A 120,482-nucleotide genomic window follows, 5' to 3' on the forward strand; every position below is an offset into this window, starting at 1 on the left:
GCAAGAAGGTTTCCATCGGCCGATTGGGGCCTTTCTTTGTGGAGTTTGCAATTTCTCCCTGTGTCTGCATGGGTTTACTCCCACTGTCCAAAGACATGTTCGTTAGGTTAACTGGCGATTCTAAACTGGCCGTAGGTGTGAGCGTGATTGTCTGTCTCGACCTGTCCAGGGTGTACCCCGCCTCTCGCCCAATGACAGCTGGGATAGGCTCCAGCCTCTCCACGACCCTCCAGAGGACAAGCAGTTACAGGAAATGAATAAATGAATTAACAGAAACATGTTCTCCCGTGTACTCTGACTTCCTCCCACAGTCCAGAGACATTCTTGTTAGGTTAACTGGTGATTCTAAATTGGATATAGGTGTGCATGTGAGCGCGAATTGTTGTCCATCCCTCTGCGTTAGCTCTGTGATAGACTGGCGACCTGTCCGGGGTCCAGCCCCCCGGCGACCCTCCAGAGGACAAGCGGTTGCAGAAAATAATTGAATGAATGAGTAGAAACATCGGGTGTGAATAAATTAATATCCCATCTTTATGAGAAGACATATAAATTGTGAATTTAACAGCGTAAGACAAGTTCATAAAGTGCTTCTCAGCAGCATTGCGTCATTAATTATTTAAGCGATAATTTGTAGTTATTATTAAGTATTCATAATGATTTACTGTTGCATGACTGTAAAGTTGTGGGACTTCAAGAAAGAGATCAAACTGAGGCCTAGATATCTTTGCTTGTAGTTCCATATGTGGTCAAGCTCCATAAATAATGCAGCTAATGTACTGCTGCATGTACAGCCTCCAACAGCGTGTAGAATTGCGTAACTTCTGTCTGTTTTATTCACAGATCATTAGATATGTTTGTGTTGCAGTCTTGTAACACTGGACATGGTCAAACCTGCTGTTTTGGTTCACTGTTTTTTATACTCTGTGTTAAATCTGATGGATCCCCGTCTTACAGCAATTTGAATCTCTGCATTTCTAGCTGTCAGGAGGAAGACGGGGGTGTATGCCAACACAAATCGCTGCAGAACCAAACAGTAGGCTACAGCTCTGAATGACAATGTTGGTATTGAGCACGACGTGAATTTATTGCAGAGCTTGTCATCGTCAAGGTTTATTCTTACCAGTCGCAGGCACTGCGAACATTTAGAGCAGAGCGTTTTTATTTTTTTTCATGATGATTAATTTGATGGGGTGAAAAAGAGTGACAACTTTGTCTCACGTCCGTGCGAGAGGGGTTGCCGTGGCAACCGATGCTTATCCTGTCTGAGGCAAAAAAATTAGTAGGAGTAAGAGTGAATGGGTGCCGGATAGCGCTCACTTGCAAAGACGAGAGGCTGAGATATGTGCACCAGAGCTCCAGCAGAAAGAGGTTTAGGGGAACACGCTGAGGAGAACTTTCTCATTTCATAAGCAAACATAACACAGATTACCCTGCTGCCTTCACTGATTGTTCTTCCTTGTAATTATAGCGCAAGGTAAAGGGTCGTTGAATTTCATCGCTAGCCAAAGCCCCCTTCGGTGTTGATTTTCTTGAAGACTGAAATCGCAGCTGTTTCCCCTCCGACTGCAGGCATGTTTGAAATATTGGTCATAACCCCTTTGAGTCCTCTCCACCAGACCCACCCCCCCACACACAGATATCCACATCTGGGAGGCAGCATTTTTTTCATCTTAATCGCTCTGAGCTCAAGTTAAATAATATGGAGGAATTTGGCAGCACAATAATCCGGGGAGATGCATTTTTTATTTCTGGATATATTATTAAATATCTATAAATCACAAATCACAAAGAGTTTTAGATCACAGTTTAACCTAATGTGCATTTGAACAACTTAAATGACAGAGGAAGTACATTATGTGAACGCCCGTACTGTCAAACTCTTGTGAGACGTCTATTCCTAAAATAAAATCCAGACACAGAGTTGTCAAACTGCATTTCCCAAACGAGACAAAAGAGCTTTACTGCTATCGTTTTCAAGTCCAGGTATACAGTACATTAAAATACACACTAGCTTTCAGCCAAATGTGCACACAATGGTTTCTTGCTGCAAACAATGCCATTGTTTTGATTATTTCACAAAGAATACATCACCACTTTCTAAAAATGGTCGGGCTACACCCTCCTCTGCAGGGTGGGTGGCAACAACTTTGAACCTGAAACAATTTACATTGTTACAGTTGGATCGGTGCCTTCACAGCAGTCGGGCGTAGAACCGCGTCAGCCCACACATGCGCATAATCACACACACATTGCAAGTGTGTGGAAAGAGACAGACTTTGTTTAAGTGCAGTCTCTTCCGTGGTTGTCTTTGGACGGCCTCCACGTCGGCGATCCAGCGGTTTGCGTGCGGTTCGCTTTAATTGAGGCTAAGGACGGCGGTCTGGCTAACGGATCCCTTGCATGTTGTCACACTCAAATCAAAACTGTGAGAAAGAAATTTAAGTGGTGGCTTTCAGTTTTGTAATAAAAATTTCCGTAAACCTCTGACATTTATTCCCAAACCTGACGTTTGCTACAAAAACATCCAAATGTAGTGCAGCAAAAGAGTGCCATTTATTACGGAACTAATTTAACGAGGAGCTGATGACAACATAAAACTTAATCTGACGTCAAAGTCGTGAAAGGAAAACTGTGTAAACTCTTAATAGGAACAATCGATTGCATGGGTGAAAGGGTTTGGGTCACGACCTGCCTTTCTGGTTTCATGGCTGTCTATAACTCATATCACCAGCCACACATATTATGAAATCCCGTGCTGCCCGGGCCCCACATCTAAAGTCAACAAATGCTTGTTCAGACTAATGTTTCTAGAGGGCGACATTAATTGAAAGCAGCTGTTTGCAGACTGCAGCTGGAGTTGGCAGAGCAGCTGCAGGCAGGCCGGTTAGGCAATAAAGAACCACTACAATCTAGACATGCAGTTAAAACAGACGCAACCAAGTTTTACGGCAAAAACAGCAGAATGGACATCCAGTCCTGATATTTTACATGCTGTATATGAGAAAAGAAAAAAACGTGCTTCACGATTTACTGCTGAGCATAAAGTGTCCTTTATCCGTTATCAGTGGATTGAAAATAGCCTCTTACTCTCCTAAAAGCTTCAAAGCACACATATCACAAAAATTTCCCAATGCCATAAAACTTATTTGCTTTGATCCCACCTCTAGCAAATTCCTGCTTCCATGGATAAAAATTTAAAAAAAAAAGGTGAAATAAAATGAAACTTACAGCGCTGGCAGATTTTACACTTATCCTGAAGATTTCTTCACGTTTTATTTCAAACTCCCACGGTTCCAGCCGTTGCTGGGTAGATGTTTACATTATCACTTTGAAGAGGGTCATCTGGTTTCCCAGAAGAGAGGCAACTGCTGCTTTTCCTCTGATCTCCTGAACTCCCTCGGCTCCTCTGTGACAGCGGCTGCCTATTCTCATAGGAAAGGAAAGCAGGAAAACTTGACAGAAGAGATTCTGTAGACCGGACTGGATTGAGAAAAATGGGAGGGACAATCCTCCACCCCCGGCATACGTATATATAAATATATATATATATATATATATATATACTGTGTAATGCTATTCCCTCAATCACTGATTTACTTGAACTCTTTTCAAATGTTAACACTAAGGCTGGAGTTTCTTGCTACGTTTGTATCTAACCATAAATGGAGGAAAACTGCAGCAATCTCCTGCCAGGCATATTTTTCTTCTGCATACTGAGTGTGCCTCATGTTCTAAATTTTGCTTTCGAGGAGGGCATTGCACACAGTGAATGCTCGCCTGGTTTCACCTCCTCCCACATACTCTCTCACAGTGAATGAGTAGGATGTGCTGCTCTTGCTCTTTGCTGCACCGCCTGAATACATCAGGCATCCGAAGAAGAGTCGTTTGCTGCGGCGAAGGTAGAAATACAAGACGATTGCACGGCGCGGACCGCGAGTTAGCATTTTGACTGATTGTAGGTGCAAATGCGCCGTGATGACAAATGGTCAGGCGGTGTGTGTGTGTGTGTGTGTGTGTGTGTGTGTGGGAGATAGCAAACCATGCATTCCTGTGATTGGAGGGTCTGGCTGCGGTTTGTCTTATCGAAACGATAAGAACGTTGGAAACCAATTGAGAAGCACCAACTGTGTGAAATATGTTCATGTGCACATTCTAGCTCATGCAACGTCACCAAAGCTTTGCTGCGACAGATATAATCTGCCGTAATATAATATTTACATTATCTGTAAACATAGGTACAATCAGTCTAATGAAATTCCAGATGTTCTGGAAGTGAACGCAACAGGAAGCTGTCCGCTGACGCTTTTATTTGACTTGGCAACAGCTGATGGGTTAAATTTAGACGCTTCGCTTTTCCCACCCACTACGCTGCTGTTGTTGTTGTCATTGCGCAGACTGATAAAACATTCATTTCCTGAGCTTTCTACAATCGCCGAACCACACCCAGAAAGGAGCGCGCCCACGGGGGTCAAAGGTCACAGTCTGATGAGGTTATTAAAATAAACATTTTTGTGAGGCTGAGAAACTTCCTGTACGAAGGCCATAACTCTGAGCAGAAATCTTCTGCTGTACCTGAACACGCATGCACGCAGAAAGTCAGACGAGGAAGCCTGAGAAAGTTTCTAAAATGATGCCATGTGTGGCAAAAGTTGTCAAGCAATATTCCTACACTACACTGCCATCTAGTGAGGGCTCCGAAAACATGATGACAGCAAAGACATGTCACCTCGCCTCCAGTGTCTTCTTCCTGTCACAAACACGGTGTCTCGCTCTCTTGTTTTTGTTTCTGCACAGGCTGAACCACCTATCTGGAAAATCAAGAAAATAAGACGCTCGGAGATGTGGAGGCAGAGAACGTCACTCTGTGTTTGATGGCTCCAGGCTGCGAGGTTTGTGGCTCAGATTCGGGCAAAGCATCCCTCGGTTTGTTTCTGTGAGGAACGTCAGGGAGATTGTTGGTGCTGTAGACAAGCAACTGCGAAGCCTGTTATAGGTTTCAAATTTTAAATGATTTAAGATAATAGATTAAAGGTTAATGAAAAGGTGACACAACAATGGCACGTCAACAATACGTATGATCAAATGCAGCATTAATCTGTTGAATGATATGAAATAAATCCACAAATTTAACATTCAGGGTAAAAGATCTAATTCCATCAATGATATTTTCCAAAAAATCAGAAATATCTTTTATTTTATTGCAGTTTGTCCCTAACAACTAGCCTTTTTCCCTTTAGAAAACTTTTCCTGAGTATCAGATTCATGTGTATTTCAGCATAAACTTTCATATAAGAAGGATACCTTCAGGTCACGAAGGAAAATGGTGACAAGATCACAAAAATCGGCTGCAAGGAGACATCGTGCAGCATGCGAAGGGACACGTCAGGTACGTTGACAGACATGACAAAAAACTGAAATAACTAGACCTCATCTGGCATGGACCCTTATAGAAAATCCATAAATAAACCTTGAAAGGCTCGGCTGAAATCAGTGAGCAGGTAAAGGAGTTCAAGGAGTTATTAGGATAGGAATTGCATGATTTTCCAGTCAGTCCAGTGACGTATCATTACTGACAAAATGCAATGTACTGTAACTGCCTCTGAAACTTTAGAGGAGATTTTTTTCAGAAGAAATCCTACAGAGGGAAGAATTCACACAAGCGACGGCTGTGACTTGTCAAAAAACGCCGGCGTCAAACCTGAGCATCTCCTCCAAACATGCAACCAATCACACACTCGTTTGAAACGCCGACGTGTGCGGCGCATCACCTTAATCTAGCGGTGGCAGGATGATCATCTGATGGCGGTGTCAGAGATAGTCTGGGACAAATGAGCTGCTTCGCGTCAGGGAAGAAGAAGAAAAACCACTCCGGTTCTTTGTCGAGCCGCTTTCATTTTGGCAACAACGCGAGCACGCAACACCGGAGTTTGACTCTTGCTGCTGTTACTTATCACAGAGCCAAACAGTTTGTAAATAAATCAAAGCGGCGTCTCTCTTGGGGCCCCGGGCTCTGTGTTCAGGAGTCTTTGCAGCATGCCATTCTTGTGCGCCGCTCATGTCATTCAGGCGCTCGCCGGGGATGTTTGTTTTGGTCATTTACATCACCAGCTCCTTCAGTGGAAACACATCTAGCATGGAAATGTTAAGCAGACCTATCCCCTCGCTGCCTGGCTGGGCGGCTCTTAGCTCCCTGCACCTTCTAACCAGATCCCTGCTCAACACAGAGGCAAAGAACAATAACTCTGAGCTAAAAGGCAAAACCCCAACTGGGGTTTCACTTTACATTGGAAGAAGGACAGGGTGCTGTCAGACCAAATTCCCTAGTACTCAAAGAAGCTGTCTCAGGCACAAAGCAATTAACTGTGATTGCCGTTGTGATTCAGCCAACGGGGGGGGGTGTATTGCTTCCTTAAATATAGATAGATTTTATTCTTTATTGGTTTATCATAAATGATGGCACAATACCCCACCTTTATTTACTCTTATTGAGATTAGCCTCACATTATTTTGATTTTTTTATTCTCTTCTATCGTGGGATTCATTACTTTGCACGGGAGATTTGCTTGAAAACACACAGACCTAGAACATTAATATTTGAATGGTGGAAGACGCACTCTTAAAATGACCCAAAGCAGCCTCATGCCTGTTGAGTATAGTGTAATTTCCTTCTGCAGCACCCAAATAAAGATAAAAATAACTCCTTTCTTTAAGCAGTTACGTCTCAGTCATCCCAAACCATACCAGCGAACTCAGACAGGTTCACTCAGGAGGACACGAGGCTCTTTTACTAATTCTAGCTCTCTGCTTTAGCCTGTCAGTGAACTCTGCAAACTTCACATCAGGTGCTGGTGACCTTAAACTCCCCTCCTTTAACAGGAGGCCATACCTTCACAATGTGTACACACGCAGAGTCCCACAAACACAGTCTAATGCATTTATTACCCCCCTACACTGCAATACAGCTTTCCAAAGGCAGCTAGTTTGAGGTGCACAGCATCTCCTGAGGTGTCTCCAAACTTTAATTACCCCGGAAACAGAGGCAAAGATGGATATCTAAGACAGCGTCTCACTGAGAACTGCACTACCTCAGAATCCCTGTAAGGCAATTACTACTCCTGCAAAGAACCGGCAGGCAGTGGTAAAGAAAGGAAAGCAAACTTCATTAAAATAAAAAGTATTAAAGGCATACCTCACCTCCGTAATGATTGTTTCCCAAACCTGGCCGAAACCCAGACTCGGAGAAGCATCAGACTTTTGCGAAGTCAAAATGGAAACTGCACAGCTGTGCCAAAACCTCATTCATATCATTTAAGAGCTAAATGGATTCCTTGACCCTACAAACATGCACAGATTTGGAATCTCCCTCAAATTCATAGCTATGGATTAAAAACAATAACTGTCTTATGGTAGAAATCCCAGATCTGGACCGCTACCAAAATGTAATCAATTGTTCTTTGGCTCAAGGCCAGTCTGTCCAGCGAATACTATGTAAATGCATTTGAACGTTTTGAAAAATCTGGTAGAACTCAATGATAATAATAATGATAATGCGGAAAGACATAACCTTGTTATTGAAGGTAGTAAGAGAGATGATTTGAGATAAATATTTAACACACGCTGAGAAACTTTCTATATTTTCTAGGTCAGTGAATAGTTTCTAACATTGGCTCTTAAAGCGTAATTATATTCTAGTAGGATAACAAGGGAACATGTCATTAAAAGTTACTTTCACTGACTTTTAATGACTGAGTTGATGTGGATGATGACTCCTCTGAGAGCTGTAATACTTTGATATGCCGTAGAAGTTGGATGAGAGTGATGGGAGAACTTTCTAATGTTAAACAATGTCAAGAAGGAATCTAACGGTGGGATGTTTAAAGCATGTTTTCTCACAAAAAAACGCGTAATTTGTCACCTTTCTATTGTCCCCAGAGTGCTCCATTATTTGCTACATCTTCTTGGGCTTCTTCAAGGGAGCAAAAGTTCTCGTGATCTTAAATTCCCTAACCCGCCGTTTAGAGTCAGAGTCGAGAGATCAAAATCTGTTTTCGATGAGCGCTCATCTGATAGAAAAGGAATATTTTAGGCAAGTCTGTGACACAGCATCCTCTCACCTGCCAAGATTTGAATAAACACATCTATTTTTCTTAGATTATGGTGTTCTTGCAGAAATAACAACTAGAAGGAAGCATAAATGTATCTGTCTTGTGGTTCTCAAAAAATCCTTGTGCAGGGGATTCATGTCCAGCTCTACCTGAACTTGATCCTTGGGTGGGCCTTGACGTGATTAGCATCCAAATAATCCTCATCAGGCGTGTAATTATTCAAGACCCTTCGTTATGGCAACATTTCAGATTAAGTATCAAGCAAAGACACCAGCTGTCAATATTCCTTCGTATCTTCGTAAAAATGAAGCATTTACATTTTTACTAACAGCTGTGACATGCATTGGTGATCCCAGGTTCTGGACCCTAACCCTAATCCCAGCCCAGTTTTGTTCATGTGGCCTCAAACTATCTCTTGATTTACCTGTGCGGACGGTGCGCCCCTGGTGGCAGCAGTATTTTGAGGTAAATACTAATACCAGCATGGTAACAGGTTCACAGTGGCCTGCACCAAACAAAATTACAGAAGAAACAAAGTATACACTGATCAGCCACAACATTAAAACCACTGACAGGAGAAGTACAGTAAATAACATTGACCATCTTGTGACAATACATTGTTCTGCTGGGAAACCTTTGGACCTGGCATTCATGTGGATGTTACTTAGACATATACCACCCAGCTAGACCAGACCAGGCACCCCCACCCCATAGCAATGACACTCATTGATGGCAGCAGCCATCCCCAGCAGGATGCAGCCTGACACAGGCACACACACAAAAACAGTTTAGGAACAACCTAAAAAAAAAACATGAATAACAGCAAAGGTGTTGACCTGGCCTACAAATTCACTAGATCCCAAACTGATCAAGTATCTGTGGGATGCACTGGCACAAGCCTGATCCACATAGGCCCCTCCTGTCAACCCATAGGACCCATAGGCCCCAATAACAACATTCTGTTGCCAGACACCACAGGACACCCTCAGAAGGCCCATATCCATTCTCTGAGGAGTCACGACTGTCTTGGAGGCAAAAAGGAGACCTACATAATATTAGGTCATAATGTTATGCCTGATCAGTAAACCTTTTAATGTGACACAATCAAACTTTTCTCTGCTGAGTGCAATCCATTCAACCGTTCATCAAATCTGAAATTCTCAGGATGAATTATCTGGGGGACAACCTGGTGCCTCTTGTAGATATGTTGAGATCATTTGCTGGAAAAGTGAAGATGAAACCACAGTATATGAAAAGTAACAGGACCAACACAGTCATAAAATACACGAGTTCATATAACATCAATTTTTTTTTACTTTTAAACTTTTTTTGCTGTTTATACACCAGTAAAATCTGGCGGAGAAGAGGCGCTAACAATGCTCCGTAATTGAATTAGACAGACTGGCTTGTGCGCTGCTGTTTCTTATGCAACTTTAACGATGAAAGCAGGGAGGGAGTCACATACTTTTTGGGCTAGAGGATAAGGCCATCAATGCAGAATGCAGCAAACACCGGTCTCCCGAGTTCAAACTTCACTTAACATTGGCCACAGCCGACAGTTTAGATTCCCAGATACGATTCATCTCTGGCAACACAGTGTTCACACTCAAGCGTAGAAGAGAGAATAGGCTTAATGATTTTTGTTTTCTTACGCTGAAAGGATTGTTAAACCGAGTGTGAAACAATTCAATATCAATATTCTGGCGACTGTCATTATTCACAAAGCTGCTGTTGATGTAAAAGATGACGGTTTTCATAGAGACCTGGACATGAAGTAATTTTATTGTGGTATAAAATATATTGTGAGGTCTTTTTCACCAAACACAAAGAGTCCATTAGAGCGCACTGAATAGATTTGCCAGATGCATTGTCAAACACGGATCAGTCATTTTCCAGGTACGTCTGTCAGCCCTTTGAAACGTTACCAGAATATTTTTGTTTCAGAGATTGTATTTCAACAGGAAAATATGCTTTTTTTCTCTTTAGTAATTTCTCCAACATCCTGTCACGGCTGCCCAGCGAGGCAGGGCGTGCATGCCTGTCGTGACTATTTGTCATTTATAGATTGAGGGATGTGCAGTATTCACACATTTAATAAAAACTACAACCTATGCAGTTTTTAAAATGCAAAAGCACACACGAGTGCCACAGGTCTCTCAATAAGTCGATCACATACAGCTGCAGCTTATTCAAAAAGTCTCACAAGGCAGAACAACACACGACTCCACTTCTTTAGATCTATGTGCTGACTTCCTGTGCATCAAAAGAATTGATTTTAAAACCCCACTGCTGCTTTTGTAAAGCACTGAATGGTTTAGGGCCAGAATAGATTTTTGATTTATGCACCGTCCAGACCTCCCAGTCTGCTTACTGTCCCCAGAGTCAAAACAAAAGAAGGAGTAGGAGCGTTTAGTTTCTGTGAACCTCTGGAATAAACTTCCAGAAAACTTGAGCTCCTCTCAGTTATTTTAAATCAAGAAAATATTGCCTTTGGCTTATTTCTTTCTATATTCAACTCTTTGTTGTCATAACCCCTTTTCCGTGTCTTATTAAACCATTTTGCTAAAAATGAACTTGGCTTACATTCAACAACGAAAATACATTAATCAGTCTATTAAAAGTTGACAGAGCAGGGAATCAGATTTAGGCTGTAATCCAATTAACACTTACATGTGTTCTTTTACAAGTTTGTGGTGATCTAAAATATATTACAGTCTAAAAGTTCGAGACCTGGGGAAAGCTTTCCGATTGACATTGAGTTGGGCAGCAGGGTAAATGGTTTTTAATTGACATTTGAAAGCCTGCTTTTAAAGACTGGGCTTTTATTGGCATTGTGTGAGTAGCGCGCCTGCCTTTCTTCTCATTGACTAACCCTAGAATGGAGTAGAAGAAATGAATTAATCCTTATATTTAGCTCACCTTTCTCTCTGTCTCCCACTGCACCATCCTTTGTTTTGTACTCGCCAGGAAAGGGAAAGGTGTAAAGGAAAGATCCTACAGGAAGCCTGAGGATATCATTGTCTATAATTCACAATAATTAATTAACAGATGTAAGTGAAAGGCCTTTTGGTTCGTGAAATATAGCCCTGGGTTGCGTGCTCTTGCTTGTCATTGTCGTTATCAAAGAAGAACACGGTTAAATGAAAGAAGTAAGGTCACGACTCCGGTGTCTTGGCTCTGATTCATGTTAGCCCGCTGTCCTGGGATTTGAACTGTGGCTCTTTGAAGATCAACTTCAATCATTTTAATGAGTTCATCATATCGTTGCTGACTGAGATGTCCCTGATGTCACTGCAGGGTCCACGCTGAATGTATTCCATTGTTGTAACCATTGATTTTTTCCTCCTCTGATGCATTCATTTTTAACGAGGCGGGTCTCCTCCTTGCTGCACAGAGGCAATCAAACAATGACACATACAGTAGGGATAGCCAGTGGTGCTGAAACACTGTACAGCTCCATAGGTTAACGGTAGAGAGAAAAAAGGCAAATAGGAATAACAATGCCCTGTTTCTCATAGGTTACATAAACTCAGCACTGTCTAAAAACCTGTAAAATCACAGCCGATTCAAGGAGAAAAAGTTTTGTATGAATGCAAGAAGGTTTACAGGTAACAGATCTTCCAGCAAAGGTAAACCTACCTCATAGCAGTCAGGATGAGTGGCATGTATCCGAGTCATAACCATAACAAGACTAAGGGCTGGTCATAAGGGGTCTCTAAGAGATGATGTGCAACCTGTGCTGGAACTCACAGATGAAAGTTGGAGTGAGAGGAGAGGAGCGGTAGATGTGATATCGGTTTAAAGGACACCCTCAGACACTTTCTCCTGGAAGGCACTGATAGTGACAGGCCCAGTAGTTCACATAAAAAGAGACAGAAATAATTGTGTCAAGGAGGAAAAAAGGGAACTACAGATCAAACCGTGGCTCCTTTTCCACCTCTGCATGGTTGACCAATCACAACTGAAGTGTTGGAGTGTCTATTTCAGAAAGTTGCAGAAAGGAGAGAAAGGGCAGGAGCACTGGAAATATACGACCACCTTTTGAAAGTAAACGGGCCTTTAAACAGTCTACACTTAGTGCTTTGAGCTAAATGCCAAATGCTAACGTGCCGAGGTTAAGCATTATTTAGCATGTCAGCAAGATAGTACAAACTCAAATTTGATGTCACAAATTACAGTATTTGGTCTTAAACTGACAATGAGATCTCATTATTGAAAGGTATCGCTCATGTGATGTGCTACAAAAAAATTTCTAAGGTATTACATGTAACATTAAAGACAAAGATGACAGTCATTGCCAAACTGATAAAATATAGCACATTACACCGACATTGTCAAGAACTGGGTCAGGGAGGCTGTCAAGAGGCCAACAACAGCATTAAAGAAGCTGCAGCCCTTTCTGGCAAGTACCGGTGGCTTCCCACATGTGACGACTACCTCTCCCCTCTTCATCTGTCTGGGTTAAGGGACAGGGTGACAAGACGCAATCTTTTTCTGATGAAAAACACATCGAACCTCGGCTAAAACTTTGCAAAAACACGTATCCAGTCTCCCAGAACTATGTGGAAAAAAAATATGGTGTGGTGCCATGAGCCCATTCTCTGAAAATCAAAAAGAGATGAATCCTATCTGAGTTTTTGTACCTTTTGTTTTAAAACTTAGAACCCAGTGACACTGAAAACCAATGCCACTGGGTTGTAAGTTTTAAAATAAAGGTACAGAAACTCAGATAGGATTCATCTCTTTGATTTTTTTATGATTCATCTCTATTTGATTTTTACATCACAGTCATCTGCTGATGTAACAGGGATGTTTTTACCCACTGTATTACCCTATTTTTTATAATTCAATCAAACAGACTAACTACTAGTGCTTATGGATGTAAACTGATGCAGGCGTATTGATATTCCCTTTAAATAATACACAAATGGAAACTCACCTTGACTTGAATTTGGCCTTTAAACTGCACTAAATCAGCATCATGTTAGTCTTGTTATAGTCCATTATTGCTCACAGTGTGTATCGGCTGCTGCGGCTACCCATCTTCAAATGATTTCACCAAAACCTCCACGGACCTCGAACCCACCATACAAATGAATCAAGTTTGTCTGCACCGCAATGCAATTAAACCACAGTTAGGGCTCTTATTTACAAAAAAATAAGGGCTCTTATTTACAAAAAAATACTGCAACCAGAACCATCGCCACTTTTGATTTCTTTCTTTTACATCATAACTATATTCTTAAAGATGCTTTGATCATGAAAAGAGCAACATACTTTGAAAGTGACAATGACTTTGTTTCTGTCTTCTCCTTTTTTTCCCCTTCTTCACAAAAGATCCGTTTGAAATCATTGTAGAACAACCCAGACAGCGTTTCTTTTTTGTTGCTTAAGCACACCCATGTGAACGTCATATTTTATTTATAACGTCTGAAAAGTGTGCCACAGAGAAGGCTCGGCTTCCACATCAGGCTTCAAAAAACTGGATGGCGCTCATAAAAGTTTCAGCTCCTTTCAGAATGGAGGGTTCAGACATGTTGTCTTTAATTATTTCATTTCGCATGGAAAGTTTGAAAACATTCACTGAATATACAAAAATGGGAATATTTCTTGGTGCATTCTGAGGGCATCCCCTGCCGGACCTTCTTTCTCCACTCATAAAACAGGGAGGTTCGTCAAGTCCTCAGTCCATATCTGACTGGCTTTTCTTTGAGATTCAATTCTTGCTTATATCGGATGCAAATTTTCAAACCTCCCTCACAGAGTATAATTCCTGCAAACCAAAAAAAAATACTACTGTTTTCACTGTACGGGCAAACGACTGCTTCAAAATCACACTCCTTTGTTAGTGCAACCTTCTTTTACGAAAAACTTGCTGCTAACAGGTCTCTGGAGATTTCTGGCTGGATTTCAGATAAGGTGACAATTCTGTGAGTTAAAACCAAAATGTATACAGCCTTCTTCTATCTGTATGTATATAGCGATACATCCAAAGGGTTCCATACAATTTTGCTGTCCACAAATACATAGATCATTTTGGGACACGTAATAACAGTGAAATTCGTCATTAGTAAGAGTTTGCCCCAAAATTTGTTGCTTTGATGCTTGCAGTATTTCCAATGCTGTCACATCAAAAATGTTCTGAGCAGCCACTGAACTCTGATCGTCTCCCATGTGAGATGCTTGTACCTCATTTGCGACATGTTTCTTATTTCAGTCTTTCACAACAAAGTGTAGGGAGCGGATCTGGATAATGATGAAGTCATACAGCTAAATAAAGCCCCAGCGCCATCTCCTTAACACCGAATACTAATGCTTCGATAAATAGACTCGATTGACGTCACAGTAGGCTGCGACTCCTCACACACATGTGATGTGAACCTACACAAGGTTTGTGAATACATTTCTGATGGCCTTGACAACTCTCTCTTCTCTCACACCTCCGATAAAACTCGACTGAGGAGTCTGCAAGCCTTTGTGTGTGCTTTTTCACAGAGGCAAATCTCAGAGGAGCAGCGGCACGTTGTGCTGTGACAGTCGAGACCGGGACGTTGAAGTCTCGCACTTTTCTTCATCTTTCTTTTTCTCTTCTTCCTCGCCTACTGAGAATAGGCTGAGTCTTCCCAATTAGCAGTTTTCTGAAGAGGTGTGGTGACAGCCAGGGAATACAATTTACAGTTGTTAAAGCTTATCTGAAGACACTGTCACCGTCTAACGCTGATAATATTAAGCTTGATAATAATCCAGAAAGCTATATGACGTTAAGTATTGTGATGATTGATTGGTCATGCTTGGATCAAAGGTGGTCTAATCCTCGTGGCGCATCTGTCCAAGCCGCTTAAACACCCCTCCTGAAATTGCTGTCTGCTGGCAGATAATGTAGACACACCTGCAATCTGTAAGGTGGTGGGAGACCTGCACAGCTTAGCCCAAGGCAGGAAGGAAGTTTACAATAGTGGGGACTGAATGGAAAATTGGTGGTGATATTTTCCTAGAAACGCTGTGGCTCCAGTTATTATTATCTGACAGGAAATAAGCAATGCGTGGCTGAAAAACAGAATAAAGTCTTTTCACGGAGCTCACAAAATCATCTTAAGGAGTTTTCAGCTTCAAAACATGTTCCTCGTCTTGCTAACATCTGAGTCTTATCCCCACAAGTTTTTCATTTCACTGAGCGATCATCTGTGAGAGTAAGCGGTATGCATTCCCTATTCACAGTGATTTTTTTTTTGGAAATATACCGTGTGGATACACCTTAAAATCCATGCAGTCAGTTTGTTATGGTTGCTCTGAGAGTGAAAATGTGTTTTTCAGTGAGCCATCTCAAATCTCAAGCTGTTTCTACGTAGAAAGTTAGTTATTTGCATGAGACTGCCTCAAACCCATGTACGCAGCCTCCCTGCACGGCATCAGACAGCCCCCTCCTTCACATGTACACAGCTAGCAATGCCATGTTTTTTTTTTAGCAAGCATCGAATACACATCGCCACTGAAGCGGTGCCCAGACTGTTTTACGAACTGTGGCCTATACAAACATAGACTCGCATCCAAGTTATGCTACAAGAATGGAGCTGAGCCATCAGTCCCTCACACAGATGTATTATTTAAAATAATTTTATGTTACATATGGTTAACTCTAGTTAACACCAACATTTGAGGTGATAGCTTATAACCGGAGTGGTTAACGCTAATGTTCATATATGAAGTTAATAGTTTAAAATGAGTGTGTGAATTATCATTAAGATATTGTGAGTGAAACAGTCCACAGGATGTTTTCCTAACATTATTATGTATGAATTTGCTTTTATCGACAGTTTAAACCGAATAAAACAAGACTAGCGGGGCTAACCTTGTGGTTAATATAGCCTACAGTCAGTGGAGACGTGAGCTAATCACAAGTTAGCATGCTAAGGCTGTGTTAAACATGCTTGATATCAGTCTGTTATTTGGCTAACAGACATTTTCAGTGCACCTGTATGTTAGTATGTATGTTAACTTGATGGTGTTAAGCTGTAGTGGTGTTCTCATTTGTTTTCATTGTGTTTTGTGTCTTGTGCGCTACCGTGGAACAGTTGGCTAACCAATTTAGGCCACTGTCTGCTAACTAAAAGTCTCTGTGTATAATGTGTAAGAATATCTGTTAACATATTTTAGTATATAGCGCTACCATGCTTGTGGCTTGGCATTCAATTTAAAAGCTTCACTGACAATAGTTTAAGTCAGACAGTCACTTGTTAGCTTGAGATTAAGAGCTTTTATGGGTCAAAAGTATCTAAAACAAACTGTAGTTAGTGATTATTAGTATTACTAGTAGTTGCATGTTTAGTTTAGTTTAGTTTAGTTTAGTTTAGTTTATTTGGATCAAGTTACAGCATGTAACTTGATCCAATGTGTAATTATCTTTTGTACCCTTAATATATTTACTCGTATATCATTTTCTTCTCTTACCTTATCCTATTTTGTATTTAACTTGTATTTTTGCACTGTCTTGCCCTGCCGCTGTAAAACTTAAACTTCCCCACAGGGATCAACAAAGTCTCATCTTATCTAAAGACAACACCATTGCAGCTATTATTATTATTATTGCTGCTGCTGTTATTATCACTGCTCTTGTTTTTTTAGGGAAGCACATCTGAAGAATTTGGTCATCCCTCACATGGCAGAAGTGGTTTTGCAAAACCACACATTTACTGGACAGTGGTTTCTCCTTCCTCCTCAGAATCAGAGAGAGTGGCACAATAGACTTAAATAGACTTCTTGATCATGTCGAAGATCCTGTTTTTTCCCCCCAGTTTGAATCCACTACAGACTTTAAGAGACAAGAACAGGTGGTTAAGAGCTGGCGTGTTAACCCTATTCACACTGTCATAGCAAACCTAGCATACACATGACACACAGTTTTTCATTTTGTTTATGCTTGTTGAATTTATTTTTCCTCCTAAGACTCTACCTGGCACAGTTTGATGAAAACCCTGGATATCCAGTGGACTTCAAGTACAAGGAGGGAGAATGTGCAGCAAAGCCAGTGAAAGCAGATTCAACCTTCTGTGAGTCTGACAAACTTTTATTTAAAATTCAAAATAAACCATGGCAGACACTGCACCCGCAAGCAGAACATAAATAAGTGTGGAGAAACCAGACAGAAGACTGAAAGTAATGGCCAGCTCTGTGTCATGGTTCAGTCAACGGTAGGTCTGGACCCTATGTAGCATGGTCTTTGTTGCCACACCGGTGTGTACCACCCTGATTTTACGCCCAGAAAGCACCAAGACCACCGTACAAAACATTTGTAATGGCTGAGACAAATATATTTTTTAACAGAATGTTAATTATTACAATTTTTTTGCTATTTCTACATAGAGAATCAGTTGTGCTGTGCATGGTGTTGTATAGAATAACTGTTCAAAGAGCTCTGTGCTATACAACAATCTCTCAGATAATAAAGGTTTGTACAGTTTGGTGTGCTTTCAGTGCCTGTCATGTTACATTAAATTCAATGTATATGAATTAAATGGGAGAGTTCTATAAAATTAACAATGCTGTAAAGTAGCGCCTTTTAACATGATGGTCTGTAGGTACTGACTCTCCTTTGGAGCAAGCCCCAAGTGGTCATTTGCGGAACAGCAGCCACATTGGCTTCCTTTTTCAACCCCACAGATGCCACTGACAGTAAATATGAAGCCAGCCATGTGTTTAACCATGACACAATCAACTCAGTGGCAAAACTGAAAAGCAAAAACACTGCTGTTATTTACTATTTTAGAGGCAAGTAGATGGATTTTGTTTCTAGCTGTTTCCTGTCTTTTTGCTTAATTGCAAAATTATTGCTTGTAGGTCATATCCTGGTATCATGCAGACATGAAAGTGCAATTTGTCTTCTCATCTGGAGTGAACAATTCCCTTAAATGTCAGACAATGCGTTTTTAAACAGGGTAGTATCATCATAGTATGGTTGCCCTACTGAGAAATATAAGGATACATGACCTCCAATAGTAAGCTGAGCTTAGTGCTAGTGCAGCAAAGTGGTAATATGGGACCTTAACGCCTGGCTCCATGTCTGCTTTGAGACAGACGAAATTCAGGTCTGCCTCCTTTAATAAAATGTCCCTGACTTTGTTTCAGCGGAAGTACTTTTAAGCCTCTGAGCTTTTCTGATAGTTTATTGTTTCACTGTTGATATAGCAACAGAATCAATAAAGCAGAGCCGGCTATATAAGCTACTGTACGTTATCTGAGGACACCCACCATAGATTGTCCTCCAAAATCTTAGTCGTAGAAGGCAGAGGTATGATTGCATCATCCTGTTAAAGGAATTGCAGGCTGTGTATCATTTATTCACCATTTGATCTATAATATAGGAAGGAAAAATGAAATAGAAATAACTAGAACGTGCACCCATATCTTTTTAAGCTTAGGTATCATGAGGTTTAGGTGGATTTTAGGATTTTCTCACATTACATCTGAATCTAGAGGGTGATCTCATTCTCATGCCTCGTGGGTCACACTGTGAGGCAGCCACTGTCTCGTCTTGCCAGTGGCATCGGAAACAAGAAGACTCAAAAGTATTGATTTCTAATGGTGGCTTTAATCTTAAATGACAGCTCTCCACGACTGCCATTATCTGAAAGCCGCTCCAATGAACTCCATTGATTAATTTTGTCTTTTGAAATGGCAGCCGTGGGTCCAGTAAGTATATTTCTTTTATAATGATTCAGAGAGTCAATATGTGGCCTTCTGCACTATTGTTCTATTTCTTCAGTCAACCCCTTCCTTCAGTCAGAGCTCAGCGTGACTGGAAATGACGTAGTCACATAAGACAAGTCTGTCAACAGAATGCACACTGACATGTTCTCAATAGAGACATGCCCGCTCCTTTGAATAGATTTATTCCATTTTATCTTTCTCCATATGTCATTCAGCTAAGTCACCCGCATACTGATACAGATTCTTGAGGCTAAAGGATTTTAGAGACAAGCGCTCACAGTTGCTTGGGAAACCGTGCTGCAGTGCAGGCCAGCTCATTGTATCATCGAGAACTGGGAATAAGAGTGAAGGGACTAACATAGATGAAAGAAGTTGTGCATTTTAGAACTTCATGCTGAAAATTAAAACCTTCATAAGTTAAGATTGACAGCACAGTTGCCTTCTGTGCTCGGGGAATTCTGGGGACATTCTCCAAAATGCTGTACCTGCGTCCCTGAGCTGCAGTGCATGGTCAGCGCTGGAGGTGGCCACCTCAGCTAGGTGTAAAATGGGCAGTAAATCACAAGCAATACAGGACAGTTCTTGTGTTTGTGTGTTCGTCTGTGTGTATGTGACAGAAAGTGTACAGTCTTTTACATTTCAATGCTGTTCTGCCTCTGAGTCTACACAATGCATGCATGAATGGTCAGGAGATTATGTGCGTACGTGTATGAGGGTACGCTTTGTGCAACTGTTTATGTTTGCTTCCATGCCAACATTTGCATGTGCACGTGAGTGCATGCAGGTCACCCTGACGCTGCCAGACCAGATGTGCAGGAGTCTGGATTGTGCGGAGTGATGAGTGGCTCCCTAGCTGACTCTGCAGACTTGGAACAATGCGCACAGGTCTCTCCAACTAATGAGCTCTCCATATAGAGAGCACACGGAGAGAGCCTCCGCTCTGCCTACAGTTTCAATCACGGCCTCTGTATCTGGCGAGCAGAGCTTTTTATGCTTGTGCTGGCGCCGGACCAAGAAACTTGATACAAAATGCAAATCAGCATCCAGTACCTGAGGTGGTTCTAGTTTGTTTGTGTCACAAGGTGGAGTGTGACAGGTTCTTTGGATAGGAATGGAGTAGGCAGTAGGCAGCAAAGCTATTTTTGTGTTCGACTTTATAACAAATGCGAATTCAGGATCGGCTTCTCCCAGCTTCTGTTACAAAACGCTTTGTGTATCTGTGACTGCAACCAAAAATATATAAAAACAAATGCTATAAAACTTCAGAGGTACATAGGATAAAAAGTGCTGTATCACATTTACGCAACACGGCACAAGGACAGAGAAGGATAATCTGTTTAAACATTGCAAGCCCGCTGTATAGAAAAGTTGTGCTCCCCGATGGGCTGTTAAAACCAACTCAAACTAATATAGGTTACAGGGGCTTAGAGAATGACGCAGCCCCCCTTGGGGCAAGTGTCCAGACTTCTTACTGAGAAATGACTCTACATTATTCATTTCACCTCTAATGTCTTTGTTTTGTAACAGTGCTTAAAGGAGAACAGGGCTGCTGCTTTGACTCTGAGATACCCAGCTATCAGTGAGAAGTTGCCTAAAACATCAGATATTTTTCCACTCTCTGATAAAAGCTAAAAATAGTTTTCTTTTGTCAGCTGAAAATATACAATAAAGTTGTGTCTCATCTTTGTTAGAAGCACCCACCAGCAGTTGAAAAGTCTTTCTATCATCGTTAATAGCACCAGAATGAAAAAGGGCATAAGCTAAAACCTGTGCTAAATATGTCTCTAATGAGTCAGGGAATTGTGGTATTTAACCTAGGGTAAATATTTTTACCCGCCTTGTGGTTTTTAACCCCAGAGGAGACATCAGAAACAACATACCACATGTTTTTGGACTACTGGGTACACTGAGACATATCTGCGATTGGTAATGATGAATTTTTTGCACAACAGGCACTTTAGAATGCAAATCTACCCTCATGCTACAAATCATAGCCTGATAGCAATGTCATAAAATATTCATTTTAACAGGAACCCTATTCTGTGGTGGTGCAAAATCCTCTGCCTCTGATGGAGAAGTACAAAGACAGATCCACATACCCTACAGTGTTCCTCTGCCATATCGTGTACCTGTCAGGGAAATTACAAAGACTCGTGAGCTCACGTCAGATTTCAAACGCCTAACCTTTCTGTTTTAGGTTTGTGTTTCTCTGGCAGCACTAAATATATGAGATGCCCTCTAGTATCTTACAAGCTTGCTGTTTTGATCTACGAGGTTGTGATATAAGCTTTGGTTAATAATTGATGTGTGTTAGGATGTCTCTCTCCGGCTCCTTCATATGACTCAAAAATGACATTCCTGAAAATAAGAGGGGTCCTCTGCACGATGAAATATTTCACTTTGTGAATTGCTGATGTACTGTGTGGGAGTTCCCTTACCCTCCTGGCTGCCTTATTATTGTGCAAAGTTCAGTGTTTTTAAGTTTTCCCTGGACTATAGACGAGTAAGAAAAGGCTGAGATGACCTCATTAGCGGTTGCTGGCTAGCATATAAGGCTAGTGATGTGTGTCCTGAAGTTTCCTGTCTGTGTGCTAAACAACAGAAATGACCTCATTTCTCACCTGCCTTTCCACGTCTCATTAAATCAGACAAAGAGGGACCAGAAGACACCTGCTTTGCAAGGTGAAACACGTGAACAGCATGTTGCTGTCTGCCACCGAACAATGTGTCGGCCCAGTTCAGGAGAACAGCATTATGGGGGAGAGAGAGAATGGACTTCTTTCTAGTTTCAGACCGGTAAACATGAAGCTACAGCCAGCAGTCTGATGTCTATTCATCTAAGTGTCGGTAGACAGCATTTCTACTGGCAGGGATGCGCTGCATGTATTAAGTTTTCGTGTATGGTACAAAACCGAAATGAAACTGAATGGATGGATGGATCGAAAAATAGAAAATTAATTTTTTTTTATTTCCTTCTGGTGAATATGTCAGACATTTATTTTTTTTCACCGTACTGTCTGCACTTATTATTATGACATTCATGACTCATGCCCTTTGCAAATTGAGGAAACAGTTTGAATGGGTACATCTATAATTGATAATTACAAGGTTGCGAGTCGTGGTTCTGGTCCTGCAGCTTGGGGCAAATGTAGAGCTGATTTAAACCGTGACTCCCACTGTGTGGAAAATGTTTTGATTTATCCAGCTCAAGAATGAGGATCAGGTTTATCCTACACATCTTATACCAAAGCCCCTCGAGCGCTTTCCAAGTGTTTATCAAGTTCATTTACGCTATTTATAAGTGGGGCTATTACTTAAGGAGGAGATGTTTCCAGACTCCTGCCACTACTTCACAGTGGATGCAAAAGGGCTTCTAAAAGTTTTAATTACAAGCTACTTCAAGAGAACTCCTTCTCACTGTGCCAGCTCTTGAATATTTCTCTCAGATATTAACGTTTACAGCCAGGGTGTCCTCAGCGACAGGTTCAGGATTATTCTGCTTTTAGCTGCTTCCTCTGGCCACCTGAAATTACTCCTCAAGAATCAAATTAGTTAATCGAAACGTAGGATGAATCATCTAGCTATGACGTCCGTTTTTATATAGAACAATAAAACGTGGGGCCATTTTCTGCAGACGTGAGAATTTTAAATCCTAAAATGAACTTCACTTCAAGTCTAGAAGCATCTTCTCACAAATTACATCTTCCTAGCTTTTATCCAGGGCACTACATAAAATTACATTTCTTACATGATTTAGACTCACGCAGAGAAAGCTATCAGCACTAATATTTTCCTCTAACATACAGGTCCTCGAAAAACAATCCTATTTCTGAAAATTGATGTGTGTCCTATTGAAACAGGATATTAGGCTTGGACTTAATGCTGTGTTTGGTTAGATTTAGCCAGAAAGATCGGGGTTTGAGTTAAAAATAGAGGATCTTTGTCGTCATGGCTGCAGTAATACATGTGAAGGGTTCACGAGACACTGTTGGAAGACACTTCACATGGCAGTCACATTTCAGATATGGTGAGACAGCGATGATTTGAAAAAACTGTGCTGGTAGTGTGGATCAAAATTTAGATCAGCGTGAATTCAGATAAATCTTCTGCCTTAACGAAGATATGACCTGTTGTTACCCCTTTTTATTGTCATTCTACACTTGTGGTCTCATTCCCAAGAATAACACCTGTTACGTGAAATGGTATGAGAATATATGAGACATACTGGTAATTGGCTTCATGTCCAGTCAAACCCTAGATCACCGGTGCACATGTAACCAGTATAGTGGGTGACTCATGCATGCCTCGTTATACTGAACAAGTCCAACCTGGATATGTGGTTTGTTTCTTCTGAGTGTTTCTGGACATTATTTTACTGTCCATCGATCTATGTAATGTGTAGAAATATCTAAAATTCAGACTCTAGGCCAAACTTCTTTTGCCTTCTGCACTGCAATGACAAACATGCAGGCAAGTCGCCAAAAAACAGCTAGCATAGTGCTTTTTAATTCTCTATATTTATGTGCCTGGTCTGCTCTGATTGGTTGAATGTTTGAGCTCAGAAGGAGAGACGAAAGCGGAGGGAGATACATGAAAATACAAGATTTCCTTTCATTGGATGCAAAATTTGCGTATGCCCAAAAGTGCAGGATGAGTCATCAACATTTTTAAACATTTTTTTTCCAGGAGACTCTAAAATACTATTATGTATACCTTAAGAAACAACGTAGAGCCAGATATGGGTGTATAGGTGACAAATAGAGCAAGATATATCCTGTAAAAACACTTAAACGTTGGATTTGATTTCATGGGAACTTTAAGTTTATGGATGGTTAATCCAGGCCAGGCCGTAGTTTAGCTAAGGTCATGCAACCTCATTTATGTTAACACACATTTCTGAACACTCCCTTCGTTTTTATGAAGAATGAACCATTTCAAATGCAGATTAATTGAGCGCTTTGTGAAAACATTAGGCTGCTGCTGTTGTTGCTGCACGCACTGAGGCAAATTCTGTTCACTGAAGGCTGAGCAAAATATTAAGAAGAATGAAGATTAACGCAGTGGTAATGGGGAAATGCATCTCACTGATTACTAAATATGTGCTGAATAAATAATCTAGTCTCAAAATCAGAACTCACGTGCAAGAACCGAAGGTCAGTTAATTAAAAGTGCATCTATTGCGTACAAAAATAAGCAGAAAATGAACAGAGGCAGCGCCAGACACTGTATGTGTGGTGTGTTTATCACATATCAACATGTACAGATCTGTTAGCAACATGTCTCACCTTTCTGAGTGAGTGAGTGAGTGGTGCATCTCACCTCCTAACTTCAGCAACAGCATAGCAGACACAGAGCACATACTGGAGAGAGGAACTGAAGGGTCTGTTGTATCAAATGGACACAGCCTGAAGTATATCGGTGGGGTCAGAGCACTTAACCTGCTTTCTGTATTGCATTTCACCGTATGTCTCAATAATCTAATTGAAATCATTATTTGAAAAGGCGATTTTCTCCCCTGGCGGCCCAGAGGTGTGTTCAGCATTAATTGAAGTGGATGTCTCAGGTGTCCATCATTAAATTGAGCTACGCTACTGCTGCCTCGACACCTTCCAAGTTAGCAGGGAGAAGTCGCAGTCTGAGAGATCTGCACCGAAGTCATCCCGTATTTCAGGAGGGAGATTAGCCGCATTAGCATAAATACTGAATACTGAAAAGAGAAATCACTTTTCTATGGCGACTGTGTGTGGCTTTTGTCATGTGCACATATTGCTGCTAATATTCAATGCTAAGCAGCACCGAAGGCAGATGTTAGCTTTTAGCTGGAGCAGAAGGGTGAGACAATACACCGTGCATGACTAATGTTCTGACTGCCGTCGCCCCTTTTTTTCATGAGGACCAAAGTAATCAGGGACAGATGTGAAAGTGAACCAGACATCATAGTGGAAAAGACTCATTTCAGCAATGGCCTACACAGTGCTTCTTTCTTCTTCCAGTGAATTGTATTTAATTAAAACCGCGGAATAATCCGACAACATAGATTGCTGTCCTCTCACTCCTTTGTGTGCTTTTCACACTGCCTGCTCACAAGTTCTCATCATAGAAGTAGGAGCTCAGGGAGCATAACGCGTTTTTTATTCAGTCAGTGTGACAGGCGGCAAAGCAGCAATCTTGTCTGTCGAAAGACAATGATTCCACTCAGCTGCCATGTTGTGCACACAAATGCGATATACGGCATCACTCCTGAAACCTGTCACCTTGCAAAGGGAAATTTAAAGTCTGTGAACAAGTCAAAAAAGATCCGCCATGGATATTTGATTTTTAATGCACATCCTGCCACATTTTGAACCCTGACACACCGAACCTGCTGCTTTTTCCCTAAACGGGTTTTACTTTTAAAATGTGATTTCTAAAGCCCCAGTTTAGTTTCTTTCCAAAGCAATTACTGATTTTCACAAAGATCTACAAAACGTAATCCCTCCACTCTCACTGGGAGGAGCAATTTACGCTATCAATAAGAGCAGAATTAGCAACTTCACCTCGAGTTTAAATGATTAGTTGAGTACAAGTAAATCAAGAGAATATTATGATATCTTTTAATAGTCGATTTGTTGTTTGACTCATTTTTCAAGACAGACATTCTCAGGTTCTTGCTTTTCAAAGGGGAATTTTTTTTCTGCTTGTTTTTGATTTATACCACCGTAAAATGATTATCTCTGGGACTGTTTTGCATATAAAGCGAGTCATTTTAAAATTACTGTCACCGCACCTATTCAATATTCCCTCATTTAAATTATTGATTGATTATAATAATGGCAGCAATTATTAGCTGTATCCATCTTTTATCCAAGCACGATTTGCACAGCCGTCCATATCCAAAGTGAGCTGACAAGTGAGGCATTATGATCACTCCACTGTCACGCCAGACAAAGCTGCAGCAGGTGAAAAACACATGTAAAAAGTTGTCTCCCTCTCTGTCTCCCTCACACACACACACACACACACACATATACACACAGACGCACACGAAGTCATTAGGCTCTTTAAGAGGTGTCCTGCATTGTAATAGTTGGATTGTGCTTTAGGTTTGCATTACAGTCAAGACTTGAGCTTTTTAGCCAGTGTTCTCCATGATTGAAATTCTCAGTCAGCCATCAATCTGCATTATAGACTGGTTTCCCCTTGTCTGGTGGGGGCTAACTGAAACAGATTGAGACAGCTCTTGCTCACTGCATCACTAATGGCTGGCAATGAAAGACGTCTCTGTGCAGTTGACCCGTATGTGGAACAGGATCACGTCGCAGCTCAGAGCGATGGGGAGAACGCAGCTCAATATAAGGAGTCTCTTCAGCATCAGTCACCAGTCAACAGCATCCTCATCCTATTGACTAAATGTTGCCCAGAAATAGAATCTAATCACAGAGTTTGGACAGGCTCTAGTTCTCCTAATGGTTTACCATTAGCTGACTGGAACAAAGCCCAAAGTATAGAGGAATATAACAATATATTCTAGGGGGTCTGCATTGCGTGGTTATAATGGGTTCTCGATTATTGCCATGGCACCTGCATACTCCTCTGTACTCACGCACAACAGCAGAGATCAGACTGGGTTTGTGGCGAGAATGATTACTTGCTCACCTCTGCTTTGAATCCTTCTCATTATTTTCCACCACACAAGCCTCCATTAACCCGAGAAAAGGCCACAGAAAACAAAAGCTAAAATTTCGGGGATATGCATTTTCTCCATTCAGCTGTGCTGAATGGACGACACCGGAGTGCAGCCTAAGTGAAGCAATTTCCAACCCTTTTTGCAGGCAGGCCACGACAGAGTCATCACCTGCATGGCATAATTGACAGTGAACACAGGCAATCCTGTTAATTGATTACCCAGACCTGTGCTAATGGAAAATGCAAAGCCTCATTGTGCCTTCCATAAAGCCCCTGTCAGTAACATTAGACTACCAGAGGCGACCCACTAATGTTTCTAGACTTGTCCCCAGGGACCATAACATCTGAAGACCTTTCAGGCTGTCTTAATTCTCTGCATAATTACCTATGACATTATTATCCGGTCAAATATTTCATAGTATCTGCCAAAGTGCTGATCAAAAACAGAAAAAGACCCCTAGGAGACAAGATTCCTGTAACTTAATTAAGAGTGCGCCCTTTACGCCCCCATCCAGGTTGAGATGAGGATGCAGGGGTATGGGCCCCTCTCCCCTCTCGCGCAGGATTCAGCCTCCAGCTCCTCCTCTGATGCATCGTTTGCATCAGTACTTGGGCGCACTTGTACGCGCTGCTGCTGCTGCTGCTGCTGCTGCCGCACCTCCCCACAGTGCATTCACTGACTTTACCAGGTGATGACAGACAAGCGCTCAACTCCAAAAATGAAATGTTTTTAACGCGCCCGAAGTCGGAATCAACGTAGAATGGAGACGCGCCTCGGTCACTGCCTTTTTATCATTTTCTCTGAGTGGATTTGGCTCTTCACCACAACTTCCATCCTGAGCGGAACAAAAGCGGAGGTGAGGTGCATTCCCTCCTGCCAGCTGCCGCTCCTCGAAGCCTTTCCCCGGGAACTCTCGGCGCTGGATTTGACCAATTTTGGAGAGGCGACAGCTGAAGATTTTGTTGGATTTACTGAGGGAACACCCATCGCCGACGGGGACGAAGGGCACAACGTTGCGGAATTAACCGCGAGCGAAGAAAGTTCGTCTGAAGTACAAGAACGTTCAGGGGGAAATAACATTAGTTATCTGCAGAAGGACTTCTCAGACGGCCACCAGAAACTTTCCCACCCTAAAGTGTTTCGTCCAAGTGATTCACGCGCCTCTGCCCCATCTCCAAGTAATATAACTCATAATAGCACCGGAAATGGAAAAAACAACCGCTTTTACGATAAAAACGGCAATGTGACGGTAAACGAGGGCATGGATGTGGCCAGGCGAAGGCGAAGTGCGAGGAGCGCAGAGACTTGGTCCGGTTTCAGACCCGAGGGCGTGGAGGATGCTTCGCCCTCCGACCAGGAGGAGTTTGAGCTCACAAGTTCGACATTTGCTCTCACCGGGGACACAGCTCACAACCAGGCGATGGTGCACTGGTCCGGACAGAACAGTAGCGTGAGTAGTTTGTGTGCTCCAGATTTACGCACGGACCTCTTTTGACGCAGTGTGGTCAGCGCTCACTCAGATCGCGTATGGTCGTTTGAGACGTTTAAAGCTTTAGTTTTGACCCCGAGTGAGGTGTCAGAGATGACGGGGTCTGTGAAAGTGTGACTGTCGAGAGCTCGAGCAGAGTTTGAGGGAATTAATCCCGGGTGTCTGTCTTGCCATGCTGCAACCTCTCTCCTCTCTTTCTGTCTCTCTGTCTCTTCTCTCTCTTTCATATTCTGATGTGTCTCTCACATAAACCCCATCGATGCCATTGTTTAGTGATACATCTGGCAGGTATCGCAGAAATTTGAAGAAGAATAACCCAGATATTCCAAGTTTAATGTTCTACATACATGTTTTAAAGGGAGTTCTTGCACTTTTCCCATTGTCTTTCCCTCTTATTCACTCACACACTCGCACATTTATCCCTTTTTTGGTCAATCACTGATTTTTGCAGTTGGTTATAGACATATATTCCCTGCGTAAATGTGATCAATAAGCCTATGAGGCATGCCTGTCTACTGCACCGAGCCTTATATCCACCTTGCTCAGAACAGAAAGACGGGTGCAGCTCAAAGATTAAATTGGTAGGTTGATAATAATAGTTGTAACATCAACCAGAGCAACTGTAATAATAATTACAACAATAATAATGATGATGATAGAGTATGCAGTGCTCTTTACTCATGAATGATTCAATAACATGTTATTGAATTACTGTACAATAATACAGAAATAAGGTAGAAAATGAAGCACAAAGCAACATTATAAAACAATAAAATGATGAGCCCTTCCTTTAACAGACAAGTCTGACAGAAAAAGACGTGTCTATCTTAGTGCCTCCCTTGTATCCAGGGCACAGGCATGTTACAGTTTGAGAAGATCCGATTTTCTTAGGTCTTACATGCTTCTGAACTTCAAACAACCCACAGTGCAGGATGTGAGTGGACACGAAGGCTCTTAAAACAACAGGGGGTCTTCCATGTAAGCCAGTCAAAGCCCATTTAGAGGTTCATATACAAGCATATGGACTTCAAAAATCAATTCCACAAGATGTGTGCGGACGTGTCAAGTTCGGCTAAAACCATAATCACTCAGTTTGCTCTTTTTTCTGTGGTTACTGGTCAAGAGTCTACAGCAGAGTTTATAGTCCCTGGATAGAAGACCAGTTAAATGGGTGGTCTAGTCTGCTTGAGATGCGAGCATGAATATGGCTTTTGACATTTATGAGATGAAAGGTTTGCTGATTTGGAGGTGTAATTTATATGATCAAAGTCCAGCGCACTAGCATGTAAAGCCAAGGCCTGATCTGAGGAAGCAGAGAGCCAAGACGTCTGGATAGTTCCTCTCTTTTTTTTGCCCTTGGGGCTAAAATAAAATCCTGTTTGTCTGGCTGAGTTTTAGAAAACGGTCACTTTTCTATTTATTAGGGGATCTACAGTATGTGAGCGAGTCTGTATTATTTAACTTCTCAGATATGTATAATTCTGTGTCATCTGCATAGCTGTGGAAAGTCACATTTTGAATACATTATCTAAGAGCTGCACGCAGAATGGCAGGGAATGGCACCAAGACAGGTTCTTTATGCTTCATCAAATGAAAATTTATATTCCTCAGACACATCAGGAAAAAGAAGAAATGCACCAAACCTGCCCCAGCCAAGGGCTTTTGTTGAAGGACAAGTTTGACTTAAGGGGAATTACGCCTCCTCACTTCACACTTTTACTTAACACACTTCTGGCTGGTGCCTCTATATACATGCCTATATAGTAAAGCCAGCAGTTTAGAGTAACATTAAGACTAAATGCAATGGGAAATAGTTTTTTTTTTTTTTTACTAATCCATTTTTTCCGGTTCATTTATTGTATTTCATTGATCAAGTAGAAATGGTTATGGTTTTATTCTGGTTTTATCCAAGTTAATCACCTGCCTTCTGTTTCTTTCACATTTAGCATGCATACATTTACTTCCTGACATTAAGTCAAATTATCTTGGTGCACCATGGATCAGTAAATCATAAGTAAGTCTGAGGTGTTATTGCATATCTTTGTCTTTACTTCGTAACACACAGCCTACATGAGTTGGACATACTCTCTGAAAGTGATGTTGAAATATTTCTCTCTGATTCAAGTCATTATCACCAAGGTTTCATCATTTTCACACTTGCACGAAACATTTTCCGCTTTAAGAAATTTTCACCCCGATGCACAGTCTCACCCCTTCTGCTCACAACGCAATGCATGTGTGTGCGTTCCCACCTCTACTCGCCACACCCTCTTCCTCTCCTCCTCCATGTCTCTCTGAATAACAACAGGCCGGGTGGTCGCCAAGAAATCTGGCAGGTTTTCCAGCTGGTTTACTTGTAGCACCTATTCCGTAATTAGCCAAGTTCCCCTTTCCTAATTAAACACTGTTGTTTAACTTGCTAACAGTTACAGTCAGGACCTCAATCAGATCTCCTGGGTATCAGAAGGCATTTAGCGGCCAGTTGCACATCAGTAAGCAACCTTATGCACAGGCTGAATGATATGCGAGAGGCAATTTGTAGAATGTTTTAGCAGATCCCTCTGCCTACCAGCACAAAGAGAGAAGAGGAGCTTATGGGCTGAATGTACTCCACATGTAACGTCTGCTGTGGTTTGTTAGTGTGAATCAGTTTAGGTGGGAAATTCTTCCGACACTCCAGGCGGCTGTCACGTGTCGAGTTCGTCTGACGTGAAATCAAATAGTTTGTTTGCAAATTCTGATAACCGGTGCAGGATATCAGCCAATTTGTACAGTCTGTGAGTCACATTGTCTGGACTTGTTATTGAACTGTCTTGTCCAATTCCAATTTGTGTTTTGCCAGTCATTTGCTGCTCGAGCCTGCTTTGTGGATGTCCCCGTTCTTTTATCGTTTGTCCAATTATTACGGTTTGAAAGCTTCAGTCTACATGAAGACCAGGCAAAATGCAAACAAGTGCTCAGTCCATGTGCTGTCGCCACACTGATTCATGTCACATGTAAGATTTCAATACCGCATGACCCTCTTGAGCAATTTAACGGCAGCAATTAATTAGTGAGCTTCAAGGACTTGATTATAATAAAAAGAGAGCATAATAAACTGAGATGATATGTTTGAGTGTTTGCTTTATTCCTAATTCTATGACAGCATTCACGCTACCATAGCCTTGAATGGTTTGCCCACAGGCACAAGTATAGTGGCTAGATCATTTCAATTAATGCATGTCTGTCAAAGATCCACTGGGCATTTACGAGCAGGCAAGGGCGTTCACAACATGTTTTAAAGAACCAACTGTGAGGGTGTAAATATCCAAAGGTCATTAGTGTGCAGTAAGACTTACTGGATTTTGTCAAGTTTTCATGAGGTTTGTCACTTTTCATTTGAGGCCTGAGCTACATTTTAAACAGTGTACGAGAAGCGTCAACTAGTTGATCTCTTAAATTTGTTGAAATGTGGCAGAAATTTGTCAGGGAACCCATTTCGGGTGGGATTTGTGAAAAGGGAGACAGAGACAGCACCTCAGATGAACATAACTGTTACTTCTACAGCATATTTTAGCATTGGGCTACGTGGGCTGAATTTCATTTTATTTGAATGGCATGAATGCGATAGTTTCAGTTTGTGTGAACTCTGTCTTTTGAGAGAGTGATGAGCCCGGGTTGCATGTCGTCCTTGAGTTTGAATGGGTTTTATTCAGGCGCTCTAGTTTCCTCTCGCAGCCCAAAGACTAGCAAGGTGAATCAGAAAGTTTCATTTGCCTGTAGGTGTGAATGTGTTCGTCATTCTGTTTGCCCCGTGAACCTATCAAACTGTCCTGAGTCTCGCTCGGTGCATGCTGGGATAGGTTTCCACTGTGACCTTGACCACATCTGTCCTATTTTCTTTTCAGTCTATCCAGCTGTTTTAAACGCTGATGTCTGATGTTAATTTCTTACCATTGTAGAAATAAAGAAAGTTTACAGCTGTAACACTTTATTTTATGAAGGAAAAGGTACAACACCTTCCTCTCCTTCGTCAGGGTCAAGTCAATGACTACAGCATCCAGGACAACTTTTTGAGTTTTTGTACAAAACAAATCTGATTCTGCCTGTCTGCATCTCCTTGGCCTTGAGCTTCAGCTTCCTTTAAAGGCAGCTATTTAGTCTGAATGCCGTTTTCTTTCTGGTTCCCCTTTTGTTGGTAAAAGGGAACTCATAATGTTCCTCTGCCTTAAGCTGAATGGCCTGCTCATGGCTTCACCAACCTTTCTATGTCTGGACTATTTGGTGAGTTTCTCCATTGGCATTTTCCCTTTTCTCCGCCTTGAGCAACCTTGGTGAAGTGTCTCTCATTTCTTGACATCCACCTTGCAGCCACTGAATGTTTGAACCCTACATTGGTAATACAGTCCATGTCTTGTAGTATTTTCATCTTCTTCATTTCCGTAGAGGGCGTCTCACTCCTCTTCATGGAAATTGTTCAAAATAGCTTGGTGCATAGCTTCTCCTCGTTGGCTTCGGTTCACTTTTAGTTACTTGTCTCTCCTGTCTCTGCAGACTGGAGGCGAGCCAGGTATTCAGTCAGGCTTTGCATCTGATTTCTCAGTCGCTCAGCTTCTATGACTGGAGTGTCGATTTTATTCTGTGACATCCTCCAACTTCGACTTTTTTTTTTATTTTAATATCCCTGAGAAGTCAACGTATGCGAGCGTTGTTTGGCGAGTGTTTCCTGTCCGTTCAGTGCAAGCAGCTGTCCAATATTCTACTGAAACAATTCAGCTCTATTCAGCTTTATTATTATTAATCTCCACTGTCTCATTGGAAATAAGGAGCTACCTTCTTATAAGATTATACTTAGTGCCACTAAGACAAATGCCACGTTGTTATTGCTGTAATTATCCGGAGACATTTAAATCTATCAGCACCAGTGTCAACACACAAATGATCAGTTAAATATCAGGCACAGTTATTCCAGCTCGTGATGAGATTTTAGTCATATACCTTGACTCCTGTCAGTGTTAGCACAAAACCAAGAGAACGTAGCTGAAATGACTCTATCTATAGTACATTGCGCAGTTGGCTTAGAAACTCTGCAGTCACTCAGTTGATAGGCATGGCTTCTTTTGTAAAGATCATCGTTTCTTGCTGTCGCCGTCTTTTATGGCATCTCATCTCCTTTTTGTAAATGTTTATCACTTTGATGGCTCTGAAAACATCTTGCCAAATGAATGCTGTCGCAAATTAGCCAGCTGGATAATACTGGCACGTTTACAGGATGGTTGATTAATGCGTGTTGTCCTTGTAAAATAAAAATAAGGAGGGAAACCTCAGTGGAATTAACCTTTAAAATGAACTTGGAATAAGGTAATCACTGCTGAGGATATCAAGATATGAATGTGACAATACTGCCTATGTGAATTAAACATGGAAACAAGGCAAAATGTAAAGCATAAATGAGACATGTCAATGGGCACAGTAGAAATACACTGAAAAAAATTGATGTGCAGGATTTTATGAAAAACTTGAAAGTCATGTCTTCTCCCTCTGTGGCATTTGTGAATATTTCTTTTGTTTTCAGATAGACTTTGAGTCCTGGAGTCATAGCGTTTGCCCGGAGTCCTATATTTTGAGTACAAAGCCAGCCTTAAACGATAAGATATGCTGGAAGAACAAGTTGACATAGAAATCTAGTGTAGTTTTGCAGAAACTGTGGGAAACTGTTGTGAAAAGTGGGAAATAGAAATAAGCCCAACATGAAATAGACGGGAGTGGTATTGATCTTCTGTGCAAGAAAGTGAATAATCACATTTCCCAAAATGCCAAATTATCATTTTAAAAAAAAGACCCTATTTAACAAAAGAGCATTTTATTATTTCATCAAGAATCATTAAAAAAATATAACAAATCCCAAATAACTTGTTGCCTTGTTGCACCCAGATACACTTAAACCAGTTATGAAACTATAAACGTACATTTATGTTTGTCATCAAGCCATACAGCATAATCCTATAATAGAAATTAGCTGGTTGAATAGACAGTGCTTTGTCTTTTATATCAGTGTAAAAAAGGGATTTATTGCTTTAATCGTTTGGCACAATTAAAACCGAACTCGCACTTCTCTAGGGGAGGAGGAGCAGGCTTAATATGATCAATAGTTAAATTAGGTTTAGTCCTTAACACCTTTCCATCACATCACAAACCGCCCTGTGGCTGATGCTGTCCAATATCTCCTCCCACACCTCTCCTGGGTGGCTTTGATGGACGGGTTGAGGAGCGGCAGGGTGGGCTTGAGGGGGGGGGAGCATTACTACACACATAAATAAATTCATGAAATACATAATGATCAGGATTGTAACACCACGTCGCAAGAAAGAGTTTATTTTTTTTTTATCTTATAAATATGTGTCTGTTGAATTACTCATGGATAAACAGAGACAGAGTGGTTTTTAAAGCTCGGCACAGAAACTACTGGCAGGCTGAGTTCAGCTCCGCCAAGCCACCAAGCCTTCCCGTGGTGAGGTTCTCTAACGCCTTGAAATCCTGCTGAGTGCATTTTTTTTCGTTGTTGTTTTTTTCTATCTGCAAGCTCTCTTCCCTTCCTGGGTTTTCTTTCTTCTCCACCGAGTGCAGCCTAGCAGAGAAAGAGAGAGAGAGAAATGCCAAATCCAAATCAGGTGAAGATTTTATTTTAGACCAGGAGAAAGTTAATTTGCCAGGAACAATTCAGAACAAGATCTCATCTCTCTCTTTTTTTTTTTGTTATGTACGTGTTTGCACATCTTTTTGTTCGCTTTTAATCAAAGTTATGCCGAGCGGATCCACATTTTTGTTGTGTTTGCTCTGCCTGTTTCCGCTGTTGTTTCATGAACAGCTGCTAAAGCTTCGGAATAGCAGCTGCTAAGAAAGGAGTCAGCGTCTGCAGACGTGGCGTTTGAATGAGATAATGTATTGACAATTAAAATTACAGCCATATCTATTAGTGGCGTGTCTCAGTGCTCCATCTCTGAATCAGGAACACTCTCCCAGTTGGTTGCTGTTGTCAGTGGTCTTTTGTTGGCCATTGCTCAGATTGCAACCTCATTTTGTGCTTGAGAACACTTTCACTTTACAGTGGCCGCGTGCGTTACTCCTTCATAAGACTTATACCATCTGGATGCTGTAAGAAAAACTTACCACTCAGAACCACAACTTTGATGCCCTCAGTCAAGTTCTCCATTTTTGTATTAATAGCGTTGCATTTTGGCAAACATGAAGTTTCAAACACAGTTGGTGAGACTAATAAGACATATGGGTGAGAGAAAGTCCTTCCCAGCATATTTATTTAATCAGCTGTTTTATTTTATTTATGTCAGAGGAAGAGTACTTTATTAAACAGCCCAGAGAGTTTTTTTTAGTTCGTCAATATACAACTAATCTTTTACCATCTCAGCACTCCCAAATTTCAAGTCCAATGCTGAAGATTTAAAAGGACTTCTGGAAGAAAAAAAAAAATCTTTGCAACCAACTTTTTGGTCGGGTTGAAAACCTCCCCACTTGCTGTTTAATCTTGACTTCATTGATCCGGCCCCCTCATCGTGAACGCCGAAGCTTCCAAGCTCAGCAGGCCGCTGCAGCCTGAACTGGGCCGGTCTTTCATTTATAGTGAAGAAGCAAATGATGCAAGATGTACAAGCCCAAAAGAAGACAGAAGGCGTTTCAGATGACTTATCAACCAAGCTTCTAGTTGGACACAGTGCCGTTGTCTCGGCGTGAGTCCAATAATGTCAGACACTTGCTGTTCTGCTTGAGAGCCGCAGCTGTAATGTGAAGTACCTGCTCCGTGTCCGTTTAAAACAGAGCAGTGGTTTTATTGTGTGCCAAGGTAACGGACTTCTGCTGTCAGCAACGTTATTGCTGAACTATTACTTCGAGACAATCCTATTAGTGTTTTACTCCCAAATCCTGAGCACTTTTATTCACTCCTCCTTGTATTTATATAGCCGTTTCATCAGGACACTAGTAGTTTATGTTGTGCAAAGTGATATTGTGAAGTTGCTTCATAATTTATGATTGCAATGACCTGCTATCCGTGGGAGAGCCAACAGCTCTGACTTCAAACAGCCTAGCTTCAGCACAACATCTGGTCTACGAGGAAATGTTGCCTTTGTTAATGAAGTGATATAAATTGATGTGGCAGACGAAAGCCTCTGTACATTACGCGTCTCACCCAGGTGGTATTGAAGTGTACGACGGTGCGCCACCCTGCAGGCTCTTGTTGCAGCGAAGCGAGTCGCAGGGCAGTAAACAATGAAATGGAAACATTTCTTTCTTTATTAAAGGCGTTAAATGATGCTGTTTATTGTGGTGATTTTTTATCAGCTGATGTTTATACGTTATGTGATTCCAGACCCCGAAGGTCTTTGAATTTGCTCGCTAAGCTGTGTTTTTTTTTTTTTTATTTATAGGCTGCCACATTGTTAACACTTCTGTGGTGTCGGTGTCTTGTCGTTAGGTGTTCTTGCCTTTCTCCTCCCGAACATTGCGAGATTTAATGTCACCAATTATCACACATTTGAATATGATTGTTACACATAATCTTGATGAATATGTTAAATTCAGGTTAATTAAAGTTGCCGTAACTGTTTTTTTTAATATATAATAGTGATGAATCGCGTGACTTTTTGTCATGTGAAGCTGACTGTTGAGGATTAAAGAAGCAGACCTCAGTTTTTGATGTGCGTTATTTGTCTTTTATTATTAATATTCCAGTCAGTAACTCCAGTAACAATTGCTTTTATGGAATCATCCATCTGTTTAATTGCTGTGGCTAAATGTGTTGACAGTTTTATTGATGAGCCAACTTAATCCCAACAGCTGATAAGGCTGGATCAACGGGGTTGGCGCGAGTGGGAATGAATTGCAGTGTGTGCTCTCATTTCATTTGTCTCAGGTGTTCATCCTCCAATAACGAAATCCCCTGCTCTCCTTTCTCGATACCTGCTCCTCTTCATACAACACCTTCATTTCACACGAGTAATCTCTTCATCCTAAGCCCTTTAAGTCACCATTAAGCCTCCATTCATTCTTACATAATGATCGAATTCATCCCAGTCCATTTACCTCCCAGGTTTAAGATTTACAAAGGCTTAGAGGTGAAAAATCAATTTGCTTGCTCTTGGATGTGAAGTAATCCAGTTTGGAGATATGTTGGTGCAACTGCACTCTAACGTGCGACACGGTGGCTGACACCACATGTTCCACCTTTGTTGCGATTCAAAGGGAGAGGTACGCTAAAACATATGGTATTATTATTTATACGCAGCGTTGCTATTATCCAGCCTGTGGTGTGGTAGTTAAAAGAAGAGCCTTCATCTGATGATTTCGATTTGACTCGTGTGACACGCTGAGCTTCAAACGTCCGCTTGACACGGAAATATCTACAAAGTGAATGTTGTATCACTGTATTGATGTGTTAACTGCAGCCATAACGCTTCACCCTACACTTTAGCTCAGGAAACTTTCCCAGCCCAGTAATGTTGGATGCTCATTACATCTAACTGTAATCCTGGATTCTTACCAAGCAAATGCATAAAGTTAATTGCCATACAGAAGAGAAGTTGGGGTGTAATTTGTCCTAATTTTCAGACCGCTGCAGGTTGTTTTATTGTGTATGACAGTGTCCATGAGGGTCTGACTTTTGGAAGGTATATAAAGGCCATTTTATTGGAACGCCATAAATCTCGGCAGCCCCGTCCGGACACAAAGTTCTAACAAGCTGCGCCGATTATCTCCAAACAGACTCTCGTATAAAAGATTGTCTGAATTCAGCACAAGGTAAAAGAAGAGGTTTCTTAGTCAGCCTGTTCACGTAGAGGGAATCCACCTAGGAACTGAACCAAAACTTTTCCAGTTCATTATATTATTAACTGCAAGAGGAAGTCTGATACAACATACTGTATTATATGTGCAATACAGTTTATAAATGCAGTCAAGACGCATCCTGAGTGGGTGTTGGATGGTTTTTAAATCCTACTCAAGGCTGTATCCCGCATTTCACAAAATAAACGTAAACATGGATATTATCGCTATTATCTCAAATTTAATACAGATGAAAATGATATAGATCTAAGGATATCACTTTTACAATTGTTCCAAATCAGAAGCATTGAATGCAGCAGATCATGGGGAAGCAGATGTTAATGGAACAGAGACTCTAGTGCAACAACTTATAATATAAAGTTATATAAATATAAAAAGCTAAAAGAGTGAGGACATGTTTGGGAGAGACCCGGTCACCATGGAGTGTTTTTAACTGTCAGGTTTGATATCTGTCTAGTAGCATGCTAGCTAACGGGAGCCTCAAGGCCCTGGGATGTTTACCAACGCTTGACAACACTATTAGCTTCTCTGTCTCCTTGTAGACTTGTTTCTCTCAATGGCTACTGATGTAAAGTAGATTTTAAAATCCTCAGTGTCAGACATGTTTGATGTCAATCGTAGCGGGTGGCGCAGATGAATCTTTAAGATCTGTAAACCCTCACAAGAGGAAGTTTGATAACTTTGCCCATTACTCCTGTTGTCTGACTTACTCCCAACGTCAGTGGGAAACTATTAGTCTTTTTGTGCGTTTTGTGGACCAACATTTAATAAATTATCTACATTTATCTCCATTATTCCAGTAGTAAATAGTTCAACTTTGCTGTTTTACTGTTATATTATAGACTATCTTTGGGTTGATGTTGCCTTAAGCTCTGGTAAATTAATTCATTAAAGGCCAAACAGCTGATCCTTACAAATAATCGCTTGTTGCAATCTTTAGTTGCAACCCTTAGTTAATGTACTGTTCACGGTATTAAGTTAGAAGGCATTTATTAGAGTTTATCTTGTCTGTGGCGATTGTCTTTATCAATACAGGTATTAACAAAATCAGTTCATGAGTAGCCTGTAGCGATTTGGGGTGTAGCAATAAAATGGTTTGCATTCATAAAACAGACGTATTTAGGTTTTAAACAACCTGCCGCAGTTTAGTTATTTTAATCGTGCAGCCAGATACTTGAGCCGACTTTACGTAAGTGGCCTGAAAATGCCTCGTGCGTGTCTCACTGAAGCAATTAGCTTTAATGGCGTGCACACTTTTATTAGGCAGAGATGAGAAAGATTGATTTGTTTGTTTTTGAAACCTAATTTGACTTCTCTTTGGAAATTCCACAAACTGCGATTTAATGAAGAAGTTAGTTTCTTGTTTATATGATGGAGTTCGTACTCGGCATAGGGAGAAACGTTACCCCAAACACTCATAACACTGGGTAATTAGAAAGTAGCTCTGAAAGGCTGATCAAGATGCCCAGCGATCCTTCCCGAGAGAGCTGTATGGTGTGCAGGTTTTACGACTGCACGGCGCTGGCAGGGCGTTGCTTGAGTAATTAATTTGTGTAAAGAGTGAAGGGCACCGTGTGAACATCAGTTTTTTTTTCTGTAAATGGCATTTTATCTTTAAAAATGCATTCCTTTGGACTGAGCGTAGTGCAAAGTAGCAGCTTTTCCCTTGTACTGTTTTCTCACTGAGGATGAAGGAAATAGAGTCCACAACATGTAAACATAACTTCATGCATGGTTAATTACATGCACATGGAAACACACTGGCTTTGATTTAGGTTCTGATATTTTCTGAGGAAATGAGGCAAATAGAAATGTCCACAGTGAGACAGTTATTAATATTCATCTTGCAAGACATCTTAAAATCTACATCTTTTCATGTGTTCAATGAGAGCATGTGAAATCTAACCCACATACAATACTTTTTACGATCCTCTCCAAAAAAAGATGTCCGTAATATTTACCAGGGCTGTCCATCTGTGCCAGGAATAAATAATAGTGCTTATTTATTCATTTAGTCATAGCTCACCAGTGGTAGCATTTGTTGGTAGTCTACTGGGTCTTCAAAACCATTACAGCACCCGCATATGATGAGATTATCCCCAGAGACTAAGAGCAAGGCTTTACAACCAACAGTGAGGTGACATTCCATCACGGTTATGTTTGGTTTTTAATAAAGCAGAGGCGTGACTCTTGAAGGTGTTTGCAGCTTTCGGACGGCTTTTGCTTCTCTGCCTGACACTTTATTGCTGCTGTTCAAGAAGTGATGAAGCTTCTGTTTGATGTGTTTCGTAGGTGATTCTGATGCTGACAAAATACTATGACTTCAACTCTGGCAGAGTAACAGAGAGCTCTCTGTGGAGGTAAGATCCCCCGCCTGCTATTACTATACACACACACACACCGATCAGCCATAACATTATGAAACCTCGGTCATAATCACTGGTCAAGTGAATTACACTGATTGTCCGTTTATCTTGGCACCTGTCTGTAGTTGGGATGTACTAGGCAGCAAGTGAATATTTTGTCCCTTGAGGTGATGGTTTAGAAGCAGGAAAAAAAAGGCAAGCGGTAGGATTTGAGCGACTTTGACAAGGACCGAATTTTGCCAGCTAGACGACTGGGTCAGAGCATCTCCAAAACTGCAGCTCTTGCAGGGTGCACTCACTACCTATCAAAAGTGGGCCAAGGAAGGAAAAGCAATGAAAAGTGATTACAATGGGCATGTGAGCGTCTGATATGGACCATGGAGCAATGGAAAAAGGCGGACTGTTCTGATGAATCACTTTTTCTTTCGATCCGTATGGATGCTCGGTGCCTGTGCGTTGCTTAGCTGGGCACTAGGATGCAAGAAACTCCCCCTTGATGTTGCCGTAGGGGTGTGCTTGGGCTGTAACGATGCTCAGATGATGGTACATATCAAAGTAACTTCCAGATAACTGCCGGGACCCAGGTTTCCCAGAAGAACGTGACACTGTAATTACATCGCTTCACAGGTTGGTGGTTTTATTGTTGTGGCTGATCGGTGTATATACAGCTGAAAGAAACTGCCGTCGCATTTGTAACTAATGAATCAATGTAAAGAAATGCTTTAATGTTCTTTTAGGACTCCCCGGAAAACTCATTTAACAACCATACCTACAACTTCATCTCTCATGTATTTAACGCTCGCTCTTAGTTGCTTTCATCAAATGTAGAAAAGTCTATAGCTCTATAGTGGCAAAGGGCATTTTCTACAAGGCCATAAGAAAAGAGAAGAAATATCTGAAGGAAGAAATGTTAAATTACATTGGGTTTTGTTTGCTTTGTGGAGTCAGTGTCGTCAATACGCAAGAATTAAATAATAAAAAATCACTACATGCTGTATTTGCCAAATGCTCTTGAACACATATAAAAAATATTTTAAAAAAAGCGTATAACTACAGGCTATATAAAATCCACACTGTGACTTTTATTGTAGTATTCATAATTATGAAATATTGTGCTCGGCAACTGAGGCCAATATCTAATTTGGTGACTTCCAAAATCAAATTGAGCCATTATTGGAAGAATTCCATATATTTGAGTTTATGCGCGTTTGAAAAACCTTTTAAAATTACGCCATTGTCAGGCTATTAGGTAACTATGTCCTCCGATCCTCCATTTAATTTATTAAAGCTGAAAAAAAATATCAATAATAATAATGCTGCTGTATCTGATCCAAGTCATTCTACACGGGATGTTCTTGTTTATTTGGATAATTAAAAAAATCTCCATTCGTCTAGTAAATTGCTTCATGTCTTCTGTTGCTGCAATTTTCTGCTTGCCTGATGTTCTTAATGATACCATGAGCATCTTAACCAGAAGGTGTTGCTCCACTCTCCTCCACCAGAACCTTTTTACTCAATCCTGTTATTGAATTCTAGGTCGACCGACTATGGGACCACGTATGAAAAGCTTAATGAGAAAGTCGGGATGAAAACCATACTGAGCTACTTGTATGTGAGTCCAAACAACAAACGGAAGGTAAGTCTCAGTGTGTGTGTAAGTCTGCAGGTTGTTATCTGTGCAGCGGAGTCATTTTCACTGTAGCACCCCTGCAGGAGCCCGCGCCGAGCATTTATTCCAAGTGGCACATTGCACAAGCACACTTAAGCCCTGTGGAATGGATGCTGTCAAGGTGGGCCGCTGATTCCCCCGTCTCTTTTCTTGTCTCGTCTTAGATCATGTTACTGACCGACCCAGAGGTGGAGAGCAGTCTGCTCATTAGTCTTGACGAGGGGGCGTCTTATCAGAAACACAGCTTAGCCTTTGATATTCTCAGCCTGCTTTTTCACCCCGAGCAGGAGGACTGGATCCTGGCTTACAGCCATGACCAAAAGGTAACGCTGTCAGATGGCTTCAAAAAAAAAAAAAAAGCTGGAATAATGTGACAGAAAAACATCTCTGTGTGAGAATAAGTCGCCGCTGTGTGTGTCTACTTGTGCTTTTGTTCGCTTGGTAAGAGTGTTCTGCCAGATTGTTGTCATCGTGGGGTCACAGAGAAACTGATGTCTCTATGAAATGATACAAAACACAAGTTGCTGTCACGGTCTATAGCATCCATTGTCATAATAGTGGGCACCTTTCAAGGTGTGGTCTTCATGAGCGCAGACAACTGGCACTTAAGCCAAGGCTGCTCTTGCCAAAGCAGAAGCAGCCGATCAGGTTCGCCCCTAAACAAGTCATAAGGTCTCCCTGCAGACCGCTTTGAATGGATGTGTCCCAGACGGCGTAGGTGGAAGTTAACAAGGGAGACACGCCCAGAAAATCCACAAGCTCTCACACACACTGAGCATAAACGCACACCCTCCATTACTCACTGTGAGAACCCCGCTGTCCACTTTACTCACCACCACAGACATCAAACCGGCCTCCCCAGCCCGCTATTGGAAGACTTGATTTTCAGAGAGAAAAACCGTCAAGGTCTGAGGAGTGAGATAAATGGCGCAGTGAGGAAGATGAAAGCGTAGTTGAGAGCCATCGACGGGTCAAAATAAAGACGCTCTGCGGAAGTTTGCCTCCGGGTCACTCCCTTACGCCTTTGTGAAGCTAAATTTCTGCTTCTTCCTTTTATCGAAATGAATCTCAGCTTAGATTCATTTTCCATTTATTGATCGCCTGTCATGTCTTTTAAAAGTTGTAAAACTCCCAGATAAGTCAGAACGGTGCTGCTGTTCCTTGTAAAGCTGAGAGCTTAAGGCGCTCGCGGCTCGATCATTAAGGAGAGATGGCTGGCCTTCAGACTGTTTGAACACCAGTAAAAGGGCTTTATGGAGATAAATTACGATGACAGCTAAATGAGGGATTTTATAATGATAAAGGTTGAAATCTGGGTGAGTTACCCTAAGACAATTTGATTTTAACACAGAGGTCAGTTTATGTGCCCTTCCTTCCATTTTATCTGAGAGATCAGATAATACAAAGTACTTTTCATTTTGCTTATTTTTTAAAAACCTTCCTTCCTTCCTGCATTTTTATCAGAACATACGGTTTTTCTCATTAGCCGTGCATTCAGCGGTTCAATATTCACAACAGCATCAACATGTTGACGCCACAAACTCTACAAATTTGACAGCTGCTCGAAAATCTGGAAATAATTCAGGATATTCTCGCATGGAAAACAATTATTTATACTCTGCTTATTGCCATACTCCACTGATTAACACACTGCCATTTTTTCAGCTCTACGTCTCCGTTGAGTTTGGGAGGAGGTGGCAGCTTGTCCACGACGGCGTCGTCCCCAACAGATTCTACTGGTGAGATCAACAATCGCTCATTTGCCAGAGAAGATTTGCTGCAATATTTCCATATATAATAGAATGTAAATTAAATTGCATGCGGGGGAAATGATCAATCAGCATCTCATTTACAGCGATGCTACTGAGTCCGACTGAGTCAGTGTGCCATCTATAGTCTCAAGTGTACTTTTAGGAAATGTCATGAAAGTTTAAAAGTTGGTCACATTTATTATTCCAGCAAAGTCCAGTCGCTTATGCATTTATAACCCTTTTGGTTTTATTAGCGAACAGCAAACTAGGTTTTTAGGAAAGGCAGATCTTGTATTGATAAATAATGTATGCTTGATTTTTTTCATTTTTTATTTCTTTACATAAGTGTCTAGTTTACACATCCTGATTAATATTTGATCGGTTGGATGCTGAATATTGTTGGCACAGTGCTGGGGTACCACAGTGTGTTACAAATCATATCCAAACGTTATCCATCATTATTTTATACATTCATTTATCTTGCATGTTCCCTGATGAATATTGCATTGGATCAGGACTGGGGATGTGGCGGGGAGCTTTTTTGGGCGTCTCTTTGAGTGCTTTAGCGTTATTAGCTTGTGGGAGCTGGTACATTTATGATGGTTTTTATGGTTGCTGGCCACAAATACCCTGCTCACACCCTTTTCTGTAGAAAAAAAAACCACACACACACAGATTAATCAATGAACTCCATGTGACCTACAGTCTGTGTTCTTGAAGCTTAGTTTTGGAAATATCATCAGTACAGTGATAGATATAAATCTTCAGGGAAAAGGTGATGGGTAAAGTTGTTAAGGAAAAGCCTCGAAAAAGATGGTTTATGATTCTCTTTCATAAGGCTGATATTTCGTTTAACATTCATACTTATGTGGGGTAAGTATAAAGCAGTATATAAAGTTCCAATTGGTTTTTGCTAATGAATAAAATACAGAAACTGAGGGTAAGCATTGGGTTAGTAGATCTTCAGCTTGCAGCATGTAACATCTGCATGACCTCAAAAAGCTGCATGATGTAAATCCTCAAGATGTAGTGCGTGTGTGTGTGTGTGTGTGTGGTGAGTGACTCAAATTCCCAGCCCGCATACTTAAAAAAAAAAAAAACACAAAAGATAAAGCAGCAGTGGTGAAACACTTTGTCAGACATGAACACTCACCTGCGACACAAAGAATTCCAGTTATGCAGATAATACTGACATTTCCTTTTCCTCCTCCTTTTCGAAAACATTTTTCTTTCAATCTAGACTAAACGTACACATTTACAAACAATAATAGGCCTTAAAATATTTTGTAAAACATCTGTGTCACCTAAATCACATAAATACACCTCTTCAGACTACTAACCTGAACATAACTGTGCACATGTCTTTTAGTCGCATCCTTTTGCTTTTAGTCCAGTGTAGTTTCCATGAGAGATTGTATTCATAATTTAGGTTTGCGAGCAGATGGCCTTTCCGTACACATCACGAACAATGCGACGGCATTTTAAAAAATACATACGACCTCCCCAACACAGGGGGATCCCATGCAAAACTTCACAGTTAAAGGTCTCTCTGGTGAGCTAGGCCTATTCATAAGCCATCTATATGTTCTGTACAGGGAGCATGTTTAATATTATCATACATATCCAGTCATTATTTACATCTGAGTCAATATTGTAAATAAAGAGAGAAGAACAACACTTGACATGAGAGATTTACCCATAAAACAATTAATTTCATTGCATCCGGTCGACTTATTTTGAGAAACTCTGACAAACGTGATTTACCAAAACATGTTAACGGGCGCCCTCGCCATGCGACAGTGTGTGTTAGTTATAGGAGAACCTTGCAGTAACATTGCAGGGGTTTATTTAAGAGCAAGGGCTGCTGTTCACTGATAGAATTGGATGAAGTATTTGACAGAAAGTCCATTAAAAGAGATGGAGCTGTGAGGCAATTACGGAGTGCTGAGGGAAGCAGGATGGGGGGGCTTTTTAGATTATAGTTCAGACTCCGTATGGAAAATGAGAAGAAACCCATCCTCTGTCACAACAGCTGCTAATACAACAAGTGGTCACTCCTGACGCTCCACACTTAACGGCTAACATGAAGGATCTCTGGTGAAAGTGAATGAAATGGCTAAGTAGACCTTACACGCAGCGAGCCCGACCTTCAGGCCTGTGTTTATGGCTAAGGTTGTTGTATTATTAGTAATCCTGAGAGGACAGTAATGATCACAGCTGTGACCAAGGAAATATTCAACATGAAAACAAAAATGAAAACACCACGTCTGATAATAGAGTCATTACTGTGAGCTAAATGGGCTTACTGAACCCTTTTCCTCATATGTTTTGGTTTTTGTTCTAATTATTTCCACAGCTTCGTGTTACTGAAATGATAATTAGCTGACGAAGCTTTGGCCTCAGTGTCTTACTGTATTGAGCCACCTCATGTTTAATGTAAATAAAAATAAAATTACCATAAGCCGGATGGCCAAAACCTCATTTAGAGTTCCCTAAATAAATCTAACATGTAACAGGATGATTAAAGCAATAACAAAGAAGAAAATATCTATTCTGCAGTTTAATAAAAAAAACAAAAAACTGAAATATAAAATATCTGTTCAAATATTTTGCCTTTTGTCTAATTTCTAATGTTTTCCTTGTACAAGATGGTGATAACGTTGTAAACTAGTGATGCCTCCAAATGGATCTCGGGAGCATGTGGTAACAAGTTGTGACAACACCGCTGCTAGGCAACGGTTGCCCCCTAGAAACCAGTAGGAAGTTAAAGTAGGAAATCCAAAGGCATGAAGGAAAATGAAGCTGCTGGGAACGTTTCCTCAGACATCACAGCTCATGAACTCTGACCTTACTAAAATATTTCCACTTACGGGTTAAGTTGTGAATAGCACAAGATTTGGCAGCATAGCTTCTAATCCAGTTAGCAACATTAAAACATGACTGCCACATTTTTTTATGTGTTAATATATAAAGCCTAAACTTAGTTAGTTATTCAATTGACATAGATTCAAATATAAATCAGATTAAGGTTTCAGAGTTACAGTTTTTATGCTAATCTAATAGCACTATTTATGTAGTCATTTAGCATGTTTTTTAATACTGCATTACATTTGTTAAATATTATTTATTAATATATTATATATATTATTAAAATCTTATCAGGTTTAGATATTTATTTTATGCAACATGGCTAATATACAAGTAAGCTAACATTAGTTTTAAAATCTACGAAGACATGACAGAGCCATCTTCCTGAGCTAAAAGGCTTTGGCCCTATATAAACATTAAAAAAATAAATAAATCTGAGAGATAGAAATCTGTCTGAGAAGGTGAAATCAGCCTTGGCTCACAACCTTGCTGCAGCCTCCATGGCTGAAAAAAACAAAGCCAGTGCAAAAGAACTGCAGATATCAAACTACTTGAGGCTGTCTCCAAAAGTGACTTCCGTGTTAAATTACACAACTTTTCAACATTGTGGGTGGTGATTTTTTTTATATTGCATATCTCAACGTTTAAGTTATGAATAAATGCAGCATGGCTGCTTTGACTGACCACAACAGGTCACTAGATGTCTGCTTAGGCATCACCCGCCTGCCTCGGCTCCATCATGCTCCAATTCTTCATTTTTAATCTGTCTGGTGTTAGACGGACTTCAACTCTGCCAAGATGGTCACGTCTGGAGCCACTACAAATAGCTTTCTACCAGAAACCTATGGGTGATGTTATAGAGGGTTGATTCATCTTTATAAACAGTCAATATCTATTATTTTGAGTATGCTATTGTTTCATTGATTACAAGCAAACTATTGCTTTCTTTTAAGAGGTTACAAGCCAAAGGGTTGCCTAGGATGTCTTTAATAATAATAATAGACAAACTGGTCTTTAAGAAGCAGAAATCTAATGTTCCTTAGATGTTTGTCTGTTACAGGTCCAGACTGGGTTTGGACAAAGAGCAAGGGATGATTCACCTGGAAATCAGCGTCTCTGATGGACGTGAGTCATGACAGAATGTTATTGGCAACACTGATAAGTAGATTTATGAAAAGGCAAAAGTTTTCACATCAAATTAGCAACATGTGTTGTAATCTCTAAACCTTGAATTAAGGTAAAAAAAAAACAAAAAAAAACTGCTGTCCTTACTGAAACTCTTCTCCCATCTGAATTGACTGCATGGAGCCTCTTCATAAGATTAAGTTAATTCATTTTTCAAGGGCCAGGCTGTGACTTGGCTCTTTTCTTGGCCACAATGCAGAGAGAGAGAGAGAGAGAGAGAGAGGGGCACTTCCATAAGGCCTTGTGTGTTAATGCCCTATCCCCGGGGAGACCGCCTCATTTGGCTGATGCTAACACACTGGGACAGCTCTCTCTACTTTATCTATTACTGAGAATAAGGATTGGCCTCCAAAATTTTGCCTCTATGGCTCACTTAATATCACGAGCATACAATGCTAAAACCTTGATGTGGATTACAGAAGGCTGCTTGTTTCTGTCTTTGTTGTGTTTTTAGCAGTAATTTCTTGCTTACCCACAGGGTCACAGTACATAACTTGTAAACTTCAAAACTGCTCTGATGGAAACAAGGGCAAACCCTTCCCTGGATTTATCATCCCTAATTCCCTTGTGGTTCAGGATGAGTACGTTTTCATCCAGGTGGGTTTTATTGCAAGGTCTGGCTTCATTAAAATACAATTAAACCTGTAAAACCAATGCATTCTGTCTCCCCTTAATGTACAGTCATGTTTTTCATTAACTAAAAGGGGCCATTATCCTGGGAAAGGATGGGGGGGTGGGAGGTCTGTTCTGTATTGCAACACTGTTTCTCTGCTGTAATGCACAACATCCTAATTAGTGGCAAACCCGGAGTTTTGAAGCAAGTTTCCAGCAATCAGTGTCTAATGTTTATGAATATTTACCGCAAATGCGATTTGTAGTAAATCTCTCTTCTCTATATTGCTTTTGTAGGTGCCAGTAGGTGGCCAGTCCGTCCATTATGTATCCTATAAAAGAAATTCTTTCTACCCGATGAAGCTTCCCAAGTACACTCTGCCAAAGGTAAGCTTACTGGAAAGGATGCAGTGTTCAGAGTTGAACATTAAATTAACTGTGAAACGCTGTGTTTATTCCTGCAGGCTGTTCTGTGGTGTCATGATGACTTTCTGCGAGTTGATTTTTAAAATGATTTTAAGTATGGCTGTTGCCAGTAAGTCATAATGTTTGCCGACAAATCCATTAAGTTGTTTTCTGCGCGTTATTATTCTCCCTAAAAGTGATTCAGTTATGCATAATTATACCCTTAGATCTCTGTTTATTTAAGATCATGCGTAGTTGCTCGGTTGCCCTATTGGCTGTATCAAAAAATTAATCTGGAGATGCACAGTCAGTGTGCAACGCAACTTCAAAGAAACTTTTTGAAGCAGACGAGGACATTTGCGTTTGCACGAAACTGCGCTGGTTCCCATTTACTACACGCACAGTAGGGTAGCTTAGTGGGTTTGGAGACCATGTCATAACAACATGAGTAATTTAGTACCCACAGTGCTGTTTTGATAAATCTGTCTTCCACCCAGCTGAGTGTACTGTGGAAATTTACGTGAGAAGGGCACATATCGGCTACCATGCTCTGATAAATGGATTTGTTCAAATAAAATGTTGTCCATCAGCTGGGATAGGCTACAACCCCCCACCACACACACACAGATTTCATGAATGAATGAAGTGTTGTCTCTGCGTACTACTGCGTACTACTGTGGTTCAGATTCTGGGGCCGAATGAAAAGATCAATCCAGCGTAGAATCGCAATTTTTCGGGCGGCAGTAATGTGTCGATACACTGGCGCCAAGGATCGATCTTCTCGTATATAATGTGCAAACACAATTCCAACTTTTTGGCACTAAAATAGAAACATCTGTTTCCATCCTCTAGGTAGTGCCATTTAGCACAGTTTGGACTGGACTTTAAAACAAGTTGTTCAGTTTGTCAGGTGCATGCAACATTCATGACAGGTTTTTATGACAGAGCTGGTTGCAACACTGAAAATTAAACAAGTGAGATGAGCAGGCTGAGAACTTTATAATTTGCTGCTGTAATAATGTATTAAATGGCAATATATATATCATCTCGATTCTCAGCATATAAATGAACATAAATGTCACAAACACAGTAGCATTGCATTGTGACTGTTTTTTACAACCTGGACCTTATTTCTGGCATAAAATACGATCGTTTACTCACCCATATAACTTTGGTGTCATTTGGATTCGCGTATATCCATATAGTGGGAGTGACTGGGGCACCGAAACGCAGCCTCTAAATAACGTATTATCTGCCGTGAAACTCGTTAATTTCACCAATATTTTGTTATGATGCGCTAGTGATATTCCCCGTTGAGTCCGGAGTTCGTGGACTTGCAGCAGTCTGTTGTTCTTAGGCCAGCTGTTCCTCTCTCTGCCTCCACATCCTCCTTTCAACAAGCTCCTCATCTGTATACTCTGACTCAGAAGGGTGAGGACATCCATCATAAACAAAGTCGTCATCCACAATCTCAGAATCGGAAAAATATTTAGCCATGTTGGAAAAAACTAGCAGTAGCAAATTACAGGTAAACAAGGTGCACGCGGCGCTCAAAGATGACATCATCCAAGTCAGAGGTTAGCAGGTCAATCTACAGACCCCAGATGATGATAACAGGTAACTCCGGACTCAACCGGGAATAGCACTAGAGTATCATAACAAAGTATTGGTGAAATGAACGAGTTTTGTGCCAGATAATGCGTTATTTAGAGGCTGCGTTTCGGTGCCCCAGTCACTCCCACTATATGGATATACGCTGATGTAAATATCATCTGAATGACTCCAAATTTAGACACCAAAGTTATATGGGTGAGTAAACAATCGTATTTTATGCCAGAAATAAGTTCCAGGTTCTAAAAAACGGTAGTTCCCCTTTAAGTATCACAATAATATTGTGTGGTTCCTACTTCTAGCAGATTCTTTTTTTTTTTTTTTCGTTCTGGTTCGCCGACTAACATAAAAAGAAGCATCCCCTCATAAATTCTCTAAATGTAGGACTTGCAGATCATCAGCACAGACGACAACCAGGTGGTGGTGGCGATTCAGGACTGGCACCAGAATGATTCCTACAACCTGTACATGTCTGAGTCCCGAGGGCTGTTCTTCACACTGGTGCTGGAGGACGTCGTGAGCAGCGGCGGTCCGGAGGGCAACGTTATGATAGAGCTCTATGAGGTAGGCAGCGACGGTGCTGCTGGGGTGGTGCTGTGATCTGATTACATGCCTTCACATTATTGCAGCCTGTTGAACTGCATCAGCTTTAAGCACCGGCCTGGTTTTGGAACTGAAGCCATTTCTAGGACAGAGTTTATGAATATTTACTATGAGACCCATCAATTCACATGCTGCTTGCTTCTGAAATATGCAATAGCTAATTATTCATGCAAAATGATTTTCTGTTATGCAGCATTGTACACTGTTTGTGTACATGCCCACATATTTTACATTATATTAGTGGTTAGAGAATTGATTAAAAGGAAAATCAGTCAGATTATTTGTTGATAGGATGAGTTTGTAGCTACTAGAGCTGTAGTTTATGATTATTTTCATTATCAGTTAATTTACATATAGTGGAAATTGTTCGTCCATGTGATGCTGTCAAACACTGTCTTTTATGCAACTAACTGTTCAAACCCGCAAATTATTCAGTTTATTCATTCATCTTCTGTAACTGCTTGTCCTGTGAAGGGTCAGCAGATTAATATTCTCTTCAATTTATTAATTCATTATTTGATAGACATTGCAGCTCCAGACAATACAAGACATTTGTCAGAAATACTGTTTTTTGTTTTTACGTTATTCAAACGATGCCACTGGAAAACAGCACTCAACTGCATCACCAGTACAATTAAAATCTATTTTGGTGATCAGTCCACTTACAATGAAACATCACTTAGAGACTCCTATTCCCTTTATCTACACTGCAAGAGGACACTAGAGTTAACTTGGGGCTAGCACGCAGTCAGACAGACTCCATACACGTATATCCAAGAGCGCCGTACAAATTTAAATTCCTAGTTTGGGAGCTTTGTAGCACAATAAAATGGACTCTGACAAGTAAATTACCAACAGACAGCCTAAAACCTTCCTAAGAGTTATTCTTGATTTTCTTCTGGGTTTTCCTTAAGTGTACCCTGCACTCTGATGTCTTGGATGTCCTCACTTTAATGGAACAGATGTTAGTACACTGCGTTCATTCTGCAGCATCTCAGCATATCTCCAGCACATCCAGGTTATGGCTGATTTTATTGTGTTTTTTTATGTGACATTAATATTGCACCAAAAGGAAGGGTCAGCCTTTAGCTAACACACCATCTAGACACACATTCACAAAACACTGGTGTCTCTTACAGCCTATAGACATAATGCAGGCAAAACAGCAGCTTTGACTTGTTCTCTGAGCATATTATATCTGTGTTGACAGATCTTCTATGAGGTTGCAGTGACTGCACATCTATGCATCACTCCAGATTATCCTCATCCTCAGCCAACAGTACAAGTATCACGTTGCTGCAGACCTAATATAGCCATCAGCAGCGGTTATGCTGACCTCTGCACACATTTCACCCCCACAAACATTTTGCTGTAGTGACCAGTAGCGGATCAGGAAGGGGTCACTCTCCCTTTCATGAAGATTTGTCAAAATCTACAGAAGAAGAAAAGAAGAGAGAAATATGAACTCGAGTGAATGCTGAATGTAAGATTCTGCATCTCTGCACATCTCAGGGCGTCACCATATGTTGTTTTGATTCGGCGGAGTCTTACAGATGGTCCAAAATAGTGCTCCATGTCAGAAAAACTACCACTTTGAAACATCTCCTCCTCTCCTATCTAGGCCTTCTGCTTTACTTAAGTTTGAATAATTTAAGGTTATTTTTTTTTTCTTTCCCTTTCTTTTTTTGTTATTCCTCCCTCTACCGCTCTCCGCCTCTCGCGTTCGCAGGTTGCAGGGATTAAAGGGGTGTTCCTGTCAAATAAAGTTGTTGAGAACCAAGTGAAAACTTATATCACATACAACAAGGGGAGAGACTGGCGTCTTCTTCAGGCTCCAACAACCGATCTCCAGGGAAACAAGGTCTATTGTGAACAAGTAAGTGGGCCACTGATGGGAGAAAGGTTTGGTTATTTGGATTTCCATTATTTGCTCTCAAAGCTGCTGCACTGAGTCACACCATACCATAGTCGGGGGATGAATCTGTGTCATAGCAACTCAGTCCTGAATATGTCAGTACCTGCAGAGACCTTACAAATAATTTAACATCTCTTCTGTCCAGTCTGACAGATCCCATTTATTTAAAAGTAGGATCTTAAAGATCTTAACTAACTCATTCTCAATATAACAGCCGTAATTATTTAAAATCCAACATGTTGTTAGATGAATAGTGCTATATATATATATTTATTTTTTCTCTTGCATTTGTGGTAGTACTAGTAGTAGTAGTATGTCTTTGTTCATAATATACTGTGGTATACTGGATTTTTTAACATAACATATGATGTTATGATGTGAGTGCTTCACACTAGTGTATTATAACAGATAATTCAATAAATGAACTCAGAAAACTCTTAACTTCATGTTTCCATTGTTCAGCACAGGACTCATGATGTTTTAATACATTTTGACTTGAAAGTTTCTGGTTATTTTAAAAGAAAAGTTTGGTACATGGCAGCAAGAAAAGCTTAATTTCCAAGTGAAACGAAAACAGACCAGAAGACATGGTGGGAAAAGGGTAGCACAAGAATTTAAGGGGCAGAAACTGAAGTTGCTGACCCAGTCAACAAGGAAATAAAGTGCAAATTACAGCAATCTTATAGAGAAGGGATTTGTCACCATAAATGAAATTTAATTGGGCACTTCATCTGTTTTATGAGTCCAAAAAGGTCCTATGAATGCATCCCATCATCCAAACTGCCTTTTAAACTACCATGCATACACTCATAATATGTTATCTCTAATACTGCACGTATCCAGTCTGTTAAACCTGGAGCTCCAGCTGCATCAGACCAATCTACTAATCTACCTATTGATATATTCAGCAAGTGTCAAAGGTATACTCCTCTACTGAGCATCCAGTTTAAGTTACCCTTCACTGTATAAATTAATTTGGGCCAGGGCTGCAGCTGAGGTTTTCTTGACCGCTTTATTTTATTTGAACAGTCCAAAACCCAAATAAATTCACTTTGCTGTAATATATATGACAAACAAATTGAGAATCTGGAAGCAGTGAGCGGCAATTTAGCTTAACTCCCTGAGCTCACGGGCAAGTTCCACCTGAAAAAACATCCCCAAATTTAGTCAGTAACAGCTGAAAAACTCTTAAGACCAAAATGAACAACCGCCGGCTCTATGAATAACAGTATCCTTGGAGAATTTTGAAATACTTCCTTAATCATTTTGACCAGAACAGAGTGAAATTTGAAAAACTCCGGCGGAAAATGACATTTTCATATCTGCCAAATCAAAACTTAAATAGAGAGGAACTCTAATTAAATTGACCAATTAATCAACCTCAGTCGGTCAAGTCTAAACCAAATATTCAATCATTCAGAATTCTTTCTCTGCCATTTTCTGTCCAAAGACTTACAATAACAATAAAATATTTGAGAAGTCAAATGGGGACAGCTTCACAATTAATTCCAGGCTGTTATTGTGATGGTTTGTTACTCTCCACGAATCAAGTCGATATCAAACGTTTCATTTTCACATTCTGACTCCGGCAATCTCCTTTGTGTTTCGCAGCCTCACTGTTCGTTGCATCTGCACCTTCATGTCTCGGAGAATCCTTACACCTCGGGAAACATTGTCAGCAAAGATTCTGCTCCGGGAATTATAATAGCGTCGGGTGAGGAGATTATCTGAGTTGCACTTCAATTTGCACATCCATACTGTTGTTTATTCTGTGCCTTGCTCCTGGTGCTTGATCATATCCCTTTTTCTCAACTGACAACAAACACAAAATGAAATCTTTCCCCCACATCTGTTCCCGGTTGCTTCTGTGGGAGGAATTAACATTCAAATTAAAAAGACAATACAGACTGCTGTGTATCTGTTTAAGCAACTTAAAATGATCAAGATTTAACATGCTCTCTTTGGTTTTGTATTCAGGTGTGGTTGGACCTGAGCTAACCAGTTCTAATGTCAGTGTCTTCATCACATCAGACGCTGGAAACACCTGGAAAGAGGTACAGTATATTAACTGTAAGACAGCATGTCTCTAAGGCTGCACCTGATCTTTCTGAATGCATTTCTTTGCCTCCGAATATGATTATGTTTTTCTTTAAAACCTTTCCATCCATTCAAGCCTTTGTGATAAATCCTCTCTTTCCCTTGAACTTTCACTCAGTATAATACAGAACAAAATGTAAAAAATAAATGACTTTAGTCAGGCATTATCTGAATAAAATACGAGCGAACGCAAGGAGGAATCTGAGCATTCGGTGCCAACTTCCATTTATCGCCTACCAGTTGTTGATGCCAAAGTCACATTTGCAAAGAAATAAAAAACGAGTGGTTTGACAGCAAACTTTGTGCATCTCTGATCTATAAAACAAATAAACCAAAAGGAGCTTACACATTTCTGCCATCGGCTTACGACTCCAGAAATCAACAAAGAGAGCAACGCTAGGCTTTTTCTTGTTTTTTCACGCAGCCGAGACCCTTGTGCAAAGTACGGTTGTATTCACTGTGTACGTGCGAGCGTGCACCCGTGAATGCTCAAATACTTATCTGCAACAAAGTGAAGCTGGTTGTGTCTGCAGGTTTTTCAGGAAGAGTACAGTGTGTTTTTCCTGAATCAAGGAGGATCTCTGGTGGCCATCCGACACACACCTCTGCCAATTAGGCACATTTGGTAAGGTTCTCCAAGGATGTAGCACATCTTTTTAGAGACCGTATTCAATCATCAAAACAAGGAGACTGCTTTCCTGTTGAGGCTTTTCTCACTGAATTCAGCTCTATTTGTGGCTGGTCTGTCTCTGATCTAACCATTGTTCTCTCCCTCAGGCTGAGTTTTGATGAGGGCAGAAACTGGGACAAATATAGCTTCACCTCCTCCCCGCTCTATGTTGATGGGGTGTTAGGGGACCCTGGAGAGGACACCCTTGTAATGACGTAAGATATGAATGAACCATAAAGACATGACGTGTTTCTAGTTTGTTAATGACTGCCGACCTGATAAAGACTTACAAGTTATTGTGGTTTTGAAAGGGTTTCATAATCCCAAAATGTAGTAGAGTTACTCTCCCACAGCAGAACATGCGTTGAAATGGTTGTCACACAACATATTTTTTCTCTTCAATGTGCCCCACATACTGCTTGTGTGTTTTCTACCTTGCTTTTCTGTCCGGTCTTTGCAGGATATTTGGTCACTTCAGTCATCGATCTGAGTGGCAGCTTGTCAAGATTGACTTCCGGTCCATTTTCCAACATCGGTGCACATCTGAAGACTATCTGACATGGCAGCTACACAACGAGGTAAGGGGATCTTTCCATTTCATGACTAACACAAAGATTCACTGGTTGATTAAGCTCCAGCGGATCATCACTTTGATTTAATAACACACAATAAAAGTGAGATATTAAAAAGAAAAGAAGAAGAGCCTCTGAGATGTTTATGATGCATTATTTATCACAGGGCGAAGTGTGCATCATGGGAATGAAGAGAATCTTCCAAAAACTGAAAGCGAATGTACGATGTGTCAAGGCCAGAGATCAGTATATTTCCCAGATGTCAGACTCCTGCCCGTGCACAGAGGCTGATTTTGAGTGGTGAGTTCCCCTCTCTGCAGCTATACACTTTTCACTTCATTAAATCCAATTGCACAATCAATCTCCAGAGGCGGTGTCTGTGGAGCAAACCTAAGGCACAACAAGAAGACTGTTTGAAGAGTTATGTTTTATAATTCACAACTTGATATGATAGCCCTGCTTCAGTTATTTTATTTTGTTGTTTTACGTAACAATGCCATCAGTTGTTTTATCAGAACAGATGATCGCCCGGTTGCTGATGTGTTTGTCGTCCTCTTGTAATCAGATTTATAACACATATATCAATCAATCATTCTTAATGAACAGTAGGTTTCTTGTAATCAGTCATCCAAAACACACCATGATCATATGATCACATCACACTTTAACTGATGGAAGATTACAGAAAATATTAAATCCCGGCCCTCACTATCAAATCTGCCGTACACTGCTGCATCAAGTGCACTTGAATAGATTTACATAATGAACAACACTAGTGGTTGACTCTAGACTCTGTTATAAGGTTCTTCTCCGTGTCTAACAAGTATTGCTTTGGTACTTGTACACCGCTTCAGTCTGTCTCGTGCTTTCTTTTATCTTTCTTATCTCACCGCTGCTGATTGAACAGCACTAACACATTACAAGCTTAACACCACTTTATTACTAAAAGACTTCTGGCTCCTGGGATTTTGTTTCCCTGATCACGATGAAAAGAAATGTGACAGTTCCGCCTGACATTGCCAAGATATAATTATAGTTGGTCTAAACACAAACAATGCTTTTTTCTGCTGCAGAATTCTGATACATGGAACATCAAACCTCAGATATGCTTGAGCTGCTTTTACTCTACGCCTTCAATCTTTCAGTGTCTTGTAGATGTCCACTTATTTATTTTATTTATGCTGAGTGTATCGATCTGGGATGTTCGGTAAATGATAAATAATCTTGGCAACACCCCGCTGTGTCTTTTGCCTCTCTGAAACAGTGACTATGGGTTTGAGAGGCAGTTGGACGGGAGCTGCAGTCCAGCTTTCTGGTTCGTTCCATCAGCGACATCCAGAGACTGCATCACTGGGGACAGCTTCCTCAACACCACAGGGTACACCTAACTCGTTTGCAGTGGATTCACAATGTCCTTGGTTGCCTTTAAACTCAACTTTCTCATCTGTATTGAAAATCACCTTCTATTCTGTGCGAAAATGGTAGTTATTATGTGCATACACTGTACAAGAAATCTTCAGATTGGATGAACATGCATGCAAAGCAGTGATTCTTAACCAGGAGTTCTTCTACATTCACCAATGATTTGGTGAAAAAAGATAAAAATCCACAACTTTGTGTTGAGAAAATCACAAATAGGATTACAAATTGAGGTGAGGCGGATTTTTGGTAAATCATCACTGCCTCTGAACTTTCACTCAATATAATATAATTGTAATTGCTGTGGTAACATTTGCAAAAAAGTAATTATTATCATCACAATCACATGTGAACTACCAGCCACTTCAGGTAGCTGCACAAGGCTTGGCTCCCGCTAATGAGCAGCCCCATACCAAGACCTGCTCTAAAACTAGACAGCGAGCAAGTGCAAACTAGCAAAAAGTAACTAAACAATAGTTTTTATTCAAGTAATAATAATGTATAACCTCCCGTTTCAAATAAAAATAATGCATTAGTAAGACATTTGTGGATAGCTGGTGGGCATGGCAAACAAAAGGAACCATCGCTGTGTATATTTCATGACTGTCTTCCTCTGTGTGCATGTGTTGTGTGCGTGCGTCTGCTTTTGCACTCATGCAGTTCTTTACTTTAATGAATTCCAGATATCGCAGGGCTTTGTCAAACAACTGCACGGAGGGAAGTCTGTTGAAGTACAGCCCCAGGCGACAAAAGTGTCCCAGTCGGGCTCCCAGGGGCCTCCAGCTCTTCACCAACGAGGGCACACTGGTGGCAACGCTGGGGAAGAATGTCACCTTCTTGGTGTTTCTGGAAGAGGTGCTGACTTCACCTGAACAAAGAAACTATAGGGTGCATTATAGAGTGATACTTTCTTTTCTTAAGTTCACTGTAAATCAGGACGCTGCCAGAAACGGCAGGATAGCAGATAAATAAGGAGTGACGTGATGTGCAACACGACCGTGCATGACGATGGAAAATGCATCCTGTTACATGTCAGCAAAGACACTGACAAACAGCTTAGGTTACTACATGAGTGACAGTATTTTGTGTTTTGCTTGAAGGGTCTTGGCTCCATGACGAGTATAACAGTGGACTTTGGTGACGGGACAGCTATATCGTATGTTAACATAACCTCCATCGATGACGGGGTCAAGCATATCTACAGCAAAGTTGGCATCTACCAAGTCTCTGCAACGGCGAGCAACGCTCTGGGCTTCGACAGGGTGGTACTCTATCTCCACGTCTCCTGTGAGTCACAAAAAGTAACCAGTTCTTTATAAGCTGTTGCCAAAACATATCCAATCGTGTAATATCCCTTAGCTTTAAAGTGAGAACTTAATGTCAGGGGGTTTACACAAGCTGACAGCGCATGTTTCCTGCCACATAATAAGGTGAATTTGTTCCAGACTGACTCCAGTGTGGCTAATATCATAACATGACTTCACTAAAAGCTCCAGTCCTTTAATCATGCACTGTATAAGATCCAACAGCCTTCCAACTGGTCAAAACACTTCCACTTGTGAGGCTTAAGACTAAAAAGTAACACAAAACTCTTGAGTAAATACACTCACAGCATTACTTCAGCTTTAAATTGGCTCATTAAAGGGCGGCGCATTCAAAACCTCCATCCAAAGTTTAGAGCGTCCCGCGTAAGCGCCAAAGACAGCTGTTTGTTGTGTCCTCAATGACGGTGGAGGAGCGCCAGTGGTCAGCCTGAATCCAGCTCATTATAATGGATTTCTACGGTGACATTTTCATGGCCTCAAAAAGCATCAAAACAGCCGCACACACACACACACACACACACACACACACACACACACACACACACTTGTCGGTCCACTCCTACACTGCAATCAGCCTCCGCACCGTCCATCAATATGCTCCAGGCGTTCCAGACGGACGTTGTTGTCTTATAATGTGACTGAATTTCTGCAGAGATTTTGAACGCTACGGGAGCATAACATGTGACTTTGTAGTGTGTGTTTTCTCTGTAAAGGTCAGCTGGAGCAGGTTCAGCTCTCCGCTCCGTCAGTGGTCGTTAAGAACAAAGCAGTAAACCTCACAACGGCGCTACGCCCCAGTAATGTGGGAACAGTTACTTATTACTGGTGGTTCGATAATAAAACGGAGGTGAGCCTTATTTTTTTTCTCATTCTGCACCGTGCCGTCCTCGTATGGAGTAACGTGATACATAGCTGAATATCACAACCTCATCTCATGTCTCCTCTGCCTGGTAGCCTGTTGTGACCCTCGACGGGGCGATGTCCTTCGCTTTCTCCAAGGAGGGAAGTCACACTGTCACTGTTCAGGCTTCGGTCGGAAGCACTGTTCATCAGGACCAAATGAGGATGGCGGTTTATGGTACGTACAGGAAATTTGTTGTTAATTTTATTCTCACAATTCAGCTTCTTAACATCTAGTTAAGGTAAAAAATGTGGAATCAGTTGTGTCTTTTGAAATTGAGAGTGAACTAATTAAAACTTTATGACCTTTAGCGGAAAAGGTTCACGTACTTGGTCCTTGGCTTTCTGACACATCTCATGTTCTCCATGAGTGCAGGGCGTTTGCCGAGTTGCAATGGACAAAGTTTAGGTGTTAAATAATGACGAAGGAGGCGAAGGCCATGAGATATGACTGAAAACCGGAACTATCAAGCTATTATTTCCCAGATGAGGAATGAAACTTAAAGCTCAACTTGGATGTCATTATAAAAAAATCAAAATTACAAGCAGTTTTCTTAAATCTATCATAAAACGTCTTTTACTTTCACAATAAAGATATTTTTTATCGTTGTTATAGACATACTGTACCTACGAATCGATACTCTTACAGGGACATGTACAACCAAAAGCACATTTGCTACATCTTACCGGAGGAATTCATGTAGACACTGTACACAGATCCAAGTAAAGGCCATACATCAAGAGTTGCAGGCTTTCTTTTGCTTGTTGCTGATTAAGGAGTTTGCAGCATAGCAGGTCTCCAGTGAGCAGCAGTTAATTTCCTTTCTGCCAATAGTGTAAGATCAATATATTTTATCATGGGATCTCCAACTGTCTTGTCTAAAAGGACCTGAGAAACAAGCTGAGAATGTATCAGCAGGTAATGATGCATGCTCAGGGCAACAGATCTACAAAGTCAAGTGGGAAGTTTGCAGGATAAAAATGCAAGAAACTTTGAGACAGAAAATGTGTCTGTTCCTCTCGGTCACTCATGACTCAGCACAGGTGGGGTCCCAGTCAGGAAGATTATTATTTGTTTTCTGCAGGGGATTATTGTACAAGGAGATTCTATATCACAAAGTTAGACAGAGGTGTTTTTTTTTTTTGTCTCTGTCTCAGATTATTTCTGGTCGCACGTTTTGGCCTTTTCTTCTAACCTGGACGAGCTGAACCCCGGCGTGTCTGAGTGGAGAGAGGACATCGGCAGAGTTGTGAAGAGCTCCATGGTTCAGGTCAGTGCTTTAGCTGCTCGTTTTATGACGTGAATTAAAATGAACCGCAGAAGGCTTCATTTACATTCTGCCAATTAGCAGCTTTACACGAGCGTGAAGAGGGAAACTTGAATCTCTGTCTATTAAGCCAATAACGTTTCCATTCTCTGCCGTGTTGCGTTTGTAATGCATGCATGTTTGCACTTGTCAAATGTTTCACTCCACTACTTGCAGTGTCTTTAACCTCACTTTCTCTGTAATTAGTTGGTAAATTCCGCAAGCTGGCATAACACATCAGTATGACCAGCACATGCTTTCAGCCTAAACTTGTCAAAACAAAGGACAGTAAAAGCACTTCTATTTCCTCTGTAAAGACGTAAAAGCTGTAGAGAGAACGCCAAGACCTTGAGCAAAGGTAAGTGTGGTTAAGTTTGTCTGGTTTTCCCTTTCAGACATTGTGGGATGACAGAAAAGCAGCAGGTTATGTAAAAGACCTGGATACCAAGCTCTATATATATCCTACAGTAGCCCTCAGTATGAAACACTCACTTTGACCTTCTGTCTTGTCAGATATTACTGTGGTTTACACCAGAAAACTGACAGCAGACCTCTGGTTACGGCACAAATGCACTAAAAGCCCTGGCCTTTACCAAGGACTGTCAAATTGAACTTGCATGTTTCTCTTGATCCGTGCATTATATCTTGACAGTGACTGGTACTTAGGCAAATGATATATGAAGCAGAGAGCAGAGAGTATTTACTCATTAATAGGGCCGCCCCCCAAGGATCATATTTCAGGTGGAATATCACCTCAAACAGTGTCAATTAGAAAACCTCTTTAATGAGGCTTTGTTGTTGCTCTTATTAAAGGTCACAGGAATCAGTGAGGACCAGCTCCTGATCACGGTGCTTCCAGGTCTGCCGACCACAGCGGAGGTTTTCATCGTACCTGAGAAGAGGTCAGGAGACAGAGCGGTGGATGAGAAGTGGGCGCACCTGCACCAGGTACCGTCTCTCATCAGATCATTTTAATGGCGTCTGGCAGACTCTCAGCACAATGTGGATTGTTTGTGTGGATAAAAAAAAAAAAAAAAAAAAGGCATGCTGGGGAAGTTAAGAGTGTGTCTCTAGAGGGAGCATCCCTGGAGAATACAACCTTTACTTTAGAGTGTCACACGGGTGAGGCATCAGTTTAAGCTCCATTGTTGTATTTAAAAGGGAACATATTTTATCTTGTTTCTCTTCCACAAGGTCGCATGTCATTCTCTCGTATTTATTGATAGTTTTAAGGGAACACAGTACAAGATTTATCCAGATTGTCAGTGATATATGTAATGTGTAACCCATTATAGGCACATACACAGCATATGGTCTATTTTATATACTGTTGATATCATCGTATTATGTTAAAGGATAAAAAGTCCTGCATCCAGCATAGATTTATCACTTTTATAACATTCAATTTTCCTATATTTAGTGCAATCATCATCAATTATCTCAGATTCTCTCTCCAACATTTACACATTACTGTAACTGTGTGTTCTCTCTGTCCACTGTACTTAAAATATCCATGCACTGTAATTAAAATAGAGTAAATATAGACAATACTCACGCAGACACCTCCAGTCTTTTCTCTGACTACTGACTACTGTTCCCTGGCCCAGTGTATTTATTTGAGCCCCAAATTCTCTACAGAAATCGCACATCCCTTGCGTTATCGCACTCAAATTCATTTTCCTACCTCCAATGGAGCCATCATTTCCATTTAATTTAACCTAGGTATGAAAATCAACTTGTTCAGGCTCGGAGCCTCGTCGAGGCTATACATCACAATGAGCACGATGTCTGCGTTTATTTTTGTCAGAGCTACATTATCGTCGCATAGTAACGCGCTTTTAAGTGCGGCTTGATTTGGAAAGTCTGCACTCCATTGCCGTGCAACAATAAGGTTAACTTTGACAAAAATACATGCAGACACAATGCTCATTGTGATGGATTACCTAAGTCAGCCCAGTTTAACGTCTCTGCAAATGTATTTTCATACCGTGGTGAAACGAATGGATGCCACTGGCTGCGTGGTGGGAAGGAAAAATGCAATGTTATGGCTCAGGAAAGGTCAGCAGTAATGAGGACTGTGCATTTTTATTTATTTTTTTTGTGGTAATTGGGCTAAAACATGCACAGACTCTGGTGTGGTCCAATTTAGTGGAAACAAGAGGAATGTGTTTTCTATAGGCTTAGTGTTATTAGCATGCATCACACACTGTAGTGTAGGTTCCACCTCATCCTATATAGCTCCATACTGTTAGCTTAATGCTTTCTGCTCCACACAGTAAAGCCTGCAGAGTCACTCGGAGCTGCTTCTTAATTTTACTATATTCATGGTTTTGTAGTGGTTTAATCATGCAGCACAAGTTTCATTTATGTTTGTTTCCCCTGCCACTAAACGGTTGCACTCATTGTCTCACAGAAGATTAAAACTTTCTATTTTCAATTTCTCCTAAGGAGAAATGCATTGCATCGCCACTAGAGGGCAATGTCTCACCATGAAAAAGCACAGAACCAGCATCCACCAGAGCTCTGAAGTAACACAAAGCAAATCGGAAGGTGTCACCAGACTCACTGCCACCTTTTAGAAGTTTAGAGACTTGCACAAACCTTCACGTCATGAAAAAAACACTGTCATTTCAAGCCGGCGTTATTATTTTCATAATGCTGGACGTTGATCGCTTATCGTGTTATGGAAAGCCATCGAGTAGGCAAACAAAACAATAAAAGAGAGATGGGTTTTTTTTCTTTTTTGGATGCAGACAAGCTAATTTATTCGTCATAACGGAGAGGACCGTGAGGTATCACAAGTAAACATAATCTCACTGGCTCACAGTCAGTCTTGAACAAAGTTAATAGGTATTTAATTACATTGATGCATCATATAATTGGCACCATCGAGAAAGGAGACAAACTGGGGCAGGCGGCCGGGATTGGGAATTAAAGAGATGTATTTATCTAAAGCCTGTCTGATTACCTGGCAGAACCTCACAGACAATAGGGTAATAAATCTTCAGTTCACTGTTCTCATCTCCAGTGAATGACTTGCAGCGCGGAGGCATTAACTGAGTGTGTGCCCACACGTACACATGTGCACGTGTTCAGTGTATGCGTGGAGCAGCTTATTAAAATGTGTAATAGATTTACTGACCCTGATATGCCACTAGAACAAAAAGTAATTATTCATACTGTGTAGAGCAGTCTAATTTTAACCAGTGGAAAGATTTTAGAAAGAGGGAGATGGAATTAGTGAGGCATGGCTAAGGACTCAAATGGGCAATGGGAAGGCATTCTGCTCTCTTGTTAAATGACTGCTTCATCAAGGTGTGAAAAGCAAGGGAACTGGAGGCACTCTCGGGGAGAAAAAATTAAAACAGTAATTTTATGATATTAGAACATACTTCCAATAATGTTGCCTCGCTGAACTTTTAAATCCCTAAATCACTTTCTCTCTAAAAAAAAAAAAACTGAGGCATATCAAAGGATTATAGGCGGGAAAAAAAAAATCCCCTGTTGTGAAAGAAACGGGGAAAGATGATTATTTTTTTTAAATGTCACTGCCGCCGAATGAGCAGAACGACCTTTTACCTGAGAGGGTCTCCGTCGCCATTAAAGATGTCAGTGCGGCGGGTTTGACTTTCTGTGCGTCACATCAACATTTGCTCCTCTTTAGAAAGGAGCAAAAATTCCGATCCATAATTCAGGCCGCTGGATGAAATGACTGCGGCTGAAATATTGATGACTGTGGAAGAATATTGGTGTACAGCTGCTGCTAACAGAGTCTCCTCTGCTCCGTCACTCCCCCTGATAGCTTTCTCAGGTTCTGCTAAGTGCTCTGAACCAAGACCTCATCCAGTTTACACTCAGACCGGGGGTGCAGGTGAACGTGTATGCCACGCGGCTGTCTCCAGGTGAGTCCGAGGGGCACCTCTTTCCTGAGCAAATAGCAGCCTGATTCATTTATCATACAGTCCGATTGTTGTAGATTTCCATATATGCACCACAGTTTTCTTTCTCAGTCCTAGTTCTCAAATTCCCCATAGATATTCAACAGGATTGTTACATAATTTATATTTATTTAAGATAAAAATATACATTTGTCCTCATTTAGCTTGCATGTGCACTCCTTTATTTAATGTTTCTCCTTCAAAGCTCCTCTGGTGGACAACAGCGACAGCGGCCACAGCAGCACTGCAGTCATCATGCTCGTGTCAGTCGTACTCATGGGCTTGGCTGTCTTTGTAATATATAAATTTAAGAGGTACGGCGTCCTGGGTAATAATCACTGCAATGTTTTTTGTGTGTGTGTGTGTGTGTGTTTGTTTGCACAGCTCTATTCTGTTTAGAGTCACTGCCATTATCTATAAGCAAGCACCTCTATAAGAAAGCTGAAAACTTTCCCCAAGTATTAAGACTCCATATACCTCTGAGTTATGGATGTCCACGACACACAATAATAGCTGGAGGTATAAGACAATTCCCCTCTGTCTCAATCTGCAGAATATTACAGGCAATGACAGTCTAATCAATTCTCCCAGAGTGCTGAATGGGTGTCAGAGTCCTGCTGTTATCAATATTCATCTATCTGACAATGTGAGACTTGACCTTTCGGAAATGCTAAACACAGCCATTCAAGGTGAGGCATACTCTGCAGAGTGGCAGGAAAGGTTGAGCAGATAAGTCCTGAGACAACATATATTATACAGTGAGGGACATACAGTAAATAGCATCCTCTGCTGCAGGTAATCCCGTGCCAATCATCGGGGGACTGTTTAATTCCTTCTGTAGTTTGTGGAATTTGACTCATTATAAAGTAAAACATTACTCAACTTGAACTTTCAGAGCGCTAATTACTACATTAAGAAATCAACGTTGGGCTTCTTAAGCTCCCTCTACTGCCACAGCAGCAGCTGCAGCACAAAACCACGAGGGGAGAAGTCTGAAATTAGAAATGCAAGATGTTAGTTTTAAGCAGAATTGGGGATGCATCTGAGGGGATGAAAAATTGATTGAAAACTGAGGTGAACAATATGAAAGTGAGAGAGCAATGCCCAATGGAATGCAAAATGCCCTAGTTTCTAGCTTTCAAGCAATCCTCTCCCATCCTTAACAGTTAAAAATAGTGCGCGACACATTATGCTTAGTGAGAGCATTAGTGAAACAGGCCTGATAGAAAGCAAGGTTTCCATTAACTTTCTTTTTTTTTTTCTTTAAATCTTTTTTTTTTTTTTTTTTTTTCACTCTGCACGACCTGCAGGAAGATCCCGGGGATGAACACGTACACAGCGGAGCAGCCTGACAAAGAACAGGAGGTCATCCCGACGGTGACCTCCATAGCCGTCCCAAACCCTGAGGGGGACAAGCTGACCTCACTTGATCATGTGGATGTACAGCTGGACACAAAAAGCAGAGGTATATGTGTCTGTTTCTGCCTTAAAGCTGCAGGGTTTTATCGAGGTTTATATTTTTCAGCTCATGTTGCACAATGCATGTTTATTCTTCATTTGGAATAGTTTTGAAATGCATCGACTATATGCCAACAGTGTAGGCTAGCTAGGAAGCTAACTTCCAAAGTTGCCAAAATGTTGATGCGCTGCATAATTACTTACCTGATATAATGGAAGTAAATGGTTTTCATTTATTTTGTGGTAACCGGAATTTGAAAAATGACATTTAGAAAATTCATCTCTTTCCCGGAACAGTTTCCCCTATTACATTATAATCCACACAACACACTGTTAACTGGCTTTTTTTATTTCTCCGGAATAAGGCATGGAAATGGCTGGTTTGTTTATAAAGAAAACAAAACAGTACGCATACATTACACGGCTTTAAGCTCAAACTGCACAAAGTGTACGCTTGACAAGACCACGGCTCCTCTGGTGGGCAGCAGCAGTGACGGGGGCCACAGCGGCACTGCAGTCATCATGCTCGCGTCAGTCGCACTGATGCCCTTGTGATGCATACATTTAGATAGATTATAGTCACATGTAGAGCGCAGTCGCAGTGTTTCCCTGTCAGGATTGCAGGTTAAAAGTTTAATGTTTCCATACATGAATATATCACGTTATTGTTGTTGATCAGACGTTAGACTGGGCTGTTCACATACAAAACAAGGACACACTTCAAGCTCAAAACTTATTATCTAGTGTACTGAAGTAGATATAAAGCCACTACTGCAGGGCAGAGCGGGTTGTCCAGACGGTTATCGGTTTGATCCCACGTGATGCATGGACCGCATGCCGAAGTGTCCTTGAACAGCTCCCAGTGCCTGGTACAGGTATGAATGGTTAGATGTGTCATTGGGACTGTAAAGCATTTTCAGTCGCTATAGTTAGAAAAGCGTTACCGTTACTGCCCTTCATGTTTTTCTTGTTGAGTAGCAGCGTATGATTCACCATGGCAGCACACAACCACAAACTTCCAGTTTGACATACTTGTCATAAAAAAACTACACACATTTCTTCCTTTTTCTGTGCTAACTGAAATTAAAAAAAACTTTAGGCAACTCATCTCTTTTTTTTTTAGAACAATTTCCTCATTGTACCTGATAATCCACAGTCATCAATCCTCGTGTTAGCGGTACTGATGGGATTAGCATCAACACACACATACTACAACATACTGAATATATATTGGGTAATAGTAGCTACATATACTGTTAATCGCTAACTAAAATGATGAAGATTAGTACAACAAGAAGTCTGGCATCTTTTTTACTAATTTTAATATTCACATACCAACAAAATGCTGAAAAAAAGTCACAAAGTGAGCTTGTAGCTTTTAGTATTTAGCATTTCCTGTCATCCCCCGCCTTCATTTTTCTGGGAGACATATTGTGTTGTATATACAGCCGTATCTTCTAATCCCATATTAAATGAGCCAAATTATTATTATGATTTAATGCTACAAGTAGTTTTCCTTCTTTTTGTTTGGGCTGTGGTAGAAATTGCAGACACATACCTAACATCATCGGCACTTAAAACCCAAAGCGTCTGCGTGGTAAGACCGTATATTTTAGTTGTCACAACAGGTAGGAAGTGTGGCCACGGGCTGAATCTCTCTGACAGGGAAGAGATACTTAATATTCACTTAATGCTAAGTGCTGATGCAAGTATTCCTCCCCCTGTGTTGTCGCCCAAGTTGCCAAGGTACAGTCGTTATTATTATGTGCCGTATATTTATGTATTTGTCAACCGGTGTTTGCCATGGTGATGTATTAGTCCGGGCCGGTGAGTGAGGTACAATCAGGTGATGAGGATGTCTACGTGAATTATTTGACCCAATGATATAATTAGTGCAGCCGAAACGTAGCAATAGGTGTGAAAGCATTTTCATCAAGCAACATCTCTGTGGTTCCATTTGATTTACCTCTAAACAATCGACCCGTCCGAGATAAATGTGTTTGCCTGCAAAAAAAAATACTCCCATATGCAAATAGGTACATAAAATTCCTCCTCTGTCTCTTTCCTTTCTTCTCCCTTGCCAGACTACCTGCCATCTCACACAGACATCAAGCTCTCTGATGAAGCGCCCCGTGTGTTTTAATGTTGAGAGTCTATGACCGACTCGAAAGCAATACATCTTCTTTGGCAGTTACTTCCAGCAAGCTATGAAACCACGGTCACAATGAATGGTCTCGAGTGTTTTGCTACCCATGCATGGATGGACCAGTTCACACTGTGCTGCCTAATCCCTCTGAGGAGACTGTACAGATTTATACTTGCTTCTTGAAAAGGAACACTTTTTGACTGAAATACTTGTATTTTTGCAAGGACGTTGATCTTTTTATGTAAATAATGTACATCCATAATGGAAGAAGTAAAAGTTATTTGTCTCAGCTGGTTACAGCTGCGCCTGCTCCAAACGGCAGTACGGGACCGATGTGTAATAATACCCCCCCTCCTTCAAAAAAAAAAAAATAATAATAATAGTAATCTCCTGTTTCTGTATTTGGACTTGTGTTTGTGAAGTTTACTTTATTTAACTGTGTGGAAATAGCTTATCAGAAGTAAGACAGTGAGGGAAGCAGATTCATTAAGCTCTGTACAATCAGTACATCTTATCACCACAGTCTCATCAAATGAAAGCTTGCAATATCCAGGAGACGGAGGAGGGCTCCAAGCCCCAGATCTGTGTATTCCATCAAGCCTGTCTCCCTGCCGCTCAAAATGTTTTATATGTCATGAAGAAAATAAGAACAGAAGATATTACTAGATAGGTATACACAGCAGATGTGAATCAGAGCAGTCCCTTTTGTTTAGGAGACTCAAATAAGTCATTTTATTGACGACAAATGAACCCACTTTTACACAATTTACACCCAAACGTTCTGGCTGATTAATATTGCAGAAGCAATCTCATGTGGTCAATTTGACCGTTAAACAATCCAGTGACTTTTCAACTTGCGCTTCGTATTTATTTGTTGCCAGGAGCATTTCTTGTACATTCTGGTTTCTATAAAGAGAACAAAATGTGAATGTTATGAATAATTCCCGTGAACAACTAAGACACCACAGAGCAGACACAAACACTTACTGTAACGCAGTAAGAAATTAATTAAAGTGCTACGTTTGTGCTTTTAATTAGCTACTGGATCAAGGTTGTCTACGTGATGATGGGGATTTACCATGAAGTTAAAAGACTCCTTGACGCAGTTGCAAATTGTTTCTCATCTTTTCTTTGAACTGATCTCACTGTGAAGGTTGCCGTGCCTTCTTGTAGGACAACGCTGGAGCTACGCCAGGGTCGAAGGAAGAAATAAAGAAATAAAAGTTCCTCTTGTTATTTATTCTGGCCTGTTTATCTACCGTGAAGATACCAGCAGCTACACGTGGCGTTTCCCCAGTTTACAGTAATGCAGAGGAGCCTGCCGTTTGTTCTAGGTTTGCCTCCAAGGACTCGGCAGACAAAAGGCAGCAGATTTGTTCATCTCCTTTGCTGCGAGGGACACGGAGATAGAGAAGACGTATCTCCTGTCAACAAGGCTCAGCCTACGCACACAGCTTTGGTCAGCTGCTGTCTCTTCGGGATAAGTACTGAAGTTCTTCTTCATCAAACTTTTCTTTTTAAGTGTTGTCAGCATCATACGTCAGAAAGACAAATTGACTCGAGGCCTCTCCATACCTCTTCCCTCCAACCCTCCGATCAAGCCTCAAGCATAAATGAAGTCGCACTGGTCTTCAGGCGAACTCTCCAACACAAGTTTTGTTTTGTGTTTGTTATTTATTTGGCTACATTTTCCGTTAAGTCCCAGTAATTATTAACCTGTGAATATGATTGTGAACATACTTGCATGATGTTATTTTTTTTCAAGCTATTTAAAAATTTGGGAAAAAAAAAAAAAAGTGAACTGCGGTATTTTCTGATGGACAACTTAAAAGTCATTACAAGTGATGTGATTATTTAGTGGGTTGCTGCATTGTTTTTCATTTGATCTTGCAGAAGTAACCGTGGTTGCAGAATAAAGCAGAAGCAATGTGGCTGGTTGTAAAGTCCTTCTTCTGGGCATTACCTGCCTTTTTTTATTTTGCTTTCAGTCTGAAAAGTTCATGAAAGGCAAAGCTTCACCTTGAATCCGAGTGTGTGCCGGTCAAGTTTGTAGAGTAAGTTGCTTCTTTGTCTCTTAACAAGTGTTGCTTAGCGTGCCCACAGTTTCAGTGCTGCAATTTGCATGATACAATGGGGCCGAGCAAGAGGACAATGAAAGGCTCCAAGTAGCCCGGAGTGATTCTAATGGGCTAGTTCCTTGGCTCTCCCACTGAGCAACAAATTAATTATCCCCTCTCCGGGAAATCAACACACAAACACACGCACGCACCCACACAATCAACAAGGAAGATTTTCCCAGTCTGGGTAGCACCTTGAATGAAAAATGTCCCACAACAATAACCCACAGCAATATTGTGTTAGCCACAGTGTGAAATTGATGAGCATGTTTCCTTTCATTGAGTGCTACATTACAGTGTCTGGCTGCAGCGAATCATCCATTAGTGATTGTCACCGTTCAATTTGATTGTGCACCGCCGAACATCCCAGGGCAGTTAGAGGAAGGCCTTGGTGTTAATTCAGACTGAGAGCAGGAGCGAGAATAAGACTCTCGGGGCGTTGATGGCTGTTGGAGTGATGAAGATTGGTGTGTGATATGAAGCCGTTGAAGTGGCAAACAAAATGCAAAACATAGGAACAAGGGCCTGGTAGCTGCCGCTTTGTGAGCGAGGAGGACTTATTTCAACCAATCAACCAGCACAGTTTTGCCTTCCAACCTCACCGGCTCTCACATTTCGATGTTCCGTGCTTTTATTTTTCTGAATCAGCGCACAGAAAGAGCAACACTAACAAAATCATCTGTTTCTCATCACGTGACGACAATCTGGTAATTGTCCCTGTTAAAATAGAAACCATCTGTAACTGGCAACTTGAGGGATAGAGGTAAAATGAAGCTCAGTCTAAATGTCAGATGGGGATCTTCACATGGGTGTTATCACACTTCTTCCCATTAAAGCTGACTTCAGAGCCTCCGTGGGATCATTAAAAGCGTTATGGTGAGGCTGATACACTGGCGGCTACAAGGCACCTGCGTGTCAGATAAGATCGCGGCAATGCTGCAAAAACAAAGCTTCCCGAGCATTTTTTATTTTTTTTTTTGGCCTTACGTCGTGACAACGCAGACATTTCTCACTCAGCGTCTAACCTTACATATACCACGGCCATACACTCAGTGGGTGCGTGCATAATTGAAAAACATAATTCCATATAAAAATACATTTATTTTTGAACAGTTTCAAAATGGCAATTTGTTCACAGTAAGAAATGTGGTTGAAAACGAGACGATTTTCATATAATCAACCAAAAAGCAACAATATCATATCAGAGATCATATCATGCACAACTTCTGGGCAATTTCACAACTGGACTATTAGACGTGGTGTTTAATCATTTATTTAATGTGTCAAGTAAACTTTAAAATCACCATGATATATATTTATATATATATATACAATGTTTGCTCACCCCAATATAGTCTTTTATCACAGATAGTTAGGGCATGCTACTGTAAAAAATAAATGAATAAAAAGGACATATAGCTTGTGGGACTTAAAGTCATGGAAACACACTGCTGCCTGCTCAACTTGCTGACTTTACAATAAAGTAGGATGAAGCTAGTGCTTAGATTCAAATTCCATGTTATTCTATGTACAGGTTGTTATTTCCTCTACTAAGGCCAGACTTTCATGTTATGAACCGATGAGAGAAACAGTCATTGAAAGCACCATGTTATCTTACAGAGAAAAAAAAAAAAGAACAAAAAAAAAAAAAGACAACTTTCTGATTTCCACATTTTTATACATACGCGTTATATTTACAACTCAAAGACCTCAAGTTTCAGGGCGGTAAAAGTTTATCAAGTTAAAGTGGATTTAACAATGTGACAATGGCAGTCTGCAATAACAAAAGTTCAAATAAATTGTATTTCTAATTGAGTCAGAGCAATGCTTGTTTGTACAAGGAAGAGACACAAAAATGACTAAACAAACAAAATAAAATGGTTACACTTGACGGATTTTATAGCCTGGGTCAATTTGTGTGATAGAGGAAAATATTGAAGTAGCTGGAAAACGCTACCAACGAGTACTGTGAGACAGAAAGAAAACATTTATGACATTGATGCTGTAGTGCAGGACTTTTACAGATAAATTAACGTCGGTCTCACTGCCAAATTAGTTCACACACTGGAGATCAAGCTATTCAGTTCCAGGCTAATTTCCTCTGTATCTTGCAATACAGATTTAAATCAGTTGTGGCAACATTTCTGGGCTGCCGCACTGGTATCGTTGCTTTTTATGTTTAACCCGTGACTGATTGTTTGTCAGAGCTGAGGAGGAGTGCGGCACAGAAACTAGGGTTACAAATGTAACTAAAGTTGCTTTCACACTAGTTCATCGTTACAAAATTGGGAGCACTTCCCCACCAGGTCAGTTTGTTTGGCTGGTATGAACACAGGTTACACACAGGGCAATGTTACTACTGTTAATAAGCCACGATACCACAATCTTACAACTATCTATAAGCTTATAAATATATAATATATAAGTGTACTGTATGCAGAAAAAGTTATTTGGCTGCAGTGCACCATCTCAACTGAACACGTTGGTCGTGCACATGAACCACTGAACAGCAGCAAATGCCAGTGTCTACACGCGCTGTCGATGCTCCGGTTTTTATTTGAATCCAATTTTCCCGCAAAATTATCACCAATCACAAAACTATCTGCAGTCACGCAACGTCGAGGACTTCTTTTAGATTGTATTCTCTCGATTGTCCTGTGAATACGAACAAAACCAAGGTTAAATTCAACGTTATAACTGTATTTTACTAACTAAACGGAACTAAATATAGGTGTGAAAGCTCCCTCAGGTTCTGTGAATTCATCAAGTGTTTCTGGTGATCCAAATGAAAAAATAAACCATTCAGAGGAAGGAATACATTCAAAAAGTATAGTATCGTAGCTGACGGTGGGGGACAAACCTTTGGTGTGACTTTTTCTCACTGGAAAGTGCTAAAAGAAGTGAGTGGACTGATGGTAGGGGTAAGTAATACACACACAGGGTACGTGTAATTACTCTCACTTCCAGAAGGGGGAGATAAAAGTCCCACGCGCTGCTTTAAGTTTATAATGTGTCATTTTAGAATAACACACATATCCTTTTAGCAACTCCCAAGAGTTCAATGTTGAATCTATCACATACAATAAAGCCTCTACATGCTCTGTTCATGGTACTTGTCTTATTTATATGATATCAATATTGACATGTATTACATTGACTCGGTAGGTTCATTGGTGATTCAAAATTTGCCGTAGGTGTGCATGTGAGTGTGAATGGTTGTCTGTCTCTCTGTGTTAGCCCTGCTATAGACTGGAGACCTGTCCAGGGTGTACCCCGCCTCTTGCCCGATGTCAGCTGGGATAGGCTCCAGCCCCCCTGCCACCCTTCACAGGACAAGCGGTTACAGAAGATGAATGAATGAATGAATGTTCTCTATAACATACCATCCTCAAAGCTTTTTGGGGTAGTTTGTTTTAGTGCTGCTGTCTGTACATTATTCTAACAAAGGACAACCCAGATGTGTCAAAGCGAGTAAAAACGTCATCCGACTATTCTTAAAATATAAGAACTGTCCGATCATTGGCAGTGGCAAAGAGCTCGAGAGCCTGGATGCTATTTGGACATTTTGTGCTCGGTATCATTTCGGCAGCTAACCGCCCTCAAACTGGAGGCCCCGGAGTCTGGCTCAGTGGACTGTTCCTTATCAAGTATAGTACACCACACACTTAATCTATCCACGTGAATTAAAAAACATGACTTTGAACCATTGCAGCTACCAGCGTGAAATAAATGAGAAACAGAAAAAACGATGCCAACCAGCTATTGTAGCACAATTGAAACACAACAATCTGTACTTACTCGGTGACAGAGCCTTAAACATTAGTACAGTTTGGGAATTCCCTTGTTACAATCCTCTCCATGTTTCTTCCAATTCCTCCTGGAAACATGAAAACAAATTGTGAAAATCAGTAAATGCAGTCAAGTGCTTTGACATCATGAACTGCTCCTATATGCTGCTAGATATCTTGGCTCTGTTTACGAGACGTGAAGGTGACAACACCGAACAGCCCAAAGTCGAATCTAGTCCTCTCTAATCTTTTTACACGAAGATCAAATGGTTTGAACAAGATTTTACGAATTCATTGCCCCAAGCACTTTGGTTGAAAAGCCGCCTGTTGTCACCCTCGGAGACCGTGGCCTATCTGAGCAGGGCTGAGCTGGTGATGGAGGGCTGATAAGATACGATCGCTGCGACAAGTGTGGCTGTTCAGATTGCGGCTTATTCAGAGGTGGAACTTCAGTGTCTGAACTGTGTCAGCAGCTTAAACTCAGTCATTTGCACAGAGCAGTGTGAGGCACATTTAAAGATCATATAATTAATAACCTGGCAGTAAATTCATCAACGTAAAGATGTGGCTGTGTCGGTACCGATTTGCAAAAGAAGTAATGATTTATGAAATTTAAATTGGTTTTAAAATGAGCAAATTTCAAGACCAGCATCTATGCGATGTGCAGCAAAATTACAATTTGTAAGGTGAAAGATAAAATCAGCAAATCCAGGCAGGATTCAAAGAACTCTGGCGAGAAGAGACCACGGACAAAAGTTAAAAGCAACTTAAATTTCTTCAAACTACTACCAGCAGCAAAAATCATTTCCTTTTCCAGATGGATATTCATTTTTCTTTTCAGCCAGTTTCCTGTTACTATAACCAGTGGTGGAAATGAGCTACAAATGCTAACTCAAGTACTAACTCTAGTCTTCATGTGTGTCCAAAAGCTCCCATAAGGGTTAAATAGGCGAGGCCGATATGAGATCTTAATTTTAACCTCCATGTCATCTTTTACCTTACAAATTGTAATTTTGCTGCACACTACATGGATGTTAGTCCTGAAATGTGCTAATTTAAAAGCATCTACTTTATGCTTCCACTAATATTTAACAACTTTTAAGATTTTATACAAGCCTTTGAGATACACACAATATTGGACTAGACCAGGCGTAGAGAATATCACATATCAGATGTCTATGAGTTAACAGCTCCATGCTGTATTTTCTTGCAAACATCTCTGCATTTTAGCACGTTTCATGCAGGACTTTTACTTAGAGTGGCGTATATAACATTGATTACAATTATTATTTATTCTTACGTAAGTTAAGTGTAAGATTTGAACACTTCATTTTACATGTTTATTGCCACCAAAGCTGCAATAGCCCCTATTTGTGGCCACTTGAGGGAAGCAGAAGCATGTTATGAACTTTTTAATATCTATTTTCATATTTATATTTTCATGTGGAGATGTGTTTCTGGTCACGGAATGCACAGTATGAACGGTAACTTCAATATCGACCGTCTTTTAGGTCTGTTTTTATTTTCCACCGACTTCTGAGAGAAATATCGAGCTTTTTAGCTGATGAATGCCCCACTACGCTCACCGACTATGTAGTCTCTAAAACTGTCTAGGTGATGTCTGGTGCTGAGCACGAGGTTGTGTACAGTGGTTTTTGGTTTTCAGTGAAAACACGTGCTTTCTGTGGCTCAAAACAACCCTACGAGAGCCGCGGGCTGTAGAGCTCCATAAAGTAGAGAGGAGCTGCAGATACAGGTTTTAAGCTCATCAATAAAAGCGTCAGGTTTCATTTGATACACTGCCAGCCTCTTAAAGCCACTTTAAGGATTTGACACAAATAAAAAAGTAAATTACAAAGGTTTCTGTGGAGTAACTCTCATGAAGTAGAAGTCTGAGTGATTTTAAAGCTTTAACCAACAGAGCAGGTCATACTGTTCCACTGCTTTATTCTGTACACTCAAAGACTTTGATGCTCCTGAGGTGTTTTTTTTTTTTTTTTTTTTTGTGTAACTCTCAGAGGTTTGATTTTGTGATGCTGAAGTTTTCTTGACTTACTGACCTGACACCTTGTCCAGCGTATCTCACAGACTCCCTAATCGCCTTTACAGCTTATTTCATCCTGATTTCATCTCGGCCGTAAATTTCTAAAAAGCCCACGTGCGCTGTCGTTTTAATCATTCAGTGATAACATAAATCAAATGAGGATTCTTAACTAAACGTTAAAATTTTCATTCGAATCTGTCAAATTCTGCTTTAACCTTCATGAATTCTGACTGGTTTTCCTTAATAGCTCCACTTTCCCTGTGACGACTATCAGTGATACGAGTCTTCTTCTCAGAGCCTATAAAGCCATTTAAACTAAACAGAGCACGCATAAAGTCACTGAACCCAGGCCTTAATTAAATTAACACTGGCTAATGTTTGTTCTCTGGTAGGAGGCATGTTTCCCACTGGCTGGGGAAAGACCTGTATTATATTTATAATACATGTATGCAGTTAAATCCACACGTCATAGCGTTTATGGAGCAATGGTGAAAAAACATGGTGGATAAATCAACGAAGGCAGTATTTCTAACAGATGGACGGTGATATTAATCCTGCTGTACAGACACCTGCAGAAGCAGATGATCATACTCTTGTAAAACAGCTGAAACAAATACAACAGACTTGGATCTGAAAAGCTGAATATGTAAGAATCAAACCAAGCAGACGAATACTAATGAAACCTTTAAACAGCAGGTTGTAAATTAATTTAATCTACCGACTCCCAGATCAATGGCCCCAAGCTGCTCTGCCCTTTTGTAAATAAAAGCAACTAAAAAGGAGTTGATTTGTTTCCGAGCTGCAAGGACTTAGAAAGGTAGAAACAGCTGAGAAATGAAAAATAGCCAAAGTGCTGAGTGACCAGAAAAAAGCCCTGCAGCCCACATGTCTGTGTCAGGAGCACTGCAATGCTCCTTTTGTCAAATGGTCTGCAGGGACTGAATAGTTCTCATCTCGAGGACATTAGAGCGGATGCCGGGCATAGCAATCAAAAATAACTTGTCGTGGTGATATCTGGTTTCTGTGCAGATGCTGGAGTTGCTGTGCTCGTCGCGCGCAGTTCGCAAAAATATGACACGCTGCAGTGATAAAGATGCTTCTGCACCTCAGACGTGGGCTGCACTTTAATGTAATAGGGGAGTCACTTAAATGAGACAGAAACAATGTCATTGTATTTCCTGTCTACATCCAATTACAGTTTCAGATGATGCATTGTCGGGGCAATAAAACGTTAATCAGTGTCGGTCTCTTACCGTGACAGGCATCTTTTAAACCCTGTATTAATGGACCTGAGCCATTCAGATATTAATATTCAGCATTTAGTTTTGGCATAAAGCTGCCCCATAGCTCTTTTTGACTCATTTTCTATAATACACTGTTGCCCATAAAGTTGGAATAAAATATTTTTTACCTCTTCTAATGAAATAATTGAGACGATGTGACTTATATAAATAGGTATAAAATCAGTCTTGAAAAATACATCTGCTCTGAAATATAGTTGTGAGTACTTGCACCTGTAGTTATTAAGAATATAAAGGTTTTGAAAATGTACAGTAAGATCTACATCTACATTAAAATGTTGTTTGGTGTTACTGCACCAATATATCACCCCCCAAAAACTCAATAAACTAAATTTTGACTGCGCTAGATAACTTTTAAACTGTGGTACTGCTCCTGTAACTTGAGTAAAAGCTCTTTATAATTCTTCCGTCGCTGCTTCTATAACAACATGACGTATAGTAAGTGGTGGTTAATGAGTACCTCTGTTCCTGGCCTCCAGCTCCTTCTCCATGAGTTCTTTCTGAGAGGGAAACTCGCTGAGCTTGACCTTGGACATGGTGTCGTTCTGTCCGACCGTACTTATCACCTCCGGTTCCTTCTCGTGGCTGTCCTCAGTCTGAACGTGGATCCAAGGGATTTTCCTAAAGCAGAGCCAAATAAGATAATTAGATTAGTATTTTTATTTACTGATGAATTCCAGACAAATATGTTCTCATCTGACTGAACGCACCTCTTGAACTTGTAGATGAAGAAGGCCGCTAAACCCACAAACACCACGCTGAGCAGCATCAGCATGGCCGACCCGCTATGGATTGAGTTTGAATCCACAAGTGGCGCTGAAACACAAACACGCTTAGCGAGCCCCACTTTGATCAAGACAAATACGTTAAACCCTTTCTTTTTTATTATAAGCCATGTCTTATTCTACAGAGATTACTTTCATTACCCAATGTCGTGTACTAACTGCAGGTACAGTTTGAACAGCTGCTCTCTGCGTGCTATCCCCTCAGTGCATTAAAAGGAACCTTTAGGAGGTCCGCTGCTTCTCCCTGGGGTCCGTTATGCAGGTAGGAGCTTATGCATAGTCATGGCTTTTTAAATGCTGAGATGCAATATTCAAAGTATTTCCCCTGGTCGCCCATTTTTATCTCCTTCAGAGAGGAGCCTATGAAGTCCATGACCTTTCTGGATCATTTTAAAGGCAACCCAGACCTTTGTATGCAGACACAAATGAAGACAGATCCATTGGTGGATGAAAAGGGTAAAGCCACGCGGGGTTGATCGACAACGTTTTGCGATATGCTAATGACCCGGTGACCCTGCTGATTTCCTCAGCGCATACCAAATGCCTTTTTTGTCAATCATGTCATTGATCGGCTGATTTCAAAGAGAGACACTGTCTCATTGCCTCAGGTAGAAAACTGACACACTGTGAAGGATATTTAAATTCTGTGATATACAGTACCATATTAATCTCACTCAGGGAACAGTTTCTTTGTCTTTGCCTTGTTTTATTTTTTTCAGTGCTCGAGCAAAACTCAATGTCAAACCACTGTAAGAAAGACTTTATCTACTGCACATCTGCAAGCAGAACAAATGCTCAGTGGATCTGTACATACTGTACTAAACTGGCATAAATTAAGCCTCAGGCAAACTGAAATGTTTTGTTTTTATGCACCTGCAAAGGGATTTTAAATGCAACAACTTCACTGGCGCCGCACTGAACAATATGCTAAAGATCAGAAAACTTACCCAAGGTTTGCTGTGTCATGTACACGATGATGCGAATATCAGCTTTCAGTTCAAACTGGATCAGGCCTTGGTCCAGCGCAGTGACAAATATATCGGATATCTGTGTTAGGTATTTAACAGAAGGAAAAAAATAAAACGGCATGAGACATTAACATTTCATAATGCTCTTATTATTTCACAGCACAATTTATATCCAGCACCTAAAAGAACCGTTTAACAAGCTGGGGAGTGTGCTCATTTGCTCCTTTGCAGGGAGTTTAAAGAAAAGTTTTAATGTGGCCGTCTGAGTGTGGAGCTCAAGCTGGCAAGAAACTGGCTTAGCTTAGCATAATGACAGGCTGCAAGATGGAAGCACTCTTCGCCTTGCTCTCGCCAAATTGAAGTTAAAAAATTCACCTGCCAATTTCTGTGTATCTCCTTATAAATCCACACATTTTGGTTTGGATACTGAGGTGCAGCTCTTTAGCGTGCTCTAAAGCTCTAATTCATCTGCTGCTTGGCAAAAAAAGGCAAATAAAGAAATATTTCCTGTAAGCATATTTTGCCTTGTTGGCCTTTTTATGCTGCCGATGCTATTAAAATCATAATCAATACATGGAATAATTTAGTAATTGGCCAGCAACCTTCAAAACCCTTTTAATAGCTAATCATGTCAGATTTTATCATGTGTTATAGATCAGTAGCAGGAAACATCTGTCCATAATTTAATGCCTCTTACCGTCTCTAGAGCCTCCTCACTCCCTGTCCTGTGCTCACTTGGTGCGTGCTCATCAGGCAGGATGAAGAGCTCTGCTGTAGTTGGAAGTCCCGGGTACAGAGACACCAGCAGCTGATCTTCAGGAACCCCAGACACCTACAGAAACAGGACAACCTTCAACTTTGAAGCCCAGATCATAAAAACCAACCCCTGGCTAACATTTAGACATCAGCTTCAGCTGAATTTCACACTATATAACTGTGTCGGAGTAGTGTCAACACAGAGGAACTAAAAAAAATAAATAAATAAAACATCACGACTGCTGCGTCATTATTGAGCAAAGGCATAAAATAGTAATGATCCTGAAAGCTACTGCTGATGTTGGCTCCAGGATAGATCTCACGGGACTCGATGTACCTGCGACAAAGCTGTCCGCACCACACGGCCTATGTCCTCCCTCCATTCGGGGATGTCGGGATTGTGCTCATCAAGCGCTGGTGAAAACGACAACAGCAGCGACCTGAAGAACTCTGGAGAAAAGGTGAAGTGATGTCTGTTAGAATATGAATGCTCCTTCTGGTTTAGTTTTTGATTAATCTGATGTGCAGTTTTGTCCTTTTTCATTTGGCAACACACGCCTTGAAGTTAATTGCTCCTTGAGATATCGTGTTCGCATACCGTGACATTTTATTCATTAGATAAGTCCACGTTGACATGAACGTGGCTCAGCTTGTGGTGCTGACCGAGAGCCATCACACTTTCCCCGAGATAGCATATTGCATATTCATGTTAACGCGCATCTCGCCAATTAAAGCGCTTTGAAGACTGTCTCCCCCACTCACCTTTAACTGTTATAACTTTTGAATCCTGCATTACAGTGCTCCCAGAAGCAACCTGGACCGTGACCTTGTTTTTTCCCTCTCTCTGAAACGTGTGTGAGATGCTCCCTTCCAAGGTTATAATGGGCTGGATTTCAAAAGAGAAAACACAGAGAACTGCGTAAGAAAAGCTGCATCCTCTCAGCCGAACGTGGAAAGCCACATACATGCAGCCCGTGACAAACTGTATAATGAGAGGGTGCTGCACCGAACACAATCAACGTGATAAATAAATGCGGCCAGTCAACCGAGCTGGATCCTCCAGGAAGACACAAGGCAGTTACGTGCAGTCACATTTTACATGATTTGTGAGAAGGCACTGTAGATTTATGCTTTTGGACTGTAAACAACCACACAAGGACATCAAGAGGGGGACTGGTAGAATGGAAAATGTGGCAGTAAACAGGATAAAATGTGTGTGTGTGTGTGTGTGTATGTAGAAGAAGAGTGGGAGGGGTTGGTGGAGGCGGACAAGCTTCTGACCTCAGAGCTGTTGTCAAACCACCAGAAGAAGGTCAGGGTTCTGGTGTGGCTCGGCCAAACCACCGCAGTAAGATTAGCCTCCTTCCCCTTGATGGTCACAATGGGAGCCGAGAGATATACACGCTCCACTGGACCTGAGGCAACGACACATACGCCAGCACATATTGTTACATGTATTAAATAAATGCACGCAGCAGAGTATTACTGTTGATGTGCATTTAGCTCCAGGTGTGTGCTTTTGCATTTTTCCAAGGCTAAAATACATGAAAGTAATACAACCATGACTGGAATGAAATTCAGCAGAGAGAGAACGTGACTATCCATGAAAGAGAAGAGGTTCATGCTCCATGAACAGCCGCGGGAATCTGTAATGATGTTTCATATTCACATACTGGTGATGTGTAAAAACAGTGTGCTGCTGTCAGATCCTTGGCTGTTTTCTGCCGAGGCTGTCACTCTGTAAATCCCGGTCGTTCGGTAGATGTGCTTGATGCCGTCATCAGTCCTGCTCAGGTTAGAGTACGTGATCTTGATGCCGTCGCCGAAGTCTAGCTGGATGCTGGTCCTCTGCGAGTCTCCCTGTGGACACATGACACAGCATCCGTCATCATGGCTCAGGTCAGGAGGCTCCAGGTGGACCACACACACAAGCGGCGAAAGCTCAGCCCAATGCTTAAGTGCTGCGGCTGAGATGTCCTATAAGCTGTGTCACAAACACTTGGTGGGTGAATATAAATGGAACAAGACAGAAATTCAACTGAGAAAACCAGAGGAAAAGTGAAAAGAGCGCTGCGGAGGCAAAAGAGGTCAGGAAAGTGCCCCGAAGTATAAAGGATGGGTTTGCATAGAATCCAGCGACATTTGACAAATAAAAAAAACCAAATCAAATTAACAAAAACTTATCTACCGTTCACGGCCGCTTTATTGTGGAGTGCAATGGCTGAATTTAATTGTTTGTGCAACGTCAATGTCATGTTTTCTGTCACGTTTCCTGTCATGGTATAGTTTCTTGGGTTTTCTGTTTATTGTATTTTGTTCTTAAGTTCTTGTTTTTTTCATGGTCATGGTTAGTGTTTAGTTTTTCTGTTCTGTTTCCTGTTTTATTTTAAGTTCTGGACTTCCTGTTTTTGTTAATCCATGTCTCCATGTTTCCTTTTGATTAACTCATTGGTTTCACCTTGTCTCTTGATTTTCTTCACCTGTGTCTCGTCACCCCTCTGTCCCTCGTGTGTGTGTATATATATAGCCAGTGTTTGGAATAACGCCGTTTAAAGTAACGGCGTTAGGTAACGCCGTCATTTTTTCAGTAACGGGGTAATCTAATTAATTACTTTTCTCGTCGTTACAACGCCGTTAACGTTACTGGACGTTAAATGCGGTGCGTTACTATACATCGATTGAATAAACTGTGTAATCCGAACGCACCCCTGGCTCACCGCTAGTGAGGAGGTGGGTTAATAACGAGGTAAGCGATTATGATTGGCTAAGGCAGAGTCATGTTTCATGGTAGCCAATCAGAGCCAGTGGTTTTACACACATGACAGCACACGCGCCACACACACACACACACACAACAGCTCAACAGAGATTCGATGAAGCAGCAGAGATGGCGAGTCAGGAGCAATCCGATGAAAAGTTGGCATTTTCAAGGTGGAGATATAAGCACTACTTCAATAAATAAAAAAATTCATTGTGGTCAAAGGGAGGAACGTGCATGTAATGTGTACATTATGTCCAGGAGCAAAGACTTTCTCGACATCCGCTGTAAGCAACTCTAATTTAATGAAGCATCTCACAACGACACACGCATCTACAAAGCTAGTGGCCAAAAACACCGATACCTCCACCACAGATGACAGCTCGACGTCTAAACCCTACCGAAATATAAATATTATAAAAATAAATTTAATATAAATATAATTATAAAATATATATATAAATATCAAAAGTTATGTACAAACACCTGTCTGTTCTACTCATTTCAACTGACTTGTGAAAACTGCTCAAAAAAATCCAAATTCTTTGACATATAGCAACTTTTTTTTTTAACAGTAACGCAAATAGTTACTTTCCCTGGTAATGAGTTACTTTTATTATAGAGTAATTCAGTTACTAACTCAGTTACTTTTTGGAACAAGTAGTGAGTAACTATAACTAATTACTTTTTTAAAGTAACGTTCCCAACACTGTATATAGCCCTGCCTTCCCCTTTGTTCCCTGTCGCGTCATACTGTTTGTCCGCCATGTCCATGTCTGTCATGCCATAGTTTGTTCATGTTTGCCAGGTTTGCCATGCCATAGTTGTAGCATTGATAGTGTTTTGATTTTTTGTTTGTTCTTGGATTTCCTGCCACGTCAGCAGCGACCTTAGTTTTTGTAAGTTGTTTTTTTTTGTATTAAATATCCCTTTTGCCAACTCCTGCCTCTGAGTCTTGCGTTTGGGTCCAAAACTCCCAACCCCCGCTACCCTTATGTGACAGAATGACGCAACAAGGAACAAAGGGGAAGGCAGGGCTATATACACACACACACGAGGAACGGGGTGACGAGACACAGGTGAAGCAAATCAAGAAATAACACAAGGTGAAACCGATGATCTAACCAAAAGGAAAAAACACATGGACTAACACAAACGGGAAATCAAGAACTTAACAAAATAAAACAGGAAACAGAAAGCAGAAACACTGAACCATGACTATGAAAAACCAAAATACAATAAACAGAAACCAAACAAACCATGACAGAAAACATGACAGTCAATGCTCTTTATTTAGGATTTGCTGCACCATAAGATACTGCGACTTTCCCTCAAGTGCCACCATGAGGTTGACATTTACGGTTTTGCTTAAAATATCTCTCTTCTTCTCATGCCCTCAGATTAACTGGAATAGAGATGATGTCCTGTCCAGTGGGGACGGTATGACATGTTTTCAAACAAAATATGTATGGTTGTCCATGACAAATAATGGTTTGATCTCTTTTGAATTGTTAAAGATGAAAATCACTGCTACTATCCGCCTAGGTCTTCACTTCCTAGAACAATCATCAAAACAAATCTCCTGATTGTCCGGTCTGGTTGTAATTTGATTGACTCTTTGACACGGTTATTAATACTACAACATCTGTTTCTTCTAACACTACTGTGGCTTTTAGGAGACGTGACTCACATCGTCAAGGTAGACCATGAAAGTAACGTTGCTTCCGACGGTGGCGCTGAGCTCTCCCTGACTGGTGGACAGCCGCAGGCCTCTGGGTGCTCTGGGATGACACGCCTCCCTCCTGGGTGAGTACGAGTTCCTTCCTCCCTCCTTACAGTTGTTGGACAGAACCTTCCGATAGCTTTAAAGTAAAGTAGGCCAACACAAGCACTTTGTCAATACATACCTCCATAATACGTATTGAGAATATACCAGTGTTCACACTGTCTAACTGTAGATGGACATAAATCATACATACTTTGAATTAAAATATGTAACACTTTTTTTTAATAAGTTCCTGAAGCTGTCACCACCATTAACAAATTTCATCTCTATCAGTATCCTTAAATTTGTCACCTCTTCAGTGTGAACACACTGCATAACCAAAACCTGCTTTACATTATTACATATCATGGAGCTGGGACAGAGCGTAGGTTACATTTCTCTGCTCTTAGAGCTTTATATCTGAGCCAAGAGGCAGTGAACTATTATTTTCTGTTTGTATACCAGAAAACATGACAAACCAGGTGGAATTGACTAATATTGTTTTGTGATGGACTGAACATTGGGGGCCACTTACCCTGTGCTGTTAAGGAAGCTTTGGCTGGTGCTGCAGCTTTTAGCCGCGCCATTTGGATTAAACCAAAAAGCAGGGGAGCACTTCCCGTCAGCTTGGCGTTCCCATCCATAATCACTGCCAAAAAAAAAACCCCAAAAAACACACACTTTATAAAATGAAACACCGCTGCTCAAAATAATGTAGCTCTTATAGTTGGGTATAGGCTTTGCAGTTGGAGCTTCATGGCATAATTTAAGACAATAACTAGAGACATGATTGTCAGACAAGTGGGATCAAACAGAATTTCATACAGAAGGATAACAGATATTCAAAATTAATTTAGCGATTCATTATTAATTGAATTCTAATAAGTCACTTGACATTATGCAAATTACAGCAGCATGATGAAAAGTTCTTAGCTCCCATCTAGATTTCTCCAACTATAATTAGATTCGATGAATACGGTCGTATTGGGTAAATATGCAACGCAGGATGGAAATTAAGACATATGAAGATCTGCAAACTGATACTTCTGTTTTTATTACAAATGTCGACAAGCAGGCCTAATTGCGTACAACTGAATTAGATGTTGAAAGTAGAAGGGCTGTTTGGGAAGCATGTAATGAAAGAAATTAGCACTCGCTGGTGATAAAAAGTCTAAGTTACAGTATAGTCTGAGCCGGGAACGTTGAGAGATGAGGTCATTACCATTCAAAATCATAGGCCGTACAGAGGCAGGGCTCTGAGGAATAGATCCTGGAATAGTCCTGGGCAAGCATGCAACGGTTGCCTGGTCTGCGCTTCATATAGATCTGCTTCTCGCCCATCACACACAGCTCTCCCTATCAAAGAAAAACAAAAAGTTTTTAACAAGAATGAAAGATACTCTTGAATTTAACAAAAGCAGTCAGGCGTGTACAGTGTATGTGCACACATAAGGCTATTGAAAGTAAATCTGAAATGTTCATTACCTTGTTGTGCAGGTACCATGTCTGATAATCTCCATCCATGCATCTCCTGTTGAACAGGCCCTTGTAGTCTATTTTAATCAGCTGCCACTCTGACCGATGGCTGAAGTGCCCAAAGAAGCTGGAACATGATTAATAAAAATAGAAAAACTCCTTTTGATGTACAGTATTAGTAAAGGGGGAATGATTTTTAAATATATATTTTAGTTGTTTTTCTTTTTATTCCTTTTAGTGTTTACCCCGTGTGTCTGCTTACGTGATAATATGATTGTCAGATTCTGGCTCCATTAAAACTCCATCCACATACAGAGGCGCCAAAGAGAAACTGTGGCGGTCCCACTTCTTTCCTTCATCCAGACTGATCCTGCGTTTAAGAAAAAAATAAAAAATAAAAAAGACAACAGCTGTTATTAATATCAATCTATCTGGCAAAATAAATAGTTTTCACCATGCACCTCCCATTAAGCATCACAAGCACACAGCTTAAGCAACGAAAAACAAGCTACAAAGAAATATGATAAAGGATCTGTTTGAGCTTTTGCCACAGCTGAAAAATGAAGCACCTTGGATTCTCTTCGGTGTGAAAAATTATCTCGACAACAGGCCGAGCTACAGAACAAATGTTCCTCGGGACCAGGTACATTTTTTTGAAGGTGACAACACAACAGGAAAAAGAGATACGGCTCAGGTTGAAACATTAGAAAGCAGATTTGGTGGGGGGGTTTCAAATCACCTTTCTCGGAGCTTAATCACTTTCGACAGGGCTGTAGTGTGCAGGGACATCAAAGTAGATAGTGTTACGAAGCTCCCACAATATGGGGGACTTATGAGGGCATTCTGAGTCTCATATTTCCACCCTGCTCCACTTCTCATTTACATAAAAGCACTCAAACCATCATACCCAAGCATGAGTACAAAGCTGTTACACACACTCTTCTGCTGGAAATGATTCTGACAGTTCTAAAGCCGCCGCGCCGATACAGTAATCATGCAAACTTGGCCCATCAGCATTTCAAAACATTAAATGTAATCATATGCTGCATCAAAACGCCACAATACCAAATTACACCCGGGTAATTTCCCACTACAACACCTACAGCTCCGAACTACTGTAATTATGGCGTCAGCTATTGTTGAAGGCAAGCTGCACCTACCATAAGTGTCGAATTGGCGTCGTTGCGTGTAGAACTGCCAGCAAAGCCCCTCCATTGTCAAGAAACCAAATGTTGTGCTCTTCATCAAATATCTGCAACAGTTGACGTGGAAGGAAAAAACACATTTACGCCACACGTTATAGAGGATCCCTTTGTATCCACACATCATCTGTTTAAGGTAGCCACATGCATGCTCACTTGTCTCCAGCTATTTCCTGCATCAGATGTTATAAACATCCCAAGGTTGCTGGAGGACAGCTCTTTTCCAATATTCCCTGAGTACAAAAACATGAATAATTTCAGCCAGTGTGTATTTACATAGCAAAGACTGCATAACTCACCTATATTCACAATCAACTGATAAAATTGTTAAAAGTTTTTTTTTTGTTTTTTTGTTTTTTTATGAATATGTGCTTGTTTTCATTTTCAGCCCCGGCGGACGAGTTTATGTCTTACTGAAACTAAATCATCTCATCCAAAATATGAGATTTAGGAGCTGAAGTTTCCATATTTGATTTCAATGACAGTAAGAGGGCACTGTGTGGTTTATTTTGTGTGTTTGTGTGCTTGTGCCGCTACGATGCATTTACCCGAGAACATCTAATGTCTTCCCACTTCAAATGTCTTTGCGGTAAATGTACCTGTGGCCACGATGATTCCTGGCACAGACTTCTTGCTGGTGATGGGCCCAGACGTGTAGGGATTCTCCGACATCTCCAGATGAAGATGCAGCGAGCAAAACGGCTGTCAATAAAAAAGGATTCCAACAAAAGTTGAGACAACATGCACCTCAGATCTTAACAGAGGCAATTATGATTAGCTTTGCTTTCAGATTATTCTCCCAATGAGAGGAGAGCGCCAACATTTTCAGAGACCATTTATGAAACAAAGATACTTTGTTCCTCTCATCTCCTCAGCCAGAAAAAAAAGAGAAAACGTCTGAGAGGACACAAAGGGCATTTGGATTGAATCATTCTAAAGCAAACAAGGCATGTAATTAAAATTCCCCAAGATGCACTGATAAAACTGGCAAAATTGATTCAAATCATTTCACTCATCTATCTCTCTCTAGAGTGCACTGGAAAACATCAATAAGGCTTTTTATACAGCTGTGTCGGAGCTGAGGGGGTGGGGGTGGGGGGGTCAGAAAGCAGACAAGAGCATGGTGGTCAAAGACTTCAACCTTCTACTAAATTAGGAATATACATTATTTCAAAACGTCTCTAAAGAACTAACTGGATTAGGTGACTGTTATACCAGCTGAATATCAACGCAGCCACATAATGTGATTCAGTGTAATCTAACATTCATTAGTCCAGTGTGACTACCGGTAGTAAATTGAAATCACAGGGGTTAATGGAAAGTCCAGACCCCTGAAACTAAACGCAGTGACCCTCTGTGCCTTACACTGATAATAAGAATATTCCAGCCAAGCATCTCTTTGCCCATTTAGGAGGCTAAAAAGCCAAACCGATGCCGCAGCTGGCACCTCGCCTCGCGCAAATATGGCTCCAAATCAAAGAATATCCGAGGCACAGCTGATGAGGTTGAAACATTTGATGAATGATGTATGTCATAAGCTTAATTTTGCATGAATGAGGGCATCAATTCACTCCTGCCCAAAGGCTTGAGCTCACCAGAACGCAGTGGAGGTTATTTCCAGCCACATCCGTGGCGGGAGCTGGCAGCAGGGCCCATGTTTGTCCCTTGTTGTACGTGATGAAAGTCTTGACATGATTATCCACCAGTTTGTTGGCGAGATACATGCCGTTTATCCCCTCGACCTATGAAGGAAGACGGCAAAATGCATTTATTGACTTTTATTGATTCCACGTCCACATCATCCAAATAATCCATAATTATTAATTAATTCTTTGAGAAGCAGTGAAAGTCTTCGGTTCATGTGCTGCTGCAGTGTAAAAACACGCAGTTACATGTAAAAACCTTGTTTTAAAAATGTTATTGTACAGTATATTTATTATTTATTCTAGTCTTGATCTGTCTGTGAATGGGATTGTTTGCAAGTGCATGTTGAAGAGAGTTTTCTGTATTATTTTTAAAAGCACCGCTGTGATGGGTATTTTGCAATTATTTTATATCACGTTTCCATGTTCAGTTTCTACGTTCTACTTATGTTTCTATTTCTATTTCTATTCTATTACTAAGTATAAAAGTACTGTTATTGTTGTTAATATGTTAATATGCTTTAAAGGATTTCATTTGTAATTTTTTTTTGTATGAATCCCAAACTATTAACTACAGAAGTGGAATAAATGTAGTGGAGTAATAGTATAAAATAGCTCAACACTAGATTTGGATTTGAAACTATTTTAGAAATGTCACAAGGAAAATATTATAATTATCGATTAAGCACCACTTTCATTGCAATCACAGCTTTGTAAAATCCCATCGTTTCCATGGCTGTGTTATTAATGAACGTGGCATTAGTGACAGCAGCAGTCCCTGAACGAGGCTAACCACACACCTTATAAAAGTCAACCAGCAGGTTACCGGCGGGCCCTCTGCTGGTTCTCAGATTCTCTAATGAAAGGATAAAGTAGACCCCAGGGGAGTCGGAGATATACAGGCTGTAAGTGTTGTTTTGATTCCACTCCTGGACTGCAGCAAATACCTGCTTCTCGTCTGTACTGATAATATGCATGTCCTGCAAGAGGGAGTGGGTGAGGGAAAGAGAGGTATTAATATTTTGTTAAATTGCTTTTGTTTTATTTCTAAAAGAAAAGGCAAAGAATAACACAGATACAGTTAACTGTATACTCATATGTCTTTACCTTTGGGAGACAATATTTAGGTAATTTCATCCGCTTGAAGGATTCCCTCATGTAGGAGACAAAGTAGCTGGCTCGTCCTGACTTGGTTACCTTTGCAATGAAAAGATGCTTTGTTGCTGAAGCTTGTTTTTCAACTCAGAGGATTTGTATTTGCACATATCTATGTCTTTAATGGATGGTACGAGTAAGATGTTTTCCCACATAGAAAAGCATGTGTGGACTGTTGAGATGGGAGATTTTCACAGGGCGTCCAGTCGCATGCAAATGGTGCTAAAAGTCTACTTTGGCTGCATGTTTGCATTCGCCAACAGGCTGCTTAATGAGTTTGGGACCAATCTGAAGCCTTTCTGATTGTACAAGATGAATCTAAACATCTTTAGTGCCTAATCATTTGCACGGTAATGAAGGAAAATTAGGCAGCATTCCAAATGTTGTGAAATGAGGATGTGGAGATGGAGGTATATTAATTCAGCATGTGTGACTGACTTGATAAAAGACTTGCAATTTTAATCCAAAGTGTCGAAAGAAGACTAAAATTACAAGCACAACAGAAATTATTATCATTATCTCAATTAGTCCAAAGCTAAGAGGCACTGAAAATTGTGCTGGCTTTATCTACAGTGCGTCTTGGAGATCCTAATGCACTACCACTTTCCCTTCCACTTACAGGCAGAGCAACACTACTTGATTGCTTATTTTCTAATCAACTAGAAGGATGGCGTTTGTCCCCCCAACACACTACATTAGGGCTCTAATGGAATAATCTATCGAAAATCAATGAGCTGCATTTTCCCAGGCCACATTTTTGAGGATGTTGCACTTGGCTGTTCTTTCTCTCCCGAGAGACTTTGGAGGTGTTGAAGACTGCTTATTTCGTTGTAGCCCAATCGATAACCTCATTACTCTTTGTCAAGTTAAATCCAACTGCCCCGAGCAATGAAAGTCACAAGAAAGTCATCTGTGCCACCCCGAGCCTCCGAGCAGGCACACTCCACGTGTCCAGTTATTTTCACCATCATCTTCCTCACGTCTGCCTCTGCCCTGACCGTCAATCTCATCTCGGCTAAATGCAATTTGGCCATTTTATCGAATCACCATTTCTGAATCGGGCTGTGATATGTTTTTTTCATACATTTTCATCCGTACGTTGGAGCCATTCCAATCGAGTCTGTGGATTAACTGCGTTGAAAGTAAAACTGGGTCACTGCTAAAGTATTGCAGCTGCAACATCGCGTCATATCAAAAGATTAAATCTGCGGATAAATAAATTAAAAATGAACAGCAAACATTTAGGAGTGTTTATTCAAAATGATGCAGCCCTAGAAAACAGCTATTATTTGCTTTAGATTTTCCTGAAACTTAGCTGGAGTCAAACAAGGATGACCAAATGCATCAAGTCTGACCAACAGAGAGGAAATTACTTAGCTGTGGATGGAAATCAATGACAGCGTAGGGCATTTGAAAATTAAATTTCTAATAATGACCCTCGCTGCGACTGTCTAATTGGAGTCAAAGTCAGAGTGAATGGTAATAAGGACACCAACCTGTCTATTCACAGTTCCTCTGCGGTGTGCTCTCAGCGAGCAAACACATTTTTCAGGCATGGAGTATGTCTGTGTGGAAACTCAAACACTGAGCGTGCCTTGACATGAACGAGACAAAACATAATCAAAACACACATCGGGCCAGTGGGGAACAGGTGCGTTGGGGAAAGCCATTATGTGGGTTTTGATGGAAAAGCGTGAATCGGGTGCACGGGAGAACGAAATAAGGACAAGGGGAAGGAAGAAAAAAAATCAAAGTTCACAGTGACGGCAGCCATAGCATGAAAAGATGAAGACAAGTGGTTTAGTTTAATCAAGGATTGTAATCTATCACTATGCAAACCTGTGTGAAAACATATTCATCTTGCACAACTAGTGAGTTGGTGTCTACGTGTCCGGGGAAGAGATATTGTCTGTTGCCTTCTGTGCATCGGTGGGCTCTACACTTTACATACTTAGCACCTGGAATAAAAAGAAAAGGAAATTAATGAGAAGTAAATGACAACAATTTACCTTTAAACAGTGCTTTATGTGCACTAGAGCTGCTATACAGTACTGTGTGTATTGTGTATGCTTGATCCTTTCTCTCCTCGTTCTCTGCTCTGAAACTACTATTTGACACTTTTAAAAAGACCCAAATTAGCTGTTATTCAAGACTAATACAGTGAAAGTTCTTGCCGTTTGTCACACTACAACAAAAAAGTTCAGGATGTTATGAGACTAGAGGAGTTTGTATGCTAATTCAGATACAGATTTTCTCACCACAGGAGGACTGTGAACCTCTTTTCCAATGCAGGAAACTCCTATAATTGGTTTGACAGAATACGCCACGCTGTTTGAAAAGGGGGAGCTGAGGTTTGTGTATGAAACGCAGGGGATAGATTAAGGAGAAGAAACATCCATCAGCGAGCTAAAACTCCCCGATTTTGTCTGGAGACACCTATTCTGCTTTAGTAGACTTCAGGGACCAATCTGAACAGCAGAACAAGTCTCATCTTGACCGTGACCTCTCTCTAAATGAGAGGCAAGGGGGTCCTGTGGGTCTTGCCACTGCAGCGAACTGGAGTGCAGCACTCACGGCCTTTCGCGATGCGCGTCTCGATGTGGACCACATCTGATTCTCTGTCCAGCCCCATTACCGCCCTTTAAAAAGAACAGGAGCAGGAGGAAGAGGAGGGGGAGGAGGAGAAGATGTGTTGGTGGCAGGTAAGAAGAGGAGACAAAATGAGAATGAGAAGAAAAGATGGGGGAGGCTAGGGTGAGTATCACAGCTGCAGATGGACATCCCTTCTCTGAGAAACCCATAACGATATGTTTTTATCTGCTGTAAATCAGTCGGTGTAGAATCTGCGCCACAAGCGGCAATTAATCTCAATTCACAGAGGCATCAACAAAGGAAACAACAAGGGAGACGGGGTGACAAAACATCCACTATTCCCATAAATATCTACCAAAGCAAAAATTGTGTTATAAAATCGCATGTGGCTGCGGCAACATTTTGAAAAATAACAATTTGACATAATGCGTGTGAAGGAGTAGTATTCAAGAGCACAAATAATGCATTATCTCGGGTGCCGCTGTACACGCTGTGCACTTCTGATTTATCAAACATCTCACTGTTCACACATGTGGAGAGGATGTCCTCCAACCAATGTCCTTTCTGTGCCGGCTTAAAGACACACTCGGTTTGACACATACCACGACAAACAGGGATAAACGGGCTCACATCAATATTCACCGCCTTGTGCCCGAGCAGTTGAGGTTACTAAATGACAGCGACAACAAAAACAGCATGTCATGTTTGCACTATGGAAAAAGAAGCACAATGTTCTTTCAGGTCTACGTGACATGGATATAATCAGTTTTGTGCTTGACTGCCATGAGACAGATCTGTTTTTGACAAGAGGTCACGGGATCCTTCTGACAGCATAGGGTCATGAACACTATCATTATGCAAATTACAATCAATCACCGCACAAAACGGTACAAAAATAGGGTCTACATAATCATACCAGTAGAATCTGCCTGGCATCACGTTGTCGAGAACGAGCTGCCACTTCCTTCCGAAGTCCATTGAACTGTACAGCTGCAAGACAAAATTAGGCCGATCTTCGTCACACTTAAAGTTTTAGGAGGGAGATATAGTTAATGAGCGCGAGAGCGATCATCACATCCACGGCGGAATCTCATGAAAACAAAATTCAAAAAACGCTAAATGATTCAGCACGGCGTATTATTTTACTTCCACTTAAATGTTCGTTAAGTATATCAGAAGATACCTTGCTGTCATGACTGTAAGCCAGTATCCAGTTCTCCTGCGCGGGATGGAAGAGCAGGCTCAGGACGCCGAAGTTAATGGGATGCTTCTCAAAGCTTGCCCCTTCATCTGAACTGATGAGAACAGCGCTCTCTACCTCTGGGTCGCTAAGCATCATTATCTAAAGTACAGCGGAGCAGACAGGGGATGTAGCATTAGAAGAGGAAGACAGAGACAGAGATGCCGTCATTTGGTAGCAATTTGAAGTAGCTGTAATTTGATGTCAGGACTAAGCTTGCAAGAGATCAGAAAGAGAGATAAAAGCAATCGTGAAACGCTGACCTTCTGTTTGTTGGTGGGGCAGACATACAGGTAACTTAAAACCGTCCTTGAACCCACTTTGTCATTGAGTTTGTAGTAGGTGCTGCCGTAATCAGTGGATCTGGACACAAACCGAAAACATTGCATGTAGGATGAAAAAAGAATAAAATAAAACTAAAAATCCATTAGAGACTGACTTTAAAGGACCATAGCAGCGGTCTGGCATGTTTTAGCCCATTAACTGCAAATCACTTATTCGTTACAAGGCTGCCTCTCCAGAGCATACCATATGTTTTTAGATTGATTTTCTACCATCAAGGCAGCCTTTTGCCTTTTTGCCTTAAGGGATGAAAAAAACAACCTGCAGAAACTAGCTTCATGCTAATGTGTTTTTGTTGCTCTTGGAAAGTACTGTGTTAAAGGTCCAGTGTGTAGCATTTAAGATGTATTGGCATGGAAATGGAATAAAGTAACCATGATGTTGTTTTCAGTAGTCTATAATCACCTGATAACAAGAATCACAGGGTTTCCATTAGCTTAGAATGAATCCTTCATATCTATACGGCCCTTCTCCAAAGAGTCATGCTGCACCAGCATGTTTCTACAGTAGCCCAGAACAGACAGGCTTTCACACTTTTTGGCAAAACATTAGGTACACTAGTGAAGACAAATGCATTCTCATGTATCAGTCCTGCACTAAATCTCTCTTCGTGATTATTAAGATGCTAAATTTTTGTTAAAACAGTGTAAGAAAGTTTGTAGTTCAACTGTATGATCATTATGGAGGATGTGGTTTGCGGTGCTGTTAAACTGGATTGAATTAAACAAAAGTGTTTCTGTTATTTAGTCTAGCCCAATGACTAAAATGGGGTTGACAGAATAATAGAAACATGTGACGGTATAACACGGTACAATTCAACAGTTTCACAAACCGCAGCCTCCACAGTGAAAACACAGTTGAATCAACAGCTCCCTCTGTTATTTTAAACAAATGCTGAACACCATAACTTTCATGAAGATTTAACACAATACTGTTATATTAGAATGCATTTGTTTTCAGTAGTGTGCCTAAGGATCTGACAAATGAGTTTGGGCTCTTTTACACACTGGGAGAGGGAGGAACGAGGATTGGTGTATTCAGTTAGCTGCAATCTGCAGTCAAACCACTAGATGCAACCAAATCTTTCACAGTGCACCTTTAAAAAAACGAGTTCCCCCTTTTCTTTTTAACCTTACCTGTGTTGCAAGGCAGAAGCCTAAAGACTGAGACACATATTCATACTTGTGAGTTTACTGCACACATATACAAGATTTTAGCAAATCAGAATAAAGACAAGACAAAAGAACTCTAAACTTGACTGACTCTACATAGCTTTAACATTAGCTAATTATCGTTCAAGATGGTGGCGTGATATCAATATGCATCTAAAGGATGAGTTACTAGGCGCAGTATGCACACGTTCACTTCATTCACTGCCTGACAGAGTTGGCAACAATCTGCTATTCTGAGGATACACATGTAACATATACTACATATACAAGCTGTATCAATGAACGGTACGGTAAGACACCGAGATGCACAATGTCAAATGATGGTGATGTGTCAGGCAAAGCAAACTGATGTACTATATTTGCCTCGATCAGTGCGTTTGCATGCACAAATATTTCAGGAAAATATGTAGAATTTGACATGGGTCATATAAACAGCATGTTCCATCTGGATATTCAGAATTAGTCCCTTTTCTTAATTTAGCCTTTTCAGAAGACAAGTGGAATATGAGTCAGGCTATAGGATCCTACAGTGCACTCTGAATAGGCGTCTCGGTTTATAGTTCAGTTTGTGACAGACTGTTTATGGTCAGCTCTGTGTTGCGTTGAACACTGACTAACTAGCCAACAATTTGCAAGGCTGAGATAGAGATGCCCAGAAGAAAACTCCACATTTCTGGTTATAAGGAGAAATACATTTACATTTAAATATCCTAAAAAACACTTAGATGTAAAATATTGCAACATCAACATTTTCCAGAAGAGGGTAGAAGGACTGAAAGACGGAGGCTGCGTTTGCACGGTTGAACCAAATTGCTTTAGCAAACAGGAATTTTATTATCCACGCAAACAAAAATAATGTCTTTCTTACAATAAGAAAAAAAACTAGAACATTTCGTGCACAATAATCAGTCATACCGAACTTTATAAAACAATTTGAAAGGGAATTTCACAGTGTACCTCTACCAAAATTTGAGAAAAAATTAGTTGTTACTGTGGGCTCATTTGAAGACTTCACTACTGAATGAAAGGAAGCTCTCACGAATTTGACAACCACCAAGAAATGCGGATCTCAAGTGAAGAGAAATGCAGGTTTGGTAGATTTCTGTGTTAAAAAGCTTGGCATATTAATTAGGCTGCTCCTTCTCACAACAGATCAACTAAGCCTTCAGTCTCCACATGTCAAGCAAGTCTCTGCAAGCTCATTTTCATGCTACACTGACGTGCAATGAAACTAGTGGCTGCCTGCGAGGTAAGAAATCAATTTATGAAGTCCTGAAATTCTTTCAAAAGCGCCCGGCACATAGAGCACATGCAATTTGTAGTTGTAGGGCTAAAAGATCCAGCACGGCCAGAGCCCTCGAATATAACATGATTTTTGAATGATGAAAACATTTTAAACTTACAGTGTAAGTGATGACTTTCTTTGCATATTGGTAGATGTTTGTACATTGCACAGTGAATCCCAAGGACATCCTTGATGAACTCTCCTTTCATGTAAAATTTTGTCTTAGACGTTTTTTTTTTTTGTTGTTTTAACTGATCGGTTTTCTTTTCACTAGAGAAAAGTGTGGTATTCTGTTGTTTTAGAGCAATGGTCATATATACATGTTATCATTTCAAGGTAAAAAAAAGGTGTTTCAAACAATACATGAGAGTAAATTACCTGGTTCTAATTAATTAAATGGCCTGTGTTTAAAATAAAATAAGATATTTATATCTGTTCAATCATGTTAAGGTACTTGCACCTCACAGAACTGCATCTCACGGTGACGATAGAGAGATGTGTTAGCAATCTCATTCCCCATATTTCTTCTCACCACAAACAGCCAATCCACGTTCTCAGTTCTACCTGAGTGCCTCCAAATGTAATTTCACTGTATAATTGGATAGACACCCAGTGTCTGCTATCATTGCCTGTGCATTAACTTGAATCGCCCCGTTTGCCAATGACACTGTTTTTCAAAGACTTACCCCTAAACACATTTGTATTTGAGCTTAAGTAGTCCTTTCAGTTGGCGGCATGTCTGTGTTTGATTGTGGAGTCGGACGAAGGCCTTTTAACTCGTGTTATTACATCGTGAAGTTTCTTTGGTGGTTATCTCAAAACACAAAAGCGACTCAATGCGTGTTTTGATAACTTCTGCAAGTCGCTAATTGATCTGCGCACTGCTTTTTGCCTCCAACAGAGGCCGGCAGCTGTAGTCATAAATCATTTATTGTGTTATCAAAGAAATCATTTACTCCCTTTTCTTTTCATAACATTCAAATCTCTGCTTTTCTAATACCAATGCTAAGAGCCTTCGTACGCCCCCCGAGGTGCACTTTAATTTACTCATGGTGCCATTGTTAAGTAGACACCTTGATGATGGAAGACCTCCTGTACACAATATGGGATTTCAAAATGTGTCAAGTCGGGTGTAAATCTTAGTGGCGCCTCTGGTGCAACAGATATTAATTTGAAACTCTGTGCTTGGCAGACTGATGGTCTCTTTTTCACGTGTATTTCAGAATTAAATGAGTTCTCTGCAGGCTATGGGAGAGGTGAGAAAAAGGCATATGAGAGGCTGGATTGGGCTCTATGGTATAATCCTTAATGAATTCCATTCTTATTTATGACCTGACAGGGCACTGTAACTCACCTCTCAATACATACTGAATGAAATTACCACAGCTATATAGTAGCAATTGCATGTCAATTGCTTCTGAAACAAAAGGTTAGAGACGACGATCAATCAAAAACTCCATCAGAAAGTTTCTAGGTCAGAGGAAAAGCACTGCAGATCCAAACAAAGGATCCTCAGATCAGTCTTCCGGTTTTATCTTTCAGAAATAGGTGTCTTTGCTGAAGATGGACAAAAAATAAGTTGGACCTTCTCTAAAAGGATGTTTGTGTTGTTTTATTTTTCCATGGGAATGCAAGTAACAGAGGGGAGGACGGTTGAGTCAAAATACTTCAGAAAACTTTATTAAAACATACTTCATGTTGGCTTGAAACTTGATTGTTCATATCCTAGCAGGGGGAACACTATAAATCCTACTTACAGTATGCAGCTCTCTATGACTTCATTATTCTTATTGTTTCAGGATTGTGCCTTTGCATTTTTATAAGACCCCTGCTATGATGCCACAACCTTCATATTTATGTGTGGAGAAGTGATTAAGAGAGAAAAACATACCTCCAGAGTGAGCTCTCAGTAACAGCGCCCAGGTTGAAGTCATACAGCTTAGTCAAGATCAGGATCACCTACAGCATAACAGCAACAGACATAGTTAATTACATGCCGAAATCTGCATTAAAAAGCCTCCGCATAAGCGCCTCACCAGCTCACATTACCTGTCTACAGCTAATGACGTGGAATGAATAAGACATGTCTGCTACATTTCTTTAATAATAAAAATCAGCCTCATACAGTATTTTATCCCAATGACAAGTGATCTTCATGTTGTCAGGAGATGTCATTCCACCCGTGGCAAGATGGAAAAAAATACAAAATAAAAATCCAAGAGAGCTGTCAAGAGTTGTGTCTGTATCTCATGTGGAATGATACTTATATGACAGCAAAGTCTGAACATAATTGTTCAGTGAACAATGAAAAGAAATGTAGTCAGTGTCTGCACTGCAACACCTTCTCTTATTCCTTCTGCCTTGATTTTACCTGCAAAATAACACCAAAGCACCTCATGTGCATGCTGTGTCTTGTCACTTGTTGGTTCCAGTGTGGGCTAAACGTTTTTGCGTGTTCTCCGAGGATGGCTGGACAATGTGTTTCTGGGGAACCAAAACTGCAGCTCATAAAAGCCTGACAAGGCACAGAGGGCAGAGTGAAATGGTGTGCAAACGCATTATTGTCACTCCAATGGCATTATAAATGACTTCCTATGGGGATGCTCGTAACTCAGGATACAAAGAGGGGTAGGGTAGGGAGTCTGGGGCAGGATATGAAGGGAAGGAGGAGAAGGACTGGTGGATAATAACAAGCTAGGAGGAGAAACATAACACAATATGACAAAATAAAAAAAAGCCCTGAAAGACAGGTCAAAAGCTCAATTACAGTGAGTTTAAACACATTAACCTTATGGGACCCATGGACGAGTCATTAAACCGTGAAAAGCCACACAAGGCTCGAAGGAACAAAGACATGCCTCTAAGTCTGCTTTGAAAATGTTAAAAACCCAATTGACCCACAATTTAGCCATCAAACGACCACTGTGCACGGCTGGGACTATCTGCATTACAGGTTAATTAACCAATCACACAGAGAGATAAGCATTTGCATAACTAAATGCACCATGTCTGCAAGGTCCAACGCTGGAGTCTGAATCAATTTGGAGTACAGACTTAGTTAAATGGCTGTGATGTTAGGCCTAATTGCCTGCTTTGAAAAATAGATACAAGAGAAAAAACTGTTGCCGAACTGTTGATCGTCCGTCTCTTCGGCTCTCTTTTGCTAACAACAATGACTCTGTGTCGTGGGACGTTATAAATACTTTGAGGTAAATTGAATCGGGAATTGATTTTATCGGTGTCAAACTAGAGGCAGTTCATTCTTAATCATAGGGATTCAAATATCCCGCACGGCAAATTAATTGACTGAGCAATGAATGGATGTTCACAGTTTTATGGGTTTCATTTATTTTGGATTCCACTTTAATTTAAATGCTCACAAATTTAGCCGAGGATGTAAAATAACTCTGAAAGAAAAATGGCCCCAAATGGGCCCAACTTGATAACAAAACGCCTCTCAGCACCCAAGCTGTAATTGCCATTAGGAGCGCTCCCTTACTATTGTCAACGTGTCTGTGTGGTTGGCTCATTAACAAAAGCTGACCCGCTGAATTGGGTCAGTGAAGATCTACCTCAGGGACCAACAGACTAGTGAGGCAGATGACTGTTTGGATGATTTGTCCCTAAGTGGATACATCAAGAGTATATCACTAGAGACTGTGTGTTCCCATGTCTTCAACGGTATTGATAGGCTGTGCGTCTGTGGCTCAAGTCAATAGGGAGCAACTGCTGTACATGCAAATGTTGAGACCAGCTGGGAGAGTGCGCACGACTCGCACGACTTACACGGTGAGATCCCAACAACGAACGCATTAAATGCAAAAAAGAATCTCAGAGTTTATAGTGCAGCCTTGCATTTATGTAAATACTTGTGCAAACAAACACAAAATGGCTCCCAGAATTATTTTGAGCCTTCGAGGTAAACACAGTTCTCCATGCATATCATCACTCACTTGCATACATGAAATTAAGTAAGGACCCTGGAAGGCCGGAAGCAGTGCATTTATTCATGTTTATGTTTTATTGATGTGAGCAAAGAGAGCTTTGCCCCGGGAAAGTCAACCAATCATTTTTCAGATTGGCTCTCCCCCTCCGAGGAGTTGGGTTTAGTCATCCTAACGTTCTATTCTTGTCGCTTTCTTTCCCGTCTTTGCTTAATTTTTATTTATTTTTTTCATTCTTTTGAGCCTTTTTCTGTTCTTGCTTTTCAAACAGGTACATTCTTAAGTGCTGTTTTCTTTTTTTCTTTTTTAAATTCTCATATGCTTGATAAGAGTCAGATTAAGGGTCAGGTGCTGTTTGGCCATGCGAAGGCTTTGACTGTTTCCGATCCCCGAACGCAGCCTCCATGGCAACAAAGGTGTTACAGGCGTAATGTCATTGTGATATACTGCATCAATTCAACTCAAACGTCTCATCCGCACACAGACTCACATGCTCCGCTTGCGTTCAGGCGTACAGAAACGGACCCTGGGACCGTTGAACCAAATCATGTCTTTATAAATTCCATATGAAGCCTTTTTTTTGTAACAACTGAAAAGCTCGAATTTTAAGGTGCTTCAGTGGGACGTGAGAGGCATTTCAACTACGTGTTGGTGGGTAGTAGATTTTTTTACACAGCTCGCAATTTAGGTATGAATCATTTCTGTGTACTGTACAGCTATATGGCTATTAATAAAATAACAGAGTGTCGGCACAGTCACATTTTGCTTTCTAGCACCGAGCATCGACTGTTGCTGATTCTGCCCCTGGTAAAACATCATTAGGACAGCATCCCCCCAAATATTGTCTCTGTCTAACTGGCTAGTCAAAGGGAAGAAAAGGAACCCTCACTTTAAACATCACACATCCAGACTGTTGTTTCTTTTTTGGCTTGGGAGTAACACGTCATGGGAGGTAGGAACACTCTTTAGAAATGTGAGGAATACAGTCACTTTCATGTAGACCTGACACTATTTTTGAACATAACCAGAGGGGACAACTGAAGGAGCTAAATTAATTTCCAAGGGACCCCCAAAGTTGATAGCAGTGAGTGATGTAAGGCTCCCTGTAAGAACGCGGCTAACGGCTGATGCTCCGAGAGGCACCGACACATAACTCTATTTCGCTCACCTTTAGCATCCTCTGGAAAGTTCACCGCTTCTCATGAATACATAAGCTTTTGTATATTGTGTTGTAGGGTAAACACATCCATACAGAGATAGAGAGAGGGGGAGAGGCATCTCCTGGGAGTAACCACCGTCTATTTAGCTCCTATGAGTCTAACCACAGCATCAGAATGTATGACATCTCGCTGCAATGTGTCAACACTGATTAAATCATTTCTTAAATATAAGCTTTCATGCGCTTATATTAAGCTTTACCCCCAAATACGCCAGCTTTCTCTGACAGCTGTCTGGAGGTCAGTTTCGTGACCTTATCAGATTTTATAAAGAGAGTAAAGGTGGGTTTTGGAGTCAAATATAACCCGACATGCCTGGAGTGTGGTTGTTGTTTTATTCACCTGGCCTGTGCGTTGATGCACATGTCCAGCAAGCCATTATCAACAAAGTTTGTCCACCAGAGGGTACGGATAAATACATTTTTACAGTGTAAAATACCCAGCTACTTAAAACTTTTAAAACCACTTGAGTTGTTGTTGTTTTTTTTAGCAAATTTCACCTCACTGTTTAAATTTCTGGCCTGGAACTTTATTGTTTCACTGTCACAGTTTTTACAGCGTTACAGTGTTTTTGGCAGCAGCAGGCAGCTTTTTTTATTTTATTTTTATTTATTTTTTTACAGTGAAATAGCTCCAAAAAACCTCCTTCTACCTGCTCTGCAGCAAACAGTAGGCAGTCAGTTGGTGAACATAGAGGAGCATTTAGACTCAATTAGGTGTATTTATCTTAAACAAATATTCACTCTTAATGTATTATTAATAGTTTAAACTAAAAAAAAAAACACCTCACCTTCTTATCTGTTGAGCTAGAGCGCAGACTTGTTGACTAAATGACTGCATAACATATCAAATGCAAAGTGAGGAATCATAAGAACAGGTCACTAATAAAGGAATATGATAAATATACAAACACATATAAAAGTCACCAATAAAAACGCCTAAAATCCGTACTTACACTTGCTATTGCTTGCACATGTTGTACCTGGGATGGTGTACTCATAGCGGCCAAAATGTTGACAGGAAACAATGGTCACCATCAATAATTGCCATCTGGACTACAGAGAGGAAGGAGGGGGGCAACAAACCAATTTTCAAACTTGAAAAAATGACAGCTGAGGCAGCTGTGGGCGTCGAGGTTAGAATGGTGAACGATGCACCATACCAATATTAAGTTACACGTCTACACAAAGAGTTTATTTTTCACAATGTACCACTATACTTTTATTGTATAGGAGCTTTACATGTGTTTATGGGGTTACTGTAGCAGTCTGAAGTGATCCTGAGCTGCAGCTTGGTAGATTATTAAATGTTGTTGTTGTCTTTCCGGTGTGTGCACAACATGCCGTGTTCAACTCTGTTGAAATCAAGCAGCAACTGCCAGGGCTGAAAGATAAACCCAACACAAGTTACTCAAGTGGCCCCTTGAGGCTGTCTCCAAAAGTGAGTCAATCTGCACAGACACCATCTAAAAATGTCCAACTTGCAGCCTGGTACAAAAAAAATGGTTTTAGCCTCTAAAGCTCCTTTTGACATTTTTAAAAATTCACCTTCTGTACAGGTGTCAAAAATGAGGAAATTAGCTGCAGAGACCAAAACTCCAAATGGCCAGCCTTAATCATGGATAACTTTAAGGCATTATTACTTTGGGTGACAGGTCGGTACCATCACACATTGCTGGCTGTCTGCATATAGGCTTCATTTCAATTCATCTTCTGTCACACTCCACTTGTTTGAACATTTTTGAATTAGCCACGAGGGTTAGGAGCAGAACATAGACTACTAACTGCAAATGTAATAACTGAAGTGCGTGATTTCAGATACAGTTATTATCTGAGAGAAAATGGACCCTGTCACCGGCGTGGTCAGGGTGACGCCTCTCTGACGGTTTCATTTATAATTTACACACCTGTGTCACAGTGTACATTCCCTAAAAATGTACTTCCGACGTAGGGGGATTTGAAAAAGAAGCAGAAGGACTGGTCTAAAAGAGGAAGTGGTGTGAAAAATGTAGAACACAGGGTTCAGGAGCCAAGTCTACCCAATGATACTGATCCACATAGACCCCCTAATGCATCGTGGGCCATTATCAGACACCAAAAGCTGGCATATCATTGTATAGCAAGCTGGGACTGCATTGTTCTCCTCACTACATTGATTCACTGGCCTGTTCATGCAGATGCAATCCCGAGGACACAAAAATAAAACCTGTTTCATTTGTTGTTAAGCTCATTACTTTCTCAACTTCATTAAGGGAAGCAAGACTGAAACCGAGGGCAAGGAAGAGTCATTTGAGTAATTTGACAAACACTGTTCCTTCTTTAAGTCAACTATCTAATTAATGTACTACATCTGAGCGCTTTTCAGGTGTGTTGTAGACTATCACTTTTAATTTTCATCTCTTGTGCTATGAGCGGAGAACATCACTATGCAAGTCCAGGGAAAACAGAAGTTTTTTTGTCTTTCATGGAGCTGAAGGATTCAGAGAAACACGCTTCAAATCTAGTACCAGTCTGGAAAGTTATATGTTTATCAAAAGGAAGTCAATACCTGAGTGTCACAGCATGTCAAAAATAGTAGTCATAAATTGTTATTGCTTTTTTTCCCCCCTTCCTCATAGGATTAAAGATTAATATATTCATGCATCCATTAGAAATTATCTGATGCAAACACCTGCAGAGAAAAGAAATACAGTATTGGTAGCAAATTTGCATAAATTTCTTTAAGGCTTGACAGCAGCGAGGGCAAAATCAAGATGCACTGCAAGTGGGTGGAGGGAAGAAAAACACAACATCCTGATTGTGGCTCTGTGAGGACGTCTCCAAAGTAGAGCACTTAGTAGAGACACAAATGTCTTTTAAGAGAAATGGTGCGGTCGAAGGGAGGCCTTACTCTGTCCTCATCTTATCTGTGGACCAAATTGATTGTTTGTACTTTTGCGGGTGAAAACATACTCTGGGGGATGCTGCTTTCATCAAGTAAACCCCGGCGAAATGTCCCTTGTGCATTAGTCTGCTCTCTGTATGTTTGCTTATCCACCAAACTCCTGAGCTTTGGTCATATAACCCTGATGCTTCAAGCTTGAGAGGTTTCACCAATCAATTCAGTCCATTATGGCGGGGGGAAATTAATGAAATGGGCTGAATATAAAAGGGTTTCACTTCAAATACAGCTCTATTGTGAGGAGATTTTGTGGGCATGTTGTGCTTTTTTTCCTTCTAACAACAATACACAATAAACTGTGCTGTTCTCCATTAGTGGGATAAAAGACTGGGATGTCTGCTTCGTATTTTTTTTAAGAATGCTGGGGGTAAAAAGTCAATGAAATACATTTAATGGAGTAGGTGGAAACTGGTCCACATTTTTTCCTCTTCCTGTGTTTGGATGTCGCCGTGCCACAATGCTCTGCAGTTTGCGCTTAAAAGGTTGAAAACAGGGCACATGTCATTCAAGGATAAATCTGATGGCAATTTAAGAAGTCATTTAAATGTTTTGACACATTTGACAAAGTTTTAGTCACATCCAGTGCAATCTAAAATTAATTTGATGCATTGTAAGCAGCGTAGAGAGCCAGAAATACGGCATTAGCATTTTTCTCTTGCAGGTTTTTTTTTCCCTTTCATCGCTCAAATGTAGAGTTCAGAGGTTGAGGATACAGCTGCGCGCCAACATTTACGCCTGTTGGTGTGCTATCCAGTTACTCATTAAGCCATGGACTAGAATCAAAATTGGAAATTTACCAGGGTGAAATAAGATAATATAAAATCTAATATTAAATGAACAGATTCCTTGATAAGTTTGAACACTGTCTGTTTTTTTTTCTTTTCCCTTTTGGAGAACTTCGTGCAGTCTAATGCCATTAAGACATTTATTCCAGTCTTTTCTGTTCCTTCACAGCTTTGGCTCCTAATGGCTCGGCTTCTGCCCGGGGGGGCCTTGAGCTGGAGCCAAAGGCAGTAGTGAGTCCAAATTGAGATTTTGGAAGAGAGAAGCCCTCCACCTAAAATGACCCCCTACACTGCCAAAAGTGCTGTGAGACTCCAATCGTCAGCTAAACGTGTCCTACATATCCTCGTTTTGTCTTTCTTACTTTGCATTTTTCATCACACATAGACTCAAAGACACACAACTCATTAGGGTTTGGTTAGCATCATTTCTGACTTTGTGCCAGTTACGTTTTGAGAGCTACAAGGATTGTGTTTGCTCCAGAAATTAGTGCTACATCCCTCTGAACTGAAGCGAGGTGGTTGGTCAGAGAGTAGCTGCTGGTTTTCTGCTACGGTTGGGCTACGTCCTAAGTGTCTTGTGGTAATTTGTGCTACTTCTCGTACCATTTAGGTGGTTTCTGCTGACAAAACGTTGTAGATGCAGTCCATCAAATCTGACCCCAATCCTCTTCAGTTATTACGAACTGAATGGACTGAGTTCAGTGGGTTTGACGGCAGACGACGAAAACAAATGTCATTTCAATTCGCGATGAATGAGGTTGAAGCTTTGGTCACAGTTTGTGATAAAAGCCTTGTAAGAGCTTTGATCTGTCCATATAAGTCAGAAGTTTTATGTTTAATAAAATGCTTGAGCAAATTGTCTTTGGTTTGGATGAATTTTGGTTGTAACAGAAAGGAGTAACCAAACATTGTTTTGTATTCAGATTGAAGAACAAAACAGCCAAGAGGGGATAAATCCTCCCCACCACAGAGAAAACCTCGAAATGTTTATTAATGATTTTTACCATGAAAAGTCTCAGCTCCTGGCGTGGAAACCTGGCAACCGCTTTTTGAGATCAGAGAGAAAGAGAGATCAGGGTTTGCATCCCGAAGTCCCATTATGTTGTCAGATTGAGACAATAAAAACACTTTGTGTGAGAAGTGCAGTCAGCACGTTCAGTGTCAACATTTTAAGATGCTGTGATATATTAACTAATATTTTCTCATTCTTAATTCATTTTATTTTATTTCAAAACACTTTATTTGTCCCCTGAGAGCCAATTAAAAGCAACCAAGTACACACAACGTCTGGAATAAAATGATCTGAAATAGAATTACATGGCTGATAATGTGGATAATGTGACACTAGGTCAATATTGGCTATCATTTTGGCTTTATTTGATCACATGTTAATTAAATCTTTGAAGCTTTAACCCTGATTGATGCCCTTTAACCAGAATTGTGAAGAGTAAGATATTCCTAGATAATTGTTTGTTTGTTTGTGTCTTTCTTATCGTTCTTGCTGAATACAGTCAGATTTAATTGTGGTAAATCTGGACATAAGCCAGGCATCCTGAGTGATCTGATCACAACTGACCCAGGAGGCACTGAGGATTGAGATCGGATCACTCAGACCACATTTGGGTGTGGTCTAGATGTTTTAGGCCTCAATTCGACGCAGAAGCTGACGTGCACCTCCCCAGAGATAACTACGCGTCACGGCATCGCAGACCGCAAGAGCTGTGATTGGTCCGCTTGGTAGAAGCGTGTTTCCACTTTATTGTTTCCGACTGCTTCTCCATCTCCACAGTTTTTGAACAGATTGTTTTGGATCATTAAAGATGAAACGCATTGAGGAAAGGTTAACTGAGGAACTTTGGAGAAATGAAAGTGGAGCAGGAAGTGGAAAGTGAAACAGGAAGGAGAAACAAAAATTAACCCGACTGGCAAAAAAGACACAGCGCCGACTAGTATAAATGGTGACACCCGCGTTGGCTATGCACGTATTATGGTATCTATGTCCAGCAGTACCATAAATGAGCCTTAAAGGGGAACTACTGTTTTTTACAACCTGGGCCCTCTGGCATAAAACACGATCGTTTACTCACCCATATAACTTTTGTGTAATTTGTAGTCCTTTGGGAGATATTTAGATCTGCTTATATCTATATAGTGGGAGTGACTGGGGCACCGAAACACAGCCTCTAAATAACGCAATATCTGCCGCGAAACTCATTCATTTCACCAATATTTTATTATCGTACACTAGTACTATTCCTCGTTGAGTCCGGAGTTCCCTGTTATCATCATCTGGGGTCTGCAGATTGACCTACAGACCCTGGATGATGTCTTCTGACCTGGACGATGTCATCTCTGAGCGCCACGCGCACCCGCGACAGTCGGCTTGTTTACCTGTAATTTGCTACTGCTAGTTTTTTGCAACATGGCTGAATATTTTTCCGATTCTGAGGTTATGGATGAACCATAGCAGTAGCAAATTACAGGTAAACAAGCCGACCGCCGCGGGTTCGTGCGGCGCTCAGAGACGACATCATCCAGGTCAGAAGACATCATCCGGGGGTTGTTTGTGCATTAGTAATGACGACCGTCTGAAGTATTTTTCCTTGTAGCTGTTGACTAACTAAACAAATAAACCTAAACCCAATCTAACAAATAAAACTGTTAAATGAGGGTAGACTATGTACAATTTTGTCATAAGAAACGTTATCAGCATGTGGTTGATTAATGATATGTATGCAAAGTAGCCATTTATTAGTAGAGAATTTTCTTCCTCTGCTGCAAACAGTGCAGCAGTGAGATTACACTGCGTATGGGCGCTGCCAGGGTTTGAGTTCACAGGCCGAGACGGATAAATAATCAAGTATATGATCCAAATAATACCTTGACAGATGCTTTAAATGAGTAAGACTTTACAGCTCATTATGTCACAGAATTTGTATCATATCCCCATGTAGCGATCCACACGCGATAAACAGCACTGTTCACTGTTCTGACATGGTGGTAGTGATCTATTAGAGACAGCTGCTGTTTGCACAATATTCTACGGCGCCCCAAATGATGTCTGTGTTTATTTGCACACGGAGCGCAAAACTGTGATCAGATCTCCAATGGTGGCTCGAGATGCATGTTAATGACGCATGTTAATACCAGGCCTGAACAGGGCCACAAACATTTGACAGCCACTTTTCAAGCTGATTAATTTCAGAGACATTCCAGCTGCAGAGGGCCATTTGCACTTTTGGTGAGCCGAACATCTCCATATCAAAAAGAGACATGTTTGATAGTCAACAAAGGCCCAAGCAAATGTAGCGCCCAATATGATGACATTTCAATTACCTCTGTGTGGAAAACTGAGCCACTGAATGAAACAGAAGTACAGACATGAATGGGAATATCAAAACATGGTCATTTATACAATCTGAACAGGATTATTACAGCACAACTACCAGTGTGTGTCAAGCAGAAAAATCACAGCGTGAAATCAGGAGACTATCTGCTTCTGCTTCAGAGGATGTGTGAAATTGTAACTGTAGTCGAGCCAGGATATGATTAGGTTTTGTTCTATCATTCATAACGATGACAGTATTGAGCTCCAGTACCGTCATTAACTCGTGTAAATGATGTGTAGGTTCTACCGCACGTTTTACCGCAGCAAAGATTTTTATCACAATTTTTGATCCATATTTATTTGGTCCTTTACATCATTTCTGATTATGGCTGAAATTCAACTTTTTTTTGTTCAAAGACAAAGCAGGGAGTCTTTTTAAAGGATTTTTTTCTGAGCGCCGCCACTGAGTGAGTATTCTGTTTAGTAAATGTGTCATTCTGTATTTGGAACTTTTCCATCATCTCCATTGATTGCACAGCACGTGCGGTGCTTTCAGTTGAGTCTTTTGTATCTCACTAGATAGGAAAAAACATTTTCCCCCTGCAACTAATACATTTCTGTCACTGTAAACTGCCAAGTCAAACCATTACTTAAGCCGACTTCCACCTGAGCAATCCCAGTCATCTCTAAATATGATAGTAGCTGCTGTGTTGCCTCAGGCAACATGCTGCTTCAAGGCCTCAACACACAATTTTACCAAAGCAGGCTTACTTGGTCTGCCTGATATTAGGAGTGATGAAACTAAACACAATATTAGCCATGACCTTTAGGTGTAAACAGGTTGTGTTAACTCAGCTTCAATGATGATTAATAAAGTTGTCTCCCAATCTGAATTTCAATTGTGTGATTTTCCCAATCAAAAGATGCATAAATTTGTTTTCGTAACCTAATCACAGCTACGTATAGTATTCGTCTACCTCACTGCGACAGTCATTAAACTAATTAATCACATGCAAACCTGTCAAATATGATTCTGCACCCGCTTTGTCTCTTTGATTAAAATTGAAACAAAAAAGGTGTGTGCATGTGTGCGTTAAACAGAGAGAGATGAATAGAGAGGCAGAGAGAAATAAAGCAGTCACACTGCTCTTGAACATACAACTGATGGCAGCCCTTTATTTTGCTGTTTAAAATGCACTTTGTGAGGAAAAACTAAATTCTAAGTGCTGAGGAAGTGCGGCGAGGATATGTTGATGTGATGCATTATGGTCCCCGAGCACAAATGATTCATGAAAAAGAAAGGGCACACATGCATGTCATTTGAGGAGTAAAAACTGGGATTTCACTGAATTATTACTACAGAGAGAGTGGAACTTGTGTCCCGCGTGCCATAAAATTAAACGAAGGCAAATGGAAAATAACAATGTGAAATGCTGCGTTTTTCTCAAATGCCCTGAAGAATATTTTTTGTTTCTGAGATAAGTTGTAATCTGCCTTTGAGGCCAGGCTCCTAGTGTAGCCAGAGCAGGCTGCAGCTGAACTAGGATCTGTGGAGAAAAATAACGCATGTATGACACGTATGAGATGCAGTGACACTTCAGTAGTCATGTCAAGCTGATGATAAATTCACTCTACGTAAACAACTGCAGTGACCACTAGGGGTTGTACCGACTAGTTGACTAGTCGACTGTGCCATGACACTTTAAGCAGGAAGTCAGTTAGTCGCCGACTATGTGACAATGACAACAGGTTATTAAGGACACAGGTGAGGAGCCCAGTGGGTCTCTGCAGCAAACTAGCAGCGGTTCATCAAGTGTGTGAAAATACTGTACTTCAGTACTAAAGATGAAGCCCATTCTACCGTGGCATGCAGAATTTATAAGTCTGTCCTGCAACACAACAAATGTACTACTGCAATTCACACATATCTGAAAAGACATCCGCTAACGCTAGCAGAGGAACGGTCCAGATCTCCTCAACAGCAGTCAATTAACAACTTCACTAAACGTCCTGCCTTAACAGAGAGAAGGAGGCTGCACATCAACAATTTGTCTGTGAATTTCATTGTCTAAAGTTATTAGACCTTTAACTGCTATGTGCAGAAAAGACTTCGGCTACATTTTATTGTCCTACAACACGCTGTGAAGTGCTATTATATGCTACTGATGGTGCCGATAAATAAAGGCTATACTTGCTCATGCGTTATGTGGTTGTAGAGGGTGGTTTTGGGTGATTATGGTGTTGACGTGGGCTACGGCCAACGGCATCCCGTGTTCAAGCTTCAAGCTTCTACCTTGCAGAAAAGAATCCGTCGCTTCCTTTTTGTGAAACGCTACAATATGTATTCAGGTCTTACTAGTAGGGGTTGAACGACTTCAGATTTTTTAAAGTCGACTATGTTGTGGTGAAAGTCGAGTCGACCTTGACTAGTTGGTAACGTCACACATAAAAACACTATAGAAAGTAATGCTTTGAAACAATGAAATCTACATTCTTGACCTGAAAACATATTGTAGTGTCTCGCACAATAGAAACGGCGGGGGCTTTTCTGCAAGGTAACTGAAGGTTGAACGTGTGCTACTGTCGGCAGTAGCCCACGTGCAACACCATACTTCTAATATGCGGCTCTTGCTCGGCGAGAAAAAATAAATAAATAAATCAACACGCTCTACAACCACAGCAACAATGTCAACTAATAGAAGACAACACTGAACTTAAACACATGAGCTTATCAATACTGTGCGCTGCAGATGTTTATAGCCTATATCGGCACTGTCAATAGCATTAAATAGTACTTCACAGCGTGTTGTAAAAAGCTGTACAAGACTATTTACCAAACACAATGGTAACTCAATCATGTGATATTACTGCCATCCAAAGTAACATAAACCCCTTCACAGGTTTCATCAGTCATTTAAACGTAGTGGTAATTAGGAGAGTGCTATAACGACTGGCCAGTAACAATTTGGCCATTTGCAAAGTTGGTCTGGACCTTGCATGTGCCCATTTATTAAGTATCCAACTTGATCACAAGACCTGACAGTTCACCTGTCTAATACATCTTCAACCTCAATGGCCACGCTTGTTACAGCATCCTTACTTTATCTGTGATCATTATGTTGGGCTCACTGTTGTATAGGTATGGGTTGTTCACCTGTTTTCATGAGCAGTACCAAGCTCAGACAGGCAATCTGGCAAATCAGGCATATGCCAGATGGGCCAACAACAATGTGGGGGGAAAAAAATGCTTGTTAGGCCCAATTAGTTTTGAAGCAGCTTATATGAACTGAGGTAACACGGCCCCAAATAGGATTTCTGTGACACGGGTATTTCACCAGGAGTACCTACACTGTGGTGCAGCTCTGACGCAGTTTCGCTCCCTCCTCTGCACGGCTTCATACTCCACCAGGAGATTTTCAGAAGCACAGCCCAATTTTGTTGACTTGCTGGTTTGGTCATTTTCCCTTGATTGTTGTACCTTTGCCATGGGTAAGTAAGCTATGTACTTTAGTTAATGCATTTCTTTTTTATTGGGTTTAAAGAAGGTATTTTCTACTGTATTATGCAAAGGCCTTTTACCAGGCTACCCACCAGTCAGGTGGGCTTGCATTAAAACTGGCTGTGTCTGCCACATATAACCATTCACTTGCTTGATACTGACTTTTATTAGCAAACTATTATCTTGGTGCGTTTACACCTCGGTTGTTGTTCTGAATCCAAGAGTGTTTCCACACCAATTCAGTTCATTTGGGATGGTGTGAACTCAGCAATTCCAGTTCTCCTGCTTAATTATGGGCATTCACAAAACTGTTGCATGTAGGAACTTCGTCTTGATTGTGAACACGAACCAAACAAAGGTTTTAATAGTACTTGTCATGCTGCCCCATCATTAGAAAATGAGTAGATCTGACTATAATTACATTTGTGTGTTCCTTTAAATGAATGCGTTGCTTAGACGTATTTTGGATATTTTCGCCTCATTCTTTCTCAGCTGCAACCCCAGCGATGTCAAACAGGCTTTAAAAGATAAACATAAAGACATGATTCAAAGTGGTAAGTAGGCTTACTTTGATTTCTACCAAAAGTACAAGGCTTTAGCGCTTCAATCATTCTCACTTGTATGATGATATCGGTGTACAAAAGCACAATGAAATGACTGTGTCATTGCTTCAAGTCAGCAGGGAAAAAATGAAATGAAGAAGACAGGAGGGGGCCCTCATCCACAGGGCGACACTCCTGCTGTGGATCTGGCCCTCTGGATTAATGAGGGTCACTGGAAGGGGTGGGAGGGACTGCAACATCACACCCTGGCAGAACTGGCAACATGCTGCTCAAGACGCTGACAAAGAAAGGAAGTTCAATCCACTGAGATTCTGCGTCTATCATATAGATACTCATCAGGGAAAGGGTTTACATAGTCTCTAAAGACTCTTTCCTTCCTGAAAGACCCTCGTACCAGCTGTGCACCAAGCACTGCAGTCTTCACAGATTGATAATAATAATTATACCATATTGATCCCAGATGGGGAAATTACTTTCTGCAATTGACCCTTCCATTAGTACAGTGTACACTCAGAGCAGCAGTGGGCTGCCACAAGCAGTCTGGGGTTAGGCGCTCGCTCTAGGCACCTCAGCCATGACCCTTTGATCCCAAAGGTGCTTCTCTAACCACTAGCCCACAGCTCCCCCAAAATTTGCAGAACTCCACCATTCTTGCTGGGGTAAAGTACAAGTAAGAGTGCCATGAGAGTACCCAACAAAGACATTGGTTTTCAACCACGAAGGGAGTTAAACCCTCAGCTTTATGATCCAAAATGGATTTCATTCATTCATCTTCTGTAACCGCCTGTCCTCTGGGGGGGTCACAAGCCCATCCCAGCTGTCATTGGGCAGGCCCTGCGATAGACAGGTCACCAGTCTATCGCAGGGCTAACAACCCACGCAGACACAGGGAGAACATACTCCACACAGAAAGGCCCCAGTCAGCCGACGGATTCAAACCCAGAACCTTCTTGCCAAATTAGTGCAGTCAGGGCAAAGTGGGTGCCCACTCATAATGTGGCCAGTGGGCACTGCTCAGCTTCCCTCCTCTTACACAGCACACAGTTTCTGTCAGCATCTTACAATCACATCAGTGAGCAGTGCACCCCTAAAGGCTTGTGACGGGCTGGATTAATGAAGAGGCGTGTGGTGGTGACACCCCAAGGGACAAGAGAAAGGCAGAGGACAAAAACGTCTGGTAGAAGAAAATGTATCTTTCCAATGGCTACAACTTTAAAATTTTTATTTAGTAAAAAGAAATCGGAAACTTCACGTGCCAGTCTTTTGATTTCAATTAATAAGTCACTATCTATCTTCAGTTATCTTCCTGCCAGAGATTGTAGGCTGAGTAAAACACTCCAGACTTTAAACTATCCTTGGGTTTTAAGTAAACACTACTATGGCCTAGCAGAGAATGAAAAACCTGACAAATACTAAACTTGTGTCTGAGTTTCAAAAACATACATGTGTACAATTTATCACCATATGTGCCGCCAGAGAGACCATATCAAAGATCTTTAAGATTGCGACTTTAACTGACCACCAGGTGAGTAAGAATAACAGAATAATAAAAATTTAAACATTTAAAAAAGATGCTGAAGTGTTCCAATAAAAAAAACATTCCAATAAAAAGTGTGCAACGGCAGAGAGATAATTTGTGTTCAAATGTGGGAACATGAGCTTCTTTTGATTTTCATCAAACGTAGTACGGCTCAGAATCCCTTTAGCTAGCAAGTAGGAGGGCAGAGGATGATAAAAAGTGGATGAATAAAAAGGCTTTTAAAGGTCAAATATCAGCTCCTTTGATTGAGCAACATGGGACTTCTTTTTTTTTTTTTTGTAGAGGGATCGTAGCCCCAAACTAGAAATGAAATGCACTTGTTTGTGTAGGATATGAAAGAGGAATGTGGGAAATTATCAGAAAAACAAAAAACACATTGAAACTTTCCCCTTTGTTGTATCTGAACACCTCAACACTGGCAGCATTTTAATGCACTTTTCATCATCTCGTAACGGCCCCAAATTCTGGTCAAAACACCTCTGTGAATTGGGAACCCATTCCATTTGATTTTATGGATCAAGGAGTTTCTGTGCAACCAGCTCTGGCATGTTAAATGGAATGTCTGTCTGTCTAATGAACCGGTCTTAAACACAGGTGTCCCCCAGGGCCGTGCCATTTCCTCTTTTTTATTGTCTATTTATACCGATGAGATTATGTGCAACAATAACGGCCTCATTCTGATTAAGCATGCTGGCAACGTGGCCCATGAGGCCTGTCTGATTCCCAGTCAGTCGCAGCAAAAAGAAAAAGACAATGTTACAGAACTGACAGATTGGTTTGACTCTCAACACCTCAGAAGAAATAAAAAAAAAGAAAGAAAAAAGGGGGGAGAGAGATTTACTTCGCGGCCAAGAAGAACAGCTGGCCTCATCAAAGTCTGCCCCCTCCTAGAGCAAGATTCTAACGGCAAAGCCAGTGAAGAAGACCAGACCCTTGTTCTCTTGGTATTTACACCAACATTCAGCATCATTTCTGCAGCACAAGCTCTGGGGACATGAAGTCAATAAAGACGCTCATTACTGTCCTCAGCTCTAACACAGTCCTAGTTTGGTCAGATGTCTGCAAGGAGACTACAAAAAATGGTCAATCAGGAGTCTACAATCATTTGGCTGCCAATAAGTCCCTGATCACCAGCTGGCTTGCACACTAAGACTTTTGCCTTCAAGGGGGGTGGAAAGAGGGGAGAGGGGCTGTACATCCCTTGAGTGTAGGATGTGCTGCAACGACTGTTTAAAAAGATTACCAACACCGCCATTTCAAAGCTGCAACATCCATATGAGGCAAAGGACGAAACATATTGATTTGCCATACAGGACATCCCCAGTCAAGAATATTTATTAGTTTATTTTCTACTTGCCGTATATTTATGGACGCATCATGATAAAACATGAATCTTTGTATTACAATCCCCACTCACATTCAGGACAGATTTAAGGTGCAAAAACATGCACAGCCAATCAATACTACATGTAGTTAAGGAGCATGAATCTGAAAGGGAATTTGTGCAGTATATGTTTTATTCCCATGGTCGAGTCCAATCAATGTTATCTCTCTTAAAGTCAGACAGCTACAACTCCGGGCTTTGATGTCTCAGACAATCACAGAAATCGAATAACAGTTGGGAGACTGATTTGTGGACAGATTTGAGGATTTATGCGATGAAATTCTTTATCAAATCTGAACTCTGAGAATCTCCCGCTGGCGCTTTCACCATCACCTTCAACATCTTTCTCATTTTTACTCCCTGTGGCTTTCTGCACGTGGTCAGATCACAGGCAACACCTTGAAGTGAATATTTGATGGACCTAGCCCAGACACCAGGAATGAAGTAATTTTCCGTCGAATGTCCCTTTAAGATTAGATTTATTATCAGTCATTTACACCTAATACAGCCGGAGCTCTAACATCTAGTCGTAAAATGCCATCAATTTCGGCTCTGCAGTTTCAGTCGTACTTTTGGGAACACAGACAGACTGTATAAATCTCAAATGTTGACTGGCCGCAGTGACAAGCCCATCAGTGATGATCCAGAGAAAAGTGTCCTGCAGCACAAAAGGATGTCGCTGGTGAAAACATCTCGACGACAGCAACCAACAACACATTTCACAGTGCAATCGCACAAAAAAAAATAAAGGTTTCATTAGGTATATTTCTGGACTGTCCCCAGTAACGCATCAAAATGGTCAAAATCTGTGATGCCTTTAACATTATGACAACGGAGAATGTACCACATAACAAAAAGCAATTAGAGTTGGAATCATACAACCCAGCTAGGGAAATAAATCGGCATTTCTGGATAATACATGAATATTTTTCTGGGACACAGACATCTTTAGATGTGGACCCAGATTAATGTTCCTGCCACATACCCTTTCACCAGGCAAACTAAGGTGATCCAAATTACCTGAAGTAAATATGCAGAGCAGCTCATTTCTTTTGTACAAGGCTGTTTGTAGTTTTAAGATCTTTGTGCCCGATAAATGCTGATGCTTGCAAACATTTTATTCATGCTGCATATGTAAAGCAAGAGATAAAATCTCCACGGCTTTGTCTTTGCAATGGTAAAATGGTGTGCAGCTACAACGTGTGCATGTGCATGCAGCGCTGGGCATGTGTGTGTCTGTTCGTGAGGGGGTGTATGTGTGTGGCGTGTGTGATCTGGATGGTTACTGCAATGTCTTGTCATCCATTTAAGTTGAGCACATTCCCATCAATCTGCTTTAATGTGTAAACCTTGAGATCATTTCAAGAACAATCACGCTGCAATACTAGATTCGCTCGGGGAATTGGGCAGATATCAACTAAGTGTGAGCCAAATGTCAGTGACAAAAGCATGTTTGATTTTCAAAAAGGTCACACAGCGTCTCATCAGAGTCACATTACAGACCAAGTTGGACATATTCTCTTTTAATTGTAGCTACTACACCTTCCTGAGAGGCATTACTTGATTATTTCATAAATAATTAATGTGTTGTGATTGCTGCCAAGCTGCCTGCACCTACCCATAGCTCTGTGTCACATCAAGTCTACCTGCGGGGTTAACTGTTCATTTAAAGTTCAGGTGAAAACACTTTGTTGAAACAAATGATTCTACCCTAGTTTGAGAAAGAGCGAGGGAATCCTGCCAAGTGCACAGTCGTATCCATAAATGGAAAAAGACGCGCAATGCGCAGACACTCCTAACCCTAAAGCAGTAACAAAACAAAAAAACAATATTGAATGTTGAAGGACCAAATGCATTGTTCAGTTCAAGACTATGTTAGACCGAAATGTTGTAATTTTTTGGAACGAATGACCCTCGTGCGCAATGGAACAGTCGTGCGTAAAAATGTGTCGACACACACTGTGCCGACACATTTTTACGATACGCTTGGAATATTATTTTCGTGGGGGGAATGTGGTGTTCGCTTCAACCTTTATGATGTGATGAAGTGTGAAAACTGAAACTCACGCTGCTGTTGTGACCGGACCAGTGCACCATTGCCTGGTTGTGTGCCGAGTCTCCCGACAAAGCAAAGGTCGAAGTGTCCAGGTGGGGCTCATTTTGCTTCGGGTTCGAACCTCTGGCTTCCTCCCCACTGCGCCGGTACTCGGCTCTCGAGTTGGAAACACCTTGGACAGTCTCCACAAACCTCTCTATTGAATGCGCTTCTCCACTTATACTCCTATCCACGTTTTCGATGTATGTGGCATCCACATTCCTCTTTGCCTTCTTTCTGGTGACAGAAAATGTATTATCTAACGCCATTCTCTCTGTAGATCGGGCTTGGTTGTCTTCTAAAATGTTTCCATACTTTTTACCAGCGATTTTCAAACCGCTGTGAGAATTTGGGTTGATGGCGATCGGCGCTTCTGTTCCACTTTGCATTTCATTCCCCACTTGCTGGCCATTCTTCCCGTCTGTTTCCGTTTCTGAAGCGCGTAAAACTTTGCTGCTATCGTCGACTTTGAGTGAGACTTTCTTCTCCGTTGATTTTCTGGTTACACGTGCCTCCACTGGCGTTACCTCCAGGCGATAAAATCTGTCTGTTGTTCTAGGCAAACTTATTTCCGCTTGAGCCGCAAACTTGGGGTGGAAAGGGTAGAGCAACACGAAAGCCACGAGAGAAAAACTCAAAAACGACCAAAGTCCCATTGTGCCCCGTCTTATAGTCGGCAAGTGGGGGAGAAATGTATGCTATGGCAGAGCTGTTCAACTTCTAAAATATTCAAGGGATCATCTTTACGAGCAAGAAGCCGTTCAGCAGACCCGCTCACGTCCAGGAATTTGTCAAAGTGAGCGACCAGTTGGGGAGGCGCTGCGCATCAGGCAAACGCGCCGACGGAGACTGACTGCAGGAACGGTGAGAGCTTATTGTTCATGAGGACGTTTGAGGAAAAAGCCTTTCATACAGCGCCAAAATTACCCGAACATAATTTTGAAATGATTCCACGACGTTATTGTTTGTGTGCCACGGAGGAGATTTTATTCAGTAACATCACATGTTGTTTATGTAATCCCATAAAAGTTATCCAAAAACGGCGCTTGATTGAGCCGGAGCCTTTGGCAGCAAAAGTAATTTGTGATTTGCACAACAGTGTTCAGTCTGTGGCAACATTTCTGCCTCTGAAGCGACAGCGGGGGGAAAAAAAACATCATTTGCTCGCATCAATCAACAGCGGATTCACCTGTCAACTGTGCACGGCCGTGCGCATGTGTAACTGTACGGGGACACTGAGTTGGACCTCCTGATAAAGATACAGATTTACGACAAATAGCTGTTTAATATGCAGCGCTGCAGAGGTGTAGGAGTTTCTGCCCGTATTTCTGGTGACACTTTAAAAGTTTCTTTTTCTTTTTTTTTAATTAGGCCACTAACACAACGCGCCTCAGGCCTTCAACTGCACAACAGCCCAGGAAACAAAAGCTGCTTTGAAGTCATACTATTTGTTTGGCATCGTCTGTGTTGCCACAGAGGCAACAAGCTTCCAACCTTCACACTTTGCATTGTTCATTCATTTTTACAGTTCACATTTGAAAAATCGAGCTTCCCCAAAATCAATATGCCATTTGAAACGTATTAGTTTCAATTAGTGGAGCCAAATGACTCCTCAAAGGCAATTCCTACTTCCTGCTGACCGGGCTCTCTGTCAGTTTTTGCTGAAAATGTATGTCAGCGTTAAAAAAAATAAAATAAAATCTTATTTTTTTTACTTGTAAAAATTATGATACCTGGTAAGAAGGACATACAGGAGATAAATTTGCATCAGCTGCCAGACTGGCGCCCAGGGGAGAACTGTAAGAATTTCCATCTTCTTTAAGGATGACAAACAAAACACGAAAGCGGGACGAAGAATGCAACAGTATGTCACTGCATATATCTTGAGATAAAGTGAGAAAAATTGCTACTTCCAGGCAAAGTTAAACCAATCCCGGACCTGAAGATATTCAAAGATTACAACAGCATAAACATGTCAAGTGTTCCTCACAGTTAGTTATGAGCCGTGCTCTAAAAGCCAGCTGTCCTGCCTTACTCTGCATTTGATACTGAACATATTTGATACAATACAGCTTGTTACTGTTCTGTGCCTCAACTCTCGACGGCAAAATCACACATCTGCTCAGCTGTAAAACGTAGTGCAGTTGGGGGATAAGAAAATTCACAGACCTTGAAAACTGCAC

General features: G+C 41.0%; 2 protein-coding genes across 2 annotated transcripts; one reads left to right on the forward strand and one right to left on the reverse strand.

Annotated features, from left to right (window-relative positions):
* The first annotated feature begins 27,223 nt into the window (after nt 1-27,223).
* On the forward strand, nt 27,224-68,866 carry LOC311500554 (VPS10 domain-containing receptor SorCS1-like). Its single transcript, XM_084562043.1, has 27 exons — nt 27,224-27,925; nt 40,091-40,158; nt 41,701-41,800; nt 41,998-42,156; nt 43,499-43,572; nt 47,513-47,577; nt 48,116-48,234; nt 48,547-48,636; nt 50,650-50,829; nt 52,598-52,744; nt 54,395-54,497; nt 54,761-54,837; nt 55,414-55,505; nt 55,658-55,765; nt 56,011-56,128; nt 56,289-56,422; nt 57,387-57,500; nt 58,225-58,396; nt 58,642-58,842; nt 59,594-59,713; nt 59,821-59,944; nt 60,925-61,037; nt 61,887-62,021; nt 64,876-64,975; nt 65,217-65,325; nt 66,322-66,476; nt 68,554-68,866. Exons 1-27 carry the CDS (start codon nt 27,236-27,238, stop codon nt 68,610-68,612), a joined length of 3,726 nt encoding a protein of 1,241 aa, XP_084418169.1. The 5' UTR covers nt 27,224-27,235; the 3' UTR covers nt 68,613-68,866.
* Nucleotides 68,867-73,454: 4,588 nt separating this feature from the next.
* Nucleotides 73,455-118,955, reverse strand: LOC311500195 (VPS10 domain-containing receptor SorCS3-like; the record flags this gene model as incomplete). The annotated part of the gene is made up of 27 exons (XM_084561444.1): nt 73,455-74,609; nt 78,326-78,486; nt 78,576-78,681; nt 79,598-79,697; nt 80,316-80,450; nt 80,712-80,824; nt 81,137-81,260; nt 81,656-81,789; nt 82,048-82,234; nt 84,823-84,994; nt 85,433-85,546; nt 86,120-86,253; nt 86,383-86,500; nt 86,636-86,743; nt 87,534-87,625; nt 87,732-87,808; nt 88,175-88,277; nt 89,171-89,317; nt 90,019-90,198; nt 90,326-90,415; nt 92,213-92,331; nt 92,948-93,012; nt 93,882-93,955; nt 94,149-94,307; nt 94,469-94,568; nt 98,896-98,963; nt 118,272-118,955. The coding sequence occupies 27 exons, from the start codon at nt 118,953-118,955 to the stop codon at nt 74,545-74,547; spliced, it is 3,729 nt and encodes a 1,242-aa protein (XP_084417570.1). The 3' UTR covers nt 73,455-74,544.
* Nucleotides 118,956-120,482: the final 1,527 nt, after the last annotated feature.

The sequence above is a fragment of the Chelon labrosus genome (assembly GCF_963514085.1).
Source record: "Chelon labrosus genome assembly, chromosome: 15".
Lineage (NCBI taxonomy): Eukaryota > Metazoa > Chordata > Actinopteri > Mugiliformes > Mugilidae > Chelon > Chelon labrosus.

Coding starts and splice junctions, on each gene's coding strand:
- LOC311500554 (XM_084562043.1), top strand. CDS start 27,236: ATGGAGACGCGCCTCGGTCACTGCCTTTTTATCATTTTCTCTGAGTGG. Junction 56,129..56,288: donor CATGGCAGCTACACAACGAG/GTAAGGGGATCT, acceptor TATTTATCACAG/GGCGAAGTGTGCATCATGGG. Junction 62,022..64,875: donor AGTGGGCGCACCTGCACCAG/GTACCGTCTCTC, acceptor TCCCCCTGATAG/CTTTCTCAGGTTCTGCTAAG.